The 144,179-nt window shown below is 39.4% G+C and overlaps 7 protein-coding genes and 1 long non-coding RNA gene across 9 annotated transcripts in view; 5 read left to right on the forward strand and 3 right to left on the reverse strand.

The window, feature by feature from the left end:
* Nucleotides 1–8,451: 8,451 nt before the first annotated feature.
* Nucleotides 8,452–12,853, forward strand: LOC120104048 (probable protein phosphatase 2C 78). Its single transcript, XM_039114369.1, has 4 exons — nucleotides 8,452–9,005; nucleotides 9,137–9,504; nucleotides 11,967–12,203; nucleotides 12,321–12,853. Exons 1-4 carry the CDS (start codon nucleotides 8,747–8,749, stop codon nucleotides 12,621–12,623), a joined length of 1,167 nt encoding a protein of 388 aa, XP_038970297.1. The 5' UTR covers nucleotides 8,452–8,746; the 3' UTR covers nucleotides 12,624–12,853.
* Nucleotides 12,854–17,353: 4,500 nt separating this feature from the next.
* Nucleotides 17,354–57,700, forward strand: LOC103700805 (suppressor of RPS4-RLD 1). 2 transcript variants are annotated; one of them, XM_026802104.2, is made up of 24 exons: nucleotides 17,354–17,570; nucleotides 17,733–17,842; nucleotides 22,986–23,479; nucleotides 28,783–28,827; nucleotides 28,910–29,011; nucleotides 29,082–29,162; nucleotides 31,165–31,231; nucleotides 32,806–32,906; nucleotides 34,703–34,810; nucleotides 37,176–37,246; nucleotides 37,357–37,413; nucleotides 39,758–39,866; nucleotides 40,382–40,462; nucleotides 41,926–42,012; nucleotides 45,635–45,841; nucleotides 49,654–49,964; nucleotides 51,690–51,776; nucleotides 51,854–51,953; nucleotides 52,308–52,399; nucleotides 52,538–52,576; nucleotides 52,649–52,739; nucleotides 56,672–56,769; nucleotides 56,856–57,170; nucleotides 57,246–57,700. In XM_026802104.2, the coding sequence occupies exons 1-23, from the start codon at nucleotides 17,452–17,454 to the stop codon at nucleotides 57,142–57,144; spliced, it is 2,946 nt and encodes a 981-aa protein (XP_026657905.2). In that variant the 5' UTR covers nucleotides 17,354–17,451; the 3' UTR covers nucleotides 57,145–57,170; nucleotides 57,246–57,700. The 2 variants fall into 2 exon arrangements, with proteins under 2 accessions (XP_026657905.2, XP_008780891.2); XM_008782669.4 differs by having other exon boundaries at nucleotides 57,267–57,700.
* Nucleotides 57,701–59,184: 1,484 nt separating this feature from the next.
* Nucleotides 59,185–61,338, reverse strand: LOC103700904 (extensin). Its single transcript, XM_026802103.2, has 2 exons — nucleotides 60,613–61,338; nucleotides 59,185–59,509 (listed from the first exon to the last, which is right to left on the reverse strand). Exons 1-2 carry the CDS (start codon nucleotides 61,300–61,302, stop codon nucleotides 59,429–59,431), a joined length of 771 nt encoding a protein of 256 aa, XP_026657904.2. The 5' UTR covers nucleotides 61,303–61,338; the 3' UTR covers nucleotides 59,185–59,428.
* A 10,533-nt stretch (nucleotides 61,339–71,871) lies between these two features.
* LOC103700804 lies at nucleotides 71,872–75,762 on the forward strand. The gene is made up of 2 exons (XM_008782668.3): nucleotides 71,872–72,306; nucleotides 75,396–75,762. Exons 1-2 carry the CDS (start codon nucleotides 71,998–72,000, stop codon nucleotides 75,513–75,515), a joined length of 429 nt encoding a protein of 142 aa, XP_008780890.2. The 5' UTR covers nucleotides 71,872–71,997; the 3' UTR covers nucleotides 75,516–75,762.
* A 4,823-nt stretch (nucleotides 75,763–80,585) lies between these two features.
* On the reverse strand, nucleotides 80,586–83,691 carry LOC103700903. The gene is made up of 3 exons (XM_039114371.1): nucleotides 82,896–83,691; nucleotides 82,029–82,376; nucleotides 80,586–81,904 (listed from the first exon to the last, which is right to left on the reverse strand). Exons 1-3 carry the CDS (start codon nucleotides 83,367–83,369, stop codon nucleotides 81,284–81,286), a joined length of 1,443 nt encoding a protein of 480 aa, XP_038970299.1. The 5' UTR covers nucleotides 83,370–83,691; the 3' UTR covers nucleotides 80,586–81,283.
* Nucleotides 83,692–122,111: 38,420 nt separating this feature from the next.
* LOC103721771 lies at nucleotides 122,112–125,772 on the reverse strand. Its single transcript, XM_008812106.3, has 6 exons — nucleotides 125,702–125,772; nucleotides 125,396–125,481; nucleotides 125,172–125,285; nucleotides 122,792–122,862; nucleotides 122,642–122,707; nucleotides 122,112–122,547 (listed from the first exon to the last, which is right to left on the reverse strand). Exons 2-6 carry the CDS (start codon nucleotides 125,448–125,450, stop codon nucleotides 122,281–122,283), a joined length of 573 nt encoding a protein of 190 aa, XP_008810328.2. The 5' UTR covers nucleotides 125,451–125,481; nucleotides 125,702–125,772; the 3' UTR covers nucleotides 122,112–122,280.
* Nucleotides 125,773–132,573: 6,801 nt separating this feature from the next.
* LOC120104049 lies at nucleotides 132,574–133,379 on the forward strand. The gene is made up of 2 exons (XR_005506470.1): nucleotides 132,574–132,806; nucleotides 132,905–133,379. It is a non-coding gene; the product is annotated as an uncharacterized LOC120104049 (long non-coding RNA).
* Nucleotides 133,380–142,182: 8,803 nt separating this feature from the next.
* LOC120104050 (zinc finger protein ZPR1-like) overlaps nucleotides 142,183–144,179 on the forward strand; it is a 14,125-nt gene continuing 12,128 nt past the window's right edge. Inside the window, exons 1-4 of the mRNA XM_039114372.1 lie at nucleotides 142,183–142,451; nucleotides 142,611–142,655; nucleotides 142,758–142,798; nucleotides 142,936–143,017. Of these exons, the coding sequence (XP_038970300.1) occupies nucleotides 142,329–142,451; nucleotides 142,611–142,655; nucleotides 142,758–142,798; nucleotides 142,936–143,017 (291 nt within the window). The 5' untranslated portion in view covers nucleotides 142,183–142,328. The remainder of the gene's footprint in view (nucleotides 142,452–142,610; nucleotides 142,656–142,757; nucleotides 142,799–142,935; nucleotides 143,018–144,179) is intronic.

The following is a 144,179-nucleotide window of genomic DNA, read 5'->3' on the forward strand; positions in this document are numbered from 1 at the left end:
TTGATTTTAAATTTAGTATTAGTAGATCCGTAGGATTTGTAATTTTGTGATTTAAATTTATTAAATGAATAGATTTATTTTGTGCTAGAATAGATTTCTTTTATGATAAAATAGATTTATTTTGATCCCAAATAAAATATATATTATTCCGTTTAAGATTTTCTATTAATTGTAATTACTAGATTTATTAGTTCTTTGGTACTTTTGGCAGTGTAATAAATGTCATACAGCCTTTCAGAAAGGGCACCTATAATTCTATGGATGCAATGATAGTCTATCTCATCAGGTATCCTAGAGGATGTGCTGGTGGAGACAAAAAGTTCAGTTTGAGAGGAGGATGAACTCCGATTTGGGTTTGGGTTTTAGCGAGTAGCGGGTTGTGAAGTAGTTGGGTTGGACCCGTTATTAACTTCAGTAGTGCTCTCATCTATAGTTGAGATCAACCCTAGTGTGGTGAACCAGAACCGCATTTGGTTCTGCCACCTTCTAAAGTTATGACCATCAAAATTTTCAGGTTTAGCACTAACATGATCACTAGTGTTAGAGGCCATAGGTTTAAGGTTATAAAGAAGGGACGAAAACCTGAATAAAGACAAAAAGTTTATGTCAAAAAATTGCACTAAAATTTGTATTGAATTTTGATTATCTAGTTGATATATCCAAAAAAAATAATAGCCAGATTAGCTCCATATGGTGGTGGAGTACTAGGCTCACTTAAGTATCAGTCTTTCTTAGGCACGTATGCCTTTTTGACAAGTTTTTCTTTGATACTATTAATTAGTGGATATAATCACTAGAAATCACACAAATTCATTTTTTACAAAAGCCTAAGTGCAAATTTAAATTGGTTATTTGTGTATCAATCAATTTTTGAATTTTCAATTTGTATTTTTCGAATTAGTAATAATTGATTACTAATTTAGTATTAGCAAATCAATTATTGTAATTGAGATGTGGAATGTCAATTCAATGAATTATATAATTTATTACCTCATTAGAATAATTGATTACTAATTTTGTGCTAGCAAATCAATTATTGTAATTGAGATCTAAAATATCAATCTAATGAATTATATAATTTATTATCTTATTAGAATAATTGATTACTAATTTTGTGCTAACAAATCAATTATTATAATTGAGATCTAAAATGTCAATCCAATGAATTATATAATTTATTATCTTATTATAATAATTGATTACTAATTTTGTGCTAGCAAATCAATTATTGAGATCTAAAATGTCAATCTAATAAATTATATGATTTATTATTTTATTAGAATAATTGATTAAGATTAATAAGTTAATTCAATGAATTAATTATTATGTATTAACCAATTTTCAAATTTTTTATTTCATTGGGATCTAAAAATTACTCTTTGATGAGTCCAAATGGAGGTATAATAAATCTCATGGAGGTTAAACAAATTATTATCTTTTAGAATGATTTATTGAATTATATATTACTAATAAAAAAATAAACATACACTTTTTTGAATTGTTAGCAATATATCACCTAAATAAATAAATAAATCTAATAATTGCAATTAATAGGTTTATTTATTTATTTAAGTGATATATTGCTAACAAATAGGCCCTACTTGGTTCCATTTTTCTTAACCATTGTTTAATGATACTTACTTTAGGAGACTCAAACCAGTCGGCACCTCAAAATCCACTTGAGATCTTAAAATTTAAGCAATAGTGATATAAAAATGGATGCCGTAAGAATGTGAGGCTACCAAGCACCGTATGCTTGTTTTTGTAAGAAAATATAAGATATATAAATAAATCTACTTGTCTCTGTACTCTTTAACTTCATTATTAAAAAATTTCACATATTGCGCTCGCTTAAGCTTTTGGGACAAATTGTGATTTCAACCTTTTTTTCCAAAAAAGGTTGAATTTGGTAGGCTTTTGGTTGCAATCTATATCATCATATAATAGCCTAATGTTTCTCCATGAGTGATCCTCGAACACCCTTCCTCCATTTGCATCAAAAAAGAGCAATGCTACGATAACAGAAAAATAGTTCGGTCCAACCGTGTTTGATCGCTTAAAATGGGGGGAGAAGACTTTTTCTCTCTCTCGACACACGTTCTTTCGCTCCGTTATTTTGCCAGTTGTAACTGCACGTTGATGTAATGGGAAGACAGCCACGTAGCACCTAATCTCACATTCTACGTATTGAAATATTCGTCCTTAATTGCAAAGAAGATTTAAGTTCAAATTCAAAATCTTTCCTTCCATCCCTAATTGGCTACAAATCCTTCTATCTATTCATTAATTGGCTACAAATTTGAAAGTCACTCAAATTCAGATCCTTCCATCTATCACTGATTGACAACAAATCTACTGGAGGCAAGTCCTTTCATCTATTCACTAATTGACTACAAATTTGCTGGTGACTCAAATTCAAAGAATCTTGGCATCTTCCATCGATTGGTTCTAAATTGCTGGTGATTCTAATTTGCTGGTGCATCTTTTGCAATGTTTTTGACTTTTTGGCATGTTTTTGACTTTTTGGCATGTTTTTGACTTTTTGGCATCGTGTATCTTTCAAAATCTGTGCACTCTTTGTGGTGCAAAAGATGCACTGCAATCATGTTGCAGCAATATTGTCTCCCTAATTCAAGGGATATGACTTTATTCTTGTACATATACACACCGTGTATAATAAATATAGATTTTTCCATTCCAATATTTAATACTATGCATCCATTGGATTGTTTGGCTAGTGCTACATCGGGTACATAGGCCGCTCCCAAGCATGAGAGAAAGCCAATTTTTAAACAAATAATATTTTTCTCCATAAAGAAATTTATTATATCTCTCCAAAAAAATAAAAAGACAAGAAACTCTCACAAACTCTATTTTGTAAAGGTCGTTGTCATGCTTTTGTTTTGTTTTGTCAGTCAGAGGATTTGATGAATTATCAAGAAAAAAACACTTTAGTCCTTATGAAACTATATCACTCTTTTTTTTTTTGTGTGTGAATTTGCTCTCTTAAAGGTTGGCCTTGAAGAATTAGGTTGAATCTAAATTTTTTTGGTTAAAATCGGTTGAATTAAATCAATCGAGTATGTATAAATACATTCATAGGAATCAAAAAAAAAAAAAAAAATGAGTTGGATCAACTCCACTTCTGAAAGCAACAAATACAAAATAGAAAGAGAAAATTTAGACATGTTAGTTGCCATATGGGCTCACCACCGAATGCGTGGGCACTTGTCCGAGCATGTGTTTGGTTCAAGTTATTTCGTGTACGGGGCCGGTTGAGTCTAGCAGTTAACAAGTAATTTTGATGTTCAAATGATTTGTGGGGGCAGCCAATTAATGATATACTGATATGCGTACATTAGATGCATGTGCGATATAGATAAGAGTTAGATTCGCCGTTTTAATATCAGATTCCTTACTGATGCTATACTAAAATAGTATCGATACAGTACAATATGAAATTTTTTGGCATACCGAGTATCTTTATATCATCCGTATCGAACCAGTATGGTATGTTTTATATCATCTGATGTAGATTAGTACGGCGTACCATGCGTAGGGTGTATCAAATCTTTTGTATCTTTAAGTGTGTTAATTAAACTCATATGAATCAAGTTAACTATTTATCAATTAATTAACTAGTTATTCCTTCAATGTTAGGCTTGATTAATACTGCCTTCCATATCAGTGAATGATTGATTTGGATGGAATTTGAAACCCACGGCCATTGACAACCTTAGCTAGTTAGTTTTGGTATTATATATTAGCTAACCAGTAGATTCTAAAAATCACAAGTTGTTAGAAAATAGATCAATAAGATGAAACGATACAAAAAAAAAAAGTACAACATGGAGCTTATGTTGCATAAAATTATTAACAAGCATTGGACTTACTCAACTTCTCTTATTAAGTCACCGAGATTTGCCATATCATAGGTATTCATTGGAGAATATTTCAAATATTATTGTGAGGCTACAAATAAATTTTTAGTGTCAGAAATGCTAAAATTTCAAATATTCGTGTCAAACGCTGAAATTGTTACAAGGTCGCTTTGGTGTAGTTTATGGCGATTATTGATTTATTGATTGGACAAATAACAGGAATATCATATAATCACTTAAGTTATTTGTTGAATTTACCATAATAGATGTACTGAGCAAGTTAAGCATGCATAATATGTTTCTTTATTTGTTTGTTTTAGAGGAGAACAGTAAACATTTAGCCTTCATAATTAATTACTCAAATAATATCTAAATAGATTCACCTATTAGTAAGAAATTTAAGTATGGAGATTTGATGAGAAATTTCAAAAGTTTCCCGGAAACAAATAAAGCTTCTTACTTCTAAAAAAAAATTAAAAGAAAAAAAATCAACGCGAAAACCAGACCATTACACCTATAAATTAAGAGAATCATAATAAGATATTATATATATATGGCTTAAAAGAAGAGAGAGAGAAAAAAACAAAAAAAAGCAAAGGATATCGCTCATATCAAATGTCTCTGAATGCATCTTGTACTCCCCTAAAATTCCACGTCATTCCATCGTTGACGAAGAAGTTGTGCTAAATTTTTTTTATCATTCCATTGTTGACCAACTAAAGGAAACAAAACGTCATTTTAAAAGACTCGGTTTGCATTCTAACGTCTCGATCCATCACGACAATTCTCGCGGGCCAACATTTCTACTTTCTACAAGTTCGCGCATCCCTGTCGGAACCCTGAACCAATGGCAATCCAAGGCCCGTTTGGTTCGCGGGAAAAAAAAAGAGAAAAAGTGTGGTCAATGAAAAAGTAATAAGATACTTTTTGTTTGGTTGAAGTTTTCAAAGAAGAAAGATGAGAAAGTTGTATTCCCATAAAAATATAATTTCCACATTTCATGGAAAAATGGAATCAACTTCATTTTTTCCCCCAAAAAGCCCTTCAACATTAAAAAAACATTAAAGAGCCATTAAAAATCTAATTTTTATTAAGGATATAATAGGAATTATACATAACTTTATCAGAAAAGTGAATGGTCAACCAAACATAAGCATTTTGGAAATTTGTCATTTTTCCATGGTCAACCAAATATGCCAAAAGTACTTTTCTACACATTCTCTTCTTAGGAATCTGATTCCATTAATCATATTCTTAGGAGGGAAAATGCTTCCTACAAACCAAACGAGCCCCAAGTAAAAAAAACAAAAAAAAAAGAGCCAAGCCCACCTCCACACGTGTGGAGCGCAGGATGGACGGTGGGCACTCTTTGGGTGGCTCCAAAGGTCCATGCTTCCCTTGCTTCGGCCATGGGAGGTCCAAAATATTTGATGCAGTAAAAACGTGTCGCTCAGGCGTCTACACATGATGTGTGACATATAATGATATATATTTGTCGTGAAAGTTGTTTGAATCCAAGAATTTTGAAGCCATCTATGTCAAAGTTGGCAAAGAATCCTAAATAGATCTACTTGTAGGGCCTCCATTTCCTAAGGCCTCTCCCTCAATTGAGAGAATGCTTTCATAACAATTTAAGATTTCACCCAAAATAGCTAACCCAAATATATTATTTGGGTTATTTGATTTTACTCAAGTACCTAAGATCTACCTAACAAATTACCGATATGGAATTAAATGAACGTTTGCACGAATCCTCACATGTTTCTTCTGTTTAAGTTTTGGCGACCTCGTAAAACTAAGGGTTCAAACTTATTCAAATCTAGTCACAAACACTAGAATCGGTTCGTAGTCGGTCTCCATAAATCTATGTTGCAGTGTCTTCAGACTCGCTCAAATGCTAATTGTAACAACCTACAATCTCATTCAAAATAGTTAGTTAGGAAATATTATTTAGATTCTTTGATCCTGTATAAGTATTCAAGATCTACCGAGCGAATAACCGATGTGGAACTAAATACATGCACGTATGGGTCCTCACAACTTTATATTTTGTAATTACTTCATAAAGTATCATATGTTTGCTTAAGATGCAAGATTCTTGTAGATAACAAAATATCTCAGATATATATAAAATGTGACACGCGTCAAAATAAAGGGGCATAACAATAATTAAGTATTTTAGGAGAATCCCCGTTGCTTGCATGGCCCCATTTAAACATAATAGAATCTTGTGTGAAGATTTTAACTCGGCGACTTTTCTTTCTTTCTTTCTTTTATTTTTTTATTTTAGCCGCGATTTCTTTTTCTAACATCTTCTATATAAGACATTATTATTTTTGGAGACTAAAATAACAACAAGAAACATTTTTTTCTGAAGCTAACATAGGGATGGATTATTTGCCTCAAATAGCATGGGATCCTGAGCAGCTAAACTTTTGAAATCTTCCTTGAAAACGTGACTAAGGAACTTGCTAACCTAGCTTGAAAGCTCGGATGAAAACTCAGGAGTTAATTGAATATTTGTGAATCCCATTAATAAAAGTTCTATTCGAGTGTTGTAAAACAAATTCAATAAAATAAAACTTCGCCCATTCCTTTTTTTTTTACCACTTTGTTTCATGTTCAATTTTTCTCCCATCTTCAAGTATCCTTGATAAACATAAGTGGTCGCATTAGTTAATTAAATTTTAAATATTTTTTAGACATATCCTGCCATCTGAATATCTGTTTCACTGATCGTTGGATTTACTTCCCTACACATGTTTAAATATTAAAATAGCATTCCTATTCATAGCTACAGCTTGACATAAAACTCTTAAGCTATATATTGCAAATAATACACCACATTCTCTCCTTTAAATATAACCAATTTTATCAAATTACTAAGATGATGGCAGAATATATTCTCTTTAGAAGCCGCAAAGCTACCCTTGAATTGAACTCAACAAAAATATCCATAAAATTAAGATAACGATCACTTTTGCTTGATATTCGCAATCATGATAATATTCTCAATCAAATCCGATGATGACGGTCACATCCTAAATACTCTATGTAGGCCGAGTTGTATCATAGTACGAAGTACCTAGCTGTCTCCTTAGTTCATGAGCATGTGTCATTCTATTTTATTTTCCTTGTTACATTCATATTCCATGAGTTTGAGGATGAGATTCCTATCTAATCAATAAAGAAAGCATCGTCTCCTTGCTTAAAAGTAACTCTAAGACACGGAAACATATGATAATATCACTACTCATTCCCGTTTTTGTACTTTTGAACTATTTCATTTTTTTTCTTTCTTCCTTGTAAATTTTTTGGAGCTCTCTTATAGCGGCGACAAGTAATTTTAGTGTGAAAATATATTAAACCAGAAAAGAATAGGGTTGTAAACTATGCACATTAGAGTAGCTATTTTTGACCTGGATGGACTCAAGGCCAACTCATTGCTGATCTAGTCAGATCAATAGAATGAATTTTAGACCCAGCAGGTCATTCAAATTAGATCGGGGTCAAGTTTGATATGAACCCAATCTGAAATATTTGAATTCCAATCAGGACTAGATAAGATTCGCAGTTTGAGCCAGGTATCTTACTATTCTTTTATATATAAATATAATATTACTAAAAAAATTAAAATAAAACTAAAATGAATTAACTTAAACTTGAATTTTCATTCAACAAAATTAATTTCATGCATGTAATTGATTGTATGAATATCATTTCAAAATAATATTTGCATGTATATCCTCGTAAAACTCTGTTATTGTACAAATGCCCGTAATATAATGGGTGTTCGAACGGTGTTAAGAAAAATCATATTTATATTAATTAAAACTAAAATAAAATTTTAAAATTATGCTATTGTCCCTGTCTTCTTTCTCTACTATCGAGATCGCGATCTATTTGCATACTACCCATTAAGAGTATTTTAGTCATTTTAATTTGAAACCGTTAATTTTTTAACGTCGTTAGATAGTATGGGTGCATATGCAAAAATAAAAATAAAAAAAGGATAGAATGGCAAAACAAGTGTTTTACGAGAGCATACATGCAAATATCAATTTTGGAAAGGTATTAATACAAAATTCGATATTTAGGAGGGTATTCATGAAAAGAAAAATCAATGTTTAAATATAACTAAATGAAACTATGTCTGAGGAGATTTTTAATATAAATATGGAAGTTTATTTAATTAATTGGAAAGGATATTTATGGTAAAGGAAAGAATCTCTTGCAGATTCGGGTTTTTGAATTGGGTCAGAGTGGATTCGGGTTAGATCAGGTTCATTGCTTGTTGATCCAAACTAGATCCGGGTTGGGGTGAAAAGTACATAACCCGTGCTCGGCCGAAATTTAGACGGGTCCAACTTTTGATTTGAGGATTCTCTCAACTTGACTCATAGGTCTCAATACCGGATCTAACCGGGCTGGGAAAATGCCGGGTCATGGGTCAACCCGACCCAGTTGCAGCCCTAAATTCGCATTTCGCACGGCAGTGGCGTATCTACTGAGTCCACGCGCCCGAGTATAGCCATTTGTGGCACCTCCCAAGTCCCGATATATGCCAGCCTTGTTCCACGAAGAAAGGGAAAGGAGATAAAAGTCCGTGCTCGCGTCCCGTCTCCTTCCTCTCTGCTCTCTTAGCGCGTTATCCACGCGAAGTTTCTTCGTCTTCGGTCAACCCCGTTCCCCCCCTTACCTTCTCTGCCAATTTCTCCCACCCTCCCACCTCCTCTTCCCATCTTCCACTCTCCCACGCGTTCCTTAGAAGAATTCGAAGACGAAGCGTAGGAAGAAGTCTCCAAAATCTCGACTTCCGGCTCTTTCGGTTTTTGAGATCCCGAGATCATCCGACGGCGGCGGCGATGCTGCGATCGTGCTTCTGGCCGCTGGAGCGGTGCTTTGGGAGGCTTGGCGGCGGGGATGGGCTCTTGTGGCACCTGGACCTCAAGCCCCACGCCACCGGCGACTTCTCGATCGCCGTCGTCCAGGCCAACAACTCCCTCGAGGACCAGGGCCAGGTGTTCACATCCCCCTCCGCCACCTACGTCGGCGTATACGACGGCCACGGCGGCCCCGAGGCGTCCCGTTTCGTCAACAGCCACCTCTTCCCCTACCTCCACAGTATCGTCTCCTTCCCTCTTCCCCTCTATCCTATCATCAGAAACCCTTCTTGATGCGTTAATCGACCCTTTTCTCGACTCGGTCGTCAAAATCGGTTTTTTATCTGATGTAATCTGGCCTTAATTGGGCAGAGTTCGCGACGGAGCAAGGGGGATTGTCTGCGGACGTGATAAAGAAGGCATTCGACGCGACGGAGGAGGAGTTCTTGCATCTGGTGAAGCGATCATGGCTGTCGCGGCCCCAGATCGCGTCGGTGGGGTCGTGCTGCCTCGTGGGGGCGATCACGGACGACACGATCTACGTGGCGAACCTGGGGGACTCTCGGGCCGTGCTCGGCCGCCGGAGCACCAACGGAAGGGCGGTGGTCGCCGAGCGGCTGTCCACCGACCACAACGTCGCCGTAGAGGAGGTCCGGAAGGAGCTCGCCGCGCTCCACCCGGACGATTCCCACATCGTGGTACACAGCCGAGGGGTCTGGCGGATTAAGGGGATCATTCAGGTGAGGAAACCCTTGCCCTCTTCTTTACCGTTTCTAATAATTTTCTTTTAATTTCTTAAATTTCTGTATTTATTGGGGTTTAATTTTTCCCTAGAGCTTATCATTTATCAACACAAGCTGCCATGGATGATAATTAGATTTGTTAAAAGCGTCACAATTTTCTTTTCCTGAAAAAAAAGGAAGGCACAAATTTTCAGATTTCTCTAAGTTTCGAGGTATGATTTGTAGGGTAATGAGATTTATATAGGTATTGGAGTGTGCATTTGTTCTCTCATGTCAGCCTGTTATGAGTTCATGCAGAGTAGATACTATCGTATCTTGGAAGCAGACCAGAACATGATTTTGATTAGTTAACTGTTTGTTGTCACGCATTCCTTGCAGAGCACAGAGTTTAGACTGTTGAAATTTATATTTTCTTGTTTCTCTGATTTATTTCTCATTTTATTTGCATTCATTTGGTTGAGATTTTTTGGGCTGAACTGCAGTTCTATACAGCAAATTCTAAAGCATGAATTTGATGGTCTCGATGATTCGTGTCGATGATATGTGTTATTCTGGAGATGTTTTAAATTAAGAAAATGCCAAAGATCACCCTTTGGATCACTGCTTGGTTGACCGGTCTGATGTGGAAATGAGCTGAGCAGCAGGCAGGGATTGACGGACGCCACCGACCCTGCAGTGTACTGCTCCAATCCCTAACTGCTGCGTTAAACCAGTGAACTGAGCAGTAATCTGACAGGTGAACAGTAGTGGTGCTCTTTTAACTATATCGCTGTATGGGCAACTTCTTTCATGTCTGTGCTTCATGACCTGTTTGTCAGTTGATAGTTTGCTTCATCATTATGTTGCCTAGCCCTATTAGTATGTTCATATAATTTCTCTAATCAGTGTTTAGTTCTGTTGGTAGAACTCTGACATGAAACTATCTTAGCATGGCTTTCTGTATTCCACTTAGATCATCTTATGTAATTAATATATGTGGTCAAATAGATTGGGGAATCAAACCATGTGATTGACCTTTGACATCTAAACTTCTTATATTAATTGATCCAGGAGAATCTTACACATTTCCTCATTGAGCTAACGGCCCAAGGTAAGATGGATTGGTTTTTGACTGAAAATGCTCCATGCAGATCAAGCTTTTTGCATAGAATCATTGAAATAGCAACCTACTAGTGGATGTCATTACTGCAGATGGATGTGAGACTATCAAATTAATTAGTTTTTCCTTAATTCCTCAGTAGTTTTTCTTTTGGTTCTTGTAATACTGTCGTCCATTCTGAGTTCGAATTTGTTTTCTCCCCTTTTATGACTATTGTTTTTTAAATATCACCATTCCAATCAACTCATCTAATTTATTTTTATGTTTAGTTTCTACTGCTGTGATACTTGGGTATTGCCTATTGTTATCATAAGGTCAATCTTTCCAAACAGTATCTAATCTGTTGTTAGGTCGGTGGTGTGCTCGTGTCAAGATGCTTTAGTTCAGCTTGTTTTAAAAAAGCAATGTTCCTCTTCCAGGGTGAAATCCCAACCTTTTATGTCCTGTACATGGATGCATCTACACTGCATTCTTTTGTCATCATTGACTGGAAATCATTTTTTCAAAAGCAATAATGGTATGCATAACCTACTTTGGAGATTGAGGCATTATCATATTTTATGATGGTATGTGTCTTAAGCCGATAATTGCAACCAACTCCAGTGTATAGGCATTCAGTCTTTGACATGGATGGCCTTTTGGTGTTGTGGCTAAGAAAAGGTGTGGGCATTTCTTTTGACTTCGAGCATCTGCTTTATTATCAACATCATCATGCAACACCATTTTTGATAATTGCATAGGCTAAATGACTTTGTGTAGCTTGGGTTATTATAACCTACTATTTAGTGCCGAGCTTTTCTTTTTCTCCTTCGAGAAACAGCTAATAGATATTCTGAATTCAAGTTCATGAATTCTGTAGACAAATTTTTATCTTATTTGCACTTTATATTTTTTGGGCTTGGTTGGTCAGAGTTCTGAAGAGTGGGAGCTTTGGTGGCTGTGAGTTTGGGCTGCCAGCACCGTGTAAGACTCTGAGGGCTCTCCGTAGTTATAGCTCAAAGTGAAGAGATGATTGTCTTGATATTTTAGGCGACAATGTTGAGATTTTCTGTTTTGCATGCATAGTTAACATGCTTATGTGCCACCTGATATCTTCACATATGACATACGTTGTGGTTTGACTGACCTTAGCTGACTGCTTTAAACATGTAATCTTTAAAAATAACTCATATGAAATCTCTGACACTGTACAAATCAAATGGTTATGGCTTCTAATGCATAAAGCTATGCATTGTTATCTATGATGTGCATGCATGAGGACTTTGGTCCTATATGAAATAAATTTTAAATGCAGATGAGAGATGACAGGTTTACAATGAAAATGATTTATAGCTAACCCTGCTATCTGCCCTCTGGTCAGGTATCAAGGTCCATTGGAGATGTCTACCTGAAGAAACCCGAGTTCAGTAGGGACCCATTATTCCAGCATTCTGTTTCTCCTATTCCATTGAAGCGAGCGGTTATGACTGCAGAGCCATCAATCCAGACCCATAAGCTTAAACCAAATGACTTATTTTTGATATTTGCATCAGATGGGCTCTGGGAGCAATTAAGTGATGAGGCTGCAGTTGAGATAGTCTTCAAGAACCCAAGAGCAGTAAGCCCTCTTTTTTTTCCATTTCTTTATTCTAACATGTTGACCAATTTTTCGTATCTAATCATTCCCTTCTCGTAGCAATCTAAGCATTCCGCATTGATGTTAAAATTTTTGCAGGGAATAGCAAAGAGATTAGTGAGAGCTGCCATTAACGAGGCTGCAAGAAAAAGGGAAATGAGATACGATGATATAAAACGGATAGAGAAGGGAGTAAGGCGCCATTTTCATGATGATATCACTGTTATAGTGATCTATCTCGATCAGCACCGGCAAGGTGGTCAATCCAGATTTAATGTGAGGACTTACGACTGCACTAGCGCACCTGTCGATGTATTCTCTCTAAACTCTGATGAATCAGAAGACCCTCTTCGATCGGTAGGTTCAAAACTGGACGTACATGATTCCTACATACGTATATGAAATGAGTTGTGTTGGATGTCACTTGCCCTTATAGCTGACACTAACAAAGGTGGTGAACAGAAGAGTTTTGAATAAGAATTTGAGATGTGGTGTACATAATAATGTTTGTTGAGCTTGTTGACATGGATAAAATTTTTGGTGCTCATTACATTTTTTCCTTCTGTACATCAATTTTCTCTTATAGTTTTTGAGAGGGTTCTTTCATCGAATGCATTTGGATTTGGTTGTCAGAAAGTTGTCATCAGCTGTCCCTGAGTGCTTTTCTGTGACTTTGCACTTTGAAATAGGCTCAACCAACCCTGGCACCAGTACTTCTTTACAGATAGATTAACATGGTGGCCTTCGCTTTACCAGTACTCTACCTCAAGCTTTGATCACGGAATTTGGTTGTTTTACTTGAGCTTTCTTAAGCTTGCCTTGAGATAAAATGAACTATAACATTATATTCACTTTACTCTTCTTTCATTTTCTCTGGTAATAAGAGCAACGAAGGGAATTCCAATTACATCCATTGCTGTTCATTCATCCAAGCTCTCAAACTCACCCCGTCATCCTGATTAGAGAGTAGTTAAAGCCAGCCCACTCCACTGTTAATGTTGGCACTCCGATTATCACCGCTGCTGGGCACCACGACCCCGACCATTAACGCTTAAAGACGAGACTAGCGCAAGCAAAGATGGAGGAGATAAAGAAAAGAAAAAAAGAAGGGGGAAAGGGCGCCTAACCAAGCAACCATTGTTGTTATCGGTCCATGTTGATAAAGCAAATACATTATTCTTAATCAACTTCTCTTGCAGTAAAGAGGTGAAAGTTTCGAGCAGCCATTATTCTTCTTATTTGGTCCATGTTGATAAGGCAAATTCATTCCTCCTCATCAACTTCTCTTGCAAAAAGGAGATGAAAGTTTCGGGGCTGGACATATGCGTGATACAAAGACAATATCATTTAATACTTATGATTTTATAACTTTTTTCAATACTAGAAGTTATTTTTTGTAGCATTCATGAATGTAATGCTTTCTTTAATGTTTCTTATGCTATGACAAGTTTAAATTATTTCTTCTGGTAAGTGTAGCAAGAGAGAGGAACGGGAGGAGCACAAAATGTTTAGAAAAAAATACGGAGTCATCCTCTCAATTTTGGGCCAATCTCGATGACATCTTCTCACTTTTAAAAAGTTTCAAATAGATTCTTCATGTTTGCAAACTGTTTTAAACTAATCCTATTGTTCATGCATGACCATCACATAGTAAAATAAATTTATATTATGACCAACCTGCCCTTCGTATCATAAAAATATCACCCATCACATAGTGGTGTCAGGACTCACCTTACTTCGACTGTTGGATCATCCATTGCACAAAACCTAAAGTGCTCCAAATTTCTTTATTCATCTGCATGCATAAATCTCAAGGCGACCAGTGCATAGCCAGAATTATCCATCTACCCAGCACAAATCTCAAAGCAACAAGGGGGATGATGTAGATTATTTATCCGTCTACATAAATCTCAAAGCGACCATATGGATGATTCAGATTATTCATCCTTCTGCATGAATATTCAAACAAATAGGGGATGATCGAGATTGATCATCCACTTGCACGTATATCTAAGTTTAGATTATTCATCTATTTGTATAGATCTCAAAGCTAGGCGGATGAATTAGATTCGTGCAAAAAAAGAGATGGCGAGGGCTTTTCCTCCAATCTAGCCACTATTAGTGTTGCTTCCTTCTTCAATAGGGGGTTGTAGTTGTCGGAGATCTCAATGCAATCAATAGAGGCGAGAGGGCAAGTGGGCGGCGGGAGTGGGAGCTGTGGATCGTTCGAGCTCAAAAGATTGGGGGTTTGGTGTAGTGAGAATGGATCGGGTAAGCTGGAGAGATCGAAACTACACCACCCTAGAGATCATCGATGCAAAATTCGAAGTGGGAGATCAATAGATTAGAGAAAACTAGGGGGGAAATAGGGTTTGGGAGGATGGAGAGCCTTGGATTTTGGAAAAAAGAGAGCAATTTGCGGAAGTTGAGGGGGATTAGCTCACCGATGTTTCCACGAGAGGCTCATGGTGTCGTCGTGTGTGCTCTCCATCGGCCATTGGCAACTTGGAGGAAGAGGAAGAAGAGGAGAAAAGGTGATTCGAAGGAGATGATGCTTGCATAGATCTTAAAGCAACAATGGATGATCCAGACATTCATTCACTTGCATAGGTCTCAAAGCAACTATAGGGCTCGTTTGGTTCGTGGCAAGCATTTTTCCTTCTAAGAATATGATTTCTGGAAAACAAATTTCCAAAAATAGGATGTCTAGGAAAGTACTTTTGGCATGTTTGATTGACCATGGGAAAGTGACAAATTTTCAAAGTGCTTATGTTTAGTTGGCCATCCACTTTCCTAGGAAAGTTATGTATAATTTCTATTATGCCCTTAATAAAAATTAGGTCTTTAATGCCTCTTTAATGTTTCTTTAATGCTAAAGAGTTTTTTTGGGAAAAATTAAAAATAGAGTGATTCTCGTCCCATGTTTCTTATGGAAAAATAACTTTTCCATGTTTCTCATGGGAAAGCCATGAAATGTGGGAATCATATTCCCATGGGAATACAACTTTTCCGTATCTTTCCTTTGAAAACTCCAACCAAACAAGAGGCATCTCATTATTTTTCCGTTGACCACACTTTTCTCCTTTCTTTTCCCGCGAACTAAACGAGCCCATAGATAATTTAGATATTCATCTGCTTGCATAGATATCAAAACAACTACAAATAATTCAGATATTCATCTGTTTGCATAGATCTCAAAGCAAATGTGGACGATCTAAATGTTCAGCCGCCGACATGGATCTCAAAGTAATTAGTGGATGTTCAAGATTGCTCATCCACCTAAATATCAAGGCTCAATCTAATTAAATCAGGCCAAATCAAATGAACCTCCCACAACAATAAACTTACGATACAATTAGGTTTGGGATAACCTTGATATATTGAAAGATTTGAAGGTGCTGAGAAATCAAATGTGTATCACGGTGGCGACATTTTGATATTAAATCTTTAGCGATACTAGTTGCGTGGATTTTGTTTAGGGTCAAGCAAGGGATCTAGTTTGTGTTTCTGTGTTGAAGGTTATTTCCGTTGGCATCAGTTATGACCTTTGCGCTCAGTTACAATATGCTTGGGATGCTTTATTCTCTATCTTGTCAAAGTTTTGTTGGCTTATGATAGGCACCAAGTAACTTTCAAAATTTTATAACTAAGTTGAAAATTAATTATTCTTACCTCTTAATCTCATCCTTTCTCATCGATTTATGTTGTAAATTTATGAAATTAATGTATCTCAGTTGGTTGCCATTATTTTCTTCATCCAATTAACCCGAGTAAATATGTACTTTTGAACCTTTGCCACTCTTTGTCCTTCTTATTTATGTTTGTATTTTGTTTTTTTTTCTTTTATAATGAGATATTAGGCCCTTGTACGATACAGTTTATTAGGGTGTTTTTAAACTTTTGCCCAAGCATATTCCTCAATTCTTATGATTTTAATATTTTCTTCATCTAATTTCTCACTAAAATAACAACTTATTTAACCGAGAAGGTGAATTTCCGATAATCTTGCTATTTAGTTTATAAAAATGCCCCAAATTTTTATTTTCTTTTGCCATAACCTATAAAGCTATAGCTTTCTATCCTACCTAGAGAAGAATAAACTAAAAATTGAATAATTTTTCATACAAAAACTAATGTAGCTGAGCTAAAAAAGTGCTTCGTTGATGAAAAACTTTGATGGAAAAAGTCAAGCAACTCGAATTTAAACTCTCCTATTACTATACTTTGTGCTAGTTTGAGAGAAATTAGTACCAAACATAGGTATACAAAATATAGTAAAACATTTATATAATGATTTTTTTAGAAGTACTTTAGATATCACCTCATGAATAATCGTACCAATATAGATATCAGTGATGGGCTGAATGGTAAAAAGGGCTCGACCAACTCTGTTTCATTTGCTCATATACCGTATTAATTCTCGACTCCCGCATCAACCTGCCGGGCGGTAATCTCACGGCTGATGGGAATATTTCTGCTCCAGATTTCCGTGTTTCACCGACTGTGCTAGTTTGTATATCATATGGACCAAGTTCAGATCCTTCTCACCACCGTCAGATCCATATCTAACGCTGCTGAAGCTCAGAATCACGTGACCCTTCCCGGCACCCAACTGCGTGGGACCTACGCAACTGGATCCCAGCAATGTTCGAAGCGCCTCCCGTTTACTTGCCGTTTGGTCATTCCCCTCGCCGTGGGCCAGCACTCTCTTACGGATACCCGTATCAAAATATCTATGCGATCTTCTAAGATCACCAACCATCCAATCAATCAACTTTTGCGGATCTTGACACCAGAAATAACGATCACGATAGCTTATCATGTCCGAGACTGACGGCCATCGAGAACCCGCATATTATTTTTATGATCTTCTACAAAAAGTTGGCGTTGTCCATGGAACATCCCCTATCTCAAGAAAAGAGAAGGGAAAAAGAACCTATATTTTCACTCCCTTCACCACCAACTCACCGCCTTTCTTCCACCCCTCACTGACTCAGTAAAATCGTAGCATCGGTCATGGGAGTGTGCATATAAAAAAAAAGGGGCGGCAATTAGAAAAGTGGATAGGGCAGAGGACCGGAGGAAAACCCCAAATCTCCCCCTCGACCTCCCGTTCTTTTTTCTTGCCCGCTTTCGTGTGATCTCGTCTCCGCTCCCTTCGCCGACGAGCGGCCAAGGCGAATTTGGGAAAGCTCTTCGCCGCTTCTCGCCGAGAGAGAGAGAGCTCTCCATGGCGTCCGCTAGCGAGAGGCTGGAGCTCGCCAAGCTCTGCAGCACTCGCAACTGGTCCAAGGCCATTCGCGTCCTCGACTCCCTCCTCGCCCAGTCCTCCTCGGTCCAGGACATCTGGTTGCCACCGATCTCCCCATTCTTCTCCCTTTCTGTTCTTTTTGTCTCGATATCTTGCTCCTTGTGGAGTTCGTCGATTTTTTTGTTGATCTTTGTTAAGAACTTAAGATCGAATCTCCCGAGGGAATATCGGAGTATTTATAATTTGTTTTGGTTCTGCAGCAATCGAGCTTTTTGCTATAGCCAGTTGGAGTTACACAAACATGTGATCAAGGACTGTGACAGGGCACTGCAGCTAGATCCTAAGGCTCTTCAAGCTTATATCCTCAAAGGTTGGTCGATTCTACAGAACTTGGCTGCTCTAATTTCTTCATGGTTTATGTTTTAGTTTTTTGTTTCTTTTTGGGTTTTTGAAACATGAATTGCAAATCAGTGAGATACTTGCCATTTTGGATTCTTGTATTTTGCATTTGATTTCTCTGTTCTATAAAAGATATTAAAAAACCCTAAAATTTGCACTGAAAACTGTAGTCCGAAACCAGAGCTTTTCATTTTCTGTTTGATCCCTAAACATGAATGACGTCAACTAGTGGCAGAAATTTTGGTATGATTTGATAAACAATATTTGGATTCAACTAATTAGGAAATGTCAGCATCTGGGACAAATATAGATGGATAGGGTGGCTGGGCTGCTGAGCATTCAAACACTCCCATTCAATTTATGATTTTCAGTTGATGGTCGGTCCACTCTTAAAGTGAATCAGAAACTAGGTTCTTACTTCCGGTAAGTGCAAGTGTGAGAATTCTAGTTTGAGAGGTTCTATCTTTAGTGCCTAAGTATTGGAGGAATCAAATGAGCATATGGTAGGAGTAGGCTTAATTTAACAATGGGAATAATCCATCAAGCTGGATCTCTAAGGTGAAAGGGTTCGTCAACTTCTAGTTGCGATGGGTTATCAGAAGGCCATCTTAGCATTCTTTTGTTTGGAAGGAACATCAAGCTAATGTCTTGGACAGACACAAGGTGGTTCTTCTATGGGATATCTCTAACAAAGGCATATTTCTGTGCTTTAGACTGATTGAGGATGATGGTTTTGACATGTTCAAATGGCAAAATGTTACAATCCTTATTGAGAAAAAAGGGCTCTTGGCTTCATAAATGCGCAACTGGTTTATCACCATAAGTCCTTAGGTTTTCTTAATTTTCTTATCCAATGTCAAGGTTATCAATTGCCTAAAGTTTTGCTTATTTACTGTTGCAAATTCATGGAAATAGAAGGATACTATTCCAGGCTGATGGCTGGCATAAAAATGGTTGTGATATGGTGCTTGGGATTTAGTGTTCCTGACAATGGCCTAGCAAACTTCAAATTACTTGTGGATTCTTGCAGTGGTTAAATAATTATATTCTTTGGAGCCTAGAGGGATGGTGCATCAGAATTGTTTGACTCAAGCTTGCTAATTGCCACTCTATGGAAAGGTTTCTTTGGTCCTGTAGCAAGAGTGTGAGACATGCCTTTCTGGATTATAATCTGCACATTTTTAAATGCTAAAAAGAACCCTTTGTTGGAGTAATTTACTTGATTGAGTTGGAAACATTACTGCTTTACCTCCAAATTGTGCACAAAATTATACTTTGGCAGAGCATATGTCATTGCTTACAAATGTTAGGAAAAACAAGCACTGATGCTCTATATATGAATTTGTAATGTCCACCTTAATGAGACCACATGTGAGGCTTGCGGGTGTTTGAGGTTTATAAAGTTAAGTGGAAGTTTGTCTTTATTATGGAGCTTCTGGACGAAGGGATGGTTTAGGATACATTCCTTGTAGTGATGATTAAAGAGATACTTGATGAGTATACTACTAGCAAATGAGCACATCTCACACGCATGTGAGAGTTAATTATAAAGAAAGCATGAATAGAGATTAAAATTAAAAAAGAAACAAATTAAATACATAAAATTGAATTATAAAGAATACACCAATTTTAAAGTAAAAATATGAGATGCAAAATGCAAAAATAAGGGAAAATAATGAAAATAAATAAATATATAATATTGAAATTAGATAATCTTAAATACAACAAAAGTACAAACATGAAATAATAGAATCAATAAAGCATAAAAAGCATAAAAAAATACATATAAAGTATAAAATAGAATATTAAATGTATATTAGCTAAATTGAAGAAAAAAATAAAAAAAAAAAATAAAAAAATAAAAAAATAAAGATAAACTCTCAAAAAATATAAGTAAAATGAAAAAGATTATAACCAGGTTTTGTTTTTGGCGATCAAAGAGGAGCTCTTGGCAAGTATTAGAGGACCAAACTCACAATCTTTTGCTTAGAAGGGGCTTAGGGTGTGAAGAGAGTGACTTGGTCCAATTTAGGCAGATTGGATTGCAAAGGGGGAGAAAGAGAAGGGGCAGGAGGAAAGAGAGTAGATTGTGGGCACTTAAGTGAGATTTCATGTTTCTACATGCGGCAAGCGAGCGAGCGAGCGAGAGAGAGATGTTAGTGGACAAACCATCTTCCCATTTATATATATGCTATTGTAATATAATTGTTCTACTTATGGTAAGATGAATTTGCATAGGAAATTTAGACATCCATCATATGTTACATAAAATCCTAACAAATGGCTGTGATATTAATTTGAATGGGATAGAGGACGGATGTGCATGAGTGTGTGGTAAGATAAAGAGAGGCATCTATTTTTATGGTAAGATAAGGCATTAGTGTAATCTTGGTGAGGCATCTAAATATAGGCACTATATCTTCTTATTCTTCTAATTTTGCATGTCCGTGAGATGAGAAAGTGACATGAGGTACTAACAAAATATTTATTGGGCAAGATTATGCAGGGATTTTTTTTTCCAAGTCAAGGATATTTAGAGAAAAAAAGATAGAGGAAATCTTGATGTAACATTCTAAATTTGAAAGCTTTTTTCTAGAGAAAACATAATATAGGTCATTGGAACATAATTTCTATAGTTGATGTTCATTCTGGACGTCATTGAATTGGTGTTCCTAAGGTCATTTATCCTACTGTACTTATGATGACCACAACACATTTCCTGTTTTGCCAATTCACGTAATAATGTGCCTGCCACAATTCAAAGCATCAGAACTGACAGCTTCACCAAGTTTGATGATTCATCCTTTTCTTTTTTATGATCTTCGTATTTATCTTTTTGTGGAATGTTCTTCAACATTTTATTGACTATGAACTTCCCATTTGACCGCCAATAGTGTAAATGGCAGCTAGATCCTGAGTTTAATGATTCATCCTAGTTGTTTTTAATGATCTTTCTGCACATTTATTGGGGAATTACGCTTTATTGTGGAATGATGCTGTCAACATATATGGATGACTATGAACTTCCGTTTGACCATCGATTGTGTGTCAAAAAGTCTGGGTACCTTTTGGGCCTGACAAGGTGGAATACCTTGGAAATATCATTTCTTGTTGGGAATTTGCCACAGACACAAGTGGAGTGCAAGGCTTGTCAGTAATGCCAACACATTTCCAAGCAGTGATCAACTTGACCAATTATATGAGGAAAAATAGTTAACTTTGGCGATGCATCAACATAGTTAATAATACATCAATGAGACTATGTTGCCGTGCTAGTTTGCTTACAAATAATTGGCGAGTCCTCAAATCATATAAAACTATTCAATTCTTTTTTTAAAATTGTTTTCTTTTCTGTTTCTGCAAATAATTAGAGGGGGAAGGGGAGAAGGCTTAGTTTGATTGCATAGTCATTGTGAGGTGTGATAATGTTGGTGCCAAAATAAACAAGGAGGAACCTGTCAAGAGGTCTGGATGTTTTCATTCCCATTGTACTTCATGTTCCAAGTTCATTTTTCAGAGTCCTCTCCATCTCTTTCTTTTCTTTTATTCTCCTTTTGATTTATAAAGTACTAGTAAACATATGGGATCAGGTGCCAGAACCAATACCCAACCCATTGGGTCTTGCACCTATCATCTTTTTTTTTTTTTTTTTTTTAAAATTCTGCTGTTGCTGATCTATCTCTTTTTAGCTTGCAAAATGGGACTAGAGTTTTAATATACAGCGCAGTCAGTTTTTCCAATCTGCACCGTGGAAAATTGCTGAAGTATTGCACAATATGGGTTATATGTGCCAGTAGATATCTATGGGCTGTAACACAGTTTTGTACTCCTGTACTCTGCTGGTAATCTAGCAACAAAGCATTTCTTGTATGGTTACATTTGATTTGCCTCAATGTTCTAATCCTTGGCCCCACGCTGTCCGTAAAGGTTGAGTGTCTCGTCTTGGCCATTATCCTCTTTAAATTGTATTTTTTATTTGAAAATGTATGTACTTTAGACAAGGTTCGCTGAACCGGTATTGTGACCCATATTGGTTGGCTACCAGTATGGTACAGTATACATCCGTACCATGCCGTGTCGGGGTGTACTGAAACAGGGAGAGGGAGGGGAAGAGAGGGGGGAGAGAGAAGGGGGGGGGGAGGGGGGAGAGAGGGGGAGAGAGAACCCTAACCTTAACACTAACCCTAGGGGGTCAGAGAGAAGAAGGGGAGAAAGAGGAATAGGGAGGGGAGGGAGAGAGAGATTGAGAGTCGTACCTGGAAAACTTTGCCAAAAAAAGTGCAGGCTACAATCAGAGATGAAGGAGGTGGTAGAGGAGGCCAACCACAACCATTGGGCCGCAGGAGTTGGAATGAAGAAGGGGAGTCTTCCATGCTGAGACAAGGGTTTCAATGGGAATGAGGGAAGGCCAGCATAGGAAAGGGGATGAGCTTCTAACACATGGGACGAGGCATCCAAGAGGGGGGGGGGGAGAGTGAGAGGGAAATCGAACGAGATCGGACTAGGGGACGGCAGGAGGATGGGGGGCTCATGATTTTATTAAGGGTCGTCGTTTTGGTTCTTTACCGCCATCTTGTTGGGCTGACCTTGCTTGAGACTATCTTTATGGTGAATAATGAATCATTGTTCTCAGAGAAACTAGGTTGAATCTTAAAGACATGTATGATGAACACAAAGAAATCATATAGAAATGTAAAATTATTGGTTATGAACCTTTTGCAACGAAGTTAAGCTTTTCTTCCTCTCACTTTATAAATGTGGTTGCTATTCTTGCAATTGCAGTAACACGTGATCTGGATTGAGAAATTGTTCTGATATTTTATATTGGTGTTAGATTTCTTGTAGGTTTTTTCAAGACTTGAACCTTAATTTCAGTTAGTTATTGCTTTTTCTTTAATGATCATGTTTTTGCTGCAAGACAATGTGCTGTCCTTCTTGTTCAGCTAGCTATGAGCTTACCATAGTGATATCTTTTGCAAAGTATGAAAACCTCGGTCTAAGTGCCAATTGTATGTTCCAATACTCGTAATCAGATATTTTTTGCAATTATTAAATCGGATCCAATCTTTTGTGCTTTTTATTTCAGCTTATGCTTGCTGTTACATTATTGTCAGGTAATGCTCTGTCAGCTCTGGGAAGAAAGGAAGATGCTTTGCTTGTGTGGGAGGAAGGGTATGGAAATGCAGTTCATGAATCAACAGATTTAAAGCAGTTGCTGGAGTTGGAAGAGCTATTGGCAGTTGCTAAACAGTCTGAACCTGTTGTTTGTGAAGATCATGCCATGGATGCATCAACATGTGATACAAAAGTAGTTGTCTCTGAAAATCATGTTTTGGATTCCTCTAATACAAATATGTCAACCACTGAAAAAAAGGTTGTTGTCTGTGAAGATCATGTTATAGATTCCTCTAGTACGACGACATTGACCTCTGAGATAGGGTCTTTCATTCAAAGTAAATCAGATAATATGCATGAAAAACCTAATGATACTGCAGAAACATGCAGCAGATCCAATGAGACCATTAAAATAAATCGAAAGCTTTTTGTTGGTCTTCCAAAGACCAAGTCAATAAGCTTGGATTTTCGATTATCACGAGGCATAGCACAGGTGAGTCTGATGTGCTTTATTATCAAATTTTCTCATTTAATTTGCCCATATACGTATAAATGTTTTTATACAGGTAAGGAAATCAGCTACTGTCTCAATCAAATGAGGGTCTTATTGAACTATACAGTGGATTTAGTTTAAATTTCTCATTTTAATTTTACAAGTAAAAATTGAACTGTGTGCAGTGATGAGTTCATGGTAGTAATGTTGGGCTGTCTCTGGTCATCTTGGGATGATTTTAACTTTTTACTTATCTCTGCCTCAAAATCTTTGGGAATGTGCTTTGACAAATTGCCAAACAGTAGAAATTCAAACAATGAGGAAATATAATAAACACAAATATTTAGGATTGTGGACAAAAACGATCCTAATCAACCTTAATTTGTAATGTTTGCTAGAAACTCATCTCCAAACTAAATTAACAAGACAATAATCTTCCAATTCAAAATTGTGAGCAGTCTTTATCTCTTGGTTAGTTTGTGATACAATTGTTATTTAGAAATCATGGCTCCAGAGTTCAATATGAAGATTTTCAGATTTCAAATGAAGTCAAGCCTTTCCTTTTTTCTCTTCTCTGTTTAACTAAGTGTTTGGCACATTTCCTAGGCATCTTGAGTCATAATATTTAGTCTTTACACTTTTTGCTCAATTTCTTCTTTAAGGTACCTGAACCCTTCTTTTCTAGATACCCAATTCGTGTCATGACCTGTTGGCTCAAAACCTTGCTTAGCTGGTTAAGGAATGTAGAGCGGAGAAACCCAATATATGTTTAGGGGATAACCTAGGATTTTGAGCCAATTGCTTTGAGCTCATAAGTAAATGCCTTGACAATGGTTTTCATTTTGCCACATAGATGTCATCAAGCAAAGTAGGGAGCAAGAATTTTAATAGATGACTTCAGGATGTGTGCTCATAGATATGGTTCATCTGACTGATATGTCACCAATAGAGGAGGCATGGGTTGAGAAGGAATTGCTGGATTTTCCTTGTATGAAAATCTATCTGTCATGCACGAGAAGTTCAGAACATCCTTTTGACATTAGCATTAACACCATGCACCATGCATAAAATTGCTTCCCTATGTTGTCTACCCCTTTCTCATCCCCCACTAACCATTGGTTGAATCTTAAAACCAATTCCCTGCTTTTTGCAACATTTTCTGGCTTTCTGCTCCTTGTGGGAATAAATGGACGCATGGGAATTTCCTTTCTTTTTCTTCGAAGGTTAAAATGCTCAGTACTAGTTTCATTTGTTTTTGTATATCAGATTTTCACAAATAGGCCATGGAAGTGTGAAGAGAGATGGAATTTAGGATTTAAAAGAGAGGGTCTGAATTGCTCTTCTGCAGTCTGCAGTGAGACAGATTTGTATAAAGAGGTTAAAGAAAGCTAAAAGAAAGGTAGGCATGGATTTGCAGGTTTAGGAGTACAAGGGGAAGGTTGATAAGCTATATTCCATGGTTTCATCCAAAATTCTGATTAGCAAATCTGATATAAGAACTATATATATTTCCATCCATGGTTTTAAATCACGATGGGACGGTGGGCATCCTGGCCACCCCATCCTGTTCTTTTGAGAAAATAGGAATTGGGATAAGGGTGGGACTCCAAAACCCATCCATGCATGGAAAGAAGAAGAAAGAGGAAAGAAGGAAGGGGAAAAGGAAGAAAAGATGAAGAAAAAGGAAGGAAAGAAAGGAAGGGAGAAGAAAATAAAAAAAAGAAAGGAAGGATGAGAGAAGAAAACGAAAGAAAGGAAAGAATTATGGAAGGAAAGAAAGAAGAAGAAAAAGGAAGGAAAGGAAAAAGAATGAAAAAGAAAGGAAAGGAGAAGAAAAAGAAGGGAAGGAAAGAAGGGAAGAAGGAAGAAAAAGGAAAGAAAGGAAGAAGAAAAAGGAAAGAAAGGAAGGAAAGAAAGAAGAAAAAGAAACAAAGAAAGAAAGAAAGGAAAGAAGAAGGCGAGAGAGATAGAGGGTACTTTCCGAGATGCTTGATCGGGACGACTGCTGGGATAGAGTGAGATAGTGGGGTGCCCTTTTCAATGGAGAAACTGGGATGCCTCCATCCCATGGGATTTAAAACCTTATTACTGTCAAAATAAAGGGGACTAGATGTATTAAGTTTGGGATTTTAGTTCGAAGAATTTGGCATGTTCTATGTAGTTTAAATGGCAAACTAGAGTAGGTTTGCTAACAGAAAAATAAGGGGGAAGGAAAGATTTTGATTTAGGATGTGTTTGGTATTGCTTAAAAAAGTGCTTTTGTGACTTTTGTAGCTAAAAAGCACTTCCTTAAAAAAGTGTTTAGTCACATCATCTAAGTTCTTCTATAGGGTGAAAAGTCGAAAACACACTTTTAGAAGAAGCTAGAAAATCTAGCTTCTGGCTTCTCCTTCTCTCCTTACAAAGCCGAAACAATAGAAAACACACCCTTAGAGGAAAAGTCCTGGATAGGGCAAGAGACCTAGATGGAAGTATGGAGGGTTTGTAAAGGAATATCGTCATGCAAGTAAGATGTAGAAGCTGCTTTTGCAGGTTCTGGTGACATTTTGTGCGTGATCTAAAACAAGTGGGCGCGCACACCAGGAGTGGGGGAGCCACTTAGCCTATTATCAAATAAAATGGAATATAGATCAATCTTTACTCAGTGTCCCAGCAACTCTGGATAAAAACAAGAAATGTACAACATTCTATGACTAGATGATAGCCCCTATAACTTTTTCTAATTCAAACATCTATTGTTATTGTGTAAAACAAGCTGATTTTCTGATCTCACAAACAACAACAGCTGTTTTTAGTGCCTAGTGCTTTAAGGGTTTGGGAAGGCCCAATTGAAGCCTTATTACTAAGCAAATAATCCGGACTTGATAAAACACCCCGGGTCCAAATTTTTGTTGATACCTGTTGATTACGAAGATTTATATAGTGGGAACCCTTACATCATGTTAAAGACAGATTCTTGACATGTGTTTGTATTTTCAGACTTCCCAAAATTTACTCCATTGGCTTCATGGCAATTGATAAAGAAAAGGTTATATCATCAAGCAGTATGATAAAGAAAAGGTTATATCATCAAGCAGTATCATACTAAATGATGACGTATTTTAGTTTTCTTGATTTCATTACATATCCTTCCAACTTATTGTGCATATGCTATCAAATGTTTCAACCTATTCAACTCTATGTATTCTGGATATTAGGAATTTGCCTGAGGCACCTGTATCTATGTTGCACATTAATATCTGTGCCATTGGTAGTATTAAGCCATGCCAGTGCCCCGTTTGGTTATATCACAAGTGTCACCCTTTTGCACAGTCAGCTACTGTAGTCACGTACTGCACTGAAGTACCTGACAACATGCAAAATTCTAATATTTGGACACTGTTCTTAAATTAAAAGGATCATTAGGGCTTGATGAGTGCTAAATTGTGTTGCAAATGTAACAATATGCAACTATTTTAGGTTGCTTCCTGGTGCGATTGCATAGGTGGTGCAAGATGGATTAGTGGGGCACTTTAAGATTAAACCTGTCCATGTATTGCACCATACGTAATGTGATGCTCAGGGAGCATGCAATGGTGGAAAGGCAGGGGGGTGCAGATCTACAGCACCCCCTGATCCCCATTGCTGCCACCCTTATGATTTCAATAAGTGGTGGTCTAATCCGTATTTAATTTTTTATATGGCTGTTTTTATATTTAGTCATTTTATCTGTTTTCTATTGAAGCATTCTATTTATATGACTATTTTTTGGTCTGTTCATCTCTTTGAAATTGAAGCATTCTTGGTTAATATCACTATTGCATCACATACAAGGTGGCTAGTTTTAACGGTGTATGTTTGTAGCCTTGGACAGCCTCAATCCCATTATGCATTTAATTTTAGAGGGTTTCATTAGAATAATAAGTTTTTGACATTCTTCAGTTTTTGGTTATTGCATGTTGAATATATGGAATCTCTGAAGTAGCCAGATTCAAGAATCTTGCACGAGCTCGTTAGGAGGTTGCTGGAATCTTCTAAACTCTAAAACTTTATCATGGTTCATCTTTAAAAAAAAGCCATTTTCATATACCTAGGATGTGTTGCCTTCCAATGTGTCATTATGAAGGACAGCAATTCAGTTAGTTGTAACGCACAAAATGCTAGAAGGTCAAAGGTATAATCAATATTCCTAATTGTGCTCGATTTTTTCAAATAAATATAGAATTATAATTTATATAATATTTATCTGGATTTAGGGATGGCAACGGATCGGTATGGGCCAGGTACACAATTTTTTGTACCCACCCTGTATTTGTCTTGGGGCGGGGCGAGGCATGTAGAGTTAGACATGGCGGGTTTGATGGGTCAATTCGTGTAAAGCTGCATATTTTTTTTTTGCATACAAATCAAACAAATATAAAAGAATATAAAAATAAACTTTAGTACTTCACATACGCTAACAAAATAAGAGTCGAAGACATAGAATATAACAAATCAAATTTTCAACAATAATAGAAACATAACAAACAAAAATATTGTTCTTTAAGAAGCCAAATGTCCCATGAACTAAGAAAAGCAATCAACTAAAAAATGAACAACTAAGCATCATGGCATGTAACCTTTCACATGTTCAATCTTTCTCATAAGTGGAGAGACTAGGACAAAGGGTAGGAAGGGGCTTTGTGAAGAGTTATATATATCTGGGTTGAGTTCAGGGCAGGTTTTACCATTACCTGCACTTGCCCTGGATCCACTGTAGGTCGGGTAAAATCTGTCCCATTAAGATCAGGTTGGGTCAGGTACTTGATGGAGCATAGTAGATTGCTACTCCTAACTGAATTAATTTATACTCAAATTGGTAAAGCATATATAAGAACCAGAAAATCCGACTCCCATTCGGTTGCCCAGATGAGCCTGCAGTGCCCAAAAGTGCTCTTTGATACTAACGCATGCATGATTTGTCCTAAAAGATACTTTTGGATGTCATGGAATTATTTAAATGCCTTAGTTTCAATAAAAATTAGTCAAGCATAATACTTCAGTTAGTGATTTATGAATTCATTTTATAATAAGATACTATTTGTTTAGCAAGCATCTTATTTGTATCTAGTTGGTTCCTTTTATTTCTGGTTGGTGATTTATCGCTTGATTCAGATAAATGCATGGCTATAATTTAAGTGCTAGTATAAATTGCTCATATTTCGCGGACATATGGCTGATATGTTTTCAGAATCTTTGATTTTTTTTTAAAGCTTACCTGTTTTTCTTTTTCCCTTTTTCCACAAACTGAAGCTTTTTTCCAATGATGGACCAAACTGTTGCAGGTTAATGAAGGGAATTATGACCAAGCTATATCCATCTTTGACCAGGTTTACCTGTTTTTGCCCATCTTATCCATGCTCTTGTCTGTTGTTAATGGAATGGACATACGGTAACATTAGACATGTGCAGATTTTGAGAGAAAATCCTACATATCCAGAGGCTTTGATAGGAAGAGGAACGGCTTATGCATTCCAAAGAGAACTTGATGCTGCTATTGCCGACTTTACTAAGGTATAATAATTCGTGGGAACCAGCTTCCACTTTTGGATTTGCATTTTGAGTATTTTTCTTTCTCTGGCAGGCTATACAAACAAATCAATCTGCTGGAGAGGCTTGGAAACGGCGAGGGCAGGCACGTGCTGCCATGGGAGAATTTGTGGAGGCAAGGCCATTTTATCCTATCATGCACAGATATAAGTTCTTCTGTTTAAATTTTTATTTCTCTGCAATAAATTTATTACTTTATATGTTGTTTAACTTCTTGTTTCAGTGGCTTGTTTTTGGCTGCTGTAAGAAGGTCTCTTCTCTGTTTTAAAAGATGAGTATCTAGGTCTTACATGTATGTGTTGTAAATAAGTCATAGAACTGAATTTTCTGGTAAGAAAGACTAATTCTATAACTGTAGAAATTAGAAAACTAAATCAGGCAATTGGAGTAATGTGTGATAGTGGTAAAAGGAAAGGGTAACTTCAAAGAAAAGCACTGGCAGAGTTACAATCATGAGACAGGAAGCCTATGTATTTTCAGTAGACCAAGTCAGTAGGTGCCAGTGACACTAGCAGTAAGTTTTTATCTGTTGTAGATATTTGTTAAAAAATATTTTTCTGAGGTATTGGTGGGTAAAAGTCAGATCCATAGAAATAAAGAGGGAGTGTTATAGTGTTCTCCAGGGGAGACAAATTTTTTCTGGGTGAACTTTTAAAATGTATGGTGTGGATGAGCTATTGAGAAAGGTTTCATCTGAATATATTAGGGGAAGCTTTTTAAAGTAGAGGTATGTGAAAAAGAAATGTGTGGATGGATTAAAATTGTGCATTCTTGCTTGCATCCAAAAAAAAGAGAAGGGTGGGTGGGTAACTAGTATCTATCTTTGTGTAATTATGTGCACACAATATGCCTTTTTCTTGATGTCTTTATACTTAATTTATTTTCTTCTTCTTGTTCTGTTTGTTGCGGGAATCCACCAACAAACAGAGGGTTAATCTTGCTTATTGTACCTTTATTGATTGAATAAGCCCGAGATTTGTTTATTACTTTACCTCTTTAGCAAATGCAGTAAGGGAAAAATATAACCAACACGTGTCTCTTATAATCTTGTTGCTAGTGGATGCTTTCTGCTAAATTGCTTTGCGGACTGTGAAAGATTTATCTTGAGCATGAGAAGCATAATGATATGAAATATACAAAAGGAAGCAAGGAAGCAAAAATGTTAAAAGTTTGACTTACATAATTACAAAAGATGATTGGCTGAAAAAAAGTTTGAAGGATTTAAGACTTGCAGGCATATGCAAATAGCTCAAGGTAGGATTTCAAGTAATTGTTCACAATGTGGCACTACATAAGTATTCCCTAAGATGGAGACTTTGGAGCAATTAAGCAGATCTCCAAGCACTATGGGGTCTGGTATTGCTTCCCATATCCATTAGTAGGTGAGGTGCAGATTACTATTTCAACGTCTTCTGACCATTTGTTTACTAAAATTACTCTTTGGTCCTGATCTATAAGTTTAGTAGGGAAAAGAAAGGCAACTGCATTTGTTTAGGTCCAACTTATTTTTCAAGTTCGAGAACATCTGTCTTGTCTGTTGCCTGATGAAGAACCTTAATATGAAATTATGAGCAAGTATATAAATTCAAGGCCTTCCTACATATGACCATGCATAGGAGCCTCATTAAAGACCCTCTCTTTGCTTAATAACATCAATCCACAGCCTTTTCTCACCTTGCCATCCATAAAAACTCCAAACTTCCCATGACGATAGGACCAGAGAAGCAACTTTGTGTTCAGTTGGCAACAATAAATAGTGCTAAGATCCTCAAGCTTCTATTGGATAATTTTTATGAGAGAAGGATGAAATCTTTTGGTCATGCTTGAAGGCTTTTGCAATGATACCGAATTCATCAGCATAATGTAAAATACCGCTAGATACCTGGACCCTTGTACGATAAAACTTTGTTGTCTGATATTTTGTTTTCTTTTTCCTTTTCCTTTTATTTTAACCTCCCGATATAACATGATAACTTTTATTTTTTGGTGGCATAAATTGATGGTACCATGCATCGCTCAAATGGTAATTTGTGAAGTGTATTATATGCACTAGCAACATAGTGACGCATGGAAATTATGTTCATGTCCTTTAATAATTGTAGATATCTTGATTTCAGGCCATCGAGGATTTAACAAAAGCACTGGAATTTGAGCCAAATTCATCAGATATTCTACATGAAAGGGGTTAGTTCTTCCAACCTTTTTTTCTTAGTCTATTTCACATAATGCGTATTGATATCGACCCTCCTGTTTTCTTGTATGTACTTTTTTCCCTTCTCTTTGAAATAAAGACATGTATAAACAAGGAAAAGTCTTGGCAATAATCTTCTCTTTTCCTCCAGACAGCATAACATCTAAGAAAATAGATATAAGCGACCGGAGCTAACTCTTCCTATCATGGCTAGTTAAAATGTCATTGACAAAATGATTGGTTGACTTAATGCTTTATATGCTCATCATAACAACAATTGGCTGAAAATGCCTTTCCAAAATTAAGAATACTATTCTGCTTTTATTTCATTATCTGCAAATTAATTTTCCTGATTGAGCTATGAGAAATTGAATGGGCTTGCAAGATTAAATGACTAGAACATACTTTTGTGCTATAAGTGTGCTACATCCTAACCAGTATCGAACTCTAGTTTTTTGATATATTGCTTTGAGAGTTTTAACTCATGAAAACTTAAAATCTTGTACTTCTATTTAGATAGCTATATCATGAGGTTTTTTGGTCATAACATGCCTTGTTATCTTTGTGTGACGCTTACCAGCTTGCAATAAGAAAGCACTTAGGGATCTCCCTCCCTCCCCCCCTCTGTGTGTGTGTGTGTGTAATCTATTATACCAAGTGTGAGGGATAAATTGAATAAAACTTCCGCCTTTGTATCGAGGGAATGAAAATAAGGATCCCTAAGAGAGTAGAAATAAAAACAAGATAATTAACAACATGGGTGCAGCCTCCAAGGGACAATAGTAACACGGCTTTTCAACCTTAGTCTCTATTTTAGCAACTTTATCTGTCATAAAGGGATTAATTTAGAAAGTGCAAGCTGCCAAATGGATAGCTTTTATCGATAAGATGTTATTTAAGTTGATCAATGGTATGGAAGTATCCAAGTTTTTTGCATCTTCTTCCATGGCCATCATATGATGTGTATATCACATGACCAGCAATGAGCATACTTGGTTGTAGCCTGCATTATAGTACCAACTTGATTGGTATCGTTCACTTTGATACTATTTGCCATGAATATGTTTTCATATTGCATATCCTGCAAGGCATGAATAAGAAACCTGCAGAACATTCATTTTTTAAATTTTTAGTTTGTGGATATCATGATTAATGATGTTAATTTTAAAATTTTTAGTACTTGGATTCATTTTGCAACTGTCGGACTCAATCCTAATATAACTTGATGTCATATGACTTGAAAGTTTGATGAATACTGGTTCATGGGCCCATTATTGAAATAATTTTCAGTGCGTGAAGTTACTTTACACTAGATATTCATGCTTGTCCTATCTATCACATGGACTTGAAACTGCAAAATGCTGTTGAGTTATCAGGTTAATTCATCTAATCTGAAGCACTATTTTGTGTTTCAGATAATATAGTGCATTACAGGTTTTGCTATTGATACTATCAACAGAATAAAAGTTAAAAATGTTTTCCTAGATTTGACTATATTGCATGGTTTTAAAATAATAAACTCATATTGTGAAATATATCATTAATATTTCAGTACTCTGACTTGCAGGAATTGTTAATTTCAAATTCAAGGATTTTGATGCTGCTGTGGCAGACCTTTCTGCATGTGTCAAGCATGACAAGAAAAACAAATCTGCTTATACATACTTAGTAAGTAAAGCTTATTATCTTGTTTATGAACCATATTTTAAAGTATTTCTTTGGGTCCCAATATTTAAACTTTAGCATAATGATAGATAACGAACCTCAACCCTTCTATTCTGGGCAAAATCTTTCATTGTTATTCATAACAATTAATTCTCAAGTTTTTCATCAGTGCATTCCACCATCTGGGTGTTCTTCATCAGTCTGCAATTTTTTTTTTTTGATCGTTTACAGAGTTCTAAGGCCTTCCATTCTTAAGGCTCTTCTTTGATCTTTGTTATAGATGTCCACACCATCTCAATAATTTCTCCATGCCATAGTTGATTCAACTGTTGAGCTTCTCTGTGTACTTATTTGTAAACACTAAGTTTTACAATTTACCTTACAATTGCTCTAACATTTTGATCTTAAATGCTCATTTTGTTTACCTGCATGTCTGCACCTTCTTTGTTGCATAATGTCATGGCACATACAACACTGATCTAGTGTATCAATAGAAAAAAATTACATCACTGGTCTTTTATTTTTGTTGTACAACTTTTTCTTGTTGCAACATGCGATAATCATGTAATGCTTCTGAAGCACATCTCCGCTTCATCCATCTTTAATTTTTTACATGTCTGCAGATTATGATTACTTATTTAAATAAAATATCTAATGTAATGAAAGTATCAGTCTGAGATACTCTTTCTTTTTTTTCCCAGTGAGTTAGTCTGAGCTACGCTACCAATTTATGTTCTAAATTTGATTATCAAATATGAAAGCACCTCATTTACATTCATGCTCTCAATGTCAATGCTTTTATTATCATTTATTTTTTTTAAAAAAATGTTTATTAGGAATTCTCGAGCCATGGTGCAATGTAAGGTTGCTCCATTGTAATATGGGTGCCATGGGCTCAAAACATCGAAATAGTCTCTTTGCACTTGGGGATAAGGCTTCATACATTTGACTCTCGCTAGACCCCGTAGTGGTGGGAGCCTTGTGCATTAGGCTGCCCTCTTTTCACAGACCTTCTCTAAGTTTTTGATGTTACTCTCCTTATTGCTCAACATTGCGAAAATTCCTCCTGTGTCTGTCATATATTTTAAGTTGCTGAAAACTGCATGTAAATTTTCTTCTTTCTCGACAGTTCTTTCATGAAATGTTCAGGCAAGGAAGCATGATCACTTGGCCTTAAAGCTGTGTTGTTTCTCTAGATCTAGTTCTCTCAATCTATGCAACCAACCTCTGTCATATGTACAACATCTGGCTTTGGAGTTCTATTTTGTGCTAACTGGCAACATTCTGTATTTGTATAAGAATAGGTCTCCAGTCATTTTCATTTCCCTAAATTAAGGACCTCCATGTACAAGCTAGTAAAGCATTGGTTTTTCTTCTAATATTTTCTATACTATTCTTGATAATATGGCAAGTTTCAATTTCTTTAACTTCATTGCCTCAAACATGTACTTTATTTTTGTTTTTCCAATAGGATGGTATGCCAATGGCTTTTATGTGTCCCTCCTTCTGAGCCAATTTTTCTGTGAAAATTTTCATGTACCAGTTTCTTAAATATTTTCTCCTTTTCTAAGTATTAACATCGAGCTACAAAACTTTACAGTGCTGACTCATTATTTGCTTATTGTGAAATATGACTTTCTTACTTATTCTTAATATAACTTGTATCAACTCTCAATATAACTTGTATCAACTCTCAAGATATTCTTCTAACCTTCTCTTGAAGAGTAAAGAAGCATTTCTGTTATTAAATTTCAGTTTTGTCACTTTTGTGGTTATGCTATCTATGATCATGGCTGTAGGGTCTGGCTTTATCAGCAAGTGGTGAGTACCATAAAGCTGAAGAGGCACATCTCAAATCGATACAACTTGATCAAAATTTCGTCGATGGTTGGGCCCATCTTGCACAGGTAACTCATCTGCAAACCATGGGCAGCCTTTCGATCAAATTCATCACTTACTATCGCTTTTCTATGTGGAATTTAATTTCACCTTTTATACTTGGTTGCATGGCTGCAGTTGCACTATTTTTATTTATGTGCACTGACATAATACTTTTATTTTTGCTTAGTGAAAAATCTTTAGTATATGTTTGATTTCAATTCTCTTTCATGTAAGTGGTGTTCTCAGCTCACTGGTACTTTGAACTTTTTGTTGAGGTCTGCACTTATCAGTAATTGTGCTACTTCTCCTATTATGGTTCTATATATACTATCAGCTGGATGAAGTTGGTGACCGGCTACATTAGTCATTTTGTTATATCAGCACAAATTTGATGTATATGATGATATCGGAATTTCAATGGCAGGTTTTGGAATGCATGCTCATCAAGACTAGAAACTTAATATACAAGGTCTGCGAAACTATTCCGAATCATCCGGTTCGAAGCGTCCCAAGCCGTACCGGTGGTGGACCGGGACAATTTTGGCATTGAAACCGAGATGCCGTCGCCGGAAGGAGAAAAAGGGAAGAAAAAAGAGGAAAAGAGAGAGAGAGAGAGAGCGCCGGGAAGGGAGGGAGAGGGAGCGGAAGAGAGGCCGGCCGGCGAAGGCCGGAGAGCCTCTGCTCCGTCTCCGGTTTCCTGTTTCATTCGAAACAGAGGCCAGGAGGGGCGTCTTTTATTTTTGTATTTTTTAAGTTGAAGTCGGCATCTCATTGCCGACTTCACTTATTTTTTTTTTTCAAGTGAAGTCGGCAATGGGTTTGCCGACTTCAACTTAAAAAATGCAAAAATAAAAGGATCCCCCTCTGGGCTGTTGTTTCGAATGAAACAAGGGACCGGAGGTGGAGCCCCGCCTCCGCGTCTCCCGGCCTCCGCCTCCTCCGTGCGGAGGCTCCTCAGTCGGGGCTGACCTCTCTCTTCCTCTCCCTCTGCCGCCTTCCCTCGCTTTCTCTTTTCCTCTTTCGTTCTCCTTATCCCCTGTCTCTTCTATTGTATTGGTACGGGCCTGGCACGGCATGACACGGGCTCGTACCGACTTATCCCGCCGAGCAATCGGTACGGTGCCTGGTACCGATTCTGCCGACGTTGCTAATATATATTGTCAGGATTCTTGCCATAAATAAGACGACATTCTTAAGGGTATGTATGATCCTTACATGCTCCGAAGAATGAAATTAGCATATGTTTAAGCATCACTTCACCAGCAATAGAAAATGACAATTAAGGCATATAAAAGATCTACCAACTAGAAAATGAAAGTTAATACTGAGACAAATTCAAAAGATGAGTTAAGCAATGTTCTGAGATTTAGGGCCATTGATGACGAATCACGGGCTTAGGAGGTGCCAGAATAATTAATAAGCTGAATGGTGATGGTGAGACATGTGGCTACAGTACAATGTGAAGCTACATGTATAATGACTCGCGGCAAGGTGAACTCATGTACCAGAATACAAACTATCAAAGACCATCCTTCAACTCCCTGCGTAAAAATCTTTCAGACTCTGCTAACCACTTGTTTCATCAAACCATATCCATCATATTTCTAAGAAAAAATCACCCCATGATGCAAACTGCTAGTAAAGCCTCAACCATATTATTGTTATCCTATTTTTATCCTAGATATGCAACCATGTTCTTTCTCTTTCACCACCAGTCATTTTAACAACTTTCAGTTGTTTGCTGCTAATCCTGTGTTGGCCACAGGAATAGTTTTCATTTTGAAGTCTGCTGGCGGTCTTGCTTTCTCCAAGTATTAATTCTTTCCTTTTATTAACACTAATTCAATTTTGGATATATGTAGACAGTATGATTGGTAAATAAAATCCAATCTCAGAAATTAAAGCTGCCAAACTGAAGACCACATTCAGGTTCTTGGTTAGCAGAGTAAAATAATAACCTGGACTGCATCTCTGAGGATAGTATTGCGCCATTTTTTTTTTGAGATTAGAAACATCTATTCAATCTTTGTTCTATGTAACATGCTTTTGACAGTAATAATCTGTGAAGATTACGAGGAAATTATCATGTATCTTTGTTAAGAATTCATCTTTACTCTTGGATATGAAATTGAGTTCTTTTTCAGTTACATGCGTTTTAATACATCCGGAACAATATATATATGAACTTATGAGTGCCATTTTTCTGGGAAAGCTAAAAAAGTTGGTGGATACATTTTCTTTCTTAAGCATGTTAGGCAAATGTTAAACTAATATCAAACATATCACATGTTAACTTGCCTGTGAAGCCCCATGGTTCATTGAATATGTCTGTGTGTTCCCCTAAATTACTGTCTTAATATTTATCAGCCACATGCATGGCTTATTTTGCAGTTTTACCAAGATTTGGCTAATTCAGAAAAGGCGCTGCATTGTCTCAAAAAAGTTCTACTTGTTGATGAAAGGTATAAATGCACATCCTCTAGTATATATAATAATTCTGTCAAGAGGTCCAACCCTTCCATTATTTTTGTAACTTAATAAGTTCTTTCTCTTTGGTTCAAATGCTTCTTAGGTTTGCTAAAGCGTATCATTTGCGTGGGCTACTTTACCATGGGATGGGCCAACACAGGTGATGAATCCTTTTCTTTTAGTTGTGCTTTCATAATTATGTTATAGATTCGGAGGGGTGTGCTACTTTAAATGTTCTTCCTGCATTTCATCATGGGGGTAAGTGGTTTCCAAGAGATTTGAATAATCCATCCAGAATCTGAGCGGTCAGTCTCCATTTTTTTTCTGGAGTTACTGTGAGTTTTGCATAGGCTGAATGGAATTAGAATAGGAGTTGTCTGTTGCTTAATTTAAATGCTGAGCAATTCTTTGATTTTGAAATTGATATAAAATAGCTAGGGGTGCAAATGGGTCGGGTCAGGTCCTGAGTGACCCGGATCCGACCCGATTTCTTGTTCGGGTCCTAATTTTGGACCCAGACCTGACCCGGTTGAACATCGGGTCGGGTCGGATTGGGTCTAGGCCTACAATTTTTGACCCAACGGGTCATTCGGGTCGGGTCCATGTATAACCCAGACCTGACCCAAAAAATCTGGGTCGGGTCGGGTCCGGGTCGGATCTTTCATATAATCTCTATAATTTTGGTCATACCTTCCTATCTAAATTCTAGTCCAAGATTGGTTGATATTTCCCTCACAGAAAATCAGAAATATGCCGTGAACTAGTGAGGTTCTTTCTCCCTCATTGAAGTTTTTGGAATATACCTTCCTATCTAAATTCTAGTCCAAGATTGGTTGATATTTCCCTCACAGAAAATCAGAAATATGCCGTGAAGTAGTGCGGTTCTTTCTCCCTCATTGAAGTTTTTGGAATATCAGAATATTTGTCTGGTCGCTAACAAGGTGCTATTAATTTTGGATTGTCTGATGTATTCTCCATTTGAGCAGCCTGTTTTGTAGACTTTTGAAGGTTTTGATTTGATTTTGGATTATGAGGGTTAAACTATTGACCATTTTTTAGGTCATCAGGGGAAAGTGTCCATGTATAATTCTCCATACCAAGTGCTTTTTCTTATAAATGCGAATGATAAAGCATGCTTCAGAATTCATGGAGGCTTTGCAATTATGCTACTCTTTTCCAGTGGGGAATTTTGCTGCAATCCTGCATCAGAACTACGCTTCCCTGGCTATGGTTGATATTTAACAAGTATTCTTGCTAAAGTACGCTTTGAGTTTTTGGCAGCTATAAATTTTGAATCTGATAAGTTCTAACGGTATTATGCTTTTGATCAAAGGTCAGTTGCATTCATCGACTTATAATGGATTGTTATGTTGAGCGAGACGCATTCCAGCGTATCTGGGAAGTGAGTTTGCCCCAGTACTTTGAGTCCTCTGTGGGCAAGGCCGCAAGGGCGGCACAACTTTGGGCATATGCGCTGCGTGATCCCATCTTTATGCATTGATTCAACCATAAAGAAGCATCGCATGCATTTTGCGCATGCTCTGTACCTTAAGAAAGAAATCCATGTGATAAGCAGCAGCGATAAGCACCATTGGAAAATATAATCTTTCATATTCTGAGACACAACAAAAGTAGAAGGATAAACAAAGTAATTTATTTAAACAATGGGTAATCTAGGTCTAAAAGGGTAATCCGGGTTTGGGTTCGGGTCGATTCGGGTCTTTTGGTAAAAGATCCAAAATTGGCCCAAAAAAAATGGGTCGGGTCCTAGTCGGGTCAAGAATGGGTTGACCCAGACCTGACTGGAGAAATAGAACGGGTCGAAATATAAGACCTGACCCGGCCCCACGGGTCCTAAAATTCGGGTTGGGTCGGGTCTATGCGGGTCAAACCGACCCATTTGCAGCCCTAAAAATAGCTGGTCGTTAGGGGATGGTAAAGTCTGAATGGGACAGTAGTTGCAGTAAGGTTAGATTTCCATCGAAGATCAAAGAGCTAAATATAAGGGCTGGTTGCTACTAGGAGTGAACATGCTTTACTCCTGGAATTGTTTAGTCATCAAAAATTCAAAGGGTAAAAACTGGTTGCCCAAATGTTGGTTGACTTTATTAATTTTCCATTTCCATTATTTGCAGACATAAAATCTGGACTACAGTCTTCTGTTAATTTTCTTCTTTTCTTTTATTAACATTTTCTTTCTTTGTGCGATGTTAATAGTGGACTTCAGTTTGTGAATCAGAGAATTTTACATGCGGGTGATGCTGTTGTTATTCTTGCTACCATATGTTGATTGTCCAAAATCTATTTTATGGTACTTAAATGCAACATAGATATCCATATGGAATAAAAAAGGGAATGAAATGACTGATTGCATGGAAATCTCCCTCTTTTTATGTGCTAGTTTGTTGAATATCGAAGCCTCATAAATTGTTGTTTTACTTCATGTCTGTATTCTTAGCTTTCTGTGATTTATCTGTTCTACTCACGGTGATTTGATATTGCAGGATTGCCATAAAAGAGTTGTCTCTTGGATTGAGTATTGAAAGCACAAATATTGAATGCTTGTACTTACGTGCCTCCTGCTATCATGCAATTGGAGAATATGGAAATGCGGTACTTTACACCTTATCAGCAAATGCTTTACTCCCCCACCCTCTCTCTCTTGTATGCATGCATGCACGTGCAGACTTAGACCTGTTCTTTTGAAAATAAGTGTCAGAGCTTCCTTAGAAATCAACTCACAATCCTAAGGATATATGTACAGAAGGAACAGGATTTCAAATTTTTGTGAATACAGAATTCAAGTAGCAAAATTCATGTTAATTATATATTCCAAGTAAAACTTATCATTTAGTCAAAAAAACTGTGGTTTTATAGCACTCTTGGGAATGTTCAAGTGAACCCTCTGTCATATTGCAGTTGCGCTTGTAACAACATTCCATGTTAAAGTAATTCTGAAGAGGTGCATCAAATATTTTGCATTATCTTCATATATTAAGTTACCATAGGTTCATTTCTGACTTTTGTTTGCTCAGTTTATTAAGCCAGTCTCACCCATAACCTCTTCTGGCCAAATGCATGGAGTACCCCTTTTACTAGTTTTTTCTCCTGTGCTGCTTTTGTTCCAGGTCAAAGACTATGATGCTGTACTGGATTTGGAACTTGATTCTATGGATAAATTTGTACTTCAGTGCTTGGCTTTCTATCAGGTAATTTAATCAGTAATGGCCTAATTCAGCATTATGATTTCAGATAACTATCTGCTACGGCTTTAAAACTTTTCTAAATGCTTTCTGGAAATTAATGTTGTGTTGCTATTCTTGTTACTAGCACTTCAATTTTCCAGTTTCTTATTTTAGTGGCAAAATTATCTGCTGCTGGGCTATATACATATTTTAGCTCTTCAGCACTAATTTCTTTTGTTGCTTTTTTCTTTCTTTGTTGCTCTCATTTCCCCTCTTCCTTTTGAAGCTTTGGTGAGTTGTTGATTTTGCTTTGAAGGTTTGACTTAATAAATTGAACTGATTGCAATGTCATTGGAAAGAGACTTCTGTATTTTGCTAATTCCAGCAAATCCACTCCTCTGTTTTTGAGAACTGCAATCCCTTCCTTTATTGTGCGAATTAATAGGATTACAAAATCAGATGATAATAGTATCTAACTAGAATTCTTTTTTTCCCCTTGAAAATGGGAGGGGTGCTTTTTCGTTGCTAAGCAGGCAACTCTTTTGCCTCTTCGGTTGGGAATATACTCCATTTCCAAGAGGCTTGGTATTGAGTTAAGAAATGGTTATGATATGTTCTCAAACAATGGATCATATTCCAGTCAATTGGGAATATACTCCATTTCCAAGAGGCTTGGTATTGAGTTAAGAAATGGTTATGATATGTTCTCAAACAATGGATCATATTCCAGTCAATATAACTTGCAGATTTGATGAGTCTTGCCAATAAACCTTTTCTTTCCTTGTTTTCTGCACAAAAGGTAGATGTTAAATTTGTAGTTGGTTTATAAACTGTTTTGTTTTCCCATTATGAACGATAGCCAAGCGATTTCTTACCATGCATTTTGGCTTCTCTATGCGTTCTATGTCAATTGAAAGACATTTGCATGGAATGTGCATGTCATTCAAATTTTATGTTTAAACCCTTTAGATGTTGTAGTTTTATAGGTGGATCTCAATTTAGGTAGTCCATCATGTACTTTGAGTTGGGTTTCAAATCCTGTTAGTAGAGTTGTAGCCAAACTCAATCACCATGTACATAAGCACACATGCGGGCGCATGTTTTGTGTGTATACCTCATAAAGTGGGATATAATCATGATATATCCATGAAGATTCACTGAAGTACCAAGATTTAATATGCCATCTTTAAGATTAATCCATCAAACTCGTCAAGGTAAATGGATGTCATTTGCTTGTTCTCTTCCCCTTAATGCATGTCTGTTTTGTGAAATGTCTCTATCACTTTCTGAATCTCTAATGGGTTATTACTATATTGCTTTCAGTAGTGCTGTACTTTTGTATCAACTAATCTTCCTTGAATGTGCTTTTTTGTAGATGATTTTATTTTGTTTATGTTGTTTTTAATTTACTATTTGGTCTTCATATCATCCATTTGTGCAAATACTAAACTGCTGAGTTGGTTTTTCCCTCCTGAGATCTGCTGTAGAAGGAAATTGCATTGTACACTGCTTCAAAGGCTAACAGCGAATTCTGTTGGTTTGATATTGATGGAGATATTGATCCACTTTTCAAGGTATTATCATTTTTAAATTATTGTTAGTGATGTTCAATTTTCATGCCTTTTGATATGTATAATAGTGGAGATCCAACTTTATGTGGATCATGAGCCATATTATTCACTTACTCAGTTATTGAGAATTTTTTTAATCCCTCATCTGTAATATTTTAATTGTTTGTTATATTCTGAGGTTTGTCCAACAGAAAAAAATGTTGACTGTATATGTTGGTTTAATCTCAGCATTGTAGTAATTGTTTATTGGCAACTGGATAGATAGAATATGCTGTCAACACTTAGTTTATAAGAATTCAAGATTGATAACTTGTAAAGTCTCAAGTTCAAAGAAAGTTGAGTTTGAGTTTAGTATCATAGATCATTTATCATGTGCCATAAGCTAGTGCTGGTGATTTGAAAGCACATTTTTTCTTTGTTTTTATTTCTTTTTCTTTAAATTTTAGTTTGCGAATTTCATTGATGAAATAATTTCTGAAGTTGATATTTAACACATTTTATTGATCAATTATATCTGTGGATGTTTTTCATATGCATTTACTAACACAGATTGTTATGAAACCAAGGGTGCCAATCAGATGTTACGGTACTAAGATTGTGCAAATTAATTTTCATGGCACCAAGAGTCGACCACTGATATAAATCTCTCCTCCATTTTTTCCCCTTTATGCTCAGTTCTTATTGTATGACTCAAAAAGTCTAAACACAAAAAAAATGTCAGAGATTATTTTTTGAAATTCAAATTGATCTCAGCAACTTGCTGCTGGGGGTACTGAAAATGCCTGTTGTCCTGTTCCATTTTCTACAAATTCCTTGGGTTGTCTTTTCTTCATGTTTACTCTTTTTAGGACTAATCAGAATCACAAGTTTGTCTGCAAGAGCTCTTGAAGCATTTAAGTCTTTCTGATTATTTTAACTGAAAATTATCCATAATGCCAGTGAAAGGGTTCTCAGTAGGGTAAACAGGAAGCTTGAAGCATCATGAACTTACAGTCGCATTATTACAGAAGCAATCCTATGCATATTATCCCTATAATTCCACCTCATTGCCTAATAATCTGATCTTTTCTTTTTCTTATGCTTCATGAATACCTTGAATAGCTGTTACTAGCACTATTTCTGGACTTCTTTACTGGCAAAATTACTATTTTTAGAGTGGTAAGATCATGTGAGCCACTTTTGTGGGTTGTTAAAAACTTGATTTTCCCTTTTCTTCTACATCTGGTTATTCTGGGATGTGATGGGTGTAATACACTAATTTATTATCTTCAGTGTAAATTCAAAGTTGGGTTTCTTGGAGTTACCAATTTGTCAAGTGAGGGCTGTTGATTTTACAAAATTATAAGCAAGAGTTGGATGTTCTGTATTAAGGATGATAAAATGTGATGGAATGTTGAGTATGTAAAAGCTGGAATGGTGGTTTTTTTTTAAAAGAAAATGTTTTAGAAGGAGATGAACATTTTCTACATTTTTTAGTCCATGGGTAACGGCATTTTTCCTTGAAATTGTTGAAATTTTTTTAGCAGGCAGAAATGTTCACTATGGGATGAGTTAGGGGGTGACAATCCTAACCCTGACCTATTTGCCTGAACCAAACACGTTGGATTCAATGGTCAGGTATGGGTCAATTAACCCCGACCTCCGGCATGTCATGTAGGTATGGGTCAAGACCCCTCAACCTGTCAGGTCATGGAGATATAGGTATATATTATTTTCTAGCTGAAAATATAATTATATAACAAAAGGTGTTATGAGTCATTTGGATATTGATCCAATAACTCATACCCTCTATTGAGGAGAACATATATTGAGAACAAGGACCTGGTTGTTTATTGTCATGTATTTAGTTGTTAATTGCAGTACAGGTTTTGATTACTTGATATGGTAAAATAGGTTTTGATATAACATATGGTATAAACAACCCCCAAAAGTTATGGAACTAAGAGCTTGTTCATGCAACAAACAGGCCAAAACAATGCGGATCCGGGTGAAGACTTGTCAATGGGTCAGAAATGGGTCTGGCAGGTTGATTAAGGTTTCAGTCAGGCATCCCTAACCCATAAGTGGGTTGGATTTGGTTAGGGTCAGGCCCATAGGAACTTGATATATGCGCTTAACCCGGTCTGAACCTGGACCCCCATTGCCACCCATGTGCACATGTATGTCAACCCCCCAAAAATTGAATGATTTACCTTAAGGTATAGTGGCAAAATTCAACATGTGGTAGGAATATATGAATCCCATGAAACCAAGGTCCGCCGTACCGGATCCGGTAGGCATACTGATCGCCAAATGGACCGGTACGGTTTTGGTTCGTACCGGAATCGGGCGGTACGAATCGGCCAGCTCTTCTCCATCGGAGCTGGAGAAGAAGAGAACGAGAGAGCGCGGGGAAGAGAGGGAGGAGATTTGTGGTTGCCATCGGAGAGCCGCGGAGGGGCGGCGGAGGCCCCCCGGGGGGGGGGGGGGGGGGGGGCACAGGTCTCCTCCCTCCCTCTCTTCCCCGCGCTCTCTCTCCTTCTCTTCGTCTTCGGCACAGAACCGGCCCGTACCGGTTTCCACGGCTCCGGCGTACCGGTAGCTGGCTGGACCGATTCGTACCGGCCGTTACGGGCCGGTTCGGCATACCATGCATGAAACTATATGGAGTTATGGAGAATTCGTGGGGTAACACAAAGAAGTTCAAATATAAATAATGTTTTAAGTATGGGAAGAGGAAATTGTAATATGTATACGAATACAAGCCTTATCTAATCAATTTGGGGTAAATTGAACTGATAGAAGACCAAAATTTCAGTACAGAAAAACTATGAGTCCCAAGCATACTTGAACTATAAGGACTTATGGGGTGGCCTATGAATTAGAAAGGATTAAAGACTCCAACTGCGTCAAGTAGCTAGCACTAGGCACGCCAAAAAGAGGATATTGTGGTTTAGCAGGTTGTTGGAAGGCTGGGATAGATTTCCCTTGTAAAACCACACCAAACTGTTATGGTTCTGTTGGTTTTTGACAAGACAGGTTTTGATTCACCAGATTTTAGGGTCCAGCAGGAAATTGGAAGGTCGGGATGAACCTTCCTTGTAAAACCACACCAAAACTCCCAACTTTCCTGCTGGCAATTTCAAGCTATAGCTGGATTTTCTATGAAGTCCAAAGTTAAAAGATGGATCCTATGTGGTAGGTCTGAATTTTTTAAGAAGGGTTCGGGATGCCAGGTAATAAAGCCAAATAAATTGGGTTAAATATTAGCAACAGGATGCATGGGGAATACCTATCTACATGGTGTCAATCAAACATTCTCTCTCTTTATATGCTCTATTGAAAATTGTTGTATGAAGTGCAGACATCTATGATAGTACAAATTCATATAAATTTGGGTGGGCTCTTTTGTTGTTGAAATTTATGTCAATAAAGAACTTTTGTGAATATTCTCTCTGCCAATTCACTCGAGAGTAGCTGTTATGAGTATGCAGGATATTTTTAGATGACTAGAATAAGATATAAAATGCTTGCGATTTTGGTTTCTGCACTTTTTCTGTATTTCTTTTATATGGTTTGTTCTTTTATTAATGGTCATCTGATCTGTGTTCATTGACTGACGTGCATCATTTCCATCTCTTTGCAGGAATATTGGTGCAAAAGACTGCACCCAAAATATGTATGTGAGAGAGTTTTTCGGCAGCCTCCCTTGCGTGAGTCTTTAAAAAGGGGCCGACTTAAGAAGCAAGAATTCGTGGTCACGAAGCATAGACAAACTCTTCTACAAGCAGCAGATTTTATTGGACAGAAGATCCAATACAACTGTCCTGGCTTCTTGCCAAATAGGCGTCAGGTGACCAACATTTTTTGATTTCAATTACATAAAAATTGGTTCTTTTATCCTATTTATTCTCCTTGTATATGCAATTTGTTGATTGCTGTTATGATTCATATCTTTTTTGTTTAGCTTGTTGTTTCTGTTTTTAATATTTCACACCCTATCAGGTTTATTAAATAATAGGAGGAATTGGGATTGCATTGACTTTCAAATTTTATCATATGATGTTTCAGATTTGTTGCTTGCTTCATTTTTGTAATCCAGAAATCTATAAATTTTATTAGGCTGAATTTTCTCATCTGTATTTCTAGAGTAGCTCAGACTCTTTATTTCTTCGGAGGATGAGAATATATCCCATCGAGTTGTATTATGAACATGAGAAGTGAACTAATAGATTCATATGGTTTTATACAAGGTTCGCTGTCTCAGTATCGGACTCCGTACTAGTACCATCCTATTATAGTGGTGAGTATGAGTACGATATGTGAAGGTAAGGCATACCAAGAGTTGGTGTGCTACGAGATTGCATACGGATTTGGTATTAGTACGGTACCGATTGGTACGACAAATCTTAGTTTCATGGTCGGCGGAACCGTCCCGAACCGTCCGGTTCAGAGCGTACCAAGCTGTACTAGTGGCGGACCGGAATGGTTCTAGCAACCAAAACGAGAAACTGGCGACAGAAGGGGAGAAGAGAAGGAAATAGAGGAAAAGAGAGCGAGGGAAGGAGGGAGAGGGAGAGGGAGAGGAAGTGAGAAGGTGGAGGCCGGCTGGCGGAGGGTCGGAGAGCCGCCATGCGGAGGAGGTAGAGGAGGGGCTCTGCCTCCGGTTCTCCTATTTCGTTCGAAACAGGGGTCCTGAAGGGGGCTCTTTATTTTTGCGATTTTTAAGTGAGTCGGCAAACTTCTTGCCGGTTTCACTTATTTTTATAAAAAATTAAAAATCTCAAAAATAAAAAGGGTCGCCTTTAGGACTCCTGTTTTGAACGAACCAGGGGAACCAGTGGCGAGCCCCTGTTTCGAATGAAACAGAGGAACCGAGGGTGGACCCTCTCCTTCGCCTCCCCGCGTGGCTTTCCGGCCTCCGCTGGCCCTCCACCGGCCCTCCCTCCCCCTCTTCCCCTTCTCTCTCTCTCTCTTCTTTTCTCCTGTTCTCCCTCTCCCCGACCCCTCTAATGTGTCGGTACAAGCTTGGCACGAAGCCATACCGACCCGTGCCGCCGAGCAACCGGTCCGGGCCCCAGTTCCGGCACAATTGTCCTTGCTTGATTTTATGCAAATCATTTTTCTATACACTTGCTGTAGTGACATTGTTTCAGCATTAGGAAAAAAAGTGTAATGCATAGTTATTTGCTGGGTTACATTTTTTATCTTACAAATAGACGTGTCTTAAAAACTGCTAAGGAACATGTTGACTTGTTCCCTACCTATCTAAGGCCTGTTTGGCTACCTGATCTCCGTGTCCGTGAGGCATTTGCTGTGTGTAAGGAGCTAAGATTTGCTAAATCAAGAAAGGGAATGAAGAGAGGAGTGGGAGGAACTATGTGAGAACATTGCTTCCCAATCTTGAATTTGTTGGTACTAGAATACATCTGAAAAGGTTTGTTCTTGTATTCTCAAAATTTTGGGACGTGGGACTCAATAGATTCCCATGATCCCACCAAGACTTCATCTTTCAGCATCATCTGATAATATCTTCTCACCCACATGGGATATCGCATTGATAAGCTGGTTGGCTAGCCAAACAGGTCCTTAATGTTGTTGGAAGGAGTAGGAATTAATCCAAATTTGGTGCTGTAGAAGGGAAAAGGTGTATATGATTAAATTGCTGTAAAGACTATCATATGTATACAGTTTTACATGAATCAATTAGTATTTGTATGATATATTACATTCCCGGGAGAGGTGTATATAAATATAATCTGCTCAATTTATACAATACTATACATGCATAAATCAGCATTATTATATAATGGTATATTTATTGTAAGATTATCGTGATGACCATTATATTATTATTATTGCTATTATTTGTATGTTTATAAAACTTATTGGATGGGGTAAATTCAATATGGCTTAAAAGAAGGCTGTTAGGTTAAGCAGAGAAGTTGTGAGAATTGAGAAGATAGTAATAATACACTATGGAAAATTAAAGATAGAATGGGCTTGCACAATAAGATATTCTGGGACCTTGATATTGAGAGGAGACAGCTTGAAGCAAAGGTTCAGTAATAGATATGAAAAGTCTAATATAACCTAGATGCAAATTGTAGGAATTATAACAAACTCAGACAAGAGTAGTCCATAATTAGAATGAGTAGAAAAGAAGGATCAAAAACTTGATGCCATACTTGTTGAAATATGGCACATTGGCTGTGGGATTTATTTAGATCAAATTGGTTCATGCTGAAAATGATTGTAATGGTAGTTAAGTTATAAGTGGTTTAATGGTGTCAAGTGACAATAGATTGCAGAATGTGCCTGGGAAAGCTCAGATGCATTGGTGCACCAGCTTAGAAGTGTGAAGGATTTTTTCAAGTGGATAAAACGCTTCTTGGTGGTTCGTGTAACTATGATCCTATGTCGTCATACCAGTTAGATGATCCTCGAAACACCACCAAGCATCTTTACGTATTTAAGAAGTCTTCTTTAAGGTATAATATCAGAATGTAGTTTAACTATTCTTACATAATTAAATATTAAGGGCTATACTGAATCCATGGTCAATTGCCAGATTGTAAAAGCATCAGGAAGTAGAAGAGAAATATTAAATAAGATTAAGCACATAGAGATTGTAAGGTCATCGATAAACTTATTTTAACAGGGATGTATGTCTTAGTAAAACTGGATGGCAAATAAAGTTTCGTAAGGTTGGACTAGGAATAGTTATAGGATGGTCCTAATAAAGATTGCTGGTTATAGTAACCAAGCTGCCATCTTAATTCATGGTTGCTTTGGAGGCTATTAAATGCATATGCAGAATCACCAGTGGAAATTGTCTCAGTATGAGAATTAAACAACCAGAAATGCTTTTAGAGTTTTGCTACGTCTTTAATAATAAGTACTCTAATGATGCATTGCTTTACATCAATTTGATTCAGACATGGTGATGAATCTTGATTTCTTCTGATATTTGAGGTGGCTTTTGATTTTATTATATTTCTCAAATTCCTTTTAGTGGACATTAATGTGATGTAATGTTATCATTTTATAGACACATTAGGGAAAGGCAACTTGTTTTGAGTTAAGAAGTTGCTAATATTCAAGATTGGAAAGCTGCTATGTGAGAAATCTTGTGTTTAAGTGGCCTTTTCTTTTCTTTTCCTGGTAACATATGTTTTGGTGGTCTTCAACATATACCTCAAGTAGGTGCAAAATGGGATGGCTTCAATGACATGATATGATGTTTTGCTATTGAACCATCAATGCCTATTGATTTCTGATCTATACATGTTTTTAAGATGTGTAGATCATGATCAACAAAGTAGAGTTCCAATGTAATTTCCTTGTCACGTATTTTGATGCACTGGCATGATTGGTACCATCAATTTTGCGCTCACTTGATGAGTATGTTAGAGATTTCCAAAAGATAAGTTTCTTTATTTCTAGACATTTTTAGATATACAAATCAAAATTAATAATATAGATCTTTAATTTCCAAGCCTATCATTGATTTTGGGATCGCTAAAACTTCTGCCAAAGTTTCCACATTTTAGTGGCAGTCCAACTTATTTTTTATAGCTATGCCGTAGTGTTTATTTTTTGACTTGTATATTGCAGCTATAGCTAACTATTTTACTTCAAAAAACTTCTTAACGTTCTTTGCAGTATCGTATGGCTGGGTTAGCTGCTATTGAGATAGCTCAGAAGGTTGCAAAGACTTGGCGCTTTCATAGGAATGCAAATAGAAATGGGAAAAAAGTTAGGAAAAGGGAAAAACTCAGTATGCTAAGCCAGAATAGAGGTGGCGCTTGTAGTAGCACTAGTAGCTCCTCAGAAGCTTCAACACTGTATGGCTTAAATGAAGACAGATATGCGTCTGGGCGTTTGCTGTCATGGCATGACATATACTCTATTGCTGTGAAATGGAGGCAGATCTCTGAACCCTGTGATCCTGTTGTCTGGGTGAACAAGCTAAGGTAAGCCGCTTTATCTTAATTATTTTTTTTATCTAGCTTTTTTATGATTTATGGAGCTGATATTTAGAGAGAGAAACAAATTCTAGATTGTGTTCATCAGGTTAAAACAACATTCTAGTGCAATGTAGAGGTGCAGTAGCATAAACAACAAGTACAAAACAATGAAAAGAAAGCCAGATGCATCTGATGTGGTTATTTGATCATATTTTCATCATTCTTAGACACTCCTAGGCAATTGAAGAGCCACCATCTTTTTTGGAACCTAATGTTTATTTCCTTGCTATTTATTTCTCTCTTAACATCTTTATGTGAAAGGCTTAATTTTTAAGGGGTTGATTATATGCTTATGAATCATGATGTGGGGTCTCCATATCACTCAAGCGATCATGTGACTGTCACATGGCAACTTAAGTGAGGCCCATCATATGGCGTATTTTACATTAGTAGGATTTTAGGATGATATTGGAGAGTTAAGCAGAGATTAAGACCGAGCGAGGACTTTTGACAAAGGCTCCAAACATTAAGGGGATTTCATAATCTAGCTGATGCATAAAGGATTTAGGAAAGAAAAAGAAAGGTGGGGGGGAATTCTCAGATCTTTCTCTATTTTTTCATCCCTCCTAACTACTTGTTTTCTTTTTTCTCTTCTTCGCCTTGGCAAGGCTTGGAGTGATGCTCCCAACTCTTTTGACTTTTCCAGTCTGCAAGAAAGATATCGTCATAGCTTTTCTCACACAGAACACCCTTTTTTTCTTTCATTCTCTTCATTCTTATTCTTCCTGCACCCTTGCTTGATTTTTCGTCCTGGAAATTTCAGTCAACTGAATGGCCAAAGCATCGGTTGCTTCCTTTATTTGCTGTTGCTTCTCCTTAAACTTTGAACTCTGCCCTTGATCTGGAGTGTGTTTTTAAGTAGCCTGCACATGATTGCCCCTTTCTTCATAAATCTGTCTTCTCCTCTTTATATTTTCAGTTAGATGGAGCTATGTTAAACTAACTTCAGATTTTATGAGTTGCATAAGTTGATACCATGAAAATATATCGTCTTTTAATTTCTTTTCCTATATACCTGCCCTCCACTTTCCTATTATTTTACTTGAATATAGTCATCAATTTTTTAAATTATTAGTTATGTTGCATATGCTAGTGTGCTTGTTGAATATCATAAATTGTGCGCATAATATTGTGCCAAGAATTTGCATTGATCCACAGGAATAACAATTGTCCCTCCTATGTGCTTGCATGTGCTGCAACATAGACTGCTGCACAAGACAGCAGCTCATGTCAGATGAGGCATAGGATCGCATGGTTTATCCCTACGGTTGAACCACAATGACATCTAGCGGATAAGAGAACCAAGCATAATTACCTTGCTAGTTCAACTTTATAGTTTAAGCTGAACACCTAATGCATATCCAGATAATTTGATTGAGTGAAGAACATTGATTTATTCAGGTATGCAACACTAGGTGTAATTATGATGACTGACACATATTTAAGAAATTAAGATTTCAGTTCCATTTATCTTGCGGTGAGCTATACAAGTTCCTATCATGTTGTTTTGGTAGAGTTCTAAATGTTAAGGTGGTCTCTGTTTTTTGATATGGTCATCTCAAACAATATAGACATCATGATCATATGAAATTATAATTTCTTAGTGCATATTTTCTGTTCATTTTATCATATTAAATCGATAACTTAGCTTTGTCTTCTGCTCAAAACCAGTGAAGAGTTCAATTCTGGATTTGGTTCGCACACACCAATGCTTCTTGGACAAGCAAAGGTGGTCCGCTACTTTCCAAATTATCAAAGGTATAGATGTACATCTTATATATGAGTCAAAAGCAATGGAGCTAAAGTGTCCACTGAGGATTTGTCTGATTATGCAGGACGCTCGATATCGCTAAGACTATCATGAGAGTTACAAAGTACGTAAATAATGCAGAGGATCACACTGTTGATCTCTCAGATGCTGGGAAGTTACAAAAAGTGAGTTCCATCAACACCTATCATTACAGTGGTACCACATCCAGCATGTCTCTTTACAATAGAAATTTATCATCATAAAAAAGCTATGATTTCATATTTTTTATGTTATGCTTGATCATCTTACATGCCTTTGGATTTATTTTTATGAAATCCAATAACTGCTGAATTGCTCCAAAAGTTCTACATGCGGAATCTAATCTTAATCATGTTTTATCATGCGGCACCGTGTAAATTTGCATTATGGTTCTTTGTTATTACGTGTGCCTGTACTTTTGAACTATATTATATTGTGCTTGATTTTACTGTTTGGTGTGCGCGAATTCTTGAGTTGCTAACATATTATATCACCTGCAGATAATACATGCAGGATCCTGCTCTGATCTATACGATATAGTAGGAGAGAACTTCTGGGTAGCTACCACTTGTGATAGTACAGCATTTGAGGGGTAATGATGTTTGAGATAGTATTTTGAAATTTTCTTTTCTTAAATGTGCTCATGAATTCTGCATTGAGCAGAATTTATATCCATGACAGCCACTGTTGCTCACATTGTTTGACTGGTAAAAATGTTTCTTTTTTTCAGGAAGTACCTTGAAGGGACAAGAATTACTGTTCAAAAAATGTAATTCTTCGAGATATCCTTTCCTCCATGCATTGTGTTCATTTGTTTTCTTACTAACATGATGACCTGCAGGGACAAAAGAGGTTTTGACTTCGCAATTAGAACACCTTGTACGCCATCCAGATGGGAAGAATATTATGCAGAAATGACAGTTGCATGGGAGGTATGACCTGATCCATTTTGATATATGAAGAAAGATTGATAAGCACTGTAATTCTTCGCTTCTGATGTTTCTGTATTGGAAATGAAATGGAAGTGAAATAAAACACCATTATGATCACTGGTGGCTCTTTATTAAAACATAATGGAAGTGAAATGGAAGCTTGTATTCTTTTTTTTTTTTTTAAATTTATTTTTACAGGGGTGGTGAGGATTGGGGTGGACAGAGTTTCCACCCATTATGATCTTTAATGAACACACCATGGGCATTGACCTCTGTCCTCATCCAAAGATCAATAGGAAAATCTGAGGTCGAACATCTGATGTTCCCTACGATCCTAGAATCTCACAGCATTTCCTTCTTTGCACTTAACCCTATTGTGATGGTTATGTTTTCAATCTTATTGTTGAATATAAAACCATCAGCATTCAAGGGTTAAGAGGGAAGTGTTGCAAATTCTTGCATACTGAGGAATATCAGCTAGTGTACAAGTATCGTTCTGTTAGTACATGTTTAGTTCCACAAATAAATTTCAGATCATGCACAAAAGAACATTAACTTTTATATGTGATTTCAAGTCAGGAATTTTGAGATCATTAGAAACAAGGGCTAGTTTTTTCATTTCTTCTGATGTATATGGATAGGCAGTCAAGTGCATATTAATTGGTTCAATAACTAAACATGCCTTGACCATTAGTTCTATGAGTTGTTATTTTCCATTTCTTGTTTCGTAGGCTAAACCTTTGAAGTGCAAAACGTGTGTGTGAAGCTTGTCTACCCACTTCCATCCTAGTCATCATTAGTAACTGTCATTTTTTCTGTCTTGAACCTGAGATGCTCGTCTTACAGATGCCAATGTTTGGCTCTGTATAGCTTAAGCTTCTGGAGAGAAGGATTTTTGTTGAGGGAACTTGAAAACAGAGTTATAGCTTAATTCTCTTTGGAAAACCTCTTGAGCTGCAAACAACACAGGGATGCACGCATAGTATCATGTTACACACTTCAACTTTTTTTGGGCAGGTGATTAGTGGCCTGGTTAGGAAGAAGGTCCAACCTGCCATATCAGCCCTAAAAATCAAGTAGATAGTGCTAGTGATTCAAACAGGAGGTTTGGCCTCCCATTGTTGGATACATGCATGTCCTAAGATAGCTTTTGTCTAACACAGCCTATGACTTGGCGAAACCTTCAGTTGTTTCCTTCTTCAATATCTAGCTTGCATCATTAATTTTACGCCATCGTTGTTGTCAAACTCATCTTTGGTCCACATCTCAAGCTCCACTATTTCTTTATCTTGCATCTCATTAGTAATGATGATAATTGGTTGTCTAGTTGAAATCTGGTTGGGTCTCAAAACCTTCAACCCATACCCAACCCATTTATAGTTGGGCAAATAATATGAAGCCAAACACAATTCATTTACATTAACCCATGCTTGATCCACCAACTCAATTATAATTTCATTTCTCAGTCACATGTATTACTAAAAAAAATGAAAGCAAAACATGGCATGCGAAGATCACGGGCAACGGAATTAAATTTGACCTTCATGTATCATAACAATCACAAGTAATGCAGGAATCTTATTTGCCAAACCATAAATTAACAAAAGGAGAAAAGGTTAAAATTCAACAATAAGAGTAAATAAGCCTAAGATCAAGATATGACAAATCCAAATAAATCAGATACGAGAATCAAGATAATCAAGCAAAAAGCCTCTTCTTTTAGTGGGAAAGTAGAAACTTCATTACTATAAGAATAAAAGTCCGATGGTCAAATAAATGTCTATCACAAAGTCAAGGCGTTATGCACTCATACATCAAACATCCACTTTCAATGTCCCATATTATAATATTGAGTTCCAATTCTCAATCAGGATTGAAACTCCGATTCTCTTAAAATTGCTAGTCCTGATTTTAATTTCTTAGAAATTTCATATCTGCATCAATACTGCTTTCATTGCTTCAGATCAAGAAAGAAAGTGTGCGCGGGCAAGAGAGAGAGAGAGAGAGAGGATCCTTATTTCAAATATCAAGTTTTGGGTTCAATTCTTCTATGAGATAGGTAGTGAGCTCTTGTCCTGGAGACCTCAAGTCTGATCCACACTTGAGATCTTCTCTTAGCCTTCCCAATAGCATCCAAGAGAATAGGGGAAAGAGCTAGGGGCAGAAAGTCAATTGCAATGCCTGCCCGCACCCACAACACCCCCCCCCCCCCCCCCCCCCCAAAAAAAAAAAAAAAAAAAAAAAGGAAAAAAAAAGGAATTTCAATCAAATTGAACCTAGCTAGTGGTTGATTTCCAGTCACCATCTTTCATGAGACATTGAGAACTAACTAGACATGCTGATAAGCATTTGCTTACCCATGGTGATCCATTTCAAGTGGCTAAATCTGAATCCTGCTCATTTATTATTGGGTTGGTATGAGTGATCTGAAACCAACCTGATTACGAGAAGTCCCCTGCCAAACCCATCCACTGCAGGTTGGTGGGTCCAGGTCAATTTTTGCAGATAATATTTCTTTTTACAAATACAGCATTTCCGGACTTACACCCCCTATCACCAAACCATCTTTGGCTCATTCTTTGCGCTCCATCTTCTCAATCTAGAGTTGTGCTCTTTGCAGCTACAATTTCTAAATCTTAAATGCACCTCATGGTGAATTGAAATTAGGACCAAGGTTTAGAATAACAGTCATTGTTGTAATGGTTTTGGGCCCTGTTTGTTACATTATGTGTATTATAATGGGGAACTGATAATGGCCATTATAACATGTTTTGTAATGTCATAATGGACCATTGAATTGCGACAGCCATTATTTTCCATTGCATTGTCTCTACAAATAAATAAAATGTTATTATTTCAAAATTCAATTTTTTTATTAACTTCCCTCCAAAAGTGAGTACAATCTGAAAATAACATTTTATCAAATGAAAAGTGATTGGAAAAATATTGTTGTCATTTTCCTGTTATTGCCTATTATTTTCTGTTGTAACATCATTATATCAGTCATTGTAATAGTCACTATTTAATACAAAAATGTCAAATAAAACATTGTAGGGAAAGCCTTTCAATCATTATAACATTTAATATCAGTTTCGTTGGGGGTCCATTATACTAGAATAACCCCATTATTGAAACCTTTCTGGAGGCCTTCCCTAAGAATAGTTCAACATCGCTTAACATTCTTCTCTATTGTAGATATGTATCAAATCAGTATAAGATTTTGTGTCCAGCTTTGCTGGTTTGTCAATGTTGTCTAACAATCTCTTATGTTTCTCCACTTTATCCTCCCTACTCTTCTTTCTAGATATGTATATCTCCAGTTGCAAGTCTGAAAATGACGCATTCAGAGAGTATCTTGCCTTTGGACTCTATTTGCATATTGGCTTTTCAAAGTACCAACTGAACTGAATGTAATGTTCTTTGTTTGTTCTGACAAATTTATAAATTTTTACCCTTGAAAACTATATTGATTTTGATGAAACATTTTTAGCATAATAAATTTACGTCATTTGTATTTAACATGAGAAGGAACATCCTTCTGAAAGTCAAGAATTAAAACAAAATGGATGATTGATGATTGGGCTTTGTAGTGGAAGAATTGCTTGAATATGGAATTCATAGGAGGCTCTTTACATGTTAGTATAAGAGTACTATGTTTGATGAAATAATTGGTTGCTTTATAATGAGGATCTATAAACACAAGATACAGTAGGGCTGCTCCACATCTTTTACAAAATTAGAAAGGTTTTCCTATCTTCAGAAAGAAGTGATTTTGCCACTGCACTTTAGACATTATATTGTTTTACTTCTAAAGCTACCAGTGGTGAATGGTTGCATAGCATACCAGGCAATATTTTTTCATTTGAAGTTTTTTCCACTGAAGCATATATCGGAGTTTTATGTTAATTCACTTCCAACTCATCCCCATACAGGCCCTGTGCGATGCCTATTGTGGTGAAGTATGTTGCTCAAATGATCTAAGTATGCTTGAGAAAGTGAGGGATGCAATCGTGAGGATGACATACTACTGGTAATGAATGAACATATTTAGGCATTCAATCTAACCAATGTTTTGCATTACTCCAGCATTTGATGACTATGCAACTGGGTTTGCAGGTACAACTTCATGCCATTGTCAAGAGGCTCTGCAGCTGTTGGTTATGTAGTATTGCTGGGGCTATTTCTTGCAGCCAACATGGAGGTGACTGGAAACATCCCACAAGGCATTCAGGTTGACTGGGAAGCGATTATGTCTTCCAGTCCAGATGCCTTCCTGGATTCTATAAAGCCTTGGCTCTATCCTTCTGTACGAATCAACACAGGTTGGAAAGATTATCCAGATGTAGCTTCAACATTCACCACAACAGGATCAGTTGTTGCCGCATTAAGCTCTTATGAAGTCTAGGCTATGTGATCTATTTCACATCTGAGGTGAGTTCTGCCAATCCTACCTTTAGACCTTCTGGTATATTTGATAACGACAGATTTTGACAGCAGTTTGAGCAGAGTCTCGTATCTTTGTTCCAGATATACATTTCGTCAAACATCAGAGATTTGATTGACAAGCACCAGTTGTAGCACTTTGAAATGTTGGAATCAAAAGGTGGTTAGGGCATAATATGATTTTTTTTTTTTTTTTTGAGGCTTCCGTTGTATGGATTTTTTTTGATATGTTGTACACTAGTCAGTCCCATTTTGTTATGGGAGATATGTTCTGATAATTATGTCTGTCCGTAAAAAAAAAATAAAAATGTGTAACTATGACTGAAAGTTGGGACAATGTAATTATGGGTTGTGCCATTCCTAGTCGATGGTAAGCAATATGATCCAGGTGTAATTTGCAAAGGAGGGCCACTTTCAAGTGGAGACATGTCTCCCTGCTCAACACTCACGGTTCTCATATTCTCCAGCAGAAATCGAGGCTCCATTCTAATCAATTTTAATGTACGGCTTTATGGAAATCTCAGTGTTTTTCTAATCCAGTTATTTACGTATTTCGTGCGGCTTGATATGGACACAAGACTCATTTATTATTGTGCAAAGCCTCTTGTAACTAGAAATACTATCCAAGAGGATGCCGGCAGCACATCGTCCCTCCAGCTTGACCTCGTGTGTGAAGGAGCCGTCTAAACCCGTTGTGGCAGATGGCCTTTTCCAAGTGGAAACATTTCTCCCTACCGACTGCAGCTCGATATATACCTTTTCTCGAGCTTAATGTGATGATCTTTCTAAGTCCATTTTAAGTCGCATACGACTGCAAACATTTCTCCCGGCCCACGCGTTCGCATGAATCGTGAGGTATGACTTTCCTCCAGCTTGACCTCAGGTTACCAAGGCATCATCTGAATCCAAATTAGTGCCGCTCAAGAAAGCGTACCCTATTGGACTCAAGGTCAATTGAACTGAAGATGCATTAACAACTGGGGCAGGTAATGTGTATACGCTTGCACATAAAATCTATCAAGAACCTACATGAAACGCATCATCAAAGAAGTATCAGTATACACGTGAAGGTTTAGGTGGTCGGTGAGCGCAGTTCGCAAACGCCTGTCCGCAGGAGCTTCTCGCTGTGTCTGCAAATAATTGTTGTTTTGTGAATTTTTGTTTCCACAGCCACGTGGTATGTTTTATGGAAATTATCCAGTGACAGTGATTTCTGGCGGAAAGCTTAATGGATCAGCGTTAGATAACAAGAGTTGCCGGTGCTTTCTCTTTCCCGGTTTCTCCCAGATTTCTGAGCTCGTCGAGTCTTCAATGTTTGTAGCAGAGAGATCCAGAACTTGTTCTCGTGGAACTTCCCTTTCGTGGTGACAGTAATGGTGATGGCAGAATTAAATTGGGTTCTACAGATGTCATTAATGGAGTAGGCCTGAGCAATGAGGAGGAGCGTTACACGATGCATTTGTTGCAAACAAAGAAAAGGAAGAATGAAAGTCTCTCACACGGCAGACGCCGCTTCTCCCTTCCAAAATACTGTGGCCTTATTTTTTTGTGTTAATAAATAATATTTTTCAATCGATACCTAAAGAAATAAGAAATAATAGTTGTGTGATCGCCGTATTCGATTACGGGTCTCTTCCTTTTCCTGGTTCTTTCGTTTCCACCATGAGGCATGAATCGATTTTTCTTGCTATCCCAATACATGGAAACGTTCGCATATACCTGTACTTTGATGACAGTTTTCCATCAATGCGAGAACTTATTAAATGTTCTACGAGACCTCTCAAAGTAGACCCGAAGAGCGACTTGAATGGATGTTATCTGCCCTCATCAAGAACACAAAGGCAATTTGATTGCACATCTTGCTCTTGTCCACTTTTTATTGGCCTGATTTTCGCTGCGTTGTCTTATGAGTAGTCCACACTCCCCGCTCAACTCAACTTTCTACATCATCATTGCTAATTTTATTGCAAGCTATTTGCTAATTAAACCGCAAGTGGCGTAGTTGAAGCACTAGAAATCTAAATCACCCAAGTAAAAATAAAGTGATGTCCAAATGCAATGTCACCTCAAAAGAAAGAATACAAGTGAGCGTATGCACCTACAACCAGCTCTCGTCAATGAGATAAACAAGGCAAATAGATACCTAGCAGGGGACCAAAATACACAATACGGCGAGATAAATAAGAAAAGCTCAACCAGCTATCTCGAGAATTTCTATTCCATTACTATATACGGCAGCCTGGACACTAGATCACGACCATGGCAGTGGCGAGCAGCAGCCCCGAAGTCAGTCCTACAATCTTCTTCCTCACACTCTTCGCTCCACTCTGCATCCAAAGAAATGAGCAGCTAATCAATAAACATAGTCCAAGATTAGCGTTCGATCCGAAAGAGAAATTTCAAATAAATCAAGAGGGCTCTAATTATCTTGAGCACCTCACCACTCTCGGACATCAACATAGTTAAAAAAATTGGGACACACAACACGGGATCACAAAACGTCCACTAGGCTACATTACAAGCGGACATGGAAAATCCTATACAGCAATCTATTCCAATACAGCATTACAGATTCTCATGGATAAAGATATCTTGTGATAAATGCTGTCGTAATATCAGAATCTCTGACGTACTAACATTTACAGCTGGCACCGTCCCGTCTGCCACAATGGCTGACGACGTGAAAGCGTCGTGCGTCGACTGTTTAACTTTATTCGCGAGTCGCGACGTTACTTTATCCATCCGTCATAACGGCGACGTTAAGACGGTTATAACGTTATAACGGCGCTATGGGAGCCATGGTTACAGTGTTCCACCGCGTAACAGTGGAAGGTGGAAGTACCAGATACCTGAAATAATCATCGATTGACACGTGTCCATGAACAGAAAGGGAACCACCGAGATGGACACCGTGTCGAGCCTCTTTCGGGAGTTGGAGTCCAGCTGGATCTCGAGATCCTTCGCTTTGTCGTTACTCTATTGGCTAAAAAACTTTAGATCTCGAAGTTATGGGGTGGCTCGAGAGGCTCAATACAACGGTCAAGATTTCTTTACCCACGACTCGTTGAGGACATCGTCGCGTCCGAGACCCACACTCGGCTCGCCCGACCGGAACTCAAAAGTCACATTCTGCCGGATTTCAGTGTGAATTTTGAGTTCCCGTCACGGAACCGCTGGAGCACGGCGTCGGTGCCTTGCCTGCGCCCGCTCTGATTGTTCGGTTACTGAAACGGGGAAGGAAAGACCGGCAGCGCGAGCTGATACGACCAACGGCGTCGATCTTTCCGGCACACTTTAGCCAAAACTGCGCCGCTATCGTACGCCGGTGGGACGAGCTCTCCGATCGGATCAGATCGTCTACGGCGCACGTTAGCTAGCGGCGAAGGCGGTGCGAGTAGTGGAAGTGGGGGGGAGTGAGAGAAGGGCGTACCGCATTGTCGGAGGCTCCGCTATTGGGTCCGGGGGAGGCGGCCTCGGGAGCGGCGGAGGGCGTCTCCAACTGGCTGGGGGTGGGGGCGGGGCCCTTCTTCTTGCTCCTACTCGGAGCCAGCGCAGGCACCTCGGCGGGCTTCGTTGGGGCGGCAGCCGGCGTCGGAGTGGCGGCGACCGGGACCGGCGCGGGGGGAGACAATGTGGGTGGAGGCGTCGTCGGGGGAGAGCTCACAGGCACCAGCGCCGGGGGAGAAGAGACCGGGGCCGAAGTCGGAGGGGGCGCCGTGGCCGGCGCCTTGGCGGGGGTGATGGCCACCGGGGCGGCAGGAGGGGAGGTGGTAGGCGCGGTGGAGGGGGCGGGAGTGGTGGGCTGAGTGGTGGGGGCGGCGGAGGGGGCGCGGGTGGTGGGGGTTGTGGTCGTGGGGGCGGCGGAGGGGGCGTGGGTGGTGGGCTTGGAAGTGGGAGCGGCGGAGGGGGCTTGGGTGGTGGGCGTGGAAGTCGGGGCGGCGGCGGAGATGGTGGGAGCGGAGGCGGCGGGTGTGGTGGTGGGGGCGCCAGCGGGGACCTGGGCGCCGGCGGAGGCGAGGACGAGGCAGAGGAGCGCGACGGTGAGGGCGGTGCGCCGATCCATTATCGCTATAGAGAGTGGGTAGAAGTACAGGAACGGTGGGGTTGTAGGGGTGAGCATAAATAGAGGGTGTAATTATAGGTAGGGGTGGGAAAGGGTTATTGCCTGGAGGGAAAGAGGAGGACAAGAAGGGGAGAAAACAAAAGAGGGGGGCTACGGGGAGACGGAGCACAGACTGGCGGTGGGGCCCGGCATGTGAGGGTGGGGGTATACAGGTGGCGGGATCGGACCGGTGGTGCGGCGCGGACCAGGGATTGGACCGGAGGAACCGAGCCGGTCTGGTTTGGATGGATTGGGGAGGAGGTCACCGCCAGCCAGGGAATGGGGACATGTGTCTTGTACGTGGGTATACGTGCCTTCCAAAGCATTACTCTTTCTTTTATAGAGCTGTACGACGTCTCTCATCTCTCTCTCTCTCGTCTGCCGGCCGTTTTGTTTGGCGAACGTTTGGCAACGAATTCTTTGCGTATGTTGATGTCTTCGAATATTTTACGGAATTCTGCGGGATTGATTTCAAGCATATTAGGGAGAATCAAGAATATTAAGGACATGAGATGCGTTTATTATTGAGGCATGGAATCCATGCCTCTCACTAAAGCGACCGAGCCTAATATGAGAACCTATAAATATTTTTTTTCAAAAATAATAAGTTTGGAGTAACAAAGGAATCACTCGTGATAATTTTTGTACTCTAAATTATTTCGTTTATTTTATGGTGGACATATAATTGCATGAAACAACTATAAAAGATAAATGATCAGATTGGGGAAGTAGAATAGATGTAACGTATATTTATTTGGAGGGTGTACATTTATTGATAAATTTTAGACTAGGGAATCCTTCTCTATAATCCAGCATATCAAGATAATCTCTGAGAGGCGAAATAGATCGTCCTACCCACAACAAAAGGGCCACCTAATTTCGGCCCAATAGACAACGCCGGCCAGACGGAATCTCGCTCCGGCCCAGAGCCAACCCGACCTGGGATCTCGCCAAAAGCTCCTTCGACCTTAGAGATATTCGCCGACTCGTCTTGATCAAGGTTGGGGCGCCCTCTACATTCGCCGGCTCGCCCCCGATTAAGCTCGGGGTGCCTTCTATGATCGCCGACCCGCCCCAACCAAGCTTGGGGTGCCTTCCTTATTCACCGACGCGTCCCGATCGAGCTTGGGGCGCCCTCTCCAATAATACGCCCCGACCCTTGAGATTGAGGCGCTCTACCGAGCACACCTTGGAACCCGGGATGCTAGGCTAGCCTCAGTACTCGTCAAGTCGACCTCGTCAAATGCATGATGTGACCTCTCGATGAGCTCGGCGTTGCCCACGGCCGCACCCATGTGCGCGCCCACACCCTCTTACGTGGCCGTACATTGCGACGCCACCATGCCATGCTTTACTTGCTGGCCCACGACAGCCAAGGACAGTACCGTGCTACTCCGGCCATACCCTGCTACGACTGTCAATACCTTACCGTTTCCAAGAACGGACGGCACCGCACGCCGCCAGTAAGCTCTAGCTACGCGCCATCTGACTTATAACCATCCCCTCTCATGATGAGGACGAACAATACCTCCGCTACCTGGGCCTCTCCACAGGGACTATAAATAGCCCTGTCAGGTATACCTAAGGGACTTTTTGGTTGGACCAACTGAGTACTACTCTAGCTTGATCGTCGGAGGGTGCTCATCGGAAATATCGGTGAGGCTTTGTGTAGGTACACCACTGACCGCGGGAGGTGGCTCGTCCTCTTCTTCTCCAACACTCTAGTAGCTCTCTCGACTCCTCCGGCGTGGTCATCCTCGGGCCAAATTGGAACCGCAACAATCCCTATATCTGGATGGATCCAAGAATGATTATGCTCGTTTGCTTTTGAAACACTGTAAGTTAATTCTAGTTCTTTCATTTAGAACCATAATTTAATTCTAGTTCTTTCATTGAGAATCACCAGACAATTACAAGAGCATGTTGCATGGAATCATTAGAAGAGAGCAAAATACAAAAATATTTCTAATAAATATAACAAGAAGGGCAACATAACATGAAAGGTGATAATGAAGGTCAATGGTCGAGTGATCTAAGAAATAAAATATCAGACTTGGCTTTAGTTGTTCCATTTTATAAATATCTTAGTTTACTATTATATTTTTAATCTATCAAATAGTTTACGAGAATGTTAGGCACAAAAATGAAACAAGGAAGACCCTAAAAAGTTATAAAAGGTTAAATGGCAGTGAAAACCCCTTCCAAACAACTATACCAACAAACACCATATGCTACATGCAAAAGTTTCAAGTAGGGTAAATGTGGTTGTTTAAGATCCTCTTGGATTTATGGAAAAACTAGAGTAAAGTTGAACAAATTTCACTTATTCATTTTTACTTGGCCAAAAAAACATTGTTTTTATTGGAATAAAGAAAATGAAAAAAAAATGGAAATCAATAAAAGCAAAGAGGCATATTTTAGATACTTATTCTTGTTTACTTTTGCACATAATATTTAGTTTTTCTAAAGCTTCCTTATCTCCAAATTCTTTTGTCTCAGACAGCCATCCTTGATGCTACTATTTCAGTCTCGATAACTTTTATCATACCTTTATATTATGGAATACAAATTGAAGGAATATCCATTGTAACGTTGGAAGGTTATATCTATTTCATGAAATAGATACGATTTTGTTGTTTGGTTGAGGCATAAGTATAAAAAATAAGTGGAGGAAATAAATTACATTTAATGCACATTAAATTTTTGTGTTAATTTGAATTTATCGCAGAGACTAAATTAATCTCTCATTCTTTTCCATATTTTTGGAGTGTTCAAGGTAAAATAGCAATTGAAGAGAAGAGGACGAGCCTATTATTAGTTATGTCACCATCTTGGTGCAACATACTTATACCGTGAGAATATCTCCCAGTATAAGTTCCTATTCTAGAATATTTGGCAGTGAGTTCGCCTCAAAAGGGTCGGTGGCCCGGTGTTCCATCGTGGAGAGGATTGAAAGTGTTGGAATTGTCTTCATCTAAGGTTGGGATTGTTTGGATATTTGGGACAGATCACACGAAGGTGGACGTGGGGTGTACCGCACGAGAAAGCCAGGTGGGAGGGAGTCCGTGACACGCGCCGCGATCGCAACGGACAAAATACCGGAACGCGGTTGCGTTTTATGATCCGGTAGGCGCGTCCTACCAGCTACTATCCCTAGCCGTTACCCAAATCCGATTACTCCCGTTCTTTGGATGTCTCCAGTTGTTACGATTGTTTCTTTTTACCGACCAGATTAACAAATACACACACACACACACACGCGACCAGATTAACAAATACACACACACACACATATATATAGATATAGATATATATATACACATACACACACACACACACACACACATATATATATATATATATATATATATATATATATATATATATACATATATACATATACATATATATATATATACATATATACATATACATATATATATATATACATATACATATATATATATACATATACATATATATATATATACATATACATATATATATATATATATATATATATATACAAGCTGTGTGATCGTGTTGCGCGATATGTAAAATTAAAAAATAAAAAAATAGATATGGTGGAATCTCGCATGCAAAAGAAATAGTTCGGTCATAAATGATGATGAAAGGGTTAATTTATTTTAGGAAAAAAACCGGATATGGTTGTGGCGAAGTACTCTGGAGGAATGCTTTGGACCGACTTGTTAGCTATCTGATAGCTTTGCACGATATTTAAAATTTAAAAATAAAAAATAGATATGGTGGAATCTCGCATGCAAAAGAGATAGTTCGGTCACAAATGATGATGAAAGGGTTAATTTACCTTAGGGAAAAAAAGACATCAAATTAGATACGGTCTGAGGGAGTGTACATCCTTGATAGCCAGATTAATTTATGGTGGTAGAGTACTTTGGAGGGATGCTTTGGATCGACTTGTTAGCTGTGTGATCTCATTGTGTGATATTTAAAATTAAAAAATAAAAAAATAGATATGGTGAAATCTCGCATGCAAAAGAGATAGTTCGGTCACAAATGATGATGAAAGAGTTATGGCAAATAGCTGCATGACTTTTGGGGCATGGTTGCTTGCTAGTCAATTTTTCTCAACTGAAATTGCTAAAGTGTTTTGCTAGGAGAGTGGTAGTCCAACTTGTATGATAAGTGAAATTAAGGTAAATTATTGTAATAAGCATCAAGTTTTCATGGCAGTGACTTGGTTGATTGCCGGAAGGTGCCTTATAGTTCGGTTTTTTGCCCTCCTACCTATGTAAAGACAAGCTTGTAACATTTGGCGGCTCGTATTAATGATGTAAAGATTTGCTATAGATCATATTTGCTATCAAAAAAAAATCACCTCCTAATTTTGGATGGCCATGAGCTTGACCCCAACCTTTGCCCCTTTTGGTGTTGCACCACGAGCTCATCCATCGTTGATTGCTTCGACTTAATTATATAAAAGTTATTTACGTAAAGGTTGGAGGCTATGCGAAAACACTGTAAAAACTTTGCTAACGTTGGGCTGGATGAAGACGAGTAGATCCAGGAAAATGACCAGTCCCAAGCATTGGTTGAGCTTCTTGCAAGCTATTCTTGGACAGAGATAAGCGATGAGTTGGGATCAGCTTCAATTATTAAAAAAGGTTGAAGTAAGGAGGTCTAGTTCTAAATTATTGCCTACCCATGTATTGCAGAATATTCTATGATTGATTGGAGCCTGTTGTTCATGAATTCCGGCACAAGGGGGCCACATTCAATCACAAGCCCCTTCGCAAGCCTCTTGATAGTTTTAACTCGTCCATTACTAAATTGTCGTCAAGTTGAAGGTAATATATGGCGTTTGAGAATAAATATCCTATAAATCACACCTCACTCTAGCTACACCATGGCAGGCATAGATTTAACTTAATCTACCTTGGCCTAAGCTATATACAAGAATTTTAGGCTCAGAAGAATTTACTCGACGATTGAGACGCTAGTCAGAGATTGTGCTTGGGCTGCATGTCAGGAGCTAATATATGATATACAGTTGGTATGGAATTAGATGGTTGTACTCTCACCCAGTTGAAACGAAACTGAGAAGATTGAATTAAAAAAAGGTACCACGGAGTAGTAGTTGATACGCCCTTGAAATCAACTGCAACTGATCATTAGCAGACCGGCCAATAGAAACTTAGCCATGTAGCCATAAGCCGAACAATAAGAGCCCGCAGTGCTGCAGTCTTTCAAAATTTTCAAATTCTTCTCTCGACTGGTGACATCTCGGCCATACTTACGAATAGTTTTCTTAACCGTGCGACGAGCGACTGAGTCACGCGAGCATGATCCTCGAATGAGACGTGCGAACTGTTAGCAAAATAGCTGGTGCACGTGCTTGATTTGCTCTGCGACAAGTGCCATCCATTGATTATATAAACCACACCGAGAGGTCTCTCCAGCTAAGTTGTCTAAGTGATCTTTCGACTCTATATACTGCAATTCTATCACTCGCATAATACTTTTGCTATTCCCTTAAAGCTGAGTCCAACTTAGGCATTGGAGGGCTCCTTGTCGGACATGCTACAACAAGTAAACTTTCCTTAGTTTTGTTGTTTCAAGTCAGATCTAGCATTGAAGCCACCATCTGAGCACACCTTCTACCATCTCTTCATCATCTCGAAGGCGTATAGCAACTTCAAGACAACTCCAACTAGGACAATAGGTAGGCCGACCTCTCCAATGACCTCGTTAGCTTGGTGCCTAGGTTGGACCATATCTAAGCAACAATAGTATTTCTAAGGCGTTATCTTGGATGTATTCATTGGAGCCAGATAAGGATGCAAATTGGCTGGCGAGTGCAGCTCATGTTGAGCTTGCTAACAAATTAAAGTTAGAGTCAGATAAAAACGCAAATTGGTTGGCCAGTTTGGCCCGTGTTGAGCTTGCTAACATATTAAAGTTGAAACGAGGACTAATTTAAGCTCTAGAGGTGTCATGGTAGTAGATGCCAAAATATTTATCGAAAAAGAAGAAAATAAGAGAGAGAGAGAGAGAGAGAGAGGACTTTATATCTCTATTACATCATATTCGACGTGTCTCAAGAATAATATATACTACCATACACACTCTATATAAAGAAAATAATATAGGTTCATACAATATTTTGCTAATGAATAAAAATATTACATGCTGAGACAAGTTGTTATGTAATCTATAAAATGACTTTAACAAAATTATGCTAACATAAAAAAATATATAAATAATAGTCATGCTAATAAAGGAAAAATATTATGGGCTGATAATGATTGTTGCATGATTTCTAAAATTAGGTGACAGTAGTTAGTTAGCAACTTTCATAAACTCTTCTCCGACCCTCTTTCACCAACCTCGCACCTAGCCTGCAGATCGCTGCCTCTGCATCTTTTGTCTCAAGCATCCCCACTAGAGACTAAATCCTTCTTCTTCTAGACCACCAACCTTGCTATTCCGATTCTCATCGATCATCATAACGTGGAACGAATGCGTTAAGCCTTTAAACATAGAATTGCTAGCAGCACAATTTACACCTGAGCCATGAATATTTGGTAAAGCCTCTTGATATAGATACCAGCATACTTCATGTGCGGTGCGTATGAAAGAATTAGAATTATTTATATAAAAATATTTTTAATTTTAAAATAATATATCAATCTATATTTTTAATTCATGAATATTTCTTATCATAAGAACTTAATTCTAATTAAGACTGGAAATGGGCCGGGCTGAATTGGGCCAAATCCTGACCCAAACCCAGCCTGAATTTTTTTGGGCTTTGAGCCAGGTTTAAGCTTGATTTTTTTTTGAAAATTTAGGCCTGAGCTTGACCTCAAGCCTTGGCCCATGCCTATCAGAACCCAATTGGCCGGCCCGAATAATCCATTTGGGCCTTAAACTGGGCTGGCCTGAACCCAATTAAAATCTAAGCTTTTGATTTTTACTGTAGCAGACCTGCTGTGGCACAAGATTCAATAAAACGGTTGCAAGACCAGCCGATAAGACATGCTTTAAACAACAAAACTCTTTGCCTAGATTTCTCCTAACCTGTTCTTTTCTCTCTCAAAAGCCAACAAGCACTAGTTCCAAATCGAGCAATCATCCACCCCCTCTTCCACTTTGCCAACCACACTCGCTCCTTCGTCTAGGCCTCTAGTCCCTCCTCCATCTCCCTCGATTATGCCCCATTTCAAGATAATTCTGCCCACCAATTATCTCGATTCTGGAATCAATCTCACCTACACTAATCTGGACTTTGTAGTGGTAGCCATGGTGAAGCCAAGTTCAACGGGAGTTCGGCTGGCCATCACTAAGATCAGGCAGCCCAACATCGACGATCTAGACCGGATTGGGGCAAATATATACAGTGCAGCGACATACAACCATAATCTAGCTTGGTAGCTCTCGAGCACGATCGGATGCAGTGGTGCTGCTGTTTATCTTTGTGCTCTATAATAAGAGCCAAAAGCTTGAGCTAAGAGCGAAGCAGCGCTGGGGACAAAATGGGATGAGGGTCTATGAGGTGGACCTCATTGGCTAGAGGCCGGAGATAGCGTAAGGCCACTGCCGACACCAAAGAACAATAAGTCGTATAAGGAAAAGATTTGATATATTTTTGGAGGAGGGGGGAAGGGTGAATGCGATGGAGGTGAACCAACGACTGGCTACTAGAGGTGGTGGATTGGTGGATGTGTGGAGTTGTAGAGGTAGACATTCAAAGATCAGAAGATCAGAAGATGTTTAAGGGATTGGGAGTATTCGAAACTTCGAAGAGCCTAGCGAATCCAAATTCATAGGCGATTAGGGGAATCCAATCTTCTAGTAGGCCTTACATCAATGGGTTTGGTGCGGTTGGACTACATCACATGTAAACTTTTCTGACTAGATATCAGGCCATATATCAGGCAAACTTTGAGCTTGAATCTCGGCTCGGGCATGGGTTGGGCCATATAACTCCTTGAGCCCAGCCCAAAATATATATGAACTTTAATTTTGAGCACAAACACGATCCAAACTTAGTTGGGCCTAGCTCATAGGGTGACCTGAAGTCGGCCTGGCTTGATGGGCCGCAGACTGGCCCGGGCCTACTTCCATCCCTAGTTTTAATGTCCAACTTCTAATCAAACAAGATAAATTAGAAAACTTTTATTTTGGTGGTACAAAATTCTAGAAAAGATTTTTTTTCTATGGTGGGATTAGGGAAGAAGTGCTCAATTAATTTAAAATTAATGACATGGCATTCTCTATTTTTCTATCACTTTTTTTAAAAAAAATTATCTGAATTTTGGAGAGGGTAAAGCCTTCTTTCTCCTGTCCATTGAATAGATATGGAGATAAAGAAGGCCTAGTTTTGATATTGTTCTCTTCGTGATTTTCAGCCAAGCTTTCATCCTTCCTAATTCTTTTACTAAATGAAGGGAAAAAAAACAAAAAAACTTATCCACAACAATCAGTTCTCAATAAATGCCAAACTGGTTCAGGTCCGAGACTATAAATGCTGGCTCCACTAGGCCCCTTAGCTAGGCCAAGCCTCTTTTGAACTTCGAAGATAAAAAAGAACATTTGGCTTGGCTTCACAGATGGAATTCATTTGAACCGACTCTTTTGGAATGCGCGAGAGAAGAATACTTGGAAAATAGATGTGCCTCTTGCTTTTGCTTTCTTGTGAGGTTAATTATTTTCTGACATTTTTAAACATAAATGTAGTTTAAAAAACATGTTTTACTATGATAATATTCCTTTTGTATTTTCAGGATTCAAAGTATTTTAAATACACTATTTAAGGGCCATGCTGAAAAAAAAAAAGAAAAATTAGATAGCCTTCATCCAATTTACAAGGACAAGATTTAAGATTCAGCTGGACAGGGGCTCGAGCTTTCTGTCCGGACTCGACCCTTACTGCATAATTTATAATGGTCGACATAATTTTCAGAAATTGAACTCTTTATTTATAAGTTCAACCCATTTATAAAAAAGATAAATGAGATAGCCATTAAGGATGGCAATTGGGATATCGGATGCAAGTCTGATCAAATATATGCGAACCCTAATTTGAGTTGTTTAAACATGTCAAAAATCTAATATCAAATCTATTTTTTTTATTAGATAGGTAAGCCGATCCACCATGCATAAACTAGTTAATGAATAGATTTAAATACATGTTTAATGAATTTGGTCACAAATTGACCTGACTATTGAAGGTGTCTAATTGATCAATACTCAAAACCTAAATCCAACTTGTTTGATAAATAGGTTTGATTAGATTCATCTGTTTATAACCTAAATTTGTTTTTATGCCAAACTTAAAGCTATTTAAACTAAGTGGTTTGTAGACTGGGTCGGATGAATTAAATCATAAATTGCTGTCTTGTGGTACGAGGATAAGATCTAGCTGACACATTATATATCTATGCGCGTAAGCCAAATAAATTTAATTTTAGCGGAGATAGAAGGTTGAGGAAATTATGCAATCCTAAAAAATCTGAAAGTCTCAACTGATACATAATGGTTTTGACAGTGATTAGGATATGAAAATATCAACCGTAAGAAAAGATTAATAATTGGCTTAAGTCTTGCTTTTATCATTTAATATTTTTAAAATATTTTAAAATTGTTAGGGTAATTAAACACTAGGTAATAAGTTGATATTGCATTAAATAATATTTATGAATTAATTTTTTTATTTCCCTGAACCAAAACAAGACCTGGCCTGAATTACATGCCTCTAGTGACCATTTTTTATCTTTTTTTTCCTCCCTTAATGCTATGCCGCCTCGCTATCTCTACCTTGTTTCTTACATATATATTCGAGGGTAGGAGGCCGCTTCCGAAGCTGGTGGTGGATAGAGCTGTATTGCAGGCGAGAGAAATTACCGCAGCTACCGCATTGTTCTCTACTAAAATGACCAGAGACATTTGGGGCACTCTTTCCGCTGTTGTAGCGTCCAGGTTCATCCTTGTTTCTTGGATGCCCCCACCCCGTGGTCATCTCAAAATGAATTTCGATGGTAGTATGTCGGTGGATGGTGTATTAAGAGGTGTCGGATTTGTGATCAGAGATTCTTTTGACAGGTTGGTAGCAGTTGGGGGTCGACGCACGCCTGGGATCACTGTTGTAGGGGCAGAGCTTTGGGCCGCATGGGAGAGGCTGTCATATGCGAGGAGGTCCCTTGGTGCCGAGAGGGTATACCTTGAGGGGTATTCCTCAGTGGTGTTGACTGGATCCGAGATGTGAATAGATATGGTGATAGCCACCCTCTTATTAGAGAGACTCGTAGGCTGGCACGGAAGATGGGTGGCCTGCAGGCAGCACATGTATTTAGGGAGGCGAATAGGGCAGTAGACTAGATTGCCTCCTTCGTCGTCCGACACTCCGGGAATTTTCTATGAACATCTACAGGAGACATTCCCTCTCCTTTGTACGCTTTACTTTCTCGTGATTTGGCAGGATGTACTTAAGTTAATGCTATGTAAAATGTCGCATTTACAAAAAAAAAAAAAAAAATCCAAACTACCCATTTTGCCCTTGCTTTTGTCCTATATTTCACTCTTCCAGTCCACTTCAAAGTATGAAGCTGAAGCGCGCCTCATCCTCCGTCTTATTTTCCCAATTCCGAAGTCTCAACATAATACCTTCGGCCTCCGCCTCTCGATTCATCCTCCGGCTCTCGTCGGCAGCGACCACTCCGAGTTCCGGCCATGGCTTCGATGCTCTCGGTAGGATCCCTCTCCGCCTTCGTCGCAGCCGCGCCTCCGCTGCCCACGCCCTCCCGCCGGCCCATCCTGAGCCCCGGCGGCCTCCCCCTCCCTCGACGGGCCGCCGCGTTGGTTCTGCGAGCGTTGGCCTCCTCCAAGCCCGTTCCGTCGGCGGGGACGAGACAGCCCAGGGGCATTACCAAGCCCAGGCCCGTCTCCCCGGCAATGCAGGCCATCGTCGGTGTCCCGGAGATCCCCCGCACCCAAGCCCTCAAGCTCCTCTGGGCTTACATCAAAGAACACAACCTCCAGGTCTCTCTTCTCCTTCCTCCCTCTCTCTGCCTCTCTCCCGTTCTCGGTGCTTTTGTTCCGCCTAGGGTTTTACGAAAAGGTTTTCGATATTTCTCTGTTTTTTTTTCTCCCTTTTATCCATACCCTCTAATAAACAGCATGGATGGTCTTTCTTCTACGATAGTTGGTCCGATAAAGAAGTATTACGTTATTTACGTTGATATATGGGGGCCATCTGCCTTCTCGAGTTCATGGTTGCTTTCAAAATGTCTTTTTTCTAAAAAAATTGTGGCATTTTTTTTATAGTTTTTCTATGAAATTGTACTGCACGATTTTTCTTTCTTACCTTTTTTTAAAAATTTTGGTGGATGTTGTTGTGGTTTTTGAAACAAGTTTAATAACGTCTGGTCCGTATATTGTGATAAACACTATGAATGGGTTTCCATTAATTGTAAAGCATAGTCAAAGGCATGGTATGGGTATTTATCTGCCAGTTTTGTCAGCTCTAAGGAGTTATGTTTTTTCTTTTATTTTTGTAAAAGTGGAAAACCAGAATGACAAGTGATTGGAGAAAAAAGATGATATGTGATGAAAGAAATGGTAGTTGCTAGAAAGGTTGTGGAAATTGTTTCTGAAATGGACTAAAAGATGTATTTGTACTAAAATGTTTGGAGAGAACTTGTTTGTCTGCTGTGGTAGCATTGCTCTAACTCTTCCTATCTTAGGTGCCATGAGCAATGCTCAAGTTAAAATTAGTTATGTTGCCGCACCAAGTTATACTAGCAAAGGCAATAAGAGGAGTGGAGGTGGAAGAGGAATTGGAGGCGGGAGTCAAGACAAGGAGGACAGCAACTTGAGAATAGAGAGGAGGGGGGAAGGAGGATGAGAAGGAAGAGGAGCTGGAGGTGGGGAAGTAGGATTATGAGGAGCTGGAATAACATGAGAGTGAGGATGAGGAAGAGTAGCAGCAACAACAAGATCCGAAGGAGAAAGAGGAAGAGGCAGGTAGGAGCCAGAGGAGTGTTCTTTTTAGATGTAAAATATTATTGCAAAACTGCATCTTGTCAAAGTTTAGTTGTCCATTGTTCACCTCAGCATTGCTTGTCCATCACCTGTGTTGTGTTCTGCTTCCTCTGTTCGCTTTGTATCTCTGTTTCTCTCCCTTTCTTCTCACCTCTCAATGATCAGGGAAAGAAAGGAAAGCTGGGTTCTATAAATTCCTTGTCTGTCCTGCCATTTTTGCACTTTTAACCTAATTTTCTTGGCTTTCCTACATAGTGCTAGGCGGGTTGGTTACGTATGGAGGCTGATTGGGTCTTGACTGAAGTGGCAGCAGGCCTACCCCTCTCCACATGTGGCGTGTTCTGTGAAGCCTTTACATTAAGAGCAATTTGGAACTTTGTCCTATTTAGAAGAGCATGTTCCAAGATAACATGATTTGATGTTCCAAGAAAGGATGTAGAAAGTGGGAGGCAACAACAAATATATAGGGATGCAAGGGAGTATTCATAAAATTGAACTCTAATCATTGGGACATGGCTTGTAGCTCGTGGTTATGTAATGAGATTTGTTATCCCCATGCTATATCTGATGCTGCATTCCTCAATTCATGTTTCTTTTTCTTCTTTTAGAACTTTCATGATTGTAGGAAATCCTAGTTATTTGCAATCAACTGATCAAATGAATATATTTTTTTCTTGCCATTTGTCATCTTGTTTCTGGACAAATTAAAAATGGCCTTTGGTGAGGCCTGTATGAGGTTGCTTAAATTACTTATGATGTTGGTATAAGTTAACTATAGTTCTACAATGTACATTTATATGATTTACAGTTTCCTTAGATTTTTCGCATTGTATCAGTATATTCTTTTTCTTTTGTTATGTTTCAAAGTAGTATTATTTCAGTACGTAGATTTGTATTACGTATTATCTTTCTATATAATTTGCATTTGTAATTATAATTCATATCATGTAGTAAATGATGTCTATTTGCACTCATCCTGGCATTCCTGTTGACTTTGCATTTTGATATTGCTGTTTTAAACAACTCCATAGCATCAAAATGTCTTAAGATTTTGATCTAATTTTTTCTAGCGGTGATTGCTTTTATATTGCAATGTGGCCTAGCCTTGCATGGCTATTCTGAGTTATAATACTGAAGCAAGTTGAGTTGTAAAGTATGGGAATTAAGGGTAATAAGGTTTTGGTTTTGGAAGCTGATCTTGTTATTTCATTGTCGTATTCCTCTAGCAGCGAGGAATGAGATACTTCCAGTATTGTATGGCTCTAGCATGTTGTGGTTGCAAAAGATTGCCGGTTGAAACTTATGAATTCGTAGTTGCGTAAGCTGTTTTATATACATCCATCTTCTCATCACTCCGGCGAGTTCATTTGGACTCAGAGTTCTACCGTCCCTTCTTTTCTGCATTGTCTTCGTTCTCTTGACACGGCGGGCTGTACTCATGCATGTTTGGTATGAACAAATGATGTACAACAACAATAAAAAAAAAAAAAGAACATATCCATCTTCAGTCATATGACTCTAAACTAGTCTGTACTCTCTTTCTTCATATTGCCAAGCTTAATTTGTAAAGTGGTGTATTTTCTAATGGGTTCTAAGACAACTCAACTTCTTCATGTGATATTGTTTTAGGTGGATGAAGATTGGCATGCTGTCCTAAGAATCTTGAGATTACATCTGTTTTGCATTGGTTGAGATTGGTGCTAGATCTTGAAGCAAGGATCTCATCACCTGGATGGTAGTTGATGTTAAATGCCCGATAGGACAAGATGTTAATTACTCCAGGAGTGTGAACCTGGCAGCGCCCAGATGATTATGTTGATTAGGGATCAATCAAAAACTTGGGCAAAGTTACTTGTTGGCTCAAATTAGATAGGGCCGTAGTTGACATTAATTATGGTGCTTTTGGCTAGAGTTACCATTTCGGCCTCAGTCTTATTATTTTTGTTGACAATATTCTTTTGCATCTTATACTAGGCTACGGAATGACCTCTTACTCTGGATGCTTAGTTTTGATTGAACTTTTACCCCAATATTTAGTATCTTTTGTGACAAATTGTTGTCTTGTGTATATGTTTTTTGTTTTACAGGATCCAGAGAACAAAAGGATTGTTGTGTGCGATGAGAAGTTGAAAAACTTATTCGGAGGGAAAGAACGTGTCGGGTTTCTTGAGATCTCAGGGCTACTAAATCCTCACTTTGGAAAGTAAGGTCAACCTTTTTGTACATGGATTATGACAGGTTATGGTGATACTTCTAGGTGGAACATGATTTCTTGTGATTAGTGATCTCATATTAGCATACTTTGTTGTTTCCTTTGGATGACTTAAGATTTTCTCTTGATCTGTTCTGGAATCAAGATGTACTTGCTGTGCTTTATTGTCAAGCTGGTGGTTTATCCATTGGATCTCATGCTTTGGAAAGATTAATGTTTGCTACATGTCATCTTTCGTCTAAGCTTGAGCATTTCTCAGGTAACAGTTGCTTTCCTATCTTTGCTTGAAAGATTGCTTTGTTCAGCTCAGATGACACTCCCCAAGAAAGAAATGTAGATGGTAAAAGTAACAAGCTTGTTATTTGGTTCCTTAGCCATGCCCTTGCTTTTGTAGAGTTCCCTCAATAGCAAGTGCAGTCTTTTGTGCCAAAGAATCATTCACCATAATTCATTTCTCACAGGTTTCCATAGACCACTTATTTGTTGCTCTGTACATGGTGCTTCTATTAACCAGAGAATGATTACCATATGTTTAACACTTGTTTGGAATGCTAGAGATGTTATTGATGTTTTGCGGATGATTCTTGAAATGTTGAAGAATGTCATTTGGTGAAATAGTAATGGAGGTATCAATGCTCATTTTTTGACAACTTCATCGCCGTTTGAGATCTTTAGTTTTTCCTAATATAGTATAATATCGAAAGTTGAGGATGGCTGATGGAGGTCGGTTCATATTCTGGAAAGGAGAATGCGACCTATCTCTTGAAATGTAGCCAGGCAAGGTCAGCAAAAGCTCTTATGGTTTATGGTGGTCCTCTTTAAGCCTGACGAGTGGCGAAACACTTCTTAACAGGATATACAGCTGAAAAGATGGAGTTAAGATAAGTACTCCAAATTAGTGCCTCGTGGTTGGGCTATTTTGGTTGCACACAAAGATCAAATTTTGACACTAGCCTTCCATACCATATGCATTTTCTTGGTTTATTGGAGCAGGAAAGGAACTATGTTTTGCTTGACAATGATTTTGAGTAATAAAGTGGGTAAGGTTATTGGGTAAGAAAGATGATTCATGAGCATATTGTGAAGGAAATCTTAAGATTGAGTTGGGGTAACATAAACTAGGGTGGCCTATTGGGTGATGTTAATCAGTTAGCAGCTAGGTTAATATTGCTCTTGTGAGATATTATGTTTAATTGTCTTTTAACTTCAGTTAAATTAAAAATAAACTAGCTAAAACACTTCCAGGGTAAAAGAGATGAAATACTGGAAGGGACCTATAAAAAAAAAAAAAAAAATCACGTTAGGAGATTCTCTTAAATGCTGTCCGGTGGGCATCACCGAGTCGTAGGAAGGACAAACGCAGATTTATGGAGATCGGCTTCTAACTTGCCAGAGGTTTCTAATGAGGTGCATCTGAAAAGCTATTTAGGATGCATTGTTGTTATTTGGCTTCTCGGTAAACTTAGGGTGGGGAAAAAGCCCGTGTTCTATCATCCCTATGTCACTAAGCATCACTAGAAATACTCAAATGGCGTTCAAAATAGAATCTATCATCTGAAGGTTTTCAAGATTTATGATGTTTTGAGTATCTAATCCATATGATATTTTTAACGTGAATGAAATATATCAGGTGACACCTCACAATTTGGCTAAGACTATGGAGTAAGAAAGATTAGAGAGATCATCAGTGCTGCTGCAATTTTCATGATCTCTTAACTAACATAAATCACCTTTGACATGAATTGTGGGAGATATTTTGGAGAGAAATTCTGACAGAATCTACCATTACCCCTAACATTCCCTTCTAGCTGTTTATCCTATGGGATATTATTTGAATATTCTACCAGTGCATCCTTATACCCTCAAGTAATAAATTAATTATTCTAATCAAATGGAGAAGAACATGCTCTAATGGATGTTAATAAGATGTCACAATCAAGGTACGCAAAACTTGTACCAATCAAGTGATGGATCCATATGCCACCATACTAACACATTTTAAGCATGCTGGTGCTGATCAAGGGCCAGTGAGAGCGAACAATTGAGAAAGAGAGAAGAAGGCAGAGAGAAGGGAGGAGGAAGGACCTAAGAGAGAAGGGAAGGCGTATCAAGAGCTGGAGCTTGTTTGACGAAGTTTGGAGGTCGTTGATTGAGATGGGAGATCGTTGATAGAGATCGAAGCCGCCAAAAAGGGTCAAAGGTTGTCGATTAGGATTGGATGTCATCGATTGGGATCGAGGTCATTGATTAGGGCTGGAGTTGTCAATGAGGTCTCTCATGGTATTGCTACTAGAAGACGAGGAGGGGATTAGGAGGGTGAGCGAAGGGATGGAAGAGGGGGCTTGGCTAGGGTTTCAAAGAGGATAGAAAAGAGAGATGGCTTGATTGAACATGGAAGGAGGGAGCTGGGGTTGTATAAAAGGGCTTGGTTTAGCTCCGGACGAATCAGATACAAACACTCCGAAATAGGCAAAACTAGTCGGTTTAGGTCCCTTCGTTTGATACCAATGTAGCTAGGGCAGAGCCCTTCCTCTAGCGCCAATCTGTTGCAGCTGAATCCAAGCTGAGGTCGGAGCGCAGCTCGGAAAACACTAAGGTCGGCTAGAGACGAGGTGAGTAGGCTGATTGAGCTATCAGGCATTGGTCTCCTCCTGGGACGGCTTGTAGAAAGTCTGCTTGCTGGAGAATTTTCGATGGGAGACCCTTCGATGTCTAAGTCAGAATAGAGAAACAATAGTATGGAAGGGAGAGAATTTCAACAAAAATGGTTTTGATATCATATAGTGCGTACTTGAGGTCTTCGGACTGCCCATTTATATAGGAGAGTCGGATTCGTCATTACCTGGGTTGGCGTGTACTAGTGGTCAGGTGGCGGGCAGTAGTACGGCCTTGGCATCCGACACTGACCATGCGCCGAATGCATAGCTCTTGCAACGGCCAGTCATTGTTACAACGGTCGATTGCCAAGACTGTTAGTCCATGTTGGCATGTGTTGATAGGCTCCCCAGTCAGAGATGAAGTTGCTCACCTCGGTCAGTTAGCTCCTCAGCTGGGGCCGAAGTTGCCTACCTTGGTTTGTACTGAGATTGTTAAGGTCAGTATGATCTGAGATCGAGGTGTCCAATATTTTCTTCATTAATGATCATCAGATTTGATTTTTTTTTCCTTCATTTTATACTTATTATACAGAAAATTATATAGGATAGATAAGGATAAGAGAACAACCAACAAATGATTCTGTGCCTAGAAATTTTAGCCAGTCAGGTCTAATTTCTTTCACTCTAGACTTTGGATTAGCTCACTACCCCTTTGCTAATATCTGAGCCGCTGCTTAGTCCTCGGTGGTTAACTTGGTGAATCAGGTTCAGGTTGAGACCGGGGTGATCCACCACATTGCTCATACAACTGTTCTAATAACACCTCGCGCATGGAGATGGACACCTTCCACTCGAAAATATACTTCTACTATGGAGAGAATTGTGGTTGGTAAGGAGGTTGAGATCTCGTGTTGTTATTTCAGTTAGGCTGAGCTAACTCACTTTTTAATGAAAGAAAACTACCTATTATTTAGTTCTGTAGAAGCAGAAAGTGTTTGAACATTGATTATTTAACTAAAAAAGAACCGACATTCTTGAAAGAATGATTTCTTTAAGAATGGTAATTGAACTCAAACGTTGGCTGACAGATGTGTAGGGTTGGACAAGTATTTATGGACCGAAGTAACTAAGGCCATACTACTCTTTGTACTGGTTTGTAGCCCTTGCGTATTCGAGTGAGACTCATCCGAGTAAGGATAGCAATCAGGTTGGGTTGGAATTGTAGCCCTAGCATATTTAGGTAAGACTCATCCTGAGTAGAGGTAGCAATCAGATTAGGTTGGAATGAATATGGATCGGAGTCAGATAGATAATAGATAAAAAATCTATCAGCTCAAATCCAACCTAATCGTTGTGTTTTGACCTTCTTGGGTGTATTCATATACGCACTGTATGAAGCACCCGCTTTCAGCACAAAAAAAAAAAAAAAAAAATCCAACCTAATTATATAATAAGTTAAAAGTTCAAACTTGTTATGGGGGGCCGAACATAGTCCCACATCGGCTAACAGCGGAAAGATTTTGTGCCTTATAATGAGAAGGGCGAAGCCCTTTCCACACGATGGCCCTTTTTGTGGGACAAAATCGTGAAGGTTGGGACAGTACCTACGCGGACCCCCGTGGCGTACGGCCCAGGGGCAGTACCTATGCGGACCCCCTGGCGTGCAGGCGCGCCCAAAGCGGATAATACCTTGTGGGGGACGCGATCTCTTTCTCTACTCGGCCGGTGTGGGCTATGCTGTTGCGCGGGCCCAAAAAATCCCACAACAAAACCCATAAGTTAAAAATTCGCAGTCAACATTGGCCGAGACCTGGGTCAAGGTAAAAGGCATGAAGATTATTACCTCCACTAATTATGGACAGTGGAATATTTACCAGAAGAAAAAAAAAGATGGACGGTGGAATTTGGCTGCTACTCAGGATCAAGCTGGAGTCACTTTGCATCAGAAACATCAAGTCAACCTTCCAAAGGTGATGGGAAGCATAGGAGCTCTTTCAAGATTCATACATGGTCCTCTAGGTTCCCCTAAAATTAATACATTGGTCCACTGGAAAAGGAGCTCGGAGCCATCAACGAGCATGGCCTTGGAGCAACATTATGATGTCGAAGCTTCCGAGAGCTATAATCTTATAATTACGAGGCCTTCCAGCATGACGATGGAAGAATAGGCAGTGTTCGCAAAAGCGGGCAGAAAAATATCAAGCTCTCCCACGCTACCTGAATTAAAGGAGGGAACAAGGCAATGAATGAGATGGGCGAATCACATGGGTCTTCGAGCTCCCATGCCTTTGCTGTAATGATACTGCCATGGATCCTACACCCAAGACAACGCTAGCCTTTGCTGTAACTGTGGTCCAACGACAGACCACAGTTACGTCCTAAGCATTAAGGACCCTATTCCACTGGAAATGGCAGCAACAAAACCAAGGTGATGAAGAGCACTTGGAAATTTGGTATCAGCATCCATGAAAGTGAAGGTAGAAATATACAATTCATATAATGCCATATAGGATAAAAAAGAACACATATAACCATCCAATAACTGATATAGAACAAAAGTTTGGTTGGTTTACATCAACCAGCTTAGCAGGACTAGCATCAGTTCAAATATCACCATGGCTGCAGGAGGCCAGGAAACTTTAGATTCCAACCTCGCAATCAATCCAAAGTTAAAATCTTTCATCTTCCTACATCCTGAACAGTTTAGACATGAACCAACAAACAAAACACACACAAATCAAAAAAAAAAAAAAACTCAAATCTGAAAACACATCAGAACAGTCACATGCCGGCGACGAAGTTGCCGTTGCCACCAGTTAGAGAATTAGTCTAAGAATCGAAGCATCAGCCCAACCTCGATCCTCTCCTTCGGGCATGGAAGGCAGCATTCTGTGGAGGAAAGAAGAAATCCCAGATCCATCCCCCACAGATCAACCAAAACACTCCACCTACCAGCAACTCTGCATTCAGAGTATAAGAATTCAACAAGGCCAGCAGGATGAGGCCTGTGAATGATTATGCTCCTATTTACAGAGGATACTCCAATTACCAAATTTAGAATTCCCTCGAATTAGTGCCTGCTACCTACATTTCATAGTGCGTTAGTCAACTAAAAGATGAACTAGAAGTATGAACAATTTGATTCTGATATGAAGTAGTCTTAGCATTAGACTTCCACCCTCCAGACAACGCTATCATCATTATCATGCGGTTTCCCCAGAGCTGCAACCTTAGACCGATAATTCCCTGCCAAGTTGTTCTTCCCCCTCTCCCCTTGAGGAAGCTCGCAGGCTTCACTAATTGACCCGGATTTAATGTCGCCCGGAGGGATGAAACAGTCCATTGAAAGGCCAGGAACATTGAACGCTGCCTCCTCGATGGTCCAAACCTCCTCCATCCTAGTCTTGGTATGGCTCAGGGCAACCTCACCAAACCTGAAAAGTGTCACAACAGATCGGCCTGAATGGGCGATCATCATACCTTCAACCGGACGGTAATCTTCAATGAAAGAATTAATGGTGGTTTCCCAGTACACAGCGTCTCCACCAGCATTCGACTGGATCCGGGTTAAGTGAGAGTCCTCCATTTGGACAATAAGCCCAGTTTTCTGGCTGAAGTACCCAAATAAGACATGCCTAATGATCTCGGCAGGGCCTTCGCTCCTAGCTTTCAGTGTCTGAGGATCGGCACAGAGCTTCAGGATGAAGCAATCCTCCCCGTTGACCTTCTTCTCTCCAATGCACCGAGCCTCGGCAAACATACTAGCTGTGGTCAATGGATCAAGACCCTAATGAAAGTTAACCACAAGTCAGTCAAAGCTTGCTTCTTTAGCAACACAAATCAAGCAAGCAGCAGGGGCAATTCAAGCATCAAAATGGATTGATCTTATTTCGTTTGTATTGGTTATAGACCTGGAGAGCCCGGCGGAGGGGTCGGACAGGGCCTTTAGCAGCATGGGCGCCGAGCCAGGGGGTATGGCGCCAGACAAGCTTGCCATTGCAGCCAGCATGGACCTTGCTGCCGCCGACGGCAAGTTCGACATACCACATGTCAGGTGCCATCTGCCAGAGGACGAAGCCTCCAGACTCCGCGGAGCGGGAGGCGTTCCGGTTCTTGATGACCCGGGTTGCTGTCTCGAACTCGGCCGCCACCATCCGCACCTTTCCCATGGCATACGAGTTCCGAATGGAGCTCAGCAGCTTCAACCCTCCTGACGCCGCTGTATACTGCTGCAGTATGTACTGCGCCGACGATGTCTCCTGTCGCAAGAAATCACCAAAACATTACCAAAGCATTAACTAGAAATCCATCTTGCACCGAATCAGAATCCAAAATGAGGATTTCATGCAACAACTACAGTGTCAATTTGTCAAATTATAATGCGCCCGGGTTAAAAAAAATGCTTTTGTTTTATTAAAGGAATTATGCATTCCATCTTCCCAATTCAAACCTGAAAACATGGAGGAAACCATCTGATTTCAGTTGGATTTCAATGAAAACGGAATATAAACACTAATTACATGCATGCATTTAATTAAGATGATTCGTGCATTTAATCAAATAGGACAACTACAACCATAAATAGCTACCCTAAATTCCAAAAAATAAATAAAGACACAGATTCTTCCGCCCACCAACTAAAATCTAGCGGGTGAAAATAACAAAAGAAAGGGGTGAAAATATCAAGAACCAAGAGCACCAAGACGAATGGAGAGGGGGGGAGAGAGAGAGAGAGAGAGAGAGAGAGAGAGAGAGAGAGAAGGGGAGGGAGAGCTTACAATGGGGGTGTCCTTGATGCTGAGATGAGGCAGGGGATCGGTGGAGCAGACGTGGATGGGGGCGAGGGGGGCGCCCATGACGCCGAGGAGGAGGCGGAGGTCGGAGCGGCGGCAGGAGGAGGAAGCGGCGGCGGAGGAGGAGACGGACGGCGCCCGGGAGAGTTGTCCCTTCACCCACTGCCCCCACCCACCGCCGCCCTCCTTCTTCGGGTACCCGCCGTCGCCGGCGCCCGGATCGGGTCCCTCAATGAGCGGCGCCAGCGCCTCCCCGACGGGCCTCAGACTCCCGGATCTCGGCACCGCCAGGTCCGCCACAGCCTGCTGCCGATGCAGCCCCTTCCACCGCCGCGGCAGCAGCAGCCCGACCGCCGCCGACGCGTTCCGCCCGGGGCTCTCCGCCCTCGTCCTCCCTGGCGACAGCCCCCTCGCCACCTCCTCCCGCACTGCCGAGAAGAACCCTTGCTTCTTCTCCATTCCCTCCTCCAAACCCTAGCCGCCAATCGAAACCCAAATCCCAGGGAAAAAAAAAACAAAAGGCAAGCACCAGAGCCCTAAGACCAAGAGAGAGAAGGTGAAGTAGAAGAACAGGACTACGTGGACGGATCCGGGAGGGATTTCTCTCTCGGGGGGGCTATCCGCAATTTGTAGCGCCGAAGAGGAATGAAGGGCGGCGGGGAAGACAGGGATTGGAATGTGATTCTTATTCTCTTTAAGGGGGTTATCTATTATATATATATATATATATAGAGAGAGAGAGAGAGAGAGAGAGAGAGAGAGAAGAATGGAGAGGAGTAGAGGAGCACCGAGAGACTGACTACTGGCCTACTGCGCTCAGTGTGTGCTCTTTAGAGGTAGGGGAAAGAAAAGAAAGGGGCTGTGGGAATAAAAAGAGTTGGGAGAAGAATTCCGTTTAGGATGGTGGGATAAGGATGCGATGGGAATACGAGCAAAAGCTGGGGGGAATTTGAGAAAAGCAAACCGAACAATCGAAACAGCAAAGAAGCGACAGGCGCCACTTGTGTGACAGCGATGCGGTTTAAAGGAGCGAAGCGAGGTCCGAGGTCCCGTGACCTCCACTAATATTACCTCCCACGCGCTTTTCTATCTTCCGCTCTTCAATACTCAAAAAAAAATCGGAGGTGCACAACTCTAAGGTGACCGTAGTCACCACTGACGGCGCCGTTAGAACAGGTCCGATCCGCTTCCGGCTGTCGCGTGAATGGGACAAGATTTAGGTGAAATTAATTTAATTTAACCGTCATTAATTAGTCGACTGAGTTCCATTTGTGCCGGGGCCAATCAGACGGTCCTGATGCGGGCTTTGACTTGCTCTATTGAGATTTAAGATTTTTTCGTGAGACCACGATAGTCCCACGCCGTCCCATCTCCATCATGACGGTGCAATCGTGATTGAATGGGTTGTGATGTTAATTCCACCATCCAAACTAATGGTGGGACCAATCCAGCACCCATGCAAGCGTGCGCATGCGGTGATCCATCCCAATCCTGACGTCATATGTCGATCAGAACCGTCCAAACGGTGCTCCCAATCAGACGAGACATGACGTACGTGGGAGTCTCCATCTATATCTGCGGAGACAGCCATGCAACCAAGAGCGAACAACACAAGGTTCGTCGTTTTGTGAAGGGTGTCAGTCCACCACATGCTAAAATTATGTGGCATCAAAGTGTTGTGCCAGAGTTGCTAGTATTCTTGTCCCATGACAAATCCCTTTCTTCTCTCCTTACTAAATATTTTAATGACTATTTTACTGCTTCTTTATTTGCATCATGATCTCATAAGCCAACAAAGATCATACCCCCTTCTAAAGAATTGTTATTCAAATAATTACTGCATAATTTATGTTGATATATCGAATTAGTTAATGCGAAAGCTGTGTCCAAGTAATGATCAAATTTTGGAGATAAGTGATGATAAAATAAGCCAATAAAGAGCCTATACCTTTTAAGGAACTTGTTATTTATATGGATTCTCATCTCCCATGTGTATCCATGGACTGATTTGATTTAGAGATACGACCACCTGATGACAGGGAAATGGACGGTGATGGGACAGTCATGAAGCCCGACTGGATTGGACTGTGTACATGTGGTTCTTTCTCGGATATTAATGCAGGAGGATCGGATAGGTGTGTAGGGATCCGATGAATGCTTGGGGACCATCTGCAGGCTATAGATGCCTTGTGTCGATGGCAGCCATGGATGAGGAAACTGCAAGTACAGGGCTATAGGTTAAGGTAAGTTAATGGATCCTCTTGCAAGGCTTGATGTTTTTGCCATGATTTTGTTTCAGGATATCTAAGTTTCTTAATTTATGAATTAGATCAAAGCATTTGTCTTGTAAGTTGCAATACTCAAATTTCGGTAATTGATGCGTAGAATACCTTCAGCATATTTATTTTTTGTTTTCCAAATTATAGATATGTAGTGTCTGAATAATTATGAATATCCTAATGCATGGAACACCCATTCAACATCAGAGAGACTATTTACCGAAGTTCTTGTACATATTAAATATTGAAAATTTCATGTGGAATTCAAAACTCAAATAAATATGAAAATTCGTGCTTGCAGCAAAATGAGTTTGCCGATCTATACTCGCCATGAGAAATCCAAAGGAAAAGAAAAAATACGATAGGTGCTAAATTAAGGAATATTACTTGTAGACGAAAATTAGCTATATGCCCCATGAACCACATTAACTATTTATGAATTTTGCGGAGACTCCAAATCAAGGGCTAATGAGAACCATACAAGGAAGACTTTCATGATTCATGGAGGCACATACACAATTTTTGTGTACACCTGCATAACATTTCGCAAAAATATATATTTGTTCTACCATTTTTCTGGAATAAAATTTGCAGCACTCTGAACCATCAAAGGGTGCTCTAGTGTACTAAATCTTTTTTATTGTATATGCACATGCTTCTATTAACCTAATGTAGCTTCCTCGTGCATTCAAAATGCTTTTGAACAGTAGTAGTGGCATCCTATGCCTGTGGCTTTACGAGAAAATAGCATCATTCATCATAGAGAGGGCCACTGTACAAGCTCGTGAAGCACATTGTCACAATACAGTATTCTATACCCATAATTGGATTTGTTTTTTCTTTTATAACAAAAGAAAATCCGGTGGATTGGGTTCCATTGTTAGTGCCTCGAGAAGGAATAAAAGGGATCTCTTATCCAAGACTTGCAGAAGGAGAAGCTCACGCTTTGGATGTTTCATATGTGGGGTACCAATATGCTGCAATGCTCATTGTATTAAGAATCTGCAAGCCAGAGGCAATGCTAATCTTCCAGACACTGCTTCAAAGAGTACCATTCTTTGCAGTGGCTCATATGGTTGCAGTCACACCTCCATCGATCTAGTTGCAATGCATGAGATCCGACGACGTACATGCGATGCACATGAGCGAAGACTAGATGATTTAATCCCCTTTTTTTTTGGTGGAGGGGAAAGAGAATGTGTGTGAGTGTATATAAACTTTCTAAAGGTCTTCTCAAAAAGGGGAAATAATTAAACATCTCAATTAGTTGAAGTCCACTCAAGATTTTGAAAATATAACAGCCAAATAACATAACAATCATATATTTTGAGAAAAAATAACTTATAGATATTAACAATCACATATGCTAATCATTAGTTTAATTTGTCATGAATTATATATAATAAAAACATTATTCTCCATCTAGATTTATTTAGTAATGTCAATCAAGCTATTAGTTTGCTATTATTACCTTATTTTTTTTCATTTTAATGACTAAAAGTGGTTATTTAACATATGATAAAATAATCAAGAAATAGGTTTTCAAATCTGCTATGTATGTATTAATTATTTGCTATAGTAGTACTACAATTGCCAATAACAAATTGCTGCCGAGAATGTTACGTAATTGTAACGGGATTATTAAGACATTGCTCCCAGAGTTGCCGACTAGTTTCGTTTTTAATAATTCAAGTGTTGAATCTTTTACTCAGAGAGGAGCGGCTTTGCACAAGCGACAAGAGAAGATAAACTAATGCTTTCGTAAAATTCTCTACGCATGCAAGGCAGCTGCATCCGTATTTAAGTGTTTTGAGAATGACTGAGAGAGTCAATTAGAACTAAAAATTCTACCACTTGTGATGCTTTCCATTGCCATCAATGGGCATGCAAATGAGCATATAATTTTAAGTATGGCAATAATTTAAGACTGCGGGATCAGAAGGGTTGACACTTGAAATTCCCCCAGCAAGTTGTTAATTTTAATCAGCATCACTAACTTCATCTTGCCCTTTTAATGGGGAAAAAGAGGATCCCAAATTCTCTCCAAGCATGTGTATATGGGTAAAAGGACTAGACCTTGGATTGTATTTGTATTCCAATGAATGTGGCAGCTAGTGGAGTATCCTACTACAATTATTGTTTATACTTTGTAATCCTCGTGGCCAAATAAAGCAAGTCAGTGTTCCTCTGATAAGATTCTTGATGACAAAGCTTGGTTGTTAAGACTTGACATCTCTTTTGCTCCTAGGCATATGGCTTGATTGGAATCAATGCAGCCTATAGAGTCCTCAAGCACATGCAGATGCCCAAGCAATAAGTTGAAAGATTTGGGGTAGTTAAAGGTTGAACAAAGTTATTCTTCTCCTTTGTTTAGTTCAGTACTGGACCAATGGGGCTCATGGAGGCACACATCCACAGAAATGGAGTAGGGTTCTATCGAGGGGTCTCACCAGTTACCACCTATCTAGCGTGGGCCTTGCATGCCAGTATCAATGTAGGTGGAAAATGCTATTTTATTGGTGTCTGGTGACAAATGCAGGGCTTACAATTGACAGTCAACTTGTCCCTCATTCATGAATGAATGGACAAAAATGAGGACATGAGAAATTTAAAAAAAAGGACAAGAGCATCTGTTCATAAAATAGGAACTTTCTGATTTCTAGTCCAATTATGATGGGTTAGGAGATGATTATGATGTGGCTAATTTGCAGAATAATCGCCATGGAGGCCTATAAAGCTAGAAACTGTACTCTCAGAATAAACTGAAGAAGAAGGTAGGTTTTCTACCTGCCACATTTAAATGCATCACATGAGAGAGAAAGCCAAAGTCCGGTCGTCCACCGAATAGAAAAGAACCAAATAAATTGGAGCAACTAATAATTGACTAGCATCGAATCTAGCATGCAATGGGTATGACTAGAAGTTGGTGGACCATTTATGGATATCTTGACATCTTTTTTTGACCTAGAAAGTAAGTTTATAAGTTGGGTATATGCGATACTAGAACGATTTACAAACTTTCAGACCATTTGTATGAACTGTTTAAAAAAGTTCAAGAAGGAGCCATCTTCTGTAATGCATGCACTCCTTAGCGTGTGATAGAGGTGGAAATTTAGAGCAAATTTAGAGGGAGAATATTACTTTGCCAACTGACAACATAATATAGGTGCATGGATTTTGTAGGATTCTGAGTTGTCTTCCTCGGTCTTAGCAGGAGTATAAAGGGGAGCAATGGGAAAGGAGTCAAGGAAGTAGTAGCAGTGAGGGAGGGCCCTATTGATATTATCCGAAGAGAAAGAAAGAAAGAAAGAAAGAAAGAAAGAAAGAATAAAGAGAGAAGGGCCCTCTCCTCTTCATTTTCTCACTCGTTTCTATAGTAATTGCCAGCTGCCACCATACCAAGAGACTTTGGCATCTGTCTCGCCGTGGATTGCGGGAGTGTGGAGCCTTTCCCTTGTTTCTTCTCCCGTCACCTTCGCACTATTATAAAGTTTCTATTATCTTACCAAAAAGATATAAAATTTAATTCACCTTCAAAGAGGGGAAATGCCATGCAACAGCTGTGCATAAGGGCATCAGCCAAATGGGTGAATGTAGATTTCAATGCTGAAGTAGACAGATGATGTGTGTTTGTTGGGTAACCCTAAATAAACAGTAGAAATCGAAGCCTGCACAGAAATTTCTACACTCATATCCGGGGAAAAATAGTTTGTGGCTAGTGTCTTAAGAGATTGCAGAGCTTATATTTGCTAACCATTTTGAAGTTAAGATCGAGTTTCCAATTAGCAAGGGAGGAAGTCTTGAGCTTTATTATTCATCTATACTATCTATATATATTTGGACTAGGTGAGGTGACCTTCTTTTCTCCTGACAAAAGAAGGGATTTGCCGGTACTTGTTGGGATGTTCGACTTAATCCTGTTGCTCACATTATCTTGCATGATTAGATAAAGGGCAAAGGGTGTACAAGAACATCTCAAAATTTGGGGCCAATGGAGGATTAAAATAGTAAAAATAATTATGGCAGAGGATTTGAGATGAGATAGCTAGGTGATTATGTCGTGTTGCAGAGGGCAGTGTTTTGGTCATTATCTATCAATTAAGCTTCTTAATTTCCTCCAATTAAGGTAATTGCTTTGTTCATGGAAAACCTAGAATCTTGATTCTCACCTAAAAAGGTTAGTCAGAAAGTTAAATTTTAAATTATTAGCCCCATATAAGTAAGCGTTTTTTTTAGATCATGGACCTAAAAAGGTCGATGGTTTTAAAAATATTGTAAAAATTGCTTCTAATCATGCATTGTCATGTTAGTAATTAAATGATGAATCTGTAAATTAGCAAGCACATACAACTGCTTAAACTTGTATATGTGTTCTTAATGGAATTTTTGAGGTCTCCTCCTATTTTATTTAGCCATTTCATATGCTCGATGATGGAAGTAGCTGATTATGCTATGAGTTTGCGAGGGAGTCATGGACCATGGTTCGCATCTAGCTAGCCAGGCCCAACATGCATATCAAGGAGAAAGGTCTCTTTGTGGCACCCATCCAGCACTATCTCCAACCCTCCATTGCACATCAGTTGTTAGTACGCTTGGTATCATAGCCATATACGTACCAATGGCTCCTGCCTTCTTCTACCATGCTTCATTTTTATATTTGTCACTCATGTCCTCCTATAACCTAAATTAGTACATCGCTCATAGTGCACTATCTCTGATCCCAAGCTTCACCAGTCATCCAATAGTACCACCACGTAACTAAATATACATGCAAACAGATATGAGTGTCTTTCCATCATAATTACTGTACCCCTTGAAATCTCTGAATGGTTGCATCATTTGAATCACCTATGTTCCCATCTGGTCTTTTACTTCCTCATAAAACATAGCAACATATGTTCATATTTATTCTATTATATAATACCAACTATTGTCAAATGCTTCCTATGACATTTACCATAATTTTTATTTTATTTTTTTATAAATAATTACATCTTACTATATATATTTGCGATATTTATTAATTTCTTCTTAGTAAAGATATATGCGTCACATGTGCTACATCCTAGTATACTATTACTAATGTTATAGAAAATAAACTCCTATTTGGCTACCAGAATTTTTCAATATTAATTTTACGCATCATAAATGATATGACCTCACTTTCATTTAACAAACTAAATACACAAGAACTTTTCCTTAAAATCCTCAAGCTAAGCTTTCTATTAATTGTAAGCACTTACGCGATATGTTTTGTTGTCACAAGATAAAAATTAAGGACTTTTTTTTTCTTCTTTTGAAGTGCTGTATGCAATAAGATCCTGAACCTTAACAAGTGAAAACTAGAGACTAACGAAGAGAGAGTGGAAGAAATTTTGTTTCTACTTGCATCTTTGTGCTGCAAACAACTTATACAAGTAAAATGTTGGATTTTATTATTCTTATTAGTTTTTTCATCTTGATCTTTAACCAATGATTTTTTATTTTGATCTGTTTCACCTCTATACAAAAAAAAAGAAACAAAACAAAAATTATATGGTCTTTCCTTCTGTGAAGGGCTCGTACTCATCCGTCAAATGGTTACCTTAGACCAGTGTTATTTAATGACATCTGAGGCATCATTAAGATGCTCCGGCCTTTCTGTTATCCTGTATGCAGCTGTACCGGTACGTCACATATATACAAAGGCTGGAAATGGGGACAAACTACCCTTCCACAAAGGGCACATGCGGACAGACAGGGTGTTGAAGATTTATAGCTCTATCCATAAATTTTAGCTTCATTACTTAGTACCAAGCAAAGGGTACAATCAAGTGAAGGGGGACCCTGTCCTTGATTCCATCCTCACTCACAAGTTAGGGGAGAGGACGCCCTCGCTAAGAACGTTAACATAATTCAATGCAGCACCGCGTACTCCTTCGAAGGCCGGCAAGAATCTATACGAGAGAGAAAAAGGCCATGTCAAAGATCCCGCAAGCCACGTACGTAAAACGTAGTTGACGAGAAACCCATAACATGGAATATATATATCAAGGCAGGATTGGAAAAGATAATTCCACCTGACGATGCCAAAAGAGAGAACCTATGAACATCTAAAGTAATCGCCCGATCTCCGTGCAAGCGGGCAACTTTAACCACCATCACCGCCATTTAAAACTCATCAAAAGAAGAGCAAAGTGCAGATCGCCAACTTAACTAAATGACCTTTATTTTCTGCATGGCATTCTATAAATCCACGTACAACAAGTGACCCTTTGTCTCTGTCATATACTGACCTCACACAACGGCTAGTGCAGTATGAATGGTGCTTTTCGGGTTGGTGCTAAACCTCAGGCTATGTGTGCTGGATTCAACTTTGCTAGGTCATTTAGTGGAACATTTTTTTGTCTTTAATCTTCTCCTACCTAACATACCGAGAGATCAAATAGAATACGCAAGTAAACACTTGAGTTGACTTCGTTAACCAGAAAGACAATGAGTTTCTTTTGGCTATAAACCTCGATCAATCTTTACGGTAGATGAAAATTTATGGTCGTCAAGGCCAACCGACACTTAATATCGAACTGTTTGACCAAGTCGTCCAAATCAAACCAATAAAGGCCATGGTTGGACCTGTCCATACGTCTGACAATAGTTCTTAAGGGGGTCTACTGGGTCAAGCCATCCATCGACCATGGCCTTCACAGCTAACCCCACTCGCCCCGACCACCACGGCAGGGTGCTCGGAGCGCCCATAAATGCCCCGTTTGGATCCCGTCACACACACAGTCTTGGGATCCCCGCCACCTTTTACTCTTAATAATGGGGTAAGATACCGAGCACAAATGGCCAAGTGGCCCATGACATGACACATGACGATCAGCATGGCCATGCCCCTCTAAAGCACATGGCACATAGCCTAAGTGGGGTGGGGATCAAATACACTAGCTGTCAGCTCTCACATGAGACCACTGTGAGGCCCTCTCCTTCTCTCTTCTTTTTTTCTCCTCTGGCTCCTATTGGCGTTAATTCCGTCCAAGGACAGAGGGAGGAAAGCAAAAGGAACTGGCATGGTGGCATCACGTTTGGGTTGCTGGGGGTGAGGACACTCACTGGCATGTGGTTTTGTTTAAACATTGTTGGTGGTGCATGGAGAGGTAAGTCATGGAGATGTATTGTTTGTGGAGAGTTCCACTTCTTTTGGAGTGGAGTGCAAGCAAGATCATAGGAAGGTACTACTTCTGCGAAAACTTTAACATGATGGGGTGAAAAAGGGAATGGAAAAAAGAAGTACCATGTGAGAGTGTGTGTGAGAACTGTAACTGTTTGCCCGTTGACAGAAGAAGTCTTAAAGTTGTACAGCTGCAGCAAATGCTTTGTGACAGAGAGGAATCGAACATGGGCTTGGACAGACAAAACAAATGTTAAAAGGAAATAAAAATCTTTGGTTATTGCACGCCAAACTCATTCAGGTTCGACTGCCGTAAAATTCGAATCAAAATTAGAGCAGCAATCTTCGATATCTAAGTCAAAAAAAAAAAAAAACAATAATATCGAAGAAAGAGAATTTCAGTAGAGTACGGTCTCTATATATATATTTTATTGCATACATACCTAAGGTTCTCTAGACTACAGCCCGTTTTGCCGTTACATGAGCTAATATGGCGTGCATTGATGCCCAAGTAACGATCAGTAGAGCGCTGGTCAGGCGCAAGTTGTAGTACTGCTACGACTGCGGACTACTAAAACTGTCGGTTGTTAGGACTGTTAGTCCTTGTCGAGACGTGTCAATTGTTCTCCTTAGCTGATCAGCTCTTTGGGTGGGGCCGAAGTCATTCTCCTCGGTTGGTTGGCTGCTCGGCTGGGGCCGAAGCTGTTCTCCTCCATTTATGTCCGAGGTCAAGGAGGTAGGTCTGGCCCAAGGTCGAGGTAGCTAATATTTTCTCTATCACTTACCCCCTACTTTCGAGGCCGAACTTCATATTAATTCGGGTGACAAATGTCGAGACATCACCTCGATTGAGGGCAAAATCCTTGTCAAAGGGCAATAAATGTGTTAATCGATCTTTTCGAAAGGTCGTCGTATCTGGGGCATACCGAGGTGTCATCAATGTGGGGTTTTCTTCGAGGAGTCATTACTATAGTGATCTTAGCGAATTGTCGTGCCATATTCGGAGCTGACATGCGGCTTGATCTGCTGGAGTAGCTGAATCGGTGCTTTGATCAGGTCGTCCGCACCTCTATATAAGGGTGCCCCCTCCCCTCAGTTTATACTTCTTGATTCATTTATTTCTCTATCCAAGTGCTCAAGCATCTAGGCTTTTGAGTGGTTCTCCATCAAAGTCTTTGTCCAGCTCCGGTGCTCTCTGTGCTTCTCCATTCCTGGTGGGTTTCTTTCCCTGAATGCTAGGTTACTTCTTTTTGTCTTCCCCCCTCGTTGCTTTGTCTTTTCCTTTATCTTTTTCTTCATCACCATGAGCGGTGTTGAGACCAATGCTTCGAACAAGAGCCGGCCGTCGATAGCTCTTCTCTAGGTCAGCAGTCGTCACCTCCGGGTGAGGTTGAGTGTGAGGTCCAGTCGGGTTTTGATTGTGAGGCATCCATCCTTACTGAGAAGAAAGTGGACCTCATCCAAGCTTAGCATTTGGTGCCTCCCGAGGTTACCTTTGAGCTCGCCGGTCCGAGTGGCCGAGTGACCAACCCACATCCTTCTTGGCTTAGCTTGTATGAGGAGACTTTGTAGGCCGAGCTGAGGCTTCCTTTTTATCCTTTTTTTGTGCAACTGATGAGGTCATACAGTCTTGTTCCAACCTAGCTGGTGCTAAACTCCTAGCAGATCTTAGTATCCTCAGAATAATAGCTGGTCGTACTTTTTGTGGGAATTGTATCCTAAATGTCAATCGTCAGCATATTGATGATTGAATATTGTAAATAAATTGACAAATTAATAAAGTATTATTTGGCATATTCATCATTTCATCTTCAAATGAACTCTTATATGATGAAGTCCTTAGGACTTATGTTATGATAAAGGAGGATTTATCTTTGAGTCCTTAAACTTGTTCGCGACCAAATGATATGTTGTTACTAGGACGACAACATTATCGAGATTAGGTCGTTGTGTGACATATACGTTGGTTGTCCTCTTAACCAAGGAGTGTGGAGACACTGGTATGCCATACAAGTGAAGTGTAGGAGTACATTTCACTGAACGTGACCAATTTCGGACACGCTCTACTGTCGAGAGATGTTCTGAGTGGATATGGGTATAAGTTTGGCCCTCTGACCTGAGACCGCAACCTGTGACTAGCAAGCAACTCACTGTACTTTGGTACCGGACTACCTGAATTTCTAATTCCAGTGACGGAAGGTCACTGGGTGCAGTCAAAGTACTTGCGTAGTCAGTTGGTTGAGTCAAGATGGAATTGACCCCTCCTGCAAACAGGAGATAATGTCTTGTGACTAATTTAGCAAAACCTTGGCCAGGATAATCTCAGTGAGGAGTCACGGGATATCTAAGTTAATCACATAAATGGATGTACTAATTATAGGGTTGACAGTGAGCTCTAAGTCATCCTGGCATTAAGAGTCAAAGGGATTGAATTATACATAACCATAGTTCAGGGTTCCAGAATATTTGCTTCGCAATATATTCGGCCTATCCGGACGTCGGGTACCATTGCTAGATGGTCACATCGATTAGTGTAGGAAGTCGTTCCTATACTACCGGCTTAGGTTCGAACCTATGAGGTCACACGCATAGAAGATTCCTGATTGATCAAGAAGGCTGATGAATGATTAAGAATCATTCAGGGGTAATTTGGTCAATTCGATTGGCAAATTATCTTATAAAATAATTAAAGTAATTATCGGAGGATTAATTAGTAATTAGATTGCTAATGAACTCAATTGGATTGAGTAATTAGACTAAGGATGAGCCAAATTGAATTAGATTCAATTCTGGGCTCAATCAGGGTTTTTGACCTGATTGGATTAGGTCTGAATCAAGAGGACTTAGGTTGACCAAATTAAATTAGATTAAATTTGTGCTTAATTAGGGATTGACCTAATTGGATTAGGTTCAACCCATGGTAATTGAATCATTCTAATTGTTAGGATTTAATTAAATTAAATGGGTTTGATCTGAAACTATTCGGATCTTGAAATCCACTTGTCACATATCCATGCATGGCGCCATAAATTGATTTTTAATATGATTAAAAATTAATTTAATTTATTTAATGGTGCCATGGGACACTTGGCAACATCAGGGACCTCTTTCATCATTAGATGGGTCGAAAATGGAGAGATAAATTCATGAAAAGAATTGGATAAGATCAATTCTCTCTCTTCATGACATATGCCATCCTTATCTTTATCTCACTTCTAATTAAGGTTGAATTTCGAATTTAATCACCACAAAATCACCACGTGACCCTCTAATCTGATTAGGGGGCATGGGAATTTCGAAATTGAAAGAGGAAAGTGCAACATGATGAATGGTTTAGATTAGATCAAGCTTCATCATGTAATGGCACAGAACTTGAATTTTGAATTCAAAATTCAAACCCCACAAAATCCTCCACAAATATGGGATGGTTGGCATGAAGTTAGGTAGGAGAGCAACATTAAAAGGACCTTCATCATCTGGTGGTCGAATTCAAGAAAAAAAGAGAGAAAAAGAAGAAGAAAAAAGGGAAAGGAAAAAGAGAGAAAAAGAAGAAGAAAAAAGGAAAAAGAAAAGAGAGGAACCCTAGTTCATGCATGGAAAAATTCTGCATTCAATCTAGCTGACTTCTTCCTCCTCTAAGTCCATCGCGCCATTAGTATTAGGGGTCCCTGAATAAGAGTCTTTAGATCAGATCTAAGTCCTCTTCAATCCCTTTAAACCTTTTCTCCAAGTTCTTCAAGAAGGCGGATCCAAAAGTTTGATAGTGTTTGGAAGATCAAATTTCAGCCTCAAGAAATTCTGCGCAAGCTAGCACTTCCGCAGGATTGGATCTCTTCAGGAACTTCGCGTGGACTTCTCGTAGAGGCCATTCGTCGTGCGTGGGCTGCCGAAGTCGAGGATCAGATCCACAAGTTTATCCATCATAAAAGGTATTAATCCTACATTAATCTTTTATTATGGTGTCAAGATCTAGGTCTGATTCCCCGAGGTTTTACCCTCTTTTGGGGCTCCTCACGGAGATATCTCCAGAATCCATTCAATGGATATTCGGAGATTAATCGGAATAGAGTTCTTAAGTTTCAGATCTGATAGTTAATCATGGCATGAAAGTTTTAGCATAATTGTTTTAAACGATTCCGGCATAATCCTATGTGTTCTTAAGGTGCTGATTTCTAGATTTGATCTTGTAAGCATGTATGAATTAAATTGTTTTGATTCGATTTTTCCGCTGCGTTTTAAACTTAAAAAGAACTACGTATGGCTTGATCCCCCTTATGAAGGGGTACGTAGGCAACCCGATCAGGTTCAGCCATGGTTTAAAAAAAAAAAAAAAATCCGCATGCTTAACACCGAAGAACCTAGGATTCACTTTCAGTGGTATCAGAGCCAGGTTCATGTTTAAACTTTTATGTTTTTAATTCTTGTAATTAAATCTGAAATCATGAGCATGCTTAGATTAGATCTAAAGTATTTTTTATGATTGATTTAATTGCTGATTATGCATGATTAACTAGATCTGAAATTTTGAATGCATATGATGCATGTTTGTGTTAAGATTTGTAACATAAATAAATCTGAAATCATAATATTGTTTAGATTAGATCTAAATAAAATTTATGATTCATATGATCTCTGATTTTAATGAACAAATCAGATCTGAAAATAAAAGTGAAAAAACAAATACATAAGATGTATGTTGTTTGTATTAATTCATGTTGTTATGTATATGTGATGCATGAACATTAAATATAATGACTTAAACATGAATTTAATCTGATTACATGTGATTAATTACAAAAACTCAGATCTGAAAATATGTTTTAAGAACTGAAAGATTGTAATTAATATGTAATTAAAAAGAAATATGCAATGATCAAAACTGTAATAACCCCAAATTTTTTTTTTATATATAAAAGGGATAGAATAGTCCTTTAAAATTAATATAAGGGGTAAAATTGGAAGGAATCAAAAGATAATGGCATAGTTGTAGATGCATTGAAGTGGTAAGGGTAAAATTGGAAGGAATCAAAAGTTAATGGCATAACGGTAGATATGTTGAAGTGTTAGGGGCAAAATGGGAATTTAATAATATTAAACAAAGGGTGAATAGTGTTTTGATGTGATTTAATTGGAGGGTTTGAGCTGGTGAAACCGAGAGAAAGAGGGAGGGGGTTCTCAGGCGTGAAACAGAGGAAAGAAAGAAAGAAAAAGAGAAGAAGAAAGAAGAAGAAAGAAGAAGAGGAAGGGGATTCAAGGAGGAAAGGGATCCCGGTTGCACTTCCAGCTGAAGGAAAAAACGTAGATCTCCTTCCCCTCTACGCAAGGACCTCGATTTCCAAAAAGAAAGAGGTAAATATCCATCCCTATCTAGTCTTTTGATGACATTAGGCTATACAAAGGGTGGATATAGTCTAGAGGGGTCGGATAAGGGTTGTAGAGGTGGTTAAAAGAAGAAGAATCGGATTTTGACAAATTTTTCCGGCACTACGGAAAAACTGTGTCGAAGTCCCAACTTCGGCAAATTATTTAGGGGGTCAAACGGCCTCCGATGATGATGCATGTTATCTCTTTGGAATCCTCTGTGAGTGTAGAATGTTAGGTAAAAATTTCATCAAATTTGGAGTCCTGAAAGTGGATCAAAACCGGAATGAAGTAACCCACTGTCAGTTCGGGTTACTGTTCATCCGGGTGGAAAATAAGGGATTTCATGCCATAATAGGGTATTAAGCCTAGATTAGGCTAAGGGAGACCTTGTACTCGTGCAAGGGAGTCCCTAATACACATAAATGATGAGTTAATTAATAGAAAAAGAAAAAGAAGAAAGAAAAGAAAAGATTTAGGGAACAGGGGAGTTGAATCAATTAAAGTTCCCTATGTTATAATTGGCACGTAGATTATAGCCCTTGATACAAGACTAAATGTATTGTAAATGCATGTCACAGTTGGGCAAGAAGCTAGGGAACAAGAGGAAGAAGTTTTCCACTGCCTGCTGTAGATTTTTGGAGGCGTATCAGGGCTGTGCCGGATTGATAGGTGAGTGGGAGTCATGTACTTTGCACTATGAGCATTCTTAATTCATTTTCATGAATGTCGCCAAGTGTGAATTGATTCCACTTGAGCATATTGATTGATATTGTAGTAGATTCCTCTATAATCTTGATTCTCCATGCTTGATTATTCTGTACATGCATTTGAGGGAACATTGAGAGGAATTACGAGGGGTTGATGAGTAATCAAATTGATTCCGAATTGTGAAATGATTTCTTTTGTAAATTGATTTCATTTCCTATATTTCAAAGACTTATGAGTGGTAGCCTTGATTATACTCCTTTATGAGTAGTTAAATTTGATCTGAATTGTGAAATGACTTCTTTTGTAAATTGATTCCATTTCCTCTATTTCAAAGATTTGTAGAGCCCATTTCAGTGGTATATTGAGTTGCATTGCACACCCTTGACCCCTCACTCCCAACCCTAATGTTAGTTTATGATTGGGTCGGAGTCGAGTGAGTGGTAGTCTTAATTATGCTCCTTTTTAGTAGAGTATTGGGAGGGTGCATTATGGTATTTATGCATGGCTTGGCAGTATCTGCAGGACACCTATAGTCGATGGGGTTGAACATCGGCCTTTGTGCACATAGTAGCCTTCTGGGTGGGCGGAGCCCAGTCCCTTCCTAGGGGGGACACGGTCCTAGGCGTAGGATCGGCCGGTCCTACGACTTATATTCTGCTTGCCGCCGGGCATAGTAAGACCCCGCGAGGTGCAGTATGGCTTTCCGCGGATGTAGAATTCCCGCGAGGTGCCGTTTAGTATGTAGATGTGAGATGGATTTCTGTTCTGGATACTGGCCAGCATTTATATGATCAGTGTGGTGTCTTATCCTGCATATGCATGTGACAGTAGGGAGTTGTTGCTGGTTCGCCTGGGGCGTAAAACCCACCTCCCGATAGCTGTCTAGCATTTATGTTATCAGTATGGTGTCTTATCCTGCATATGCATGTGACAGTAGGGAGTTGTTGCTGGTTCGCCTGGGGCGTAAAACCCACCTTCCGACAGCTGTCTAGTGATGATTTACATATTGGTGTGGTGTCATATTCGATGTATGCATATGGCAGTAGGGAGTTGTTGCTGGTTCGCCTGGGGCGTAAAACCCACCTCCCGATAGCTGTCTTGTTGATGATTCAGCCTATTGACACCTGATTTATATGATTCAGTACTATGACCTGTTGAACATATTCATGAGTAGCATATATGTTGACTTGATTATTCCATATATGCTTCAGATGAGTTGATATTGATTGTGGTGATATTGATGATTTACTCCATATTCTTTATGTTGAGTTCATGTTCATCTTGTTATTGATCTTGAGATTTTACCTCGAGCCATGATTATATCTTGTCTCATGTGCATAGTACTCTCTACTCCACTCACTGAGTATTTATATACTCACTCCCCAGTTTGGTGTTTTTGATTGCAGGGCAGGTATTGTATAGAGAGGAGCAGGATTAGTGGTTGCCTGCTAGCTGTGCCGCTCCATAGTATAGTATAATGTAGATAGAGGTTTATACCTTTTGGTGTATTATAAACCTTCGATTGTATATAGTGCATAATTACAGTCATAGATCCTGTTGTGGATATGGGTTTGACCATGGATGGATTAGAAAGCAGGTATATATATATGTGTGCAGATGAGTTATATGCCTGAGATGATGTATTGCTATATATTGTCCAGGTTTATTATGTGACAGATTATGTGATTGCTGCTCTGACAGGTAGTGTTGTTGTATGTATTGAGATAATCCTGACAGGTCACTATAGAAAAAGTGATCATTTTGTGCATGTATCATGCCAAATTTTTCAAGATTTATTGATGATTGATAGGTAGTAGGGTTCTACGTGGTGGCTGGTGGCCTTATGCCTACCCGCACCCTAGGACCGTCGCGGCGGCCCGCCGGGAACGGGGCGGGGGTCGTGACAAAGCTTGGTATCAGAGCAAAGGTTAAGAAGAGTCCTGTCAGAGCAATAGGATGAGTCAGGATTAAGTATAGGATTATACTATGGAGCATAGGATTTTTCTGTATGTTATTTTATGAGTCATTTACAACTCAGTAAAATATATCATGACTCAGTGTGTAACGACCATCCTCTCTTTTTAACTCTTTTAGAGACATATAAAGAATACCTCCAAGGAGAGGACCTGCTCGTCTTGGAAGGAGGATGGAGCCAGATATAGCATTGGATGCGGGTTCCGCACATGTCGAGCCCCAAAGAGAAAAACCTCCTCCTGCTGATAGACGGAGGGTTGATGATCAAGGAGATGTAGGAAGTAGAGATGCATTGATGGAACAGTTACTGGCGGAGAATCAGGCTCTGAGGGAGCAGATTGCTCGGGGGAATCTCCTGCCCCGTCAGTAGTATCCATTCCACCTCCTGTACCTGTGCCAAGAAGTTTGGCCAGGCGAGCTCTAGATGATGAGGGAATTACTGTACAGAAATTTCTGAGGCTCAGAACCCCAGAGTTTAAGGGGGAAGAAGGTGAAGATCCTCAGAGATTCCTGGAGGAGACTGAAAAGATGATACGGAGACTGCCCTGTTCTGATGCAAGGGCAATAGAACTTGTAGGGCTCACAATGAAAGAAGATGCCTGGGGCTGGTACCAGAGACAAGTGGAGGACAAATTGTACAGTAGGAATCCTCCAACCTGGGAAGAGTTCAGGCAAGCAGTGATGGATGAGTTTTTGTCTCCGGTTGAGAGGCAGAATCGGGCTCTTCAGTTTGAGAGGCTGAAGCAGATGCCCGGAATGAGCGTATCTGAGTACGCTCGTGAGTTCACTAGATTGGGGAAGTATGCTCCTTACACCATCCCCACTGAAGCTGCCAGGATAGAAAGATTCAGGCGGGGTCTGATTTCCCCGCTTTATAATGCAGTACTGGCAGTAGAGGTCCCCACCTTATCTAGGCTGATTGATAAAGCAAAACAGTGGGAGACCAGAAACAAAGAGGAAAATGAGTATGGGGAAAGGGCAAAGCAGTAGAGATAGATCTGAGGGAGTAGATCTCTCGGAGGGCCCGATGGAGGCCAAGTCCAAGTCTACTGTGTTTAGTCAATTCATATACTAATAGCCAAATTTTCTTTTATGTAGAAATGGCCACAAGTTTGTCACTTCGCTCATTATTGGATAATGACAAGTTGACTAGTCCCAACTTCAATAATTGGTATAGAAAGCTGAAAACTCAGCATAGTCAGACCAAAAGGATTAAGGATGACCAAAGTCAGGCAGAATGCTTCTATTGTAAGAAGCAGGGGCATTGAAAGAGGAATTGTCCTCAGTACCTTACCTCACTTGACCCGAACAGGCTAAGCAAGAGAAAAGGGCAATCAGTTGCTGATCAAGGTATTTATATGATAACACCTTGTAATTTCTCTATATGTGATAATTCAACCTGGGTATTAGATACTGGAAGTCCGTTTAATATATGCAATTCATTGCAAGGACTTCAGGTCAATGAGAGATTTGAAAACAGCGAGAGATTCCTGAATGTTGGAGATGGAAGATCTGTTCCAGTTCTAGCTTTAGGAAATCTCAAACTTGTTTTCAATTCTCATGTAGTTGTCTTGAGTGATTGTCACTATTGTCCTGCATTCTTATTGAATGTAATTTCCGTAGGCCTTTTGGCCATGAACGGTTATGAAATTTCAATAAAGAAATATTCTTATGATATCATTATGAATGGTGTTACTGTAATGAATGGACAATTGAGCAATGGCATCTACTTGTTATCACAACCTGCTAATGTAATGTACACGTCAAGTAAGCGTCCTAGAATAGATAATGTCACGGATGTCTACCTTTGGCATCATAGGCTAGGTCATATTAACAAGAACAGGATGAACAGGTTAAGTAAAGAGGGAATCCTCAATGTTAATGATTGTGAATCATTGACAACCTGTGAGTCATGTCTTCTTGGTAAGATGACCAAATCACCTTTTACCGGAAAAGATGAACGAGCCAGTGATTTATTGACCCTTGTACATTCTGATGTATGTGGGCCAATAAGCACAGATGCTAGAGGTGGGTATTCATATTTCATTACGTTTACAGACGACCTTTCTAGGTATGGTTATGTCTATTTAATGAGACATAAATCTGAAGCATTTGAAATGTTCAAATTGTATCGTAATGAAGTAGAAAAATAAACTGGAAAGAGTATTAAAACTCTTCGATCAGATCAAGGAGGCGAATACCTTTCCAATGAGCTTTTGACATATTTAGGAGAGAATGGGATTCTCTCCCAATGGACTCCTCCTGGTACACCACAGTATAACGGTGTATCAGAAAGAAGAAATCGAACTCTGTTAGACATGGTTCGATCCATGATGGGGTTTGCAAGTCTGCCCATATCCTTTTGGGGATATGCACTTGAGTCAGCCTGCTACATTCTAAATAAGGTTCCAAGTAAGTCTGTAAATAAAACACCACATGAGATGTGGACTGGACGTAAGCCAATGCTGTCTCACCTTAGGGTTTGGGGGTGTCCAGCATATGTCAAACGTTTGAAGACAGATAAACTTGAACCCAAGTCTGACAAATGTTTCTTTGTTGGTTATCCTAAAGAAACTAAAGGATATTACTTCTACTTTGCTGAAGAACAAAAGTTATTCGTAAGCAATAGAGCTGTTTTCTTAGAGAAAGAATTCCTTAGTGAAGGAACTAAAAGCTCTAATGTTGAGCTTAGGGAAGTTCAACATGTAGAAGATCCGACACCATCTACTGAACTAGTTGAGTCAGATTTGATTAGATCAGATCTAGAACCCATCTTAGATGCACCATTAAGGCGATCAGGTAGAGTACCACGTCAGCCGGACAGATACTACGGTTTCTTGGTCCAGGACGGGGATCCTGTCGAACTTGATGAAAACAATGAGGATCTGATCACCTATATGGATGCTATGCAGAGGCATGACTCTGATGCATGGCTTGGAGCCATGCAATCCGAAATGGAATCCATGAAGGTCAATGATGTATGGACATTAGTTGACCCACCCGAAGGGATTAAACCCATAGGGTGTAAGTGGATTTTCAAAAGAAAACGGGGCGCAGACGGAAAAGTAGAGACCTATAAAGCCCGTCTGGTTGCCAAGGGATATCGTCAACGTTATGGTATTGACTATGACGAGACGTTTTCTCCTGTGGCAATGCTCAAATCCATTCGGATTATGCTTGCGATAGCAGCACACTTAGATTATGAAATCTGGCAGATGGATGTTAAAACCGCTTTTCTAAATGGAGATTTAGAAGAAGAGGTGTATATGATGCAACCTGAAGGTTTTATATCTGCAGATGAGTCTAAGGTGTGCAAGCTTCAAAAATCCATTTATGGATTAAAGCAAGCTTCACGGAGTTGGAACATACGATTTGATAAGGTGATCAAATCATATGGCTTCATTAAGAATGAAGAGGAACCTTGCATTTATAAATGGGCAAATGGTTCAGTTATTATATTTCTTGTTTTGTATGTGGATGACATTCTTTTAATCGGGAATGACATTCCTGCATTACAAGGAATAAAGGTTTGGCTATCATCTCAATTTGCCATGAAGGATTTGGGAGAAGCATCTTACATCCTAGGGATGAAGATCTATAGAGATAGATCTAGAAGATTGCTTGGATTATCCCAATCCACATACATTGATACTATACTGAAAAGGTTCAGTATGATTAATTCCAAGAAAGGCTATCTTCCAATGGGCCATGGAATTAACCTCTCTAAAAGGGATTGTCCGACAACCTCTCAAGAAAGAGAGACTATGGATAGAATTCCATATGCTTCGGCAGTGGGATCTATAATGTATGCCATGACATGTACTAGACCAGACGTGGCATACTCACTAGGAGTAGTGAGTAGATACCAGTCTGATCCAGGTAGCAACCACTGGAAGGTTGTCAAAACCATCCTTAAGTATTTGAGAAATACTAAAGATCAGTGGCTTGTCTACGGTGATTCTGACTTAAAACTTGAGGGATATACCGATTCAAGTTTTCAGTCAGATCAAGATGATAGCAAGAGCGTGTCGGGATATATCTTCACTCTTAAGGGTGGGGCCATCTGCTGGAAGAGTTCCAAGCAGCATACAGTGGCAGATTCTACATGTGAAGCAGAATACATTGCAGCATCTGATGCAGCCAAGGAAGCCGTATGGTTGCGCAAGTTCATCACCGAGCTGGGAGTGGCACCTTCCATTGATGGTCCAGTTCCTATATTTTGTGATAACACTGGAGCCATAGCTCAGGCAAAGGAACCTAAAGCACATCAGCGGACCAAGCATATTCTGCGACGTTATCACCTGGTTCGAGAGATTATAGAACGAGGTGATATTGATCTTCAGAAGATTGACACAAAAGAAAATCTGGCTGACCCATTTACCAAAGTCCTCGGCATCAAAGAGTTCAACGAACACAAGTCGAAGATGGGTATTAGATACTGTGCCGATTGGCTTTAGGCTAAGTGGGAGTTGTTGGGAATTGTATCCTAAATGTCAATCGTCAGCATATTGATGATTGAATATTGTAAATAAATTGACAAATTAATAAAGTATTATTTGGCATTATTCATCATTTCATCTTCAAATGAACTCTTATATGATGAAGTCCTTAGGACTTATGTTATGATAAAGGAGGATTTATCTTTGAGTCCTTAAACTTGTTCGCGACCAAATGATATGTTGTTACTAGGACGACAACATTATCGAGATTAGGTCGTTGTGTGACATATACGTTGGTTGTCCTCTTAACCAAGGAGTGTGGAGACACTGGTATGCCATACAAGTGAAGTGTAGGAGTACATTTCACTGAACGTGACCAATTCCGGAACGCTCTACTGTCGAGAGATGTTCTGAGTGGATATGGGTATAAGTTTGGCCCTCTGACCTGAGACCGCAACCTGTGACTAGCAAGCAACTCACTGTACTTTGGTACCGGACTACCTGAATTTCTAATTCAGTGACGGAAGGTCACTGGGTGCAGTCAAGTACTTGCGTAGTCAGTTGTGAGTCAAGATGGAATTGACCCCTCCTGCAAACAGGAGATAATGTCTTGTGACTAATTTAGCAAAACCTTGGCCAGGATAATCTCAGTGAGGAGTCACGGGATATCTAAAGTTAATCACATAATGGATGTACTAATTATAGGGTTGACAGTGAGCTCTAAGTCATCCTGGCATTAAGAGTCAAAGGGATTGAATTATACAGTAACCATAGTTCAGGGTTCCAGAATATTTGCTTCGCATATATTCGGCCTATTCGGACGTCGGGTACCATTGCTAGATGGTCACATCGATTAGTGTAGGAAGTCGTTCCTATACTACCGGCTTAGGTTCGAACCTATGAGGTCACACGCATAGAAGATTTCTGATTGATCAAGAAGGCTGATGAATGATTAAGAATCATTCAGGGGTAATTTGGTCAATTCGATTGGCAAATTATCTTATAAAATAATTAAAGTAATTATCGGAGGATTAATTAGTAATTAGATTGCTAATGAACTCAATTGGATTGAGTAATTAGACTAAGGATGAGCCAAATTGAATTAGATTCAATTCTGGGCTCAATCAAGGTTTTTGACCTGATTGGATTAGGTCTGAATCAAGAGGACTTAGGTTGACCAAATTAAATTAGATTAAATTTGTGCTTAATTAAGGATTGACCTAATTGGATTAGGTTCAACCCATGGTAATTGAATCATTCTAATTGTTAGGATTTAATTAAATTAAATGGGTTTGATCTGAAACTATTCGGATCTTGAAATCCACTTGTCACATATCCATGCATGGCACCATAAATTGATTTTTAATATGATTAAAAATTAATTTAATTTATTTAATGGTGCCATGGGACACTTGGCAACATCAGGGACCTCTTTCATCATTAGATGGGTCGAAATGGAGAGATAAATTCATGAAAAGAATTGGATAAGATCAAATTCTCTCTCTTCATGACATATGCCATCCTTATCTTTATCTCACTTCTAATTAAGGTTGAATTTCGAATTTAATCACCACAAAATCACCACGTGACCCTCTAATCTGATTAGGGGCATGGGAATTTCGAAATTGAAAGAGGGAAGTGGCAACATGATGAATGGTTTAGATTAGATCAAGCTTCATCATGTAATGGCACATGAACTTGAATTTTGAATTCAAAATTCAAAACCCCACAAAATCCTCCACAAATATGGGATGGTTGGCATGAAGTTAGGTAGGAGAGCAACATTAAAAGGACCTTCATCATCTGGTGGTCGAATTCAAGGAAAAAAGAGAGAAAAAGAAGAAGAAAAAAGGGAAAGGAAAAAAGAGAGAAAAAGAAGAAGAAAAAAGGGAAAAGAAAAGAGAGGAACCCTAGTTCATGCATGGAAAAATTCTGCATTCAATCTAGCTGACTTCTTCCTCCTCTAAGTCCATCGCGCCATTAGTGTTAGGGGTCCCTGATAAGAGTCTTTAGATCAGATCTAAGTCCTCTTCAATTCCTTTAAACCTTTCCTCCAAGTTCTTCCAAGAAGGCGGATCAAAAGTTGATAGTGTTTGGAAGATCAAATTTCAGCCTCAAGAAATTCTGCGCAAGCTAGCACTTCCGCAGGATTGGATCTCTTCAGGAACTTCGCGTGGACTTCTCGTAGAGGCCATTCGTGTGCGTGGCTGCGAAGTCGAGGATCAGATCCACAAGTTTCATCCATCATAAAAGGTATTAATCCTACATTAATCTTTTATTATGGTGTCAAGATCTAGGTCTGATTCCCCGAGGTTTTACCCTCTTTTGGGGCTCCTCACGGAGATATCTCCAGAATCCATTCAATGGATATTCGGAGATTAATCGGAATAGAGTTCTTAAGTTTCAGATCTGATAGTTAATCATGCATGAAAGTTTTAGCATAATTGTTTAAACGATTCCGGCATAATCCTATGTGTTCTTAAGGTGCTGATTTCTAGATTTGATCTTGTAAGCATGCATGAATTAAATTGTTTGATTCGATTTTTCTGCTGCGTTTTAAAACTTAAAAAGAACTACGTATGGCTTGATCCCCCTTATGAAGGGGTACGTAGGCAACCCGATCAGGTTCAGCCATGGTTTTAAAAAAAAAAAAAAAAATCCGCATGCTTAACACCGAAGAACCTAGGATTCACTTTCACTTTTCTCTTCAAAAAGACGGCCAATTACTTCGAGGCTCCATCTACAGATGGAAAGGAGGTTTTTTTTTGTTCACTTTGAGCAGTCGTGGGGGTTCGAGATCGTCTGGAGGGCACCTTGACAAGGCCTGAATTGGCCCCCAAGGTTATCCATTGATGATCAAACGTTCTTGGATAAGCTTCTAGAATCTCGGAATAAGATTCCAGCCTTGCAGAAGTTTTTTTTTGAGAAAATGTTGATCAACGTCGGTCGAGCCCTGCCAGCAGCCAAGGTAAGCTTTTTCTGAATTTTCTCTATCTATTCACCTCGATGTTATTGACTAACTTTGTCTTCGATTTTGTAGATCTCGCCGCTATGAAGACCAATCTCATGTTGATCCACCATAGTAGAAAATTGAAGAAAAGGTCGGCCGCAGTTGTTGAGGTTGAGGCCCTCTAGAGGAAGAGGTCAAGGTAGGAGTCCTCCTCGGCCATTATCGCTGAAGCGGTCGCTAAGGCCTCGGTCCTAGAAGTCTTCGATGGAGGCTATGGAGCTCAACCTTGAGGCCGAGCTTGTACAGCCCATTGGGTCGGCCCCTTCGGAGTGGGTCATCCTTGCCCAATCTTTTGTACTGTCATGCCTCCTCACCGAGCATCACTCGAAGGCTGCACTCCGGCCCTGTCCAACCCGAGCTAGTTGGCCCCCCGCTAAGAAGGGCCACCCAGCTCCGGCCCGTGCCTGTGAGACCTATTTCTCAGAGTGGTCCATCGAAGAGTCCGATTCGACTCTTGACTCCTCCAAGGTGGAAAAGGAGTTGGTCCAAGCCATGCAGCTTCAGGCTGATAGGGATACCATGCGCTCCCTCAGCCTAATGAGTTCTTCAGTGGGGTTGCCACGATCATCCTGAGTAAGTTTCTAACTCATAAATCTTCGCTAAGTCGTTTACCTCGGCAACTAACCCTCCTTTTTAGCACACCTTCGAAGCCACCTGCATGGATCAGACGATCATGATACTTTCAAGGAGCATCTCGAAGTTTAGGGTCAGGGTGGAGACTGCCGAAGAGTACACCTGTCTGGCCAAGGTAGGGGCGGAAGCTGTCGAGAAGCGGACTCAACTGGCCGAGTTGAGGGCGAAGGCAGCCGAGGATAAGGCCGAGTCGGCAGAAGCCCAAGCTTCGGCCGCACAGACCCAGGCTGTGATCAAGGAGAGGCAGCTGTCTGTGGTCAGAGAGGCCTGCCAAATTCTCGAGCAGAAGAATATGGAGCTCTCCTCAAAGCTAGTCCAAGCTGAGCAGAGGGCCATCGAGGCCAAGTAGCAACTCATATGCGCTAAAGTGAAGGTCGCGAAGGAAGTCAAGGAGTAGTGCGCCTCAAAGGAGTTCCGAGGGGAGACTTTCGAGAACGTGACTAACGCCTTTGGGAAGGGCTTCGATGTAAGCCGAGCTCGAGCTTAGCAGCTCTTCCCAAGGGTGGACTTCTCGAGCCTTGATAACGACGATGGTGCCGGTGAAGGTGGGGCGAAGGACCTCAACGTTGGTGGAGACGGCGAGATCGCTGATGGTGGAGGCATCGAGGTGGGGGGGAAGGAGTTGATCCAGGGGGGTACCCTCTTTATCCTGAATCTTGGCCTTAACGTCGCAGATCGCACCCTAGGACTCGACCCCTAAGGTGGTGGCCCTGTCGGCATGGGTCTTCACGAAGATCTACACTTTGCAAGATTGGATTGGGTACTCTTCTTTTCAACCGAGGGATATCGGATTTCTCAGTAGTGGCAAAGGTAGGGAAGGAGAGGAATGAAGTTCCACTTGTGCCTCTTTTGTTCTTTCTTATTTTTGCTTGGATAGACCGAGCTCTTTGTACCTTTTCTTTTTGTTCGGCCTCTGCTAAGGTTAGTGTAAAGATTTACAACATTAATGAAAGTATAAAATTTTTCAAAGTACTTGACTTTGGTCACTGCTGGTGTTGTTCATCTCTTGGTATTAGTTCGGATCGTTGCACCGCACCCTTTTCTTTGTGGAGCTTTAGTAAGTCTTTGGGTTCCTCGGTCGATCTTTTCAGATCCTGGCTCCTAAGAAATTTTGCACAAGCTCAGTTTGAGGAGGTCCCAAGTTCGCCTGGGGTGTCTCCATTCATCTCTAAACTATGATTCTAGAGGCATCTCTAGACTATGGTCCCAAAAGAATTTTGAGTGGGCTCAATTTTTTGCTTGGGGCATTTTCGAATCGGTTGGCACGTTGTGCCTTCAACGCAGGGGTCGGCCCTCTCATCTCTAAACTACGGTCTCAGAGGCATCTCTATTCTATAGACCCAGAGAAATTCTCAGTGGGCTCGGTCTTGAGGAGGTCTCAGGTCGGCCTGGGGTGTCTCTTTTCATATCTGAACTACGATCCTAGAGGCATTCAAGAGGGCTCGGATGAGGAGGCCCCAGGTCGGTCCTCAGGGTATCTCCTTTCACCTCTAGAATATGGTCGCAGAGGCATCCGAGAGGGCTCGAGTTGAGGAGGTTTCAGGTTGGTCCCTAAGATGTCTCCTTTCATCTCTAGACTATGGTCCTAGAGGCATCCGAGAGGGCTTGGGTTGAGGAGGTCTCAGGTCGACCCCTTTGGGGTCTCCTTTCATCTCTGACTATGGTCATAGAGGAATCCAAGTGGGCTCGATCTTCATCATTGCAGGACTAGGGTCTCGGAGGCATCTCTGGACCATGGTCTCAGAGAAAATCCGAGTAGGCTCGGTCTTTTTCATCTCCAGATTAGGGTCTCAGAGGCATCGTTGGACTATAGTCCTAGAGGAATCCGAGTGGGCTCGGTCTTCTTCATCTCCAAACTATAGTCCCGGAGGCATCTCTAGATTGAGGTCCGAGAGAAATCTTGAGTGGAGTTGGTTTGATGAGGCCCTAGGTGTCCCCGAGGTGTCTTCTTTATAAGGGCCCAAGCGTCTTTGAATGATCGAACTCGAATACGCTTGTAATAATTGTCTAAAAGACAAGAAGATTTTTATTAGAGATATGCTCGGAATACAATGGACGTTGCTGATAGTAGTTGCGCAGGTTGTCGTAGTTCCACATCTATGGGATTAGAATGCCGTTGGGCTGCTCCAATCTGTACACCCCCAATCATATAGCTTCGATTACTCAGTATGGGTCTTCCCAATTTGGGCTCAGTTTTTTGAGTTTTTTTGGTCGGAACATTTTGGTCTTTCTTAAGACGAGATCGCTAGGTCGGAAGAGCTTACCTTTGACCCTTGAGTTGAAGTACCAAGCTACTTTTTGCTGGTACGCTGCCATGAGGATGTGAGATCGCTCTCTAGTTTGCTCCAGTAGACAGAGGTTGGCACAAAGCTCACCCAAATTTATTGGATCGTTGAAGCTTTTCACCTGAAGTGACAGAAGTCTGATCTCTAGTGAGATTACTACCTCCATTCCAAAGGCAAGGTTAAAAGGCTTCTCTCCGATAGGGGCTCAAGATGTTGTCCCATTTGCCTAAAAGACTCGGCTCACAAACTTTTTCCCCGATCCAGTCTCGCTTTTAGCCCTTGCAGGATTATCCGATTGGTCACTTCGGCCTCTACGTTGGACTGGGCGTCCGCCACTAAAATGAACTAGTGATCGATTCCAAGCTTGGTGCAGAACTCTTTGAATCGGGCATTGTTGAACTGACACCCGTTGTCGATGATAATTATTCGGAGAAGCTGAACTTGTAGATTATGTTCTGACAGATGAAGTCTCGAGCTTTTACCTTGGAAATCTGAGCTACTGGTTCGGCTTCCGCGCATTTGGTGAAGTAATTCACCACTACAAAGAAGAACTTACACTACCTAGTTGTAAATGGGAAGGATCCAAGAATGTCGATTTCCTACTGTGCAAATGGGTAAGGGGCGTTGATCAATGTCAATGGCATAGCCGATCGTCGTTAAATGCTCGCATGTTGCTTACACCGATCGCACTTCTTGATGAGATCAGCCGCATTTCTTTGTAATGTTGGCTAGTAGTACCCCTATCGCAGGATCTTGTAGGCCAAAGATTTGCCCTCCATATGATTGCCACATATGCCCTCATTCACTTCTCAAAGTACATAATCTACTTTGATTGGACATAAGCACCTAAGGATCAGCAACAAAAATGGCCTTCGATATAACTTGTCATCGAGGAGGACGTAGTGGGAGGCTTATCGCTTTATTTGGTGGGCTATATCCCAATCTGCAGGCACTTTTCCATCCTTTAAGAAGTCGACGAGGAGATCCATCCAGCTTAGCTCAACGTCGGTGTTTAGCACGACCTTGGGCTCGCTGATGTACGGTGTCTCTAGAACTTCGAGGTAAATGGCCTTGGTCAGCTCCGCAATCTCCGAGGTGGCCAACCTTGACAGCAGGTCGGCTCTTGCATTCTCCGCCTGGGAGATTTATTGTATGTCAAAGCTATGAAAGGCCGAAATGATGCCTTTTACCATCTGTAGGTATTTGATCATTGATGGCCCCGGTGCCTTGAATTCTCCCTAAACTTGGCTGACCACTAGTTGTGAGTCGCTGAAGACATTCAGTTGCTGGACTCCGAGCTCTTTGGAGAGCATGTGCCTGGTGATGAATACTTCATATTCAACCTCATTATTTGAGGCCAAAAATTCGAACTGCAGATTGTACTCTATGATCGCTCCATCCAGATTGGTAAGTATGAACCCAGCCTTATTACACCCCAAATTTGATGACCCATCTACATATAGGATCCATGGCCGCTCTGTGACCTTCATCTTCTTGGGGAGCTCTATAGGATCTTCTTCACGGATGGTATACTCCACTAAAAAATCTGCCAACACCGACACCTTGATAGATGGTCGAGGTCGATATTCTAGGTCGAACTCTTCGAGATGCACCACCCACTTAGCCAGTCGACCAGCATTCTCAGGCTTTTATAAGACCTGTCTCATCAATTGGTCGGTCAGGATTGTGATTGAATAGGCTTGGAAGTATGGTTGAAACTTTCGAGCTGAAATAATGAGAGTGTTGACCATCTTCTCCAATTTGGAGAATCTTCTCTCGATGTTCCACAGAATCTGACTTATGTAGTAGATCGGTTTCTGACTTCCTTCCTTTTCTCAAACCAGAAACGTACTGACAGCAGAAGAAGAAATGGCTAAGTACACGTAGAGCATTTCTTCATCCTGTGTGATTTTGTGAGAAGACGTGATGAGCCAAGATACTTCTTCAATTGATCGAAGGCCTCCTCGCACTCCTCAGTTCACTGAAAGTTCTTCGGATGCTTCAAAGCCATGAAGAATGGGAGGCAGCATTCTGCCAACTTGGAGACAAATCTCGCCAGCGCAGTAATTCGACCAGTCAGGCATTGAACCCCTTTCACGATCTTCAGGGGTTGCATATCCTATACTGCTCGAATTTCTCCGGGTTCGCTTCAATCCTGCACTACATCACCATAAATCTTAGGAATTTCTCTGAGGTGACTCCGAAGCCACTCTTCATCAGGTTGAGTTTCATTTGGTGCTTCTTGAGGGTCGTGAATCCTCTAGATCGGCGATGTGCTGCTCCGCTGCCTACTTTTCATGAGCATATCGTCCACATACCCCTCCATGTTGCGGCTGATCTGCTCCTTAAAGATCTTATTGACGAGGCGTTGGTAGGTTGCCCCTGTATTCTTTAATCTAAAAGGCATTACCTTGTAGCAGTAAAAGCCTTTGTCAGTAAGAAATGCCATCTTCTCCTTGCCATCGAGCGCCATTAGGATCTAGTTATTTTTAAAGAAAGCATCCATAAAGGTCAATAGTTGGTGTCCCGAGGTGGCATCTACAAGTTGATCTATTCTCGAAAATGAAAAGTTATCTTTGGGTAGGCTTTATTCATATCAATATAGTCGATGTAGACTCATCACTTTTCATTAGATTTTCTGATAAGTATAATATTGGCTATTCAGTCATGGTAGCTTACCTCACGAATGAAGCCAGCCTCCAGGAGCTTGTCAACCTCTTGGGTTATGATCTGCCACCTTTTCGCGGTGAGGTTCCTTTTCTTCTGCTGCATAGGTTGGTGAGTCGAGTCCATGCTGAGCTCATGAACCACCACCTCGAGGCTTATGCCTGGCATGTCTGCGGCCTCCAAGCGAAAATATATGCATTGGCGTGGAGAAAGTTGATCACCTTGGCTCGGTGTCCTTAGTTAGGCTGGAGCAAATCTAGACAATTTGGTCGGGTTCATCTTCTTGTAAGTGGATCTACACCAACTCTTCGATCGATTCTCCTCACTGCTCCTTCAACTCGTCCCTTGTGTCTAGCATCTCGATCGGTAGAATTTCTATCGGCTTCTTTTCTTTGAGGATGGCCATGTAGCATTGGCGAGCTATCATCCGGTCTCCTCAGATTTTTCCCACTTCGCACCTCATAGAGAATCACATGAGTAAGTGGTGGGTGGATACCATAGCTCGAAAAGCATTTAGGCTAGGTCGGCTCAAAATTACATTGTAGACCAAGGGGACTCGAACCACAAGAAAATCTAGCCTCAAAGTGTTACTCCAGATCGTAGTGACCGGCAAATTGATCACTCCTATGGAAATCGAATCTCCTGAGAAGCCAACCAGAAGAGTATTGACCTTTTAGAGGTGTTCAGCTAGCAGCCTCACTTTTTGAAAAGCATCATAAAACAACACGTCCGCCAAGCTTCCATTATCAACAAGTATTCTCTTTACATCATATATATTTTACGATAGTAAGAGAAACAACTATAGCGTCGTCATGAGGAGTTTGGCATCAGAGAAGGTGATGACATCTCTCATATAATGTCTCTTCGAACCTCTTGCACCTATTAAATAAGCAGGTTGAAATGCTCATTACCCATAGGCAAGGCGGGTTATTCCAGTGGAGCAGGTTTCGAGCTATGCAACGAGTCTCGAGAGGCCGAGGCATGGTGTTGTGAAGCACGCGTTGCACCGTGGGCTCTACGTGACTTCATGCTGGGTGCCTCTCCCTTAATTTGATGTTAATGTAGCTGGAGGGTTACCCTTCCTCTAGCGCCAATCTGTTGCCGTAAAATTCGATCCAAGGTTGGAGTGCAGCTCAGACGACCCTGGAGCAGGTTGGTGGTGGCGTCGGGCGCTGGTCTCCTCCGTTGGTGGCCCTGCAAGAAATTCGCTTGCCGGAGTATTTCAGGCGGGCCCTTTCCGATGTTTAAGTTAGAAAAGAGAGGCAATAGTATAGAAGGGGGAGAATTTGAACAGACTGTGGTCTCCGTATGTATTTTTTGTTGCATGCGTACTTGAGGTCTCCTGAGCTGTCCTTTTATATAGGAAAACTCATTTTGTTGTTACATGGACTGATGTAACAGGCATTGATGGCCAGGTAATGGTCGAGCGCAAGCTGTGGTGCTGTCACGATTGTAAGCTGTCATGACTATCGATTGTTAGGGCTGTCCGTCCTTATCAATACATGCCATTTTTTTTCCTCGGCTGGTCGGCTCTTCGGGCAAAGCCAAAGTCATTTTTCTCGGTTGGTTGGCTGCTTGGTTGAGGCTGAAGTTATTATTCTTGGTTTATGTCTGAATTCGAAAAGGTAGGTCTAGTCCGAGATTGAGTTGGCCAATATTTACGGTTAAAAACAGTTACGGCGTAGTTGAGAGCTGTTTTATTGTAAGTTGGGCTAATAACCTGATTGTTATTTTTATATTGAATTTTCATGCCTTCTAATGTACTCAACACCAACATATCGTACCAATTGTAGTTTGGCCCAGCGGTCGGTACCTTTCTGATCCCTTCGCATGAGCTTTTAATTGAAGTGCTGCTAGATCGTACGTCTCTGTGACGACATGATAAATACGTTACACACTTACTACAATGAATAAGTTGCGAACCTTGTTAATAACAGCCACGGGAGCTCAACAGGAAGGCTATCCCACGTCTCATAACTCATTATTAACTAGAGGACTGGTACGATGTAGACATCAACTAACCATGTTCTTTCGCAAGATGCACCAAAGTTATACGTAATAACTGGGTATGTATCTTTGGTCGTACATAAATATAGAAGTATTCCGAATTTATTTTTTATTTAAAATGATAATAAAAATATTTTTTAAAAAAAAATAAAAATTTGTTTAGATGATTGAACTAAAAATTTTATGAAATTTGTAAATTATATTAGTACAACCGGCAAAATCATAGGATATAGAATGAGCTAGGTCTATATTCACAGATACCGGAAGCAGCTTTAGAGTGGGCCTATCCGAATTCCATAAAAATAAAAAATAAAAAAAATCTATTGTAGCTTTAAAAAATATAAGTTTTTCATGCAATTTTTACATTCACCTTACTTGAAAAAATAATGCTTTGGAGCCTTTCCCCTCTTGTTAATCGAACTACTCTAAGTCTAAGATATAACACATCAACTCTTTGGAGGCAACATCACCCTATAGATTAGGTCCGGTTTTCATGATAATCCTAAAACTGCTCTTCAGCAACCATAGAAAACATCTCTCAGACAAAACTCTAAACTGCTCAGACAAAACTATAATCACGGTTAGCAATTCTTGTGAATGTCTTACCCAGCAATCAGAATCTTTGGCCATTCCGAGGACGAGTTTTAATCAGTCTACTGCTGTTACCGTTGCCATCTCTTCCACTAGCGCTCGATGCCGAGCTCCGTGGGTCTGCGCTCGCTCGGACCTGCAAGCGTCCACGCGCGACGGGACAGGGCTCGGCAGCCGAGCTTTGATCTTTTGGGTATCTCCGCCGCGATCATTTCGCGTCCACGCCTCGAGCGGGTCAGAGCGAACCGCTTCCCGGTCTCCCAAGAATCTGAGATCGGGTCCCACCATGCTGCCTTGAAGGTCGAGTTCGATGGTTCATGCTCTCTCCGAGTCCCGGGGAGGGGGAAGAAAGAAAAACTCGACCGTTGGCTGCCTGCTCCGGCACCGGCCAGCCGGAGACAAAAGCTTCGTACCGGACCCGAACACCATGCAACCGGGCGTTCAGGTTCGTGTCCAAACAAATGGTGCCAACAACTATCCGTTTACAAGACTCGTTGGGCGAATTTTATTCGAATGGTCCTAGTCAGCTTCTAGCTGTCATCGTGCATGTTTTTAGGTTCCATTTAGGAGAGTTTTTGAAGCATCAAAAAATACTTTCTATCCTTCAAAAGATGAGAAAAAAATATTTGATAAAAATTTCGTAAAACTATTTTAATTTTTTCAGAAAATGAACATATCATATTGCACATAAAATGTCATATACTAATTTTGGGTGGGTAAGATGTCAGGCCCAACATCATGTTGTTCTTACTCTTGCACGTGCACCTGGATCTATAAGGAGAGATTTAAGGCCCATATAAATCTGGGCCTTGCCATCCACTATGAGCCACACCATGACTGCATTCCCTAAAAGTATCCATAAGGAGAGCAAGGCAGAATGCGTACGACCTCTATCAGTTTATTTATGGTAGAACGGCCCAAAATTATGGCCATCCAAGGGACTACATTAACCCATACGGATCTGTAAGGGGAGATTTAAGGCCCAATATCAGTATGTTGTGGCCATTCAATGAACGACCCAATATGGGCAGACTACATACTCTCCAAACGGATGGTGGTCAAATATATATTTTTAACTAGACGGGGCTCGACACATAATAAGTCGCTGCTCTCAATATTACCTTAAAAGTAGAATTGTTGGCAGTAAAGCTTTTGAAAGTAGAGCTATTGGAAGTGAAGTAAAGTTTTCTGAAGTAGAGCTTTTAGAAAAAATTGTTTGCTGTTTGGTAATTATATTTCTAAAGTGCCGTGGCACTTTAACATATATTTGGTAAACAAATTGAGAAAGTACTTTTGTATGACAAAATTACCATAAAAGACATTGCATAGTATTATACAACATAACATAATAAAATATAAAATATATTAATATATAAATATACGATATAGTATAATATTACTGTAATATAATATAATATTATTATAATAATACAATAATAAATGTACAAAATATTATAATTATTAGTGTACATTAATTTTTCATAATATAACATAACATTAAATTATTTAACATAACATATTAATATATTATAATATAGTATAATATAATAATAAAGGTATAAAATATTATAATTATTAGCGTAAATTAAATTTTCTTAAAGGGCTTCGGCAAATTTTTAGGTTTATAAAGGGATAAAGTATGTAATTGTTATATTTTATTATGGGCATTTTGATCCCAAAAAACAGCTTTCTGACAAAGCTCAAAACAGTTTTTTCGGAAAGCTCCAAAATGAAGCTTCTCCCAAAAAGCTATTTTTAGCTTTTTAAAAAAACTAAAACAGCTTTACAAAAATTTTACCAAATACCTTTTTTAATCCAAAAGTGTTTTTAGAGCACACCCCCACCCCTCCCCCCCCCCCCCAACCATGATATTGGACAAGTTATGAGATGCTCCTATCTTTTTGGAAACTCCTTGATCTTGAATTATCATTTATTCTATTACTATCCTTCATTATAAATCTTTCTAGCCATAGCTTATACAAATGGTTGAACAAAGTATTCTATGTAAACCTAACCTAAACGTCATAATTCCTTCTCTTCTCTCTCCCACCCTTCTTTCTTTTTGGATAATCCTATCTAAAACTCCAATATGCAATCTTTAGAGCTTTTTGATATCTATCATCTCCATTACATCCATCTTGTTAAAGCTTGAACCAAGGTTTTCTTTTGCTCCAGGAGTTTTAAACCTTTTCTAAGCCTAACCGCGGAGCTTTAATTGTCAATATGATTAGTTTGCCATTTCATTTTTATTATTTACGTTTTTTTTAATATGTTTGCTCAAGTTTTAATTTCTTTTATCTACCGCTCACACTATTACTTAGTCATTAAAATGGTTGTCCAACTAGTTCAAGGCAACAATGTCTCAACATTTTTCATTTTCAAATTAAATTATTTTTCATATTCCAATGTCTGTCAAATTAGTTCATATAAACATATATTGCTTTCTACAAGCAAAAGACCCATATGATGTATGAGAAATTGATATTATAAATCACCAAGTAAAATTGGTGCTAGGGTGAAAGGAAGCCTACACAATTTACCCTCCACACCAGAGCCTCGTTTGTCGATTGAAAGAACTAGTAGATGTTCTTTATATAGGATTTAATTTGATATCCCTGGCAAACTTTTCAACCAACTGAAACCACAATGGCAATTGCGAACCTAGCTCGTAAGGAAACCACATTCAAAGATAATTAACCATTTAAAAGCTATGTTTTAATCAAAACAAGAAGTTCCTTGCCATGTTAATACAGAAAACTATTGAAGTTCCAGGTAGACTTCCAAGCCAAGTGAGATACGGCTAGCATTGATGAAGCTAGATTGCATATATGCCACATTCAATATACAGAAAGCAATAGAAGAAATAATCAAACATTAGACTTTGGCACAACCATGACACTTTTCATACTTCGAAACCAATCATATCTCTGGGGCAGTGGGGCTAGTAATGTAATAGACAACCATTTTCCTCAGAATAAATGAGTTAAAATTGAGTGAATTGCTTATGATTTTAGAAAACCCCACTAACAAAATAATACGTTTAGACGCGCTAAAATGATTAAACTAGTACCAGCCCACTCGGTCTATCAATGAATGTTAATCACTATCCCATAATTATATTTTTAATTAATCTAATAAAACTTAAAATATTAGAACATCCATTTATGGTATACATAGGTTGATAAATAGGTTAATAATATGTTTAAATCCAGGCCGACCTGTTTACTGTATGGATTATTCATGACTTCCTTATTTCATAATGGGTTCCTGTGAAGGTCAAGTATGTTGGTTAGATTAAGAATTTCTACCTGTGAAGGTCTGATTGGCCCTTCTCTAATTAAAATAATTTTCATGAAAACTAATGCACCATAATACCATTTCCTCTATGAATTAATGATCCAAGTTTGTTCACGATCAAACAATATCTAACTAAAAAGAAATCTAATATATAATTCTGTTTTCATTTGCCCTCCCTAACATAACCAATCTATAGTACATTACGCGATGCAAAGAATTTGACCATTTTTAGAGAAGAATTTGAATTACTTCTTAAAATTCAAATGCAACTGGGAGGGATTGATTCACATGCAATACACTCACATGCTTAACGTAAGTGGAATAATACAATCTAGATAAATTAATTGAAAGGAACCAAATATTTTTTTAGTATCTGCAAAAGCACATGAAATGCAGCCTCATTAAAAAGATAACATAAATTGCATTTACTAAGCAATTCATTCTCCATTCATTTACTAATGCCCATTATAACCCAACTTGAACATAATCAATATACTTTTGGTATTTTAATGTGACTTACTATCTGTGACATTGTTAGTGATTAATAAAAAGAAAAAATTTTCCTGTCTCAGCTACCTTAAACCAAGGTAGTCCCAAATTTTAACCTTTGGCAACTGATTTTATTTGTTCAGGCTTGATTTAAAATTAATTTTGAACCTAAAACCTATTGTCTCGCTTGGTTCATTTACTTTTGACTCGAGCTTAATCAAACTTAGAACTGAGTTGAATAAGAACCGTTCTTGCATAGCTTAAATAGACACCTAGAACACCTCATCTTTTATCTGCAGCTCACTACCGGACTTCAAGACCTACATAATTTGATGCAACCATTTTACCGAACCATGGTCTTTTGCCGAGATTGTGACAAAGTAGGTCCAAGGTTTTGTCTCAACACTAATTGGTGCATTTGCCAAGTGGAGCATATGCAGCTAGAATATGCTAGTTGTTTGTGCACAACTCTTAGTGTAGGAACTCATTGTCTGCTAATATGATAAAATCCATGTCCAAAGGCTCCTGTGGTAATGTTCAAGCCTAGATCTAAGTAAATCCATGAATCCAGCAATAACCAGGCGGAATCTCATCGGAAATTGAAAATTCAGGAGAGCAAAGCTCTCAAATATAGAGCTGGTTGCACACGTAAGCTAAAGCAAGAATCGTCGATCCATCCAAACAAGAGTCATAGGAGATGGGACCATTAGGTGCAATTATTTTCAATAGACAGAGAGAGGATGGAAGAAGATGAGAGAGAGGGCTACGAGAGCTCTAGAGTCCACTTTTTAAAGGACTTCTATGGCTGCCTAGTTGATAAATCTTCCCCTATGAGACATGGTCAAATCATGAAAGTCAAGCTCTATGGTTTTTCATGGGTATGTCAGTAATTGCATGTTGAGTTTTTTGCTTTTTATTATTCTTTTTCCATTGGGTTTGGTGTCTTGGAAGCGATCTCCTTTCTAGATTGATAAGAGTACTTAAAACCAGTAGACCGAAAACAACTTGTACTTCGAAAAAGGAGCTACGAAGAATTTTATCTTTCACATTTTTCATATAATAAGTTTGTTTATGTAGAAACATTAGCAGCATTTCCATTTACAACTATGATCTTTTTATATGCAAAACTACAGATTGAAACCGACTAATACTAAAAGTAAGAATTTATAGCTAATATTATATACTGTATTTTCTGTGCAGAGACCTTAGAATGATTCTACGGGGCGACAAAAGCTATGACACATGAATATACTTCATGTCCACCTTTATCATACATAATGTAATCTGAGAAATCTTTATTGCAAGAAGCACAATATACTAGTAGGGAGCTATACAGGCGGATTAATGACGGATGGATTTGGAGGTTGGGGGTACACCTCCGGATGGCCCTCTTCTTTTGAAAGGTTGCCTGAGGCTGCCTACCGACCAGGAGTGTGCTTATCAGACGGAAGATGCGGATGACCCCGCTATGCGAAGTATGTCCGAACTCTAAGGAGACTCTCAGCCATGTGCTTCTTCGGTGCCCTACAGCGATGCAGATCTGGAATTGTTCACCTGTGCCACTCTCTTTATTGTGGGAATTAGTACCGCAAAAATGGGGATCATGGTTGCTTATTTGGCCTACATATATGGCTAGACAGAAACGACCGTCTGTTTGAGGGCAAGAGGTCGTCCCCATGAATTGTGATGGATAGAGCCCTGCAATGTGCAGTGGAGGTTACCATGTTGGCTACATCAAGCTCACCTAGAAGGGCTAAGAATATCTGAGATACCTGTACTGTTATCTCAGCATCCAAGTTTATCTACTTTCTTGGGTAGCCCCACCTCCTGATTATTTTACGGTGAATTTCGATGGAGGCAGGGCCGAGGATGGTGCCTCTGAAGGTGTGGGCTTTATGATCAAGAACAATGAGGATAAAATTGTTGCAGCTGGAGGACGGAGTACATCATGTTTGACCACAGTGGGAGCGGAGCCACGAGCGGCCTGGAAGGGTATTTTGTTTGCGAGAAAGATACTAGGGGCCGACAACCTATTTTTTAAGGAGATTGAATTCGAGGGAGACGGCCACCCATTGATACAGGACACCCGTAGACTGGTGCGAGAGTTGATCCCTTACTAGATAGTGCATGTATATCAGAAGACGAACAGTGCAGCAAACTAGGTCGCCTCTTATGTTGCCCGACATTCCGGAGAGATAATTTAGATAAGCTTAGCTTGTATCCCACGCCCGCTATACTATTTACTCTTACTTGATCTGACTGATTGTACTCATGTTAGAGTTATTTGAAATGAAATGCCGTTTTGATATAATTAAAAAAAACATATATTAAATTCATGGTTGAGTTGTCTTCCAAAAAAAAAAAAAAAAACACTCATGATCGAGCAGAGCATTAAGTAATGACTGAACCTGCTGCTCCGTGACGATCATTACATTCTGGTGATCGCTATGGAACACTCCCTGTAAAAAACAACCATTTCAGTGGAGGACAACAATCTTTGGTCGCTTATTTGGCTTATTATCATGCAATGACGCATCATTTTCTGGATTTGATTTCTTAGGCTTGTCCAAGTTACATGAAGTTGTGTCCTCATTGCCACTATCATTGTCATCATCAGTATCATCTTCTGTGTCAGAGGAGCTGCTACCAACAGGGTTCATGGTTGGTCGAAAGCCACCTAATGTAGCTTCAGCTGCTGCCACAGCATCAGCAGTATGGAGGTCAGCAACACCCAAAAGCAAATCCTGCAAACACATTACATCCATCATCAGTCAACAAACCCAAGAAAGATTGAACAATTTCTAAATTATGTTTTAGCTGACAAACTAACTCATTTACCATCTCTATGTACTCTTTTTCATTCCCATTAAGAACTTCTATGTCATAGTCTGCACGAGAATTCTTCTGCAATGGTGCAGATCAGGCATCAATTGCAAAAAGGAATAGAACAGAAAAATAATCAAATCTTTCTAATAATGAAAAGCTTACTTGTGTATCGAGCTCCAATTTTTCATTAGCTTTGGTCATAATTCCTAAAAAATCTTTCACTTTTCCAAGAACTGAAGCACAAATCAATTAAGAAAATGAGATCAAATAGTTAAATCATATGTGAAGCCATTACTACTCTACATATTTCAAGACATAACATGTAAACAAGAATGTAAAATGACCATGACTACCATAAAATCATAATTATGATATTAGAAATGCAAATCAAAACTATCACTTTATTTTCTGATAAGCCTTAATATTTTAACATGAAAAATAGTTTCTAATTTATGGAGTATATAAAAGCTACGCTGATTATAACAAATCATATACAAAATGGATCAAGAAGCTTAAAGAAAAGAAGTATCAGGAAGCTTCATTGTGACAAAAAAGAAGTGGAAGGCAAATACTAACAGTTTAAGAACAAACTAAAACACAGTTTAAAGAAAAGGAAGTGCCTTGACCTAGTTGAGTGTATACTATCTATAACTAAATAGAAAGCTTAGAGAGAAAAATAAATAAGCTCAAGATAGTCTACTTGTTACATATAGACCACTCCCTACCCCGCTTGTTGATTCAAGATTTTTTGACCTGGTAACACCTTGATACAGCACCATATATGATGGAAACTACATTACCCTGAGTGTTTTATCTTCAGTATTATCAACCATCAAGTTTTGGTGTCTGGACCTCTTCAACTTCCATGGTTAGGTCTTCAAAAATTGGTGCTGCAATCTAAAAAACTTTCAAGGTGCATTTTCCATGAGCTCTGATAAAAAATGCTTGTGAGAAGACTTGCCAATAAGGTTGAAAACAAACAACCACTAGCAAGGCCAACCCTTGAAGCATGAGCATCCACCTTATTAAATTCTTGCATTCTGAAAGAACTGTAGAACCAACAATACAGGTTACTCCAAGGACATCTCTTCTCACTGCAACATACTAGTGCATTCTTTCACTTGAGTTTTGAGCATGGTGTTGTTGGAATAACTGCATAAATTAACAACTAAAGTTTCTCAAGGATAAGTTTCCCACAAGCTTTTAATCATTACTCCAATCAACGATGAAGAGTTTCTCTTTTTTTTTTTAACTGATTTAGCCTTTCGTCAATAAAGTCAATTACTTCTTTCATGTCAGGCCTTCCAAGAAATGCAGAAAAAGTCTATACCTCCCCCCTCATCATCCAACTTTACCACAATATTTGATGATAACCACCAAGAAGGTGATCAAACACCCACTTAATCCACATCAAGTCAGCAGAGGGTTTCAAATCATCCAACTAGCTCGCAATGGACCAGGAGGTGTCATATTATGTTCCTTCTTAAACATGCAGTAAATCATGGTATGAAGATCCATCTTAAGATTGCAATCTTAGTGAGTTACCACGAAAGGATATTCCTGATGCATTATGAAGGTTAACCACCAATTATTCTACCTGAGGAGGCACATCAGTTACCTTTAACTAACAACAATGTAGAAAAAAATCCATGAGAATCTCATTTTTCAGCAAGTGGTTCTCTTAACCTGTATGGTAAGCACCATCTCATAATAATATCATCACATGTTTCCACCTATTACCGATGAAATCTCTTCTGAAAGTGATGTTGTAAACTATAAATAATGACATGCATGTCCTCCACAAGAATTTCTTCAAGTCTTCTAGAGCTCCATCTTCCCCACCATTAGTCAACACACTACACCATTGTGAACACATCAAGCAATGGTATAAAACACTATACACAAAATGGAATAGAAACGCATCTTAATAGTGAAAGCCATAGAAGAAATATGAAACATATGGGGAAAAAATTTAGCACAAGAAAGTCACCATTAGCTCTAGCTACATGGGGAAAACATTCTCAGCACTGCTAGATGTTCTAAATGTTGCTCTGAACCTAGCGACTTCCTTGCAAAAATTCATCATCTTTTTAAACCACAGAAAAGAACACCTCCTTAACCTGTGAATTCCACAGTATTGATAATATTTTGTCATGACATCTTCACAAAAACCATATCCATTGCTGGAAGCTACACAGACTCTCCCTGTATCCACGGGCATTAGTACAGGTGGCTCTATTGTTTAATCCGTTCATGTCAAACTATAGATCGATCTACTAAAGCCGACCCACAAAGCAGAAACCTTTTCCCCAACCACTAGTTTATCACTCACTAAATCTAGTACCAGCATACTTCTATGGCCAAATCAAGTTTTCGATGTGAAAGAAAAATAAAAAAACAAATATCAATCCACTTCTTCTCGTGCAATCTCATCGAAGAATCCATTTATACCTCTAGTGTACTTCTAGATTGATGAAATTGATCTTTAGTGTCCGAAAAACAGCATTTTTAATGGAAAAGGACATAAATTTCTAATCTTCACCTTGACTCTTAGGTACTGCGGTTGTGAGAGGCCTTCCTTCCTCGTTCCCATCGACTTGGGCATTGTTCCGTGGGATTTTGGGCGCAGAATCCGTGTTCCCCAAGAGAAGGGTCTCTGCAAAGAAAGTAGCGCTTTGAAGCACGGAAACGATACCGGAAAAAATTGCGCATTCACCAACTAAATCAAACAAAAGAGAAATCAATTGCCAGATAATCTAAGAGTACCAAGGATCGACGGTCTCGAAGGTTGATCCAGTAGTTCTCTTCTGGACTCCGCCATGGCTGCCGTTCTTGATCTTTCTTTTGTAATTCTAGAAATAAAAGCAACAGATATAAATATACCAAATGTTTCCATGACTTCTCAATTGGTTCACAAAAGGAACGGTAAAAATCTGTTATCCACAGAATTAACACATCATCCACAGGATTCTGGCGCCATGTACACTTGATTCTAGCTTCATTGCATGCAAATCTGTTAAGGAATCAAACCTGAGATTCTGTTAAGGAATCATCCACAGAGTCGGGACTCACCGGAGTCGGGAGTCGGGAGGCGGCGCTCGGAGGAGGAGGCGCTCGGAGGAGGCCCTCGGAGAGGCGGAATGGACCCCAAAAAAAACCCTCGCTATACTTTCAACTTATACCACCGCTCCATTTCGGGTCCAGGTCGAGCCGAGACCAGGTCCGGCTCACTAAACCCGAAATAAACCCAAAAAAAATAATAGATCGGGTCGGATCGGGTCCAGATTCAGTAAACCCAGATCCGATTTAAAAAATAGTTTGGATCCAATTTTAGGATCCGATCTGGACCCACGGGTCCTAAAATTCGAGTCGGGTCAGATCTATGCGGGTCGGGTCCGGTCGGGTCGCGAGTCGACCCGACCCATTTGTAGCCTTATTAGGAGTCTGATCGGATCGGGTTTACTGGATTATGGTCCGGTTAGATATAGGGATTGAGCGGATCCAGTTTTTATAAATGTTCGACCTACAGCAACGGGCTCAGCTGGTAAAGCTGGTGAGGGTTAGGTTATTAGCTGCGAGCACACCATTGCTCTCTTATTTCACTCTCCTCTCTTCCAGAATAATCTAATTCCAAGCCATTCCAATACCCTGAATGCCCTTCTTCCGCCGGCTGTGAGGGTTCTCAAATGAGATTGATTTAAATTTTGAGTATATCTATTTAGTCTCTCTGCAACATAAGCAATATTAAGTATTGTCATGTTTGCCACATATAAAAGACAACTTATGATTTGGAAGTATCTGATTTGATCAACTGGTTCACCTAATTTTTTTTTGAGATGAATACTTAGGTCATAAAAAATAGATATATAAATTTTCGATCAGAGGTAACTAAATTTTTGAATTATTTTTTTGATGAAATGAGCAAAAAAGGTGCAAAATCTACATAAATTAAGTAGCTTCAATAATCAAAAAAGAAGTAATTAATTCGTTGGCACTTTTAACATTTTTTCAATGCTGAGTGTGATTTTCCCATGGTCAGCACCACGCATCTAAGAAGTAATTGATTTCTCTTTTTTCTTTTTTTTTTGCTGAAAAAAAGGGGAAGGGGGGAGGAAGGGACAAGCCCACCCCCGCGTAGCAGCCTCTAATGGGCCCCTGCTCCGTCAGGAGAATGTTCGATGCGGGACAGAAATGGCCATGTATTAGACACCCCTACCGGTTTTATTCATATCCTCCCCACCCGTAGGCCCGGCTCAGCTATCCCTCTGGGCTCTGGCTCAAATTCCACGTGTGAGTACGTCACACGTGGTACCACCCTGGCTACTAGAGGTTCAAGAAGTGTTCATATGCCTTATGTCCAAGCAGTGGCCGAAGCCACATTTTAATCAATGCCGCAGCGACTCGAACTTGGATCATAAAGATAGAAATTTCGTTCAGTACCACTAGGCTACCACCTTGGTGGCAATTTTTTTTGCATTTTTTTTCTTTTTGGCTAGATATTGTTGTCTTCTTTCGATCGCGACGGATCGTTAGCCGCGAGCGCACCACCGCACTTTTATTTCACTCTCTACTTTTTTAGAATAATCCAACCCAAAGCCCTTCCACTACCCTGAGTACCCTTCTCCCGCCGGCTGCGATGGCTCTCAAATGACCAAGATGTTGGGTTTAGCTGGTCAAGTTCTCGATGTGGTAGGAATAAGTTGGTGTGAAAAAGAGGAGGGAAACTTTACCAAAAAAAAAAAAAAAAAAGGAGGAAAAAGAGGAAACAAGGGAAAAAAAAGGGAGAAAATTAAGTAATTAACAGCCTCTTCTCTCTATGTTTATCCATTAAGTGGGCTTCTTCGAGAAAAGAGACGGTGCTTCAAGATAGGGCACATGGTGCACCAATGGCCCTTCCCCTAATTATCTTAAAGTAAACTTCAATGATAGTGTGTCGGCGGATGATGTATCAGGAGGTGTTGGTTTTATGATTAGAGACTATCTGGGCAGATTAGTCGCAGCAGGTGGGCGTCGCATGCCAGGTCTCACGGTTGTTGGGGCGGAGCTTCGGGCGGCCTACGAGGGGTTGTCTTATACAATGCAGGTTCTTCGTGCTGAGCAAGTGCATCTTGAGGGAAATTCTTCCTTGGTGCTTGATTGGATTCGGACCGTGGACAAGTATGGGGACGGTCACCCACTCATCCAGGATATCAGGAAGGTTGGTTCACGAGATGTGCAATTCTCAGATTGTACATATGTTCCGAGAGGCAAACAGGGCTGCAGACTGGGCTGCCTCTTTTATAGCTAGGCATTCTGAAGAGTTTCTTTGGACGTCTGCAGCATACATTTTTACTCTCTTATATTCTTTACTTTCTTATGACTTGGCTGGATATACTCACATTAGAGTAATTTAAAATACTATTTTTCAATAAAAAAAAAGGAAAAAAAAAAAAGAAAGGGCCTCTCTAAATAACGTACTCTAGCGACCTTGCTAGAGGATCTTTGTCCGCTTCCAAAGGAGGGTGAACACGGAAAGGATTGGTGGGGAAGCTGGATAGGTGATATCACGTGCGCCCACGTGTTAGGGGTTTCGGAATTAAATTTTTGATTATGAAATTTTCTAGATGTCGTCTGATGTAGATAAGAAGTTAAAACCTTTTGAAGCATTGTATTTAGTTGCACAATGATGATCTTATAGGACAATGAGCTTAATCATCCTATTTCTCAAATCATCCAGGCTCCAGCCTAATAATGAGATATCCATCGTTAGGGTCAGATATTCAAAATTATTTTAAGATAGTAATCTTTGACAAAAATTTGGATGCAAAAAATTTATGAAGCCGCTATTATGATGCAATGCTTTCTGAGCTGCCTATCAATGGCTACTACTTGCTCGAGCTCCCCTTCTATGGTCCTATATTTTAATTAAAAAACTCCTCGACAAAATTCTTGGTATCGACATTATATTGTATTTTAATTATTGATATACAAGATGTATGCAAGTTCTTCAGGAAAGAGCATTTGATAGATTACCGTGATCCCATTTGTCGAGATAATATGAGATTATTTATACTTATAATTTTAGTTTATATAGTCCTTCATAATCACCGTAGGTTTCTTTTTTTTTCTTTCTCTTTTTATTTTTTTGGTAGACCAAAAAAGGGAGGGGAGGAGGAAGGGACAAGCTCACCCCCGCATAGCAACCCCTACTGGGACCCCATCCCGCCAGGAGAATGTTCGATGCGGGCAGAAATGACCGGCCGGTTTTACTCATATCCTTTCCATCCGTATGCCGGCTTGGTTATCCCTTTGGGCTCCGACACAAACCCTCCATATGAGTACGTCATATCTGGCATCACGAAGGCTACCAGCCGACCAGTAGCGCTTCCAGACCCCATGTCAACGCATGGAATATTCGGTCTCTGAATTTAATCGATGTCCGTGCATTTCAAACCTGCAACTATTTTGTTGGAAATAAACGTTCCATTCCAACTAAGCGACCACCTTGGTAGCACCGTAGGGTTGGTAGAAACCAAAGAATAGTCCGGCAGTGAGCTGCGGCAAGAATGTTTGCTTGACAAGCGGACATCGCATGTTTCGATTCACGCTTCTCGGCATGCTGCAAGGTCGACGTTCAAACACTCCACCGTTGGAGTAATGAGTCGCCGACGGCTACCAAAATCTTGTCTGCTTCGGAAGGAGAAACAAAAAAGATGACAGCTATCAAAGTCTCGTCTGGTAAAAATAACGAAAAAAATAAAAAATAATTTTTATTTGGTTAAAATTTCCAAAATAAAAAATAGTATTTTTATAGAAATAAAATTTTTTATATTTTATAAAAATATAGGCATAAAAAAGTTATTTTTTATTGATTAAAATCAGATTTTTTTTAAATACTCTTAAATCGTTAAAAATTTATAAAAAACCTCTTTTTCTTTATTAATAGTATAATATATATTTTATGTAATTTTTTTCAAAAAATATAAGTGCTCAAACAAATATAAGTTATTTTAAAATATATCAACTTTTTTATGAACCAAATATACGAAAATTATTTTAATAAAAATAATATTATTAACAATTATTTTTTAAAAAATACTTTTTTTTCATCTAAACTGTCCTAAGAATGCAAATGGAATTATTGGCCGTTGGTTTTTGAAAAGTTTAACACAATCGTCCAGATTTGCTTTTATCTCTTGGGAGCTTCCACCCCTAGCCACATTAAGGTGAACTTCGACGGAAGCCTACCCTCTGGGGGCGAGAGTGCGGGAGTGGCATTTGTGATTAGAGACTATTGTTTCAGACTACTTGCTGCGGAAAGATGTCATTTCTTCGAGGATTCAATGTTTGGGACGAAGCTCAGGGCTGCATGGAAGGGGCTCGTATACGCGAGACATGTACTTGATGCCAGCTGCATCTAAGGCTGCAAATGGGTCGAGTCAACCCGAGATCCGACCCGGTCCGACCCGCGTAGATCCGATCCGATCCGAATTTTAGGACCTGCGGATCCGGGTCGGGTTCTAAAATTGGATTCGAATCATTTTTTGGGTCGGATCTGGGTTTACCGAATGGATCCGATTCGAAAAGAGAGAAAAGGAAAAAGCAAAAGAGAGTTTTTTTTTTTATGTGGTTCGTGATACTATTGGTCCGTCACGATTCTCTCTCGATTTATTACACTTTTAACACCTTTGGTGCCTCGTAGCTGGCTTTTTTTTTTTTTTTTTCTTCTGTTTTTTGGTTTTTGTTTTTTTTAACTTTTGCAGGGAGGAAGTGAGGGAACACGGAACTGAATCTGGGTCATGTGCCAGCTTTCTAGAATGGAATTGGATTTTGGAGGAAGGTCTGGGATTTTCTTTGTCGTCGTGAGAGGGGATCTGGGAGACACCAAGTTCCGTCCAAGCAGTCATGTAGACAAAAAATTGTGTGATATGAAATTTAGCTTGTAGGCCGACTTAGTTAGAAAGTCATGGGTCAGTTCTGACTGGAGGTCAATTGCAAGTCTTTCAAGTCATGGGTCACCCAGCACCTTACAATTATGATATGACCAAATTAGATTTGCCCAAATTCTTTTCCAAAAGCACAAAAAAAAAATAGACCCGATTCGAATCTGAACCCATCCCGACTCGGACCTGAACCCAACTCGGACCCGACCCGATCCGATCTTCAACCGGGTCGGGCCTCGATTCAAAGTTATGATCCGAACAAAAAATCAGGTCGGATCGAGGTCACCCAGGACCCGATCCGATCCGACTTATTTGCACCCCTAGCTGCATCATACTGGAGGAAGACTCAATAGTGTTGATTGAGTGCTTACGGGAGGAGGGGCAGAGGAAGGTTGAGCACCAGCTCCTAGGAGATATATGACGCATGTTGCAGAAGAACCAAGCTATAGATTGGATCGCCTCATTTGTTGTTCATCGCACTGGAGATATTTTGTGGACCCAGCAGCCTTTTATTCCTTCTGATTTATGTAGTCTTCTTGATAGTGATGCAGTTGGCTATACTCATGCTAGAACCGTATGAGCAACCGATGTACCAAAAAAAAAAGGTTTAACACAGTCGGCTTTCTTTTTATGTAAAAAATAAGGCACACTTTTTTCTTTTTTTTGGCAAAGGGGGGGAGGGGGGTGAGGAGAATCTCATCCGTGTAGCAATCCTCACTGGGCCTCCTTCTGCTGGAGAGTGTTCAGTGTAGGTAGAAGCTTTTTTACTCATATTCTTCCTATTTATAACCAAATAGCGATTCTACCGGGTAAATCAGGCAGAAAGTATTCGGTCTCCGTATTTAATCGATGTTCATGTATTTCCAACTTGAGATATTTTGATGGAATCAAAGCTCCGTTCTCTGCTACAATATCGGTGGCGACGAGGTGCACTTTTGAACCTTAATTTGTATCAGTTGATGGTCGATCACGTGCACCCCACAGGCATCATCCTATCCAGTGGAAAGGACAGCAGGAATACGCCGCCACGTGCATGCACAGCCTTTTTCTCCACCACGCACGAGTCGTGCTCTGGTGGAGGTCCCTCGGAGGAAGTGCCATCCAGATCCTTCCAGGCTTCTCCAGCGACGCCAGCTGGCTGTGGACTGTAATGCCACACTCGACTCCACCCGTAACCCCAACCCACCCTCTCTCTCTCTCTCTCTCTCTCTCTCTCTCTCTGAAGCTAAAGCGAACGGAAAGGCACTAGAACAGAGGGCGGTACATAGAGAAACGGAAGGGGAAGGGTGTCGTATCCACCGTTGGATCACCCACCGCACATTTGAGCCTCTCTCTCTCTCTCTCTCTCTCTCTCTCTCTCTCTCTCTGTGTGTGAAGCTAAAGCGAACGGAAAGGCACTAGAACAGAGGGCGGTACATAGAGAAACGGAAGGGGAAGGGTGTCGTATCCACCGTTGGATCACCCACCGCACATCTCTCAAAACGTGCACGCATCTCAAAAACAGTGACGATCCGACGATCGATTCGCGGGAAGGATGCAACCCATCCCACAGAGAAACGTTTGGGGGCGGATTACCATCGCGGTAATAAAAGCCAAGGCGGACGCTCTCGCAGAGCCATTGAATGGCAGCGGTTTAAAGGCCAAACGCGTGACCCCACACGGTGTCGCTCGGCGCGCAGCGCATTCCCCGTCCATACTCCATAATCCCATACCAAGACCTACCGCACCATGGTCCTATTTATACCATAAAAATATGGCTCCCACAATAATAAAAATATGGCTTCCATAGCAGACACTGCGATGGATAATAATGAAAATTAAATAATCATTTACGTGTTTGTCTGCAAGAGTAATTCGAAGCATCATTCAACAGGGGGGTAAAAAACAAAAAAAAGAGGAGTAGCTTATGTTTTTTATAATTTTCAAGGTCCGGGTACCATGGCCATATACGCGTGATGTTAAACCGATGCAACCACCGTAATAATTGAACCCCGGTTCGACACTTCCACCCGAACGTCTCTTTCATCTCGCTTCAGATGCCAGCCCACAGGTTATCGCTCTCCTACTCCAGTCTCTCGCCAAACCCCTCCTATAAATACCCACCCAAAACTCCCATTTCTCCTTGTCACCTCAAGTTCCTTCATACGCAGTCTTCACAACCTTAGCAAGCATCATGAAGCCCCTCTTCACCACCTTGGCCCTTTTACTGATCCTCTTGGCCTCTTCCTATCTTGAAGCCACCATAGCCGGCTCACGTAATAAACACACACTAATCTCAGATGTATTCCCTTTTTCTCTCTTAATTTTTTTCTTTAGTTGTACTGATGAGAGTGCTTTTTTTTCCTGGTGCTAGCCTTTTGCGATTCCAAGTGCAAGGTTAGGTGCTCCAAGGCGAGCTTTCAGGACCGCTGCCTCAAGTACTGTGGGGTGTGCTGCGAGGAGTGCCACTGCGTGCCTTCGGGGACTTATGGCAACAAGGATGAGTGCCCTTGTTATAGGGACAAGTACACTGGCTTTGGCAAGAGAAGGAGGCCAAAGTGCCCTTGAGCCTCGACCGAAGGCCTGAATATCCTTTATATATCTCCTAAATTTCGTCCACTCTCGGCAGTGGTCGCTAGTGGGTTATCAACTTATCATGTTATGGTGTGTGTCTGTAAAAGTTGATATGGAGTGGGATATATAAAGGAAGTGGACTTTTCAGTACCATCTATATTTCATAGTACAGATGTGAGAGTGGTGACGGGTGTTTGGAGAAAACCATATATACCTCTGTGTTTCTTATATTTGTTCTCTGTGATCGCATTGAAAGTTTTGTCATCTTTTTCCAACTTTAGATTTTGATGGGTTTCTATCATTTACAGCCGCAATGACCAAAACTACTCCTATCTATAGTGTGTCAATTTTGCTCTAAAACGGAGAAGTATCGCCAACAGTGCACATTCCAATTTTTTATTTCCTTCAGGAGTAATTAGCCTTTCTGTATTAAATGCCAATCCAAGTGCATGATGTTGAGTGCACGGACTGGTTCCGAGGATAACATAAATTTCTGCACATTAATTTCCTTTATATTGTATGCAAATTATGTGTCTAATTGAGCACTCGGCTTCTACTTGATGCTGATATCTAATTTATTCGTGTCACATTTACATGATCAAAATAGTTGTGCTTTTAGTGGGAGAAAGTTAGAGCATATTTAAATATACTGTTATTGAAGTAAATTATAATTATAAGTAATATTTTGACTGTATTAAGTAACAAATTTAAAACCAAAGCAGTGTTGTATCTTTAATCAAGTGATATATATGGAAGAATAAATGTTCCGGTCATGGACATTTTCTAATTTATGCAGGTGTCGGCAGGTCATAATATTGTGGTTGCTTGGTTCCACTTACTCCTATGATTGTTCCCTTTAAAACGCCAGCCTCGGATCCCTGTTGCTTTTGTGCTTTTAGGAATGTGAAATTGGTTTATTTGTTTGAAGATTCTCCTTTCAGCTATTCTGTCCAGCTACATCCGTTGACAATTGGTTATATTTTTTCCTTACGGTCCGTTACATTTCTTTAATTTTTCATCTTTTTTATTTTTAATTATATTTTTTTTTAGTTTTTGGGGTTTTTTTCAGTCTGTCAAGAGACCTCACTCTCCAGCTTGTTCTTGGAAAAATCTTTTCTTTTATTTCGGCTTTTTTACGTGGCAACAGCCTGTGTGGCACCAGTCGTCTTTGTCACTTTTGCCAATATGGCACCCGTCGTCGTTTTTACTGTCGCCTCATCCTGAAAATAGTGGGAGTTGTAGAATGATGATAGATTATTTTTTTTGGTCAAAGTGAATGACAGATTATTCACGTTCCACAGCTTGCAAGAAAAAAAAAAAAAAAGCTATGCGGTGCCTTTACTTTTATCCAAGCTGTTAATTGTCTAATGTCATGCTGAAGTGGCACCTCATGAATGGTAATATGACTCACATAATTTACTAACAAACCAAATTTTTAACCGTCCAAGGCGTTTAAGTAAATTTTTATTATCTATGACTATGCAAAATAGATACATGCCTCATTAATCAAAACAACAAGACAAAAAGTTAATGCTTATTGACATATTGATCTAGACTGCTAAAGAATGTGAATTTCCACAGTTTTGTAAGGTGCATTGGTTTATTCATGTTTCCCTAGTGCATACATCCTAATTGGTCTCAGTGACTTGGATTCCTCTCTCATCAGGAATGGGTCAAGAGATGAATTTAAAGAGGGAGAGAATAATAATTTAATCAAATAATAATGTAATCATGGACACTATAAAAATTTAATCAAATAGAGTTACAGAATTTTTTTGAGTAATTTTACAATGGGCTTTGGGCACCATACCTAGTGATTGTCTTTCTTTCTTTCCTTCTTTCCAAAAAAACAGAAAGAATGCCCATCGTACAGGTTCTAATACTTTGGACATGCACCACCCAAAACTCAAAACTAAAACATATGGTTGCTAAATCGAGGGGACTTCTCCCCCTGTGCAGTCTCAACTCCAGAAGCAACATTGTTATGTGAGACTAAAAGCCAATATATTATCTTGTTCAATCGATAATGTGGACGGGTTCTAGTGAAAAAATTCAACAAGTAGACTCACTTTGGATTTTTTTTTTTTGGAATGACTTTTGAACTACTCCATTTTCATTATTCAATCCACTATTTTCTCTATTTGAATCCAAACCGATGCACCCATCTCACATGGAGATTAGATTTGAACTAAGCTCATCTTATTAGTATTATTTCTAAATTTAGTTAATATCATTTCTAAGATTACTTTTTATAGAATACTGACTTATAAAAAAAATTAATATAATTAAATTTTGATTAAAAAAATTAACTATAATTAAATTATATGAGATTAAGAGATAAGTTTTAGTAACATGGAAATAAGCTAAATAGTTTAGATAAATTGTTACATTGGTGATTAGAAATCAAGTTAAATAATTTAGAGCAATTAATAGAACGTCCTAATTTGACAAGCAATGGTGTGTGGAGGTGATATAAGAATGGTGGTAACTTGACATCTTGGATTTGCTTTGAACTAAAATAAGTTAGAAACCTAGAATAATTATATATGCTATCATAATCCAATATACTCAACCCAAGCTAATTTTGGAATGAGACTCTTCCATTTATACAAGTTATAAATATTTGTAAGCTTTTCTCCTTGTGGTTCCATTATAATCCCAATTTTATATTATAATTATAGTATATTATGATGCACTAAATAGTTAAGAAGAAAAGTGTCAAGAAAAAAATCAACTCAACTAGTACCGCCCTACAAACTAATACACAAAATATCTGGGGAAGCATTTTCATTTTTCATTAGTCTATGTTCTTTAATAATTTGTTATAAATGTGAAAATTTTCAAGATAATAGGATGAAGATGTTCATACCTTGAATTGGTTTCCTCCAATATTTTATCAACTTTAGATACATTGAACATTCTTAAACAGAAGAAATATGATAAGGAAGCGGGCTAAATACAAGACCGTAAACCTATAGCTTTTAATAAACAGTAATATTATGTTCTACAAAGATAATCGCATGAAATATAAACATATCAATTCTTTTACATGTCCTCTCTCCATTTATTCTTCTATTAACTTAAAAATAATTACAAAATTTTGTATGTTCGAGATCAGTTATAAATCATGACAAGTCATTCTTGTGGCATTTACTTTATCAAATGTAAATATTTGGTAGCTTCACTAAGGTGATAGTTATGATACCTAACTAATAGAATGCAATTGGGTGACATGTAGGAAGTCAAGAACCAAAAATGATGTTGAGACAATTGATGTACTATTTTGTTGTTGAAATCACCTTGCTCAATTAATTACCTCGTATGTATGGTCAAGGAAATGGTGACATGTCCGTACGATATGTATCACAAGCCATGTCACATCGTTGGCCTAATCGAGCCAATTTTCCACCAAATGAAGATCAACTGATCTTAGACCTTGCTAACAAGGGAAGAAGAGCACATAACTAACTTGCTCTATTTGCCCTGTGGAAACCTAATATTGCAATTCACAGCATCTGGGTAATTTGCGTCCAATCCCAACTCTGCCCCTAATGGTTTCTCCCAAATCTTGATCCACAGTTGTTTTGGAAAGGTTTTGCAAAAGATGCAAAGTTTTAATTGAAAAAGGACTTATAAGAATAGGGATATTATCAAGAACTTGCATTACAACTCCACCTTTTGTGTAAGGCAAACAAAGAGTGGCATTGGAGAGTAGAGCCCTAGCAGAGTGATTAGAATTTAGAAAGCATAGCGTATCCCATTCCTCTGGGGCCAGGAGGGTATAAAGTAAGGTGGTAGTAAGGTCTAAAGATCATCTAGATTTGTTTGGGGATATACTGCTCAATAATCGAACAACATCTAGGGTGTATTTGGTTCGTATGGTTCGTAACAAGAATCGGAATTGGGATGGAATAAATCAAAATGGCTATATTTCCTGATGTGTTTGGTTCGTGAATGGATTTGGAATCAAAATTGGAATGGAATTTGAATATTAAAAGAGAATCCGGATGGGATTTTGGAGGATTGGGGTGTTTCATTTCCATTAGAATCGAAATGAGGATGAGACTCCCATCTAAACGGTTTGCATGGGGGTCACCTATTTCCATTTTTACTCCAGAGGCCAACTCTCCTCAACCAAACATACCTCGAGTTGCTAAGCAAGGAGGCATGGGGTATAACTACTAGGATAGGTACATATATCAAACTTTTCAGAATATAATCCATCGACAGGTGAGTGGAAGTGAGAGGCAACAATTGATGAATATGTTAAAAAAAATGCAGTGACAAATTAAGTATCCTTGCATCAGTCTCATTTTAATTATCAGCCAACTGATATAGAGGTTGTTCTGTATCAACTTCATATACCTAATGAAGATGGGTGGAGCTTCAGCTCTTCCTTTTCTGGAAAAAGAAAAAATCCAGCAACCAGTTAACAAGGAGCATAATCCACCATCAGAAATTTGACCTAATTAAGCTAGTTTTGCCAACAGATGAAGATCCAACTAACCTTAGACCTGGATAACAAAGGAAGAGCACTGTTAGATGCAGCACTCAAGAATCAAACCCAAAGCATATGGTTGCTAAGCAGATGGATATGGGAAGTGACTACTGCATCAGGCTTGAGTTCTTGACATGCTCTAATATTATTGAACTCATGTTTATATTCATTAGGTTCTACTTTTGATGCTATTGCTCTCAGGTTCGCATATGCAGTGAGAGGCTACAATTCCTTTATGAACATGTCAACAAATGCAATGGCAGGTTAATTGTCCTTGCACAAGTCTCTGTGTATTTCTCAGTCCTATGATATAGAGGCTGTTCTGTAATTGACTTCATTTACATAATGAAAAAAGATGGGTAGGGCCTTGGCTCTTGCTTTTTATGCCCAAAAAAAATGCATCAAATGGTTAACAATGGACATTCCACTGTCACAACTTTGGCCTAATTAAGCCAGTTTTGCCTACAGATGAAGTTCCAACTGACCATGGACCTGGCTAACAAGGGAAGAATGCTGCTAGCTTGCTACATTTTCCCCCTCATAAGAAGGGTGTAAACATAGTATTTGAAGCAATTCACAGCATCTTCGCGTTGAATCTATGTCCAAAATGCTGACACTGTCATTAGTAGTTCCTTCCAAACCATGATTTAAAGCTGCATCAGAAAAGTTCTGCGAAAGGTTAAACATTTTCTGTGAGAGAAAGGACTATGAGAATAGGGGTCACAGTGAAGAACTTGCATTCACCACACCTTTGTGCATAGCCAGCCAATTTTTGGCATCACAACATAGAGCCCAGAAGATTGGTTAAATAACCAAATTTTTGTTGCCTACCATTAAAATTTTCTTTAGGGCTGTGAACTTGAACAAAATATAACATGCCCCATTAAAAGTGGGGCCGAAAGGATCTAAAGATCATCTAGATCTGTTTAGCGATGCATCGCTCAAAAATTGAATCCAAAATGTCTAGTTGCTAAGCAGAGGGGGTAATTACTAGGATGATCACATTTCTCTATCTGTTCTAGTACTATCGAACTCGAACTTAGTAGAATATAATACATTAGCCGGTTAATAAGGAATGGAGATCTTGGTTACTCTATTGTAATTTCTCCTTGTTATCACAACCATCAAGTCCTATTCGACCAGATAAGAAGATAATTGGGGTTGGGGAGTGAGCAACCTCTTCCTCTTACAGGAGAGCCCCTTAATTAAGCCTAATGGGGCATATATATTCTCCATTTTCACTATCATGATTATAAAGGGGACCTTGCAGTCCATTTGGAAGGCCAACTCTTTTTTGTCTAAACAAAATTATTGAAGTCTGATTTTTGGGATTGTACGTCGGCTAAGAAAACATTTGACTTAATTAAACACTATTTTTATAGCAACTATCTGGTTTTAATAGATGTTTGTGTAGATTTTGACATGAACAAATGATTGATATGCTTGCACATAGTAGCTTATATATCAAAAGTTAATAAAAGATCATTAACCTCTTATTAGTTCTTCTCTATCTTTCATGAGATATAGATGGTCCATGGTAGCAAAATTTTCTTAACCCTACGATGGCTCGGAACTCGGCCTGAAGTTAACTTGAATTTAACTGAAAGTTAAAACTTGCATTGTCTTCCCTCTTCTTATGAACTGTATGGAGTCTATGGAGATTCAAGTGTTCACAATCTGATTGCACTATCTTGAATGAAGATCAATGTAATATCTTTCTATGTACCAATTAGCCTTACTAAGTTTTATCCCAAGCCCCCTCTCACTAAAGTTGCCTTGAGTGAAACATAATTTGCACCAGTTTTTAGAGGATTGCCATGAAGTTGATGTCATCCATCTTGCTGGGAAATTATTGAATGGTGCTGATGATTATGGTGATAGCATCTTTTTGTTCATGCAACCGGATCATAAATGTGCAACCGAGCGAACATGTACACGCGCGCGCGCGCGCGCGCGCACACACACACATATATATATATATATATGTATGTATGTATATTTTTATATGTATGTATATTTTTTGTCTTTTTAAAGATAAAAGACATACCTAAAAATCCATGCAAACACCTTCAAATGTGTAGCCAATATAACCAATATAAATTAAGGTAAATCTTTTCCTATATACCAATTAGCTTTCAAATATTGGTTATCCAATTTTTTGACTACTTGATGTTTTTTTTTGATTTCAAAATTACATAATTTTTGGTGTGTAAGCAGTTTATATTAGATCAAATCTAATAACTCGAATATTTGATGTGGGATCCCCATAATTTAATCAAGACTTGTATGGATTTGAGTGAAGATCCACTCAAGTCTAGTCAAGTCAATTTCTCTCTATGTATAATATATTGTACATCAAAATGATTTCCTTATAAATTTATTCTATTTCCAACTCTGAAAACAAAACTAGCTTAATGATCAAGTGCTGCACCTTTGAAGCCTGTTAAGCTCCCTTCACGACAAAGAAATTGTAGTAGCCTTTGGCAATTCATAAAGAAATATGCTCGATCTCTTTATTTTCTTGCAAGTTTCCTCATTGTCAATACTGTTAATACAAGAGGTTGCACCTCAATTTGAAAAGAAAAGCTTCCACATGATTTCGAAGACCATAACAAAAGGTTGAAGGGTGAGATGTTCTTGAAACCTGCATTTACGACTCAATCAATAACCTGCTGCCAACTTTAGGAAGGAGAGATGATAATAATGCCGAAAAGCCTAAGGCATTTATACCTAGTATCGGAATTTCCACAACATCGATACTGAATTCTTCCCTAAGTGCACAGTGAGTCAACTGATATCGTGCCTCTCCCCCACTTGAGGTAAGGGTGGTAATGCCAAACCGTTTAACCCATTTAAATTACTTCAAAAAAGTTGTTGATTGGATTAAATTACTTGTTTAATAAAATGCTTAAATTCAAATATAGATTTTTGATCTATTTTATATCCAACCTGATCTGTATTTGACCCTACCCGATCCGATTGCCACTCCTGTATTGAAGCACTAACTCAAAGTGTCTCATGCTGCATTCATCTTGGGCTTCAAAGACATGTTCCACGCATTTGCCGAAGGAAAAGATCACCAATACAAGAACCCCTTATTTTGTACATTTTGTGAGACACGTACAATGCAGATGATGTAAAAGAAATCAATATTTATGACCAGATGTGATCTCATGTTTGGTTGAAGAGGATGGAGTATTTGTTGTATGATTATGACCTCACCAAGTGATCTAGAAAGAAGGATGAAAGGATGCTAGGTTTATAGACAGGCCCTCGACCGAGTTTTACCTCAGATTTCATGCTAGGCTAAGGACACCAGGTCTGAGCTTGACCCGAGTTTGGACAATATTTTGGGCCAGGTCAAGCAACAATCAAGCGCAAGTTTACTTCACATCCATTGAGGTTTCTTGGTTTTAGGCCAAGTTCTGATTCTGGGCTGTCAAACCAAACCTCAATAAACATTTTCAAAACACGAGTCTTCAAACTTTTTATGCAAAAAAAAATCTGTTTTTCTTGTAAAATCAATAATTAAGTGGAATTTTATGCAAAACCCCTATAATGGTGGGCTGCAAAGGAAGCCACCCAATCAATAACGCTATTCGCTTTCCTGAAGATATGCGAAGCCCGTGATAGTCCACACTTGGCTAAGAGTCTACGGATGTTATGGAGCAGTGGTCTAGAATCGACGCTACATCTCCGACCTCGGATCCACTAGGTCATCGTGGCCGAATCATCTTCAAGGAGGATGCGGTCCGCCCCCAGCCTCCGCCTCGCATAGATAACACCCTTCCATGCAGCTCTAGGCTCAGCGCGAGCTACGGATGTGTTGTAGATCCGCCGACCTTCCGCCGCTACCAGTTTGGCCTCGTAGTTTCTGATGATGAAGCCCACACCTTCTGATCCATCCCCTTTGTCAACACTTTCATCGAAGTTCATCTTGAAAAAACTAGAAGGTGGGGCCTCCCATAAGACCAACATGGTCCTGGGTGTTGCAAGAGCGAAAGGGAGGCTCCAGATTTCTCCGACTATCCTAAAGGACAATGGTGTGGCGGAGCGGAGGGAGAAGCACCATGTCCACCACCTGTCTTGGATGCACTCTGATATCCTCAAAGATCTGGATGTTCCTATCTATCTAACAGTGATAGGCTAGGTAGGCAGCCCTAACTCCTCGAGAGACATCCACCATCGCTGAGGGTCATGGGACCTTCGCTGCTTCATCCGACTTGAAGGTTGGTGAGTTACCGCTTACCACGGGGTTAAAATAAATACATAAAAAAAAATTATTTATAAAGAAATTAGAGCTAGCACATGCTCAGGATCTTTTCTCACAGTAGTGCAGCTAACGGAGCTGAGGCCTACATGAGGTATGACGATAAAATCAGACGGATGTGATGCTTCGCCTGCTAAAGATGGGCGGCAGATCTGTGTTCGCATAGAACTTGTAAGCGGGAGCCCGGAGCGCCAGCATTTACGGAGAGCGTTCCAGGGCCCTCCGCGCGAAAGACCTAATCCGAACCCCGCTCGCTCACCTTTGACGCGCACCGCACGTGCTTGTATAAAGGGTCCCGGGCTAAACCCTCCCGATGCTTCGCCCCCGTTCTGGAAAACGCTGGGTCGGTCGGTCATTGCGAGATTGAGAGAGAGAGAGAGAGAGAGAGAGAGAGAGAGAGAGCGGCCTTCCTTCTTTCATCGATCCCTCGAGACGGGTGCTGCGAGAGCGACGGCGATGGAGAACGGCGGTCCGGTTACCGACATCCGATCGGCGGCGGAGGCGGTCTCGGCGGAGAACGAGGCGTCGGTGGCGCCTCTCCACCAGGTCGAATCCCTGTGCATGCGTTGCGGCGAGAATGTAATGCTTTCTCAATCCTATTCAATTCCCTCTCTTTTCTTTCCTTCTTCCCCTAGTTTACTGGAAAGAAAAAAACAAGGGATCTTTCGATCCCCATCTTCATAAAATTTTGAACTTTGGTCTGATATGCTTCGTTTTATTCTTCGTCTCTTGGTACAGGGCATAACCAGGCTCCTTCTAACGCGAATTCCTCACTTCAGGGAGGTAGGATATGTACTTCTTTTTTAGATAATCATTTTTTTGCCAAAGATTTTTCCGTATTAAACAAAGATTTCTATCTGTTATTTGATTTTTTAAATTTTCCAGATTGTGTTGATGGCGTTTGAATGCCCGCATTGCAACGAAAGGTATTAATCTTCTCTTTGATAGTCCAAAGTTGAGGAAAGTGTAGGAATAAGAATAAATTTAATGCATTTTGGGATGAAATCTTTTTGTTATCTTTTCTTTTCTTTTTCTTTTTTTGATGTTTTGTTTGTGTTGTTAGGAACAATGAAGTCCAGTTTGCTGGTCAGCTGCAGCCCCGAGGATGTTGCTACCAGTTGGAGGTTCCATTGGGGAGTAGTGAGGTCTGTTCTCATTATACGAGCCCAGTTTCGGAGCAAGCTCTAATTTTTTTTCCCTTCTATTTACCTCAGTATTAGTTTTTGCCTTATCGTTTTTCCATCACTTATCATTATATAGATGGACTGCAATATACTTAAGAAAATTTTTGAGGTGTCAGTAACAGCACTCTAAAAGTTATCACCTTTATCTCACCTTATCTCCTTTGCATCATCTTAATTTTATCTAACAGTGTTGGATAAGCTCTGCAATTGTAAACTATAACAATAAAAGTATAAGTAGATTGGAAGCCTGCCCGGAGTGGTAAATTTTCCACCGTGCAACTGATTTCAGGGCTTGTTGTGTAGTAGTTGTTTCATGGGCTCTACTTTAGGCCTTAGTTTTTTCTTCTGAATGTGTGAAATTTTATCATTGGGTCCTATGAATATTTAAAAGAAGAGAATATTTAACTTTATTATTGATTTGTACAAAATTTATTGATCATCATGTGGGTGTGCATTTCCCTACATATAGGGTCGGTAATGATTAGCTCTCTTGCGCAACTGTTGCTATTAAAATTGTGATTGAATAAGTTCCTTGCAATTGGTCAAGGCCTTTTTTTTAAGAAAAACAATATGACATTTTACACCTGGATATTACACTACCAAAGTGCACTGGGTACCTGTTAATTTGCTGTTTCACAACCATTTTTTATTTCCATTTGAATTTGCATCTGATATGATGCACTTCCAATGCGCTACCCTATTTCCTATAGTTTAGATTTATAGGATGTTTCTGGGATCCTATTTTAAATCTTCCAACTTTATCTGTGAGCTTCTTTGGGTCAGCACCTTTTTGAAGCATCACAACTATGTAATGCTGTCAAGCTTTTCTTTGAATGACTTCGCGGTCTTCATGTGTTCTTCTCTATTTTAATTTTGAAGGGAGATAGTTTGTCTATTATATGCATGGCTAACTTCCAAAATTATTTTGTTCTCTTTTTAATTTTAAAATGACTCATCTGCCTTTGTTGAGTCATAAGCAATTAGGAAGTAAAGTATCACTTCATTCTCTCTCATTCTCAGCTCCAAAACCTTGTGCTCTGGGCAACTTACTGTAACCACTGCCACACTTTCTAGGGATTTATCCATACCTTTATTGGGGAATAAGCACTGTAAAGATTATCTG

The sequence above is a fragment of the Phoenix dactylifera genome, chromosome 16 (assembly GCF_009389715.1).
Source record: "Phoenix dactylifera cultivar Barhee BC4 chromosome 16, palm_55x_up_171113_PBpolish2nd_filt_p, whole genome shotgun sequence".
Classification (NCBI taxonomy): Eukaryota; Viridiplantae; Streptophyta; class Magnoliopsida; order Arecales; family Arecaceae; genus Phoenix; species Phoenix dactylifera.

Excerpts from the sequence above, each read along its gene's own strand:
- LOC103700903 (XM_039114371.1), bottom strand. The coding sequence starts at position 83,369 with ATGGAGAAGAAGCAAGGGTTCTTCTCGGCAGTGCGGGAGGAGGTGGCG. Across the intron at positions 82,377-82,895 it reads GCATCAAGGACACCCCCATT|GAGACATCGTCGGCGCAGTA; the intron begins GTAAGCTCTCCC and ends TTCTTGCGACAG. Across the intron at positions 81,905-82,028 it reads CCCTCCGCCGGGCTCTCCAG|GGTCTTGATCCATTGACCAC; the intron begins GTCTATAACCAA and ends AACTTTCATTAG.
- LOC103721771 (XM_008812106.3), bottom strand. The coding sequence starts at position 125,450 with ATGGCGGAGTCCAGAAGAGAACTACTGGATCAACCTTCGAGACCGTCG. Across the intron at positions 125,286-125,395 it reads TTCGAGACCGTCGATCCTTG|AGACCCTTCTCTTGGGGAAC; the intron begins GTACTCTTAGAT and ends CTTTCTTTGCAG. Across the intron at positions 122,548-122,641 it reads AAAAAGAGTACATAGAGATG|GATTTGCTTTTGGGTGTTGC; the intron begins GTAAATGAGTTA and ends ATGTGTTTGCAG.
- LOC103700805 (XM_026802104.2), top strand. The coding sequence starts at position 17,452 with ATGGCGTCCGCTAGCGAGAGGCTGGAGCTCGCCAAGCTCTGCAGCACT. Across the intron at positions 42,013-45,634 it reads ATATTGATCCACTTTTCAAG|GAATATTGGTGCAAAAGACT; the intron begins GTATTATCATTT and ends ATCTCTTTGCAG. Across the intron at positions 51,954-52,307 it reads ATGCTGGGAAGTTACAAAAA|ATAATACATGCAGGATCCTG; the intron begins GTGAGTTCCATC and ends TATCACCTGCAG.
- LOC103700904 (XM_026802103.2), bottom strand. The coding sequence starts at position 61,302 with ATGCTCACCCCTACAACCCCACCGTTCCTGTACTTCTACCCACTCTCT. Across the intron at positions 59,510-60,612 it reads GCGGAGCCTCCGACAATGCG|AGTGGAGCGAAGAGTGTGAG; the intron begins GTACGCCCTTCT and ends CTTTGGATGCAG.
- LOC120104048 (XM_039114369.1), top strand. The coding sequence starts at position 8,747 with ATGCTGCGATCGTGCTTCTGGCCGCTGGAGCGGTGCTTTGGGAGGCTT. Across the intron at positions 9,006-9,136 it reads CCTCTTCCCCTACCTCCACA|AGTTCGCGACGGAGCAAGGG; the intron begins GTATCGTCTCCT and ends TTAATTGGGCAG. Across the intron at positions 12,204-12,320 it reads TCTTCAAGAACCCAAGAGCA|GGAATAGCAAAGAGATTAGT; the intron begins GTAAGCCCTCTT and ends AAATTTTTGCAG.
- LOC103700804 (XM_008782668.3), top strand. The coding sequence starts at position 71,998 with ATGGCTTCGATGCTCTCGGTAGGATCCCTCTCCGCCTTCGTCGCAGCC. Across the intron at positions 72,307-75,395 it reads TCAAAGAACACAACCTCCAG|GATCCAGAGAACAAAAGGAT; the intron begins GTCTCTCTTCTC and ends TTTGTTTTACAG.